The sequence below is a fragment of the Lissotriton vulgaris genome, chromosome 10 (genome assembly GCF_964263255.1).
Source record: "Lissotriton vulgaris chromosome 10, aLisVul1.2, whole genome shotgun sequence".
Taxonomy (NCBI): Eukaryota; Metazoa; Chordata; class Amphibia; order Caudata; family Salamandridae; genus Lissotriton; species Lissotriton vulgaris.
Genome location: NC_141698.1, coordinates 785,547,667 through 785,691,845, shown reverse-complemented (window position 1 = coordinate 785,691,845; position 144,179 = coordinate 785,547,667).

The window sequence follows — 144,179 nt, the reverse complement described above, 5'->3', positions numbered from 1 at the left end:
AACTAGGCACAGATATGAACTATTAACCAATCTTGAAGCTTGTGGCTGCCTGCCTGTGGTTTGGTTGACGATCAGGGGTAGCCTATTTGTCACTTTTCCCATAATGGCTATGGCACCGTATTAAATAGACAATTAGTGACTAATAATCTAAAGATCATAAACCCCGCTGACTCCCAATAAGGGCTGATTAGAACATACTTTTTTCACTCAGCATTATAATTCAATCATCGATTTTATTCTGGCCTCCAAAATTATAAGAATTCAGGTTCTCCTTATCGAAACGGAAATTCACCCGTTTAGTGATCATGTAGAGATCACTTGTCAAATGCTTTGGGGTACGAGGATAAATACCCCTGGAAACCAAGTCCCAAAGCCATTAATTGCAATAAAAAAATGGGACTGTCCTGAAATGGCACAAGCTAGATACCTCAACATTTACGTGGAGCATTGTTACTAATGTGACTCTGTAAATTTGTAACTGTTTAGACTAATTTCCATCATTTGAGGAAATCCTAGTAGCAATTGAACAAATTCTAGCTGAAATTAATAGGAATCTCCTGCGGCCATGTACCTGCAAGGTCATGGGAACAGCACATTGGTTTAATGGTGGTTGCACCAAGGCACTAAAAACCTTTGCTCTGCTTTTAGAGCAAATCCGAGAGACTTGCCGCTAGTAAAATTGCTACTTTTCTCTTATAAAACAGAAAGAGCTTATAGACTAAGGTCCATATGTAGGTAGACAAATAGCGATTGCAAACGCAGAAATTCGCAGAATTTCCATGCTTGCGATTGCAGAAAACCCATGTGAACTGTAGAGCTGGAAAAACCGAATCGCTAAATAAAGAATCGCTAAAAATAAAGGAAAACAGTTAGCGATTCTCTATTTAGCAAGTATGCCACACTGACTCACTATTTAGCGAGTCGCTAAATAAGGAATCACAAAATCAAGTCGCAAACGAATGTATATAAAATCGCAAATACCGATTTTGTTTTTAAATCGCTAATTTGAAGTTGCAAATTAACACTGACTCAAAGCAGGTCGTAATCAAGTGCACTGCATATAAACAGCCCCAGAATGCATCTGCGTGAACACAATGGCGGCCCTCTATGTCATTGCAAGATGGATGCGGATACAAGCTGCAGCACTGAGGATCTGGAGGTGACAGGAACGCGTATACAGATTTACATCACACTATTCCAACTCACAGAGGCAGAAATCCATGAGAGGTACAGGCTTCACCCCACCACCCTCCTAGACCTGATACGTGACCTGCACCCAATCCTGGAGCACCAGACACCAAGGGCGCACGCAATGCCATCACATGTACAGGTACTTTGTTGCCTGCACCTACTTACATCAGGTAGTTACCAGGGGGTCATAACTGTGGCTGGTGGTGTCTCACAGAGTTGCCTGTCACGCTTCTTCAACACATTCCTGGATGCCATAATGCAAAGAATGCATCACTACATCCGGTTCGCCAGCACACAGTCGGAACTGCATCAGACAAAGAAGGATTTTTATCAGAAGACCCAGTTCCCGCATGTCATAAGGTGTATATATGGGACACATATACCAATCTGCCCGCCCCCCCTCTGCTACCGAATACATATATCGGAACCGCAAATCAACACATTCAATCAATGTACAGGTCATTGGTGATGCTTCTCACATCATCACCGATATTGTCGCAAAATTTCCAGGGAGCACACATGACTCCTACATCTTCAGGAACAGTGGAATCTATACACGTCTTGCTGGGGGTGAATTTGGAGAAGGATACCTGCTAGGTAAATCAATGTGAAACACCCTGATATATACCATGAATGTATCTGTTGCTGACTGTGAATGATGTTTCTTACTTTACCACTTAGGTGACAGTGCATATGTGGTGCGGTCATTTATCCTGACTCCATACCTCAACCCATCTTCCCCTATTCAGAGGAGATTCAATGTGGGGCATAAATCAACGCAGAATGTGGTAGAGCGCACATTTGGACTCCTAAAAAGCAGATTCCGCTGCCTCCACAAAAGTGGAGGTGCATGGCAGTCCCGCCCACAAATATCAATGGATTCAAAGAAAAGTGTCCATCCAGTAATTGTTTGCTTTTTTGATCTTCTTTATTCAAATTTTATCGGGCAGCTAATGCGTTTCGTTCAAAAGAACTTCGTCAGGGCTGTAAAAACATTTAAAAACGCTTATATAATAATATGTACAAATATTCATCCTCCAGTCCTAATATTCACAATAATAAGACAAAGGAAAGTTTGCTTTGCACAAAATTCTCTAATCCTCTAGAACACTCTGTTATATATTACAAGCTCTACTATGAATACATCAAAATGCACAACCATACAGTGCTATTATGCTGTCTTATGTATGGATTTCCCCATAATCATTATTTACCCACTCTAAAACTGTAGAATTGACCACTCACATTTCTCCTCCTAGTTTTGACTTTGGTTGGATTCACCACATTTAACAATGCCACAAATTGGGGGAGGGTACTTAATTCCTACCACCACTGTTATTAGGAAAAATATTTTATTGTAAACACCAGTATATTCTAGATTGCCTGGTTTAACAGATTATCTCTTTAGGAACCCAGAGAATCAGGTGTCTTCCCTTTGTGTTACTCAAAAAATCCATTCTGAAAGCCACACTGGTTATCTCTAGATATCAAAGCATACAATATTTCCACTTCCATTATTCCAAGTAACCATTTACAACTCATGTTTAGGTTGCATTGGGCCATTTTTAACATCTTGTCACATGATCATGCCTTTGGTACCACATTTCCTGTTATCGATCTAGAGTATAGTAACACATATATATCATCTCTTAGCGCTATGCCACTTATTAAAGTGTAAGTGTACATATGTCAAATTCCATCCCCAGCTGGATCAAGAGGGAGCCAGTACAGTTAGCTAAAAAGAACTACGCCACTAGTAAAGAACAAATTGTTTTCTATTTTCTGTTACCCCTGACATACAAAAGACCAATATACAAGGTCTATGGTAGTCTAATTACTAAAAATGGCATCTTACCGTGCTGACGGTATCCGATACACACAGACTTCAAATCTTTTCCATCTTGTTCGATATCCAATTCGCATGTGAGCGGCTACTGTGCCTGTATAATACAAACAGTAATATTTGTCTCCTGATCTATAGGTACTATGTACTAGACCCCGATTATACCAGCAATTACCCCATAGGGGAAGTGCACCCGCTACCACCTATCTCCTGAAGGTTATATTTATATTCATATGTGGAAGCAACTTTTAATACGCCACCTCCTTCCTATTTTGTCTACCCTACTAAATGGCCATTATGACACACTCGCGTTTCCTCTACTAAAATTTATCTGGAAGCCCCCTACCTTTCCTTCTCTCTGTACGGAACCTATTGGTCAGAGCCAAGTTGGAGTTAAAAATTAGGACACTAACCCCATCCGTTATGTATACATCTTTGTGCTTATTACATTTCTATCGGGCACATGCAGCATGTAGTATTACATCATAGTAATTTGTTCAAGGTCCACTTATATTATTAGAAAACCCAACGAGAGGGGTCCAAGGCCTATTGATTAAATGACCTTATAGTTGGACAACAAACCCTCATATTAACGCTCAAGGCCCTATGCGCTAATTATCAAATATGAAATAAAGCTATTCTTTATATGCATTATAACTGGGCCCATATCTGATGACCGGTAAAAATTCCTCCGCATGAGAGGGTTTATGCCTAACCCTACTCCCGGCACGAGAACGACATGCTGCAACAGTAACAGGTCTCCTACAATGTTCAGAATAGAGCACCCGAGTTTCGAAACTCGGCATCGTGTGCTTTAGACAAATCCTATTGCAACCTGCTCTTTATCTAGATTTCAAACTAATGTTATCGAGCCTTATAAAAGTCTAGAACCTAACATACTTGTAATCTCAGTCTCGCACACAAATTGCAAAGTCAGAGAACTTGTGTTTCCTCTTCCTCTCTGCCTGCTCCTTTCCCTTCTCCTGTGTCTCCATGCTTTTTTTGGTGTCTGCTTGGGTATTACTGTGCAGCTTCTGGGTCTGTGCTCCTGCTTCCTGCCTCTCCCACAGCTCCAGGCTCAGTGAAATAGCATGTGTCAGGCCACTTCCTGGTTGTGAGGTCATCAGGCTTCTCCCGATTGGCAGATTCGCTAATTTGCGATTTTTTAAATTTGCGATTTTTTTAATTTGCGATTTTGCAATTCGGTAATGCGGATTCAGTATTTATTTTGCTATTATTACCGACTCTCTAACTTTTAGCGATTTTTAATCTACATCTGGTTTTGCGTGTTCTTAATAACGATTTGGTAAAAAGGGCCTTAAAGGATGAAGCCTGGGATAAACTAATACAAGCAGCAACATTAAAGAATAGCAGGGATTTTTGGCACATAATTAATAATGATGACTTAGGGATCCCCCTAGATCTGCATGTTACAGAGGAGGCCTGGTGACCCATTTTACAGGGGTATTCGGGACAACATGGGAGGGCCCTTTACTGTCACCTGGGTCTTTCATGTGCCCACTGGAAGACAAACTATCTTTCTCTTTGGCTGAAATGAAAAAGGCATTGAACCAATGTAGTAAATCAAGAGCAGCAGGCCCCAACGGGGTTCCAACAAATTTAGTTTTAATTAATCAGAAGCTTTGGGCCCCGTTACTCACCAATGTTTTTAATGCTGTAGTTCAAATGATTGTCCCTTCCTCCTGGAAAAAATAAATTATTCTGATTTATAAAAAGGAGGACAAAGCAATCATGAAAAATTACAGACCAATTTCACTGCTAGACAGCACAGCAAAACTAATGGGCCATCTCATGTTAAACAGGCTTTTAGGTATGGGCCCAAGAATACAGGATACTAACTCAAACCTAGTATGGCTTTAGAAAGGGTAAAGGGACTGTTGATCAGTGCCTTAATTTAAACCTGCTGATGGCCAAATATACAGCGGCCATGAAAGGCCACCTTTACATGGCCGTTATGGACCTGTCAGCTGCCTTTGATTGTGTGGCCCATGTGAAATTATGGTCAATAATGGAAGGCATGAGCATAGATAAGCCAATAATTAATTTCATCCGTGAAATGTACTCTACCGCCATGGTTTGTATTCGCTTTGCAGAGAGGGTGGATGTTCTAGAGATTTTACAATTACCAGTGGTGTTAGGCAAGAGTGCGTACTCATGCCCTTTTTATTCTCACTCTACACTAACAGTGTGGAAGCTGCCCTGGCTGGGTCTACTAGTGATGTCCCCATCATTAATTCCTTGCCAGTGCCGCTACTTTTTATAAAGATGGCGCAGTACTGTTGGCACGGACTGGCAATGATCTGAAGACACTCAGAGTCTTATGCTCCATCCATGAAGAATTTAGATCTCAAAGTGAATGAATCCGTATCATTTCTGCTTGTGGCAGGTCTAAGATTTAAAAAATGTGCCCTTATGAAATCAAGAAGGGAGGAAATTGGAGGTGTGGCCAATAGCGTGCACACGATGGAAAGAATCATAGGGGCAATTTGTAAGTTTATAATAAAACTTGGGTCTAAACCGTTAAAGGCAATAAAAAAGATATATGAAGCTAAAACAACCTCTGTTGCAACATATGGTGCAGCCATGTGGGGAATCACCACCATATTTATTTTACTGCAAATTGAGAATAGATTCTGGAAACGTCTGATAGACATCCTCCAATCGTGCTCTTCCTATAATTGTCACTTTCAATTAGATGTCCCTTTTATTACGGATCAGATCCGCTCTACTCCCCCTATCTTGTGGCATTCAGTGTGGAGAAAAGAACCGCTGAAGCTAACACAAAAAATCTTGTATGATTGCCTAAAGCTTGATGGTGTATTTAAAATGTAATGTAACATATAAAGCTCAACCTTCTGCCCTGGGGCGTCTTGGCGCTGTCGAAATCTGATTTATTTAAAATAAAGTGGCTACATTTTGTTAGGAACAACTTATACTCCATTGGTCTGCCTAAACTATTTGATTACCCAGCTTCCTCTAACACTATTTCAAGGTTTGAATTGAAAAAACTTTTGTTAGGAAAACAGGGGGAAGAGAGATGGAAGTTCAATTGTTTTAAATCTAGGGTAAAAAAATATCACCTAGCACCAATAATAACTACACTTGATTTTAATTATTTATCCTTTGTGACAAATACTCAAATATATTCCTCTCATGCTGGGTTATCCCCCTAACACTTATTTAAACGACGCCCTCTCAGTTTGTCTGTGTGATACTTGCTTGGTTCAATGCGACCTTCATTTTCTATTTTTCTGTAGTTTGTATAGTGAGCAGAGAAAAATGTACATTCACCCAGTTGTGCATAGACTCAACTTTAGTCAATGTTGCCCAGCTGTATATATTTCTAAAAGCAATTATCTAAGGTTTTTATTTGTTATTGCGTTGCCTCGTTCTTCCGATGGGCGAAAACAGCACCCGTAATGTGATATAATGTAAACAAGTTTTAATTTCTCTTTATCGCTTCACTTTTTAGCTGTACAACTGTTTTTAGTATGTACCTTTTAATCATTATTGTCATAATGTATAGTATGACTTTTATTGTGTATAGAATACTTTTAATGCAGTTTTTATGTACTGGCGAAATGAAGGGATTATGAATGACTGACTGAACGGACGTTTTTAAGATTGACTTGTTTTCTGTGCACTGGTGGCACCTAGCCAATATGTGCTGTTTGATTTAATCTAACCACATGTGGTAGTCAACCAAAAGCATAGTCATCCCCCTTCACATTTGCCAAATGCATATTTTGTATTAAGGGTATGAATATGTTGATGTGTCTCATCATTCTAGAAAGAAATTCTTGTAGCACACCACTTAAAGTTGGTTGTGACATTCCCCCAGATACTGCAACCGTGTATTGGACTGATCCTGTAGCCACAAAATTGATACTGCCAGGATTTAGGACTATTGGTATTATTGTTTTTTGTTTTTTTTAATTTCATTTTTATTGGCATTTAGCAATTTTTCAGGTGTACATACTACAATCTTTATACAGCTATGCACTTATTAATTATGTCCATCTTCAAACCTTATTGTAACAAATTATACAATATACAGTGGTAGTGGCTATACTTCCATAAGCAGGAATAAATGAAGGTATAGACCACAATAAGTACTATACTTTTTCTCCAAACCCAGCCGGGCGAGGAGTGTTTTATTTTGCAAGATAACAAAGGAATAATTGACCTGGAGGGGGTCAAATGAGAACATTTAGATAGGGCACAATCCTGTACCTATCCCAAAAGCATAGAAACATAGATTTAGAAGAAATAGTAAGTGAAAAGAAAGTTTAACAGGCAATTAGAAATTTTTGGAGCCAAGAGGCGGCTTGCGAATTAAATAAACAGTACCGCAAATCGCTACCAACAGTGTATGCAAATTAATGTGTACAATGAGTTAAATGTCACACTGTATTTAAAGCGTCAACGTTTCGATCCCTATTGCTCCTAATGAGACGGGATCATCATCAGGACTATTATAAATCAATGCCTGTTTTTGTTACGAACGCCTGTGGAGGTAAGAAAAGAGAAGAAAGTGGAAAAACATCATAAGGCATCCGCCTGAGATCACAGAATTAAAAACCATTCAGCAAGGTCTATGTATAAATTACAGGCCACTCTTAATTTCAACTCATGGTATTTAACGGTGAGTGGTGATGTCAAATAGTGGTTTTATATATATACGTGCATTTACATATAGCACAGTGAAGAAACGGCGAAAAACCGGCGCAGTGACTTGGTGATTGAACATTCCTTCCTTGATTTTATAAGTTAGTGCTACTACGTTAACGCTAATTTTCTCCCAATTGGGCAAGGTAAGGACTTGATTTGACTCAATTGTGGTGCTCGTGACCGTGGTGGTGCAGTGAATTCTGCTGTGATTCTCATGATTATGAGCCTACAGGCGAGGTGACATTTGGGAGGTTTACAGTAGGCATGGGCGAGGTGGGGTGACGGTGAACGGGAGTGAACAGGGCACTAACCTGCCAAGTCCTCGAGAGGCTTGGTTTGGCGTAGGACTGCCTGGGGATGTTGCCGGGCCGTCTGCAAACTGGGAACAATTGAGAACAATTTGGTCATAAGGCAGGGATAGCTCTAAAATTGCAATTGGTATTATTGCTGAGACCGGGAGTAGTTACCTTCACGGGTCCTAGGACAAAGGCGATAGGGCACAGTTGGTCCTGTGTCGGAGGGAAGGTGATTCTCCTTTTCTGTTACGGTCCAGGGGCGTGGTGCTAGGCGGTAAAAGAGGGAATTTTTACCGTTAGGGACGCGCACATCATACTCTAGTCTGGCATGGCTGACGGGTGAGGCTGAGCGCTTACCTGACTTCCTAATAGAAGCAGCGGCAGGTGGGAGGCAGGGACATGAGGGTCTTCTCCCTTTGTTTGTTAATGGAGTGGAATGGCTCCTAGTATTTGGGTCCGCGAGCTTGATGCTAAGTTTAAAGAAATGATATTTAGAACATACCCCTCATAACGGGCATGAGACCGGGCGGATTTAGAAACACTTACCATGCTTCTCAGTGGAAGAGGCGGTGGGTGGGAGGAAGCGACGCGATGGTCTTCTCCCTCGGCGATGGCAGCGAGAATCCGCTGTACTAGCGTGCCTCGTGGATTGGTTGTTCAAGGCCAGTCAATTGCCAAAACTGACGTAAGACTAGATACAGCTGCCTTTTGTTCGGCCGCCATGATGGAGTGGTGGATTAGGGTAGGCTGAACAGGGGCAGTGCAGCCAGATCGTAATGGATTCGGGTGCAAGGTTGGATCAAAAGTGAATAAACGGCAGTCAGAGTGGTAGATTGGGGTAGGCTGAACAGGGACTGTGCAGCCAGATCATAATGGATTCGGGTGCAAGGTTGGATCGGAAGTGATTTAACGGCGGTCAGTGGTATTATAAATTATGCAGTGACTAGGAGTGCAGTTATGTGCCCATAACCATGAGAAGTGCGGGCCTTTAGTGCTCAACAATTACACACATGGGATTAAAAAATGATAAAAAGAGTTTATAAGACTTTCACAATTAATCGGGTCTGTACCCCGTTCTGTTTTCTTCACAGTTCACGATTTATGTGATTTCATGAGTAATTTCAACATTGGATGTACATAGCTGCTGGCAACTCGTTCAAGGATATTTAAACTAGCGAAGTCCAATCCTCTATCCTGTTCAGTCCATTTTGAATAGAGTCCAACAATATTATGCACTTCAATTCTTCTTTGTTAAGCAGACTAGACATGCTGCCTCCTCTTTGGGGAAGTTTCAATGCCTTTAGTACAGTCCACCGAATGTCGTCCTCATCATGATTTGCCTCCAGGAAGTGTTCTACTAGAGGGGCATTTGGTGTCCGGCACCTGATGCGGCTCCTATGCTGGCAAACACGAGTTTTAATTTTTTGTGAGGTTTGGCTGACATAGTTTTTGTTGCACGGGCATTGGATGAGATAAATTACGTTACTGGTGTTGCAATTTGTGAGAGTGTTACATTTAAAGGTGACATTGTTAAATACAAAGTTTTACCTTCAATTGTCAAATTACATACTGTACATCCGCCAAATTTAACATGTCCAACTACGGAGGACAGACCCCATGCTGTCTCAAGAGTAGAAGAGTGGGTAGGACTGGGAAGTGTGCGTGGACCAAATGGTCCTTTAGATTTTTACTTTTTTTGAAGGCAAATAGAGGGCGCTCGATTTCCAGAATGCCTGCATTAAGCACTGGGCAATGTTTTCGAATCATTTTTCTCAGATTGTTGGAAATGGGAGAGAAAGTTGTGACACATGCTATTCTATCCATATTTTTCTTTAGATTTGGGACAAGGAGTGTCTCGCGTGGGCGATATCAGGCCCTTTTCAGGGCGTTTTTTACAATTTTCTTTGGGTATCCCCTGTCTTTTAGTTTATTGGCCAAGATGGTGCTTTCTCTAAAGTAATCCTCCCTATGGGAACAGTTTCTCCTGATCCGCAGGAATTGGGAAAACGGTAAAGAGTCCCTCAATGCCCTAGGGTGATTACTCGAGTATTCCAACAGAGTATTCCTCTCAGTGGGTTTTCTGAACAGCTTTGTCAGTAGTTCACCTTCTCCCTCGCTGCCATCACCGAGGGAGAAGACCATCGCGTCGCTTCCTCCCACCCACCGCCTCTTCCACTGAGAAGCATGGTAAGTGTTTCTAAATCCGCCCGGTCTCATGCTCGTTATGAGGGGTATGTTCTAAATATCATTTCTTTAAACTTAGCATCAAGCTCGCGGACCCAAATACTAGGAGCCATTCCACTCCATTAACAAACAAAGGGAGAAGACCCTCATGTCCCTGCCTCCCACCTGCCGCTGCTTCTATTAGGAAGTCAGGTAAGCGCTCAACCTCACCCGTCAGCCATGCCAGACTAGAGTATGATGTGCCCGTCCCTAACGGTAAAAATTCCCTCTTTTACCGCCTAGCACCACGCCCCTGGACCATAACAGAAAAGGAGAATCACCTTCCCTCCGACACAGGACCAACTGTGCCCTATCGCCTTTGTCCTAGGACCCGTGAAGGTAACTACTCCCGGTCTCAGCAATAATACCAATTGCAATTTTAGAGCTATCCCTGCCTTATGACCAAATTGTTCTCAATTGTTCCCAGTTTGCAGACGGCTCGGCAACTTCCCCAGGCAGTCCTACGCCAAACCAAGCCTCTCGAGGACTTGGCAGGTTAGTGCCCTGTTCACTTCCGTTCACCGTCACCCCACCTCGCCCATGCCTACTGTAAGCCTCCCAAATGTCACCTCGCCTGTAGGCTCATAATCATGAGAATCACTGCAGAATTCACTGCACCACCACTGTCACGAGCACCACAATTGAGTCAAATCAAGTCCTTACCTCGCCCAATTAGGAGAAAATTAGCGTTAACGTAGTAGCACTAACTTATAAAATCAAGGAAGGAATGTTCAATCACCAAGTCACTGCGCCGGTTTTTCGCCGTTTCTTCACTGTGCTATATGTAAATGCACGTATATATATAAAACCACTATTTGACATCACCATTCACCGTTAAATACCATGAGTTGAAATTAAGAGTGGCCTGTAATTTATACATAGACCTTGCTGAATGGTTTTTAATTCTGTGATCTCAGGCGGATGCCTTATGATGTTTTTCCACTTTCTTCTCTTTTCTTACCTCCACAGACGTTCGTAACAAAAACAGGCATTGATTTATAATAGTCCTGATGATGATCCCGTCTCATTAAGAGCAATAGGGATCGAAACGTTGACGCTTTAAATACAGTGTGACATGTAACTCATTGTACACATTAATTTGTATACACTGTTGGTAGCGATTTGCGGTACTGTTTATTTAATTCGCAAGCCGCCTCTTGGCTCCAAAAATTTCTAATTGCCTGTTAAACTTTCTTTTCACTTACTATTTCTTCTAAATCTATGTTTCTATGCTTTTGGGATAGGTACAGGATTGTGCCCTATCTAAATGTTCTCATTTGACCCCCTCCAGGTCAATTATTCCTTTGTTATCTTTCAAAATAAAACACTCCTCGTCCGGCTGGGTTTGGAGAAAAAGTATAGTACTTATTGTGGTCTATACCTTCATTTATTCCTGCATTTCAACTCCTTAGGACCCCTGTTCCTTGTAATAAACGTATGAACCATGGTCCGAAGGCCCCTTTTGGGTTTCCTTGTTTTGTAAAAATGATACTTCTTTAAGCTACACTTTCTCCTTGAAACCATAATCAGGCCCATTTAAAAAATGATATCTTGTGAAGGCCACCATTAAAGAGGTGTGTCTACCATTGATTGTAGGGATACAACAAAGAAGGAAGGGAATCAAGCCAGGATAAAGTCTCATACCATGACTATTGGTATTATTGTTCTGCAATTCTTATCATGAGGCAAAAGATCTGGCTCCAGCTGATGACAAAAGCCTATTGGCGAGGAAAAGCATGGTGGCCGGCGAGTAGCAGGTCACGGGCGGGCTCCCGGAACGTCTGTGTAATTCGACACAAGTACGCTGTAAGGGATAGAAATGTTTGAGTGTGTTCGTCGGGAGAGATGAGACAAGGTGCCTTATGCTAAGATACTAAATCGTTACCTGGTTGTTTTTTTGTCACACCCGCTGCCTAGTTTTTCTCCGCGACTCAGCCTCGCTGGATTTGGCTCGGGGGAGAGAGAAGGCGGCTTTCAGCGTTCAGAGTGGTGCTTTCCTTCGATCACCATTGCGCCGGAGCTGGTTTGGCGCAGAGCGGCCCTGGAGCTGCGCAAGGGGCGAGGAGCCGTGGCAAAGATCTCTTTCCAGGGTGCTGGCGGTGAAGACCCCTGGAGTGTGGAGGAAAGCACATACAGGGGTGCCTGTATAAAGAGCGCAAGGAGTGCACTCAGTGAAGGAAAGGATACTGCGCCGCTTCAACCCAGATGTACAGAGAAGGAGGTTAAAGGAGGTAGGAGGAAGGGGGCACTGGTTGGCCAGTGGTTTTGCGGGAGCAAAGACCAGGTACGCCCTGCGGAGCACAAGAGAAAGACAGGTTAAGGGTGACAGGTGGGAAGAAGGTGAAGCCCAAGGGGGGAGAGAGATGCCCCAGGAACCAGATAGGAGGCGAAGGAGGGAAAAAGGGGGAAGGAAGAGGTTGAGGAGCATCAGGAGTGTGAGCAAGCCTTTCATAAATAATACTGTAGAGTGTATCCGGAATATCCTCTCAAGAGGAAATTGGAGCTTGGTTACATCAGAACTCAAGAAAGTCCCTTGATGATGAGAAAAATAGATGTTTAAATCAGGAAAGTAAGGAAGAAGAAATGTATTTGGTATTAAGACAAGGAGGGAAAGGGAAAGCTCCAGGCCCTGACGGTCTACCTCTTGAAGTTTACAAAGTCCTGGCTAACACATTAAAACCTATACTTTTAGAAATCTTTAATAACTGTTTTATTAATGGGGCAGAAATGCCTGCTTCATGGACTGAGGCAAATATTTCCCTAATTACAAAGCCCAGTAAATGTCAGACTAATTGTGAATCGTACCGGCCGATATCTTTATTAAATTGTGATTACAAAATCTTTGCTAAGGTATTGGCTGATAGACTGAATGGTTCCATAGCAGAGCTGATCCATTCAGATCAAAAAGGCTTTATTCGTGGGAGGTCCCTAACGGAGCTTACTTTCTCTTTGATAGCATCGATAGACCTTGCTTCTACTTATGGGCTCCCCTTGGCGGTCATAGCTTTAGATGCTACTAAAGCTTTCGACCGGGTTAATTGGGCCTTTTTGCAAGTGGTGGTAAAGGCAGCCAACCTGGGTCAGAATTTTTGTAGAGTACTGGAAGCAATATATAGTGCACCAAAAGCCAGATTATTGATTAATGGCTCCTTGACAGCACCGGTCTTTATTGGTAGAGGCACTAGGCAGGGGTGTCCTTTATCACCACATTTGTTTAATTAATACATAGAGCCCCTGGCCAGTAAAATAAGGGAGGACCCAGAGATTATACTGTTCCAATTTCAGGGTCGTAGTAGGAAACGGCTTCTACGCTGACGACATTCTTATTTATACATCTAATCTCCATGACACCTTAAGTCGGACCATGATATTAACAGCTGATTTTGAAAAAAATATCAGGATATGATATAAATAAAAGCAAGACCAAAATCATGTCTTGGAATGTAGAGCCAGGGGAAGGTGTTAAAAAAGAAGTGATGAGATATCTGGAGGTTATGATCCCACAGGATATTTCCAAACTCACAAAAACAATTTTGGAAAAGACAAAAAAAGAGATTAGTGGGCTTCTTAAAATTTGGGAACATCTCCAACTCACTCTGCTAGTTCGAGTCAATTTAATAAAAATGATGATCCTCCCCAAGTTAACATTCCTGTTCAACTCCATCCCGCTTCCCTTTGAAAGAGAAATGCTTAAAAAAATGCAAGGCCAGATTACCTGCTTTATTTGGTCATGCAAAGGCCCAAGAATAGCCTGGAAGAAACTAAGAAGGAGGGTCGTGAATGGTGGTTTAGCTTTGCCAGACCTGCTTTTTTATTCTTGGGCTTTTTTATTAAAGAAGGGGAAAATGCTATTTAATACACCTACACTATCTGAAATCGGGAGACTGCTGGGAGTCATGATAGGACAGGAGTTAAGAGGCAGCCAGCGCTTTATGTTCATGTATGCAGATCCCAAATATTTCAAGAAAGTAAGGCTGAAGATCTTGAGGGGCCTAGCTGAAACCTGGTATAGGGTCAGAAAAGCGCTTAAAATAACATATTTTATTTCTATGGCCCCTATCTGGGACTCACCAGGCTCACCGGAATGGGCAAAAGACGCTTTGGCTAAACCTTTGAGAGAGGCAGGTCTAACGAACTGGAACCATATTACAATGGATACGCAACTAATTAGCTAGGAGATGTGCAATCTCCTATCCGGGCAACAAATATCCAGATTTAAATACTTACAAATGCAGAGCTGGTTCCAAGACTCACGCGTGAGGATAGGAAATACAAATGAATTAGAGGACAGACTTCTGGATGAGTCACCTAATAAGAAAGAGTTGGCGACGATTTACTGGCTGCTGGCTGAGCTGGAAGACGGAGACTTCACATTACCTACGGAATTATGGGGAAGATGCTTGCCGGAGTCTTCGCTGGAAAATAAGTGGCAAGTATCAATGTCTACGCATTTAAAAATTGTAAAACCTGCGCACCCAAGGAGAAATCACCTTTTCTCCATCCACGGAGCGTACTGGTCGCCACAGAGGCTTTCAAAGTTCGGGAGTAGGTGACGTGGCTTGCCCAAAGTGCTGAAGTTTGAAAGAAGATGATGTGCATATCTTTGTACATTGTCCTGAGATCCAGCTCTTCTAGTCTGACGTGAGTAAGGCGCTGTCCTCTATGATGGGGTCTGACATTAAGGTAAGCGCTCTCTCGATCATTTTTGTCTGTGAAGACTCAATTGCAGGGTTCACGAAAGACAAGTCAAGGCTGTTCTTTTATTCAATGCTACTAGCACGTGGAGAAATTTACAAGCAGTGGATATCAGTCTCCCCTCCCAGATTTTTTGACTGGTTGTCTTCTGTTAAGTATGTGGCCAGTTTGGATATGAAGGTTTTTAAAAGGCATAATTTCTGGTCCCCGGTTTTCAAGTGGTGTGAGCAACAAACGAACTTTGATATCCAATGATTATGCCCTATCTGCCTAGTACGGCTGGGTTTGTTGGATCTCCCTTCCTGTTTTCCCCAATTTGTGCTTCAGCCCATGAGGGATGGCACAGGAGAGTGAGTAGGGGAGTCGAGGCTGTAAGACTAAGCTTCTTTTAACCTGGGCGGACACAACTTCTAAGCTTTTACAAAAAGGGGGTTAAACCCATGCAGTCACGGGGACCTGGGCACTATGTGATACATATAGAAGGGGTCCCCGTAGAGGAGAAAGGTGTATTGTAAATTACATACACAACAATTATTTAGAAATCACTAAAGAAAAACATTTTTTGTAAACAAATATCCGATTGGCATGTATTATTTAATGACCAATGGTTTGTGGATATCACGTGCAATACAAAAATTGTGTAAATTAAGGGCCCCAAAGGGGGGGAGAAAAGGGAAAGGGGAGGGTAGTGCTCGAGGAAGTGTAGAAAGGTTATGACACAGTTATAAAGAGGTAACAATACAAATTGGCACAGATTATCAAAGGATAATCAAAATACACATGTCCCAAATCAGGACTAGAAATTGAAAGACACAAATAAACATTGCATTTCAACGGTCACATCTAATTGTTAGAGAATTAAGGGGTGTGCCGGAATGACAAATTAAGGAAGAACAGTCGACGTTTCGACCCCTATCTATAGGCCAAATGGAGTCCTTTTACGGGGTCTTCATCAGGACGTCAAATTAGGGAAGGGAGATGGGGCCATTCTGTATAAAAGAATACAAACAAGTATTTAGCTACAATTCATAGGGAGGATGAAGAACATCACCCTATCTACAAGTTAGACACAGATGAAATAAATTGAATCTGATTTACCATGGTTGAAGACCCAAAAGGGTTCAATGCATAGGCGAAAGAACCACGCTGGACGTCATGGTCAATCTGATAGGGTAGACAAATAATTAGGAGAAACACCAATCTGTAAGAGATGGAAAAATCTTACTATTTGGTATCTGCACTCAACATAACAGAGGACACTTAACCAAGGAGTGCATCTTGTCACTTGTCCCAAGGTGCAGTACAACATTGAGAATACCCAGTTAGCTATGAAGGACTAATCTAGGCTACATGGAGAAAATAAAGATTTAGAATAATACCTAGGTCACTGTGATTAGGACCTATGGAGATTGATGGATGTACAGTCAGCTTCTGTATACCTTAATTAATTAAGAAGAATAAAAACATATTACCAATTGCGTAGGTAATTGCAAGTGACCATCATGTATTTGAGATAGCAGGTGAAAGGGTACTCACAATTAGAAATGCGTGATTTGCCGTTGTAAAATCGGCTGGGGCTGTGAGTAGTATGGTCTCAAAGTTACAATCAAATCCGGAAGAAATGTATTATTTCATTTCGACCTGGTAGAAGAGAGGATGTTTTAGAGGTCTACGCATGGATTTCTACATTATTGACAATATTAACCGGAAGGAAAAAATGTTACTTGCACAGAATGGTGCATGATATCACCGTTCCGAAATCAGCTGGCGCTGTAGGTGGTATGGTCTTAAAGTGGCAATCAAATCCGGAAAGGGTATAATCTTTCAACCTGGTGAAAGAGGAAGTTATTTTATATTTACCAAACCCGGATTTCTACATTTACGACAGTCTAAATGGAAGGGGAAAGTCTTACTTGCTCAAATGATTCCGCTCGCAAATCCGAGACGGCAGGTCAACAAAACGGCGCCTGTCCGTGAAGTCTTATGTAGCGTGGAGCACCTTCGGATCGTTTTGTGCGCAAGTGATCCGGTGATTTATCTGTGGCAAAATGAGACTAGTTTACTGTCAAAACAGGGGTCCTGCGTTAATGGGGTAACGGATTCAAGTCTCAAGCCGCTTATGGACGTACTTACATAATGCAGCAGCAGCTCACAACCCAAACGCGAACTCCGCAGTCTGAGCTCCGCGGAGTTTGGGGCGGAGCTAAACTCCGTATCGATAAAGCTAGAAGAGTTACTATCGGGAGCCTCTGAGTTTAAACAGCACCAGTGTGCGTTTTGGGCAGCTCAAATTTGGGATTTCAAAAGGACGATTCTGAGATGCCTCTATACAGTGTCAGTGGCAACTATAATTGAAAGATGACAAAAAATATAACCAAAAAATACACGCAAAGGTGCAGCTCTCGTACAAGAGGCTGAAAACCATTTACTGCATTACTGCAACACTTAAAAGATGCACAAACAAAGTTCCATGCGACTCTTATCACAGAAGGTCGTAAATGGAAGAGACATGTTCTGAAGTGATGACAAAATTCATGAATTTTGTCATCACTTCAGAACATGTCTCTTCCATTTACGACCTTCTGTGATAAGAGTCGCATGGAACTTTGTTTGTGCATCTTTTAAGTGTTGCAGTAATGCAGTAAATGGTTTTCAGCCTCTTGTACGAGAGCTGCACCTTTGCGTGTATTTTTTGGTTATATTTTTTGTCATCTTTCAATTATAGTTGCCACTGACACTGTATAGAGGCATCTCAGAATCGTCCTTTTGAAATCCCAAATTTGAGCTGCCCAAAACGCACACTGGTGCTGTTTAAACTCAGAGGCTCCCGATAGTAACTCTTCTAGCTTTATCGATACGGAGTTTAGCTCAGCCCCAAACTCCGCGGAGCTCACACTGCGGAGTTCGCGTTCGGGTTGTGAGCTGCTGCTGCATTATGTAAGTACGTCCATAAGCGGCTTGAGACTTGAATCCGTTACCCCATTAACGCAGGACCCCTGTTTTGACAGTAAACTAGTCTCATTTTGCCACAGATAAATCACCGGATCACTTGCGCACAAAACGATCCGAAGGTGCTCCACGCTACATAAGACTTCACGGACAGGCGCTGTTTTGTTGACCTGCCGTCTCGGATTTGCGAGCGGAATCATTTGAGCAAGTAAGACTTTCCCCTTCCATTTAGACTGTCGTAAATGTAGAAATCCGGGTTTGGTAAATATAAAATAACTTCCTCTTTCACCAGGTTGAAAGATTATACCCTTTCCGGATTTGATTGCCACTTTAAGACCATACCACCTACAGCGCCAGCTGATTTCGGAACGGTGATATCATGCACCATTCTGTGCAAGTAAGATTTTTTCCTTCCGGTTAATATTGTCAATAATGTAGAAATCCATGCGTAGACCTCTAAAACATCCTCTCTTCTACCAGGTCGAAATGAAATAATACATTTCTTCCGGATTTGATTGTAACTTTGAGACCATACTACTCACAGCCCCAGCCGATTTTACAACGGCAAATCACGCATTTCTAATTGTGAGTACCCTTTCACCTGCTATCTCAAATACATGATGGTCACTTGCAATTACCTACGCAATTGGTAATATGTTTTTATTCTTCTTAATTAATTAAGGTATACAGAAGCTGACTGTACATCCATCAATCTCCATAGGTCCTAATCACAGTGACCTAGGTATTATTCTAAATCTTTATTTTCTCCATGTAGCCTAGATTAGTCCTTCATAGCTAACTGGGTATTCTCAATGTTGTACTGCACCTTGGGACAAGTGACAAGATGCACTCCTTGGTTAAGTGTCCTCTGTTATGTTGAGTGCAGATACCAAATAGTAAGATTTTTCCATCTCTTACAGATTGGTGTTTCTCCTAATTATTTGTCTACCCTATCAGATTGACCATGACGTCCAGCGTGGTTCTTTCGCCTATGCATTGAACCCTTTTGGGTCTTCAACCATGGTAAATCAGATTCAATTTATTTCATCTGTGTCTAACTTGTAGATAGGGTGATGTTCTTCATCCTCCCTATGAATTGTAGCTAAATACTTGTTTGTATTCTTTTATACAGAATGGCCCCATCTCCCTTCCCTAATTTGACGTCCTGATGAAGACCCCGTAAAAGGACTCCATTTGGCCTATAGATAGGGGTCGAAACGTCGACTGTTCTTCCTTAATTTGTCATTCCGGCACACCCCTTAATTCTCTAACAATTAGATGTGACCGTTGAAATGCAATGTTTATTTGTGTCTTTCAATTTCTAGTCCTGATTTGGGACATGTGTATTTTGATTATCCTTTGATAATCTGTGCCAATTTGTATTGTTACCTCTTTATAACTGTGTCATAACCTTTCTACACTTCCTCGAGCACTACCCTCCCCTTTCCCTTTTCTCCCCCCCTTTGGGGCCCTTAATTTACACAATTTTTGTATTGCACGTGATATCCACAAACCATTGGTCATTAAATAATACATGCCAATCGGATATTTGTTTACAAAAAATGTTTTTCTTTAGTGATTTCTAAATAATTGTTGTGTATGTAATTTACAATACACCTTTCTCCTCTACGGGGACCCCTTCTATATGTATCACAACTTCGAAGCTGGCGTCTCCTCTCTCTTCTTCCCCTGCTTCCAGCACAAATGTACAAAAGGGCCTGATTTTCTCCATTACACTGGTGCAAGTGGAATGGGTTTCTTCTTTTTCTTTGAAAGAGGCATATGAGGATTAATATAAAAAAATTAAAAAGCCAATACTATTTTGCCTATTGAATCTGATTCTATTGATTGTATCCCCTTTTTCCATGGTGGCAAGGTGTGAAACTTTGTGTTATGTATAGTTTGTTATGTTTAATAAAACTTTCACAGAACACTCTGTTTCAAATGTAATTAAATACTAGTTGATGAGTTTTGGTATTTGTATTTTATTGTCATGTTAGAAATTAGTGAGACACATTACCTACTTGCAATTCATTATGAATAAACAATCCTTTGGTTGGTTACATTTTGAAATGTATGATGGAAGGAAAAGGAATTGAATGAATACAGAAAATAACTACAACACCAGTCTTTGACTTTGTTTTCAGACATGTTATATTCATCCACAATTTTCAGAAAAGAAGGATGACTGCACAAAGTAATGATGAATAGTTACAGTCAGTCCAAATTTCAAAGTTTGTTGACAGCCGACACATGTTTCATCACAAAGTGACGTTTTCAAGGCTTAGCAATGAGTTTCAAGGTTACAATAAGAGGAAACGATAGGTATGATGTAGGAAGAGGTCGTTCAAAAGCGGCCTCGAGATAACAGTCATAAAAACTGAAATACAACTCGTCTCAATAGTGCAAAGCGAGAAGGTGCTCGTCTCACAAAGTGGGTCTACCACTTTTAAGTCAACAGAGCGACTTTATTAATATTACTTTGTGCTGTCATCGCTCTTATCTAAAAATTGTGGATGAATATAACATGTCTATTGTTAGACTGTAAATTTGGAATACAGAACCTGTTAAGTAGAGACTGTGTCTGTAAATCTTAACCTGTGGAAAGAGAAAATTGTTTGAAAAACATTGAATAATAATTGATCAGTAATAAAGAAATCTCTCTGTCTCACAACATTCTCTCTTGGGCAGACTGACACTTAAATTGTTTTACATCTGAACGTGGAGTGCCGGGGTATACTCTTTGGAGACATCTTTTAATATGATCACTGCCCCCCCAAAATGATGAAGCTGGTTTTTCAGATCTGAAGTGCACTGGGCCCTGCTGGCCAGGCCCCAGTGCATGTGCTCTAACCTCTCAAATAGATGTGCAATTATTTAACATCTGTTTGGCATGTTTCTGTCAGTCCCTAGTATGTGGTACACAGTGTTCCCAGGGTCTATCTGTCAGATACCACCAGTGAACTGAAGCACTTATTGCACACCACTAAGGTGACAAAGTGAAAACATTACTCCAGGCAGCTTTTAAACTGCCAAATCAACATGACAAAATACCCTTTTTGCCAAGTTCCTACCTTCCTTTTTAATATGTACAGGTCTCCCCTGAGGTAGCCCTTAGAAGCCCATTAAGCAGTGTGCAGGATATTCAAAAGAAGGACCTGTTTCTTTTGTGTTTTACATGTCCTGACTGAAAACTCCCCATTGTTGTTTTAATTTAGCAAGACTGTTATTCCAATTGATTACCATGGGTTTACATTAGTGCTTCTGCTAAGTGCTCACTCCCATGTGGGAACACCAAAATAGTTCTTCAAGGTATTCAATTTATTGTCACACTAAAACCTGAAATATTGCTAAATTAGGATTTACGGTACCTCTTAGTATGAAGGTGACTTTAGAAAGTCATCACTTTCTTGCACAAAGTTTCTAGTAACTGTTTCTGACTAACTACAGCAGTTGTCACTTGAGACAGTCTGCTGCCCTCCTGTCAGGAGGTATGAATTGCTCTCAGGAAAGGGGACCAAAAGGCTAGTTGGCAGGAAGAGGTCTGACCTCCTTCTGACAGGATGGCCAGAGGACTATGGACGCAGATAGCCAAGTTTCAATGGGTCAGCCACCTGTCACAGGCAAATGTGAGTCACACTTTAGCCTGCCCACTCCTTTGTCTAAATAGACAGACTGGGATCTGTTTTAGAGGGGGAAAGTTAGTTGCAGAATCAGTTTTACAGGAGGAGTTGCTAATTATAAGGAACTCACCTCATGGGTGTGTCTCTAGGTATGACCAAGGGAGGAAACGTTCTGACATCTTGGATTTGGGCAGAGAGATGCACTGTGATATTGTTTAGTACCGATCGACCGGAATGTGATACATGACTAAGTGGGATTGCCGTGGCAATTTTACCCTTCTTGGCTAGGGAGTATACCTCACCCACAAACTCGAAACTTGAATAAAAGTGACACCCATGGATACCAGCCTCAGAACCCTACTGTATTTAGAAAGAATAGAAGATGGACTGCGACTCATGAACCTCTGGACGTCACAAAGAAAGGCTGCACCTGCTGAACCAAAGGCAGGATTTCAGCAAGAGAGAACTGCTCCTTCTCTTAAAGTTGTGGAGATAAATCCTAAAGGCTGGACCTGCTCCCACTCCTGCCAAGGACCTGTGAGTGGACTGCAAGCAAAAGTATGCTATTCTCCTTTTTAAGCTCCAGGAACACATAAAATAAAAAAAGCCCTGCATCTACAAGTCCCCAGCGGACTAGTTGCAACTGCAATTTGTAAACCTAGAACTCAAATATTATGATTTGTAAAAAAAAGAGCGAGGGCCCACTCACTACAGTTGCTCAGCTCTCTGTCATCATAGATGGGCCGCTAACTTCAGATTGCACCTGCTGAAAAGATTTATCTGTTTGTGGATAGCCTCAAACTCCTATCAAGAACCCAGTTGAAACACCAGACCTCTGGGCTTCCTTTGTTTGCTGAGGTCGAGCCCAATGATGGAGCTAAGCTGCAGAGGACTCAGTCAAAAAATAAAAGAACAAGAAAAGTGCCAAGGTAAACGTTTGACTGGGACCAACCCAGCCCCTGCATCCAACCGGCATTCTATTGAGGTTGGCCTGAAACTTTGACATTGGCTCAGACCCCCTCGTTCGAGGCTCATAGACTGCCACTACAAGTGAAAAACACTGATTTATGAAATGTTTTGAGTGAATTGGATTATGCATGAGAACCTTTGAAAACTCCTAACTCTGGTTCCTTTCATCAGATTTTTGTCATGCTGGTGTCTATTTAAAGATAGAAATATACACTATGTTTACAACTTGGAGTGGGATTTTATTGTGTTAAATGTCTTACTTATCAACTGTTTTGCTCCAGATAAATGCTTTACACTTGCTTTCCTTAGAGTGAAGCCTGGTTGCTCTGGGCCACAGATGACCCAGATCTGAGCTAAGGTTTAAGTTAAGGTGACCTAACTGGACATGAGGCAGAATAGTGACATTATTACTTGATGAAGTGTCACCAACACCCCCCAACTAATAACGAACTTTGTCACACTTAAGTTGTAAAAATGGTGAAAAGTTATTTTGCTCTAGTTTTTGATGAAAGTAAGTTTGCTGTAATATGGCCCTGGACATCGTGATGCGTGTGGCATAGGACCATCCCGGGGGTTGATGTAACCCCTCAACCCCAATATATAGGCACTGTGGGCCCGATTCACAAAAGTAATCTGAGACAAAATCCTAACTTTACGACTTTCAGTATTTCGCAAAATGCATTTATGAGTAGTAAATTTAGGAATCTTAACTTTACTACTCCTAAATGCCATTTGTGAATACCAAAAGTAGTAAAATTAGGATTTTGTCTCAGATTGCTTTTGTGAATCAGGTCCCGGGTGACTGAGAGATGTCAGAATAATTGTAAGCTAAAGCAACATCTAGGACCATTGTGTTCATAATCAGATTTCTTGAATACTCTATTGTATGGTTCATGAAAAATTAATTAATTAATACATTCTGGCATGGTTATGCTAGCATTTCCTCAGAAGGAGTATACATCGCTAGATATCTTTCTGATTGATGATTAAAGAAATGACCTGGTGAGAAGTGATCCTATGATAATGTGGGTTAAGTTAAAAGAATTACAGCAATCATGGTTTCCAAGTATTGTTGTGTTCTGTTCATAGGTATTTATTAAGTGACTTAAGAGGTTTGTTAACCAGGGAACTCTTTTCTATGGCCTGCTTGGAATGGTCCTAAGTCATGGAAAGGGGCTTCTGGCAACCTGTGTGGTGGTACTGTACATGAGATATAACTTGTATTTGATGGGCTCTGGTTGTCATTTGTGGCTTAGGAACTTTAAGTATGTTAGTGTTGGCTTTGGGTGTGAATATTTGTTACTGTATGATACTCTTACATGATCACATTGACCCCTATTAATTATTATATTTACTTTTAAATGTTCACTCTTTTCCTGTTTTGTCCTCTTCACTTAACATTTGTTGCGCAAGAAATATGACTTAGGAGCATTGGAAGTCGAACACAAAAATATCATGATACAAAAATATACTTGCCTAAATATCAAATACAATGTCAACTCTGCTGGCCACACCATTAGGACACAATGACGGTCATCCCACCCTATTGAGTTCAGGATAACCGGTGCGCATTTTCCCTCCCCGTGTCTTACTGGTGTCCACCATTTGATGCTTGGTGGAAACGCACAGGAAAAATATCAAATGGCCCCCACATGATGGGAAAAATCTCCCAGGGGATCAGGGCCATTTACTTTTGGTTCAGAAAAAAAACTCCTGCTTTGGGAGTGTGTTTTTTCTGAACAAAAAAAGTTTGCCAAGTGTATATTTTCAACATGATGCCTCCTCTGCAAACTTCACCTCTGATAATGAAACCACTGGGCAGTGCTTTACTTCTCTAAATATGTGGACTAGCATAATTTTGGCTCAATCCTTTTACATTTGGCTAGGCCATATATATATATATATACTTACCTTTGGCCTTGTGTACTTGTTTGATGCAATAATAGTAATGAGATATGGCGCACCAAAGGTATAAAAGGTGCATTCATTGTATGTTTTTGACATATATTTGTGTGCATATTAACAGTTTTCCTTTTTCAGAGACATCTGGATTGATGATATTAAACTACTATAGGTTTAGATTGTAAGGTGATGCACTAAAATACATTTAATTCAGTGTATCACCAGGGATTAGTGAGAATGAATCATATATATGTTCAATGATTTCTTTATAAATTTGACCAGTTGTCGTTTTTGATTAAAAATACATGTATTTGTTTATTGTGCCACATATAGGAGTACAGTATAGTTTATTGGATTATAAGTAGGTTGTAGAATTAATATACATTTAAAGAAAACGGTTAAGTTAGCTTACAGTCGAGACATTTAATTCTAATGTGAAAGTTGTATTTCTGCAAGATTTCTCCTCTGCAGGGAGCACATTGTATTTCAGAGATGGTGAGGTGGGGAAGAACTGGTCAATTTTTTTAGAAAAGAACAAAGGGAATTTTACCAGTTGATACTATCATACGAAGGGAAGAATCCAAGGACATCTTGGAAGCGGAGATTGGAATATGGGAGTAGTGTTCAAGCCACCAAGTTCTTTCTTTGGAACAGTAAAAGTACTAACGGCCACATGCATCATTGTTGGTATTTGCGATTCCTAAATTGAGAAAATTAAAGAATCGCAATATAGAAATCGCAAATACCTATGCATTAAAAATTCGCATTTTTATTTGCGATTCCTTATTTTTCATTATTTGCGATTCCCAATTTTGCGAATTGCAAATAAGGAATCCCTTTACATTGATTTCTATGGGCCTAGAGGCCCATAGGAATCAATTGGAAGGCATTCTCATTTTGCGATTCGCAATTAAGGAATCGCAAAATGAGAATGCAATTTCAAGGGTGCAGGGGGGGTCCAAAGGACTCCCCCTGCACCCCTGAAATGTACCTGAAAGTGCTTTTTTCACACACACATGCCCATAGGGCATGTGTGTGTTTAAAATGAAACTTTTAAAAATGCACTTTAGTGCATTTTTGAAAGTTTTCTAAAATTACCATGAAGGTGAACTTCATGGTAATTTACCACTTCTAATTTGTGATTTCGCAATTGTTTTAAAATCATGCATTGCATTTAAGAAATCGCAAAAATACGATTTCTTAAATGCAATCGCAATTTGAAAATTGCGATTTCTTAAATTGCGAAAATAGCAAAAAGCTTCATGCATCCCAAAAACGGGATTTGCATTCGCAAACGGCCGAAATTTTGCGATTCGCACCGTTTGCGAATGCAAAAACCCTTGATGCATGTGGGCATATATGTGTATGAGGTCATATTTCTAGAATGTTCCTTGTGCATTTTAAATAGTAGAACCGTCTTGGGTCTGGTCAGATTCCCTTTAGATGTGGAGTGATACAGATCTCTCTTGTCATCTCTGATTGTGTGGGTTCATGCTATACATGACTCCTTACCTATGAAACTTCTACAGAGGTTCTGATGCTGACACCTTTCTTGCTTCATTGATTAAATAGGGTTTACTCTATCCTACCTTTAGTGTGGGGTTTAGTAGATGTTCCAAATCTTTCCCATGTATGGGGAGTAGGACAGAAACCATTTGTCTAGTCATCAAATCCTATTTCTTATTCTTAGTTCCAAAGTCAGTACCTCTGTATGTTATGTCATATCCTCTCTAAACAATCTGCTCTCACCTGGAGCACATATTCTTGCAATGCACTGTAAAAAAATTTAATTTACCATTCACATGCATCTCCCTAATTTTGTGACTCTTTTTTTGTTCAAAACTTTATATTGTTTCCAGGTTTCTTGATTTGTAGACACCCGTTTTAGTTTATGTGGAATCAATCTTGTCTTGGTCATGTTTTGTGAGATTCAATGATGAGAAGTCGTGAGAAATATGTGCAAAAGTAGAATGATTTTGGATAAATAAATGTACCCTGTTAAACTATGCAGCTCAAAGACAGGACTTGCAACATTCCATAGCTCACTGGTTCGGCAACAGCCATCCTTAGCATACCATATATAAATAGGACTAAGTGTCTGTCCCTGATTGGGCAAAGTATTTGCTCAAACTATGTTGTTGTCAAGTATTGGAAAATACCCCACTTTACCCATCACTGGGCATGTAGACATCACGCAATCCGCCACGCTGGCAGAACGAACCATCTTTCTTCTCTGATTGGTTATATGCTTACAGATTGTGTAATTCTGCCCTGTCTGGACAATTACGTATGATGTATTTGTTCATGGTAATCAAGAAATCTCCTTGTTACTGGATTCTGAATGGATGTGTGTTTAACCTGCCTTTTGTAGTTTACGGGCATAAAAGACCCAATAAAATTCTGTACTTTGAGCATCCTGCTATTTTAGATTGGGCCTCCATGAATTCACACATAAAGCTGCCTATGAGATTTGACTGTGTCTGTGACTATTTTATTTAGATTCCTCAGATTAACAAGCATTTACAATGCAATGGTTTCGCCTTTGGAAAAGTTAGAGCTATTGGCATTGTAAATGACAACATTTGTATTTATGTGTGGGTTTTGAAAACCGATAAATAAATGGCATTGTCATTTACACTGCCATTAGCTTAATCTCTCGCAAATGTGACACCTATTGTACCCTACGGACGAGCTCAGCAGACAGCAATTACTACCACACACACACACACACCCAGAGCCACACACACACACACACACCCCGAGCCACATACACACACACCCAGAGCCACACACACACAGAGCCACACACACACACCCCGAGTCCCACACACATACACACACACAGAGCCCCACTCACACACACACACAGAGCCATATATATATATATATATATATGTAAAGTAATTATCCAAATGTGGGCAAAACAAGCACCTACGCTCAACAAGAGCTTTATCAAAGGGCTGGTTGGTGGTTGACCGTTTTGCATGAAGCACAAGAAATGTGCTTTATGGCTCACAGGCACTCATAAAATGTCCTCTGAAGGGCAGACAGGCGCAAAGTTTACTGGGAAGTAATGGAAGAGGAAAGGAAGAGAGGAAATGGCAGGATGAAGATTGAAGCGAGGGAAGGAAGAAAGGGTCAGGGAAGAATAAAAAGGAGGAGACGTGAATAGAGAAAGAATGAGGGTGAACACGGTGGTATAAACTTGGAACACAGCTAAGTATGGTGGCCAGATTTTGAGAAGCAAAAACTGGGACGCAAATACCAATACCATATTCCATATTCAGAACAACAACAGCTGCACTGTGTCCAAGGTAAAATCGCATGTATTGTCATTACTCTGCCATAAATATTTACTTGCATGCATGTTCAATAAACACACGAGAAGGTGCGGCGTCGACAGAGTGTGAGGTGAGGTGGGGGAGGGGTGGGCTGCAGTATAGTGGGCAAAGGAGAGAGCGGGTGGGGGAGAGGCACTGGGCGGCAGGCGGGGGAGGAGGGGGCGAGAGTGCGGGGTATAGTGGGCAATTCAAGACAATAACAGCAATGTGAAGAGTGGGGTGGCATAGCGAGCACTGAAGCAGGGCTGCGGCTGAAGCGAAATAAAAATGGCTTGTCACTACATGCAACATGAATATCGACGGCAGGAAGGGGCTTCAAAAGATGGAAGGGGGGGCGCGGGTAATCCTTGGATTGCTTTCCCAGGAGGGTGGGGGCAGACAAGGTGCAGGGGGGGAGATAGGCGAGCAGCTGCAGGGGGTTATGCGCTGTCGGGTCATCGCGGAGCTGCACATGGTGCTTCAACGCTGGCTTCGGCCTTATGCTAGGGTGCGGGGGAGGGCCTCGCAAGTGAGCGTGACAAAAGTTTCCTAAAGAGTGACCGAAGGAGGCGGGCACCAATTTGGTAGGAGGGGTGGGATCTGGGGGAGGCAGGGAGCTGTGGCAGGTAGCGGGAGAAGGAGGTTACGGGATGGCTGGTATTGCAAATAGAATAGGAAGTCCTCTTACGGTGCGCCAATACAATTAAAGTTTTCGCTCCACAGAGGCTAACACCATTGTTTTCTAAATACGCTATGTGTGGCCCCATATTCAAAATGACCTTCGTTACACAGGGCCAGCATTTTAATTTTGGTCTAGGACAAAAAATACATACACTATGAATTGGTTGGCGGTCGACGGTCTGGTGGATGGGGACGGGTTGTGGTCTTGGGGTTGTACGGAGCATCATTGGTGGCGTAAAATAAATACTGCGGGGAAAGAGAGGCTCGGGAGATGGCTGGTAATGCAGGAGATTTGAGGCTGTTGAATGCTGTCGGGTGAGAGCATTTGGAGTCCGAAGCACGGGAAAGGCGGGGTGGACACGGTGGGGGGGGGTAAGGGGACAGGGGTTGGAAGGGGTTGCGGGACACAATGTTGAAGACCCCACGGGGAGTATGGGTGCCACCTGACAGGCCTTCAAGCTGACACTTAAAAAGCAGGGGCGGACCGCGCGGGTGACGCCAGGGGTTGTATTTTGCTCTGTATGTATGGTTGCGGTTTCTATGGTGAAGGGCCCGGTCACCTCTCCCCTAGCCGACCAGAGGCAAGCATCTCCTCGGATTGTTAATAGTAATAGCCCGCATGGACGTCGCAAGTGGGGTGCGGACCGCACGGGTAGCGCCATTGGTTTGGTGGTAAAGTGTCCCTGGGGAGGGCACAGTGCGAGGAGAGCAAGGGCGAAGAGAGAGAAACTGGCGCCAAGGGGAGTGGGAAGTTACGGGGGGGTGGGGCACCAACACGAGCAGCAAGGAATTCACAGCGTGGGGGTTTAGGACAGGGGAAAGGGGGCCGTCCGAGTAAGGGAAGGGGTAAGATAAGGAGGCAGGGAGGGTCGCCTAGGGGGCGGACTGGCGAATTGGGTCAGTGCGGGGTGGGCGGGGGCTGCTTCACCAGGTATGCCAGGGAGTTGTGGAATCCTCCTCCTCTCCCCCACCCCTCCCCTCTGCCCTGTAAGTGAAAGATGGAGGCAAGGGTCAACACAACAGGGCCGAGGCTCTGGGCATCTGTATCAACAATGTATACAGGGAGAATGACGGGACTGGGAGAAGCGATGTCTAAAGGGGGGGTGGGGGCCATGCAGAGCGAGGAGAGAATACCTATTCAGGTCTCAAAAATGGGACGTCGGGTGGGATGGGTCAGGGCTGCCAGGGTACTTAGCAGATCTTAGCGAAAAGGGGGGGGGAGGGTTAAGCGTAGAGCCGCGGACGCGGTTCGGAGGCTACTGTGCACAAGAGCAGTGGTTGAGGGAAGGGACGGGTCGGGAGTTGGAGGGGCGTCAGGCACAGGCCTTTCATCCTTCTAGGGCCGATTGGAATGGGGGTTTACTGCCGCGGGTGCTGAGGGGGACAATGCGGGGGGTTGGGCGCTGTCGGGAAAGGGGATTGCAATAGAGGTTGTGGGGATGGCCAAGGGCGGGGCGGCGGTGCCTCACAGACAAGGGCCCTCGGGGAGGCACTGGTGGGATCGTGGCTGGGCGATCTTAATTATTTATTTATGTTAGTTAGGCGTTAGGCTCACACTGATATTTCGTAGTGCGGCTTCTTTAAGACAAGCACACTGGGCGCATTCATCTACAGCAGCCTTCAGCGACGAGAGTGAGGCAGCACTTTGTTGATCCCGGCCCTGAGAGTTTAAGCGTGATGGGATAGTAATTAAAAAACAAGCACTGTAAAAACGAGCGAGCCGCACGGACTCCCAAATCCATGACCAGTGCAAAAAAAACAAACAAGCACCTACGAGGACACGGGGGGGGGTGGGAGAGGACACGGACGGCGGGAGGGGGCGGGAGAGGACACAGGGGGCGGGAGGGGGGCGGGAGAGAACACGAACGGCGGGAGGGAGGCGGGAAACGTGCCGGGGAAAAACACTCACGATGCCTCCGCCCCAATACATCGGTCCCAGTGCTGCTCTGGATGTGGTGCCTCGGGTGACTGCTCTGAAACAAACAAGCACCTACGAGGACACGGGGGGGCGGGAGAGGAACGGACGGCGGGAGGGGGGCTGGAGAGGACACAGGGGGCGGGAAACGTGCACAGGACAGCGAGGGGAGGGGGGACGGCGGGAGGAGGGACACAGAAGAAGGCAGGACAGCAGCAAGCACGGCCCGGCCGGACCAGATTCGGGGGCGTTCCCGGCTTTTGGCTGACGTCGCATGACGTAGCCAAAAGCCAAAAATTCTCGGGAACGCCCCCGAATCTGGTCCGGCCATGACGGACGCCTCTCTATTCCAATGGCTAGCCTCCATTTATGGAGCTAGCCAATGAAGCAGAGGGGCGTATTCAAGGCACCCATACTAGAAACTACAGATTTCTCTGGAGGCGGAGCTTACGCTCCGTTCCCCAGCGAAACCTAAAAATGACCACTTCTCCTACTTATTAGTAAAGGAAAAAAAAATCCGGTTCTTTTTTACGGCTCACATTTTGAAGCTCTTGGCACGAAACATGCCGGAAACGAGTACTCTGGTTTGGAAAGTTATTCGTCAACTCACAGATCCCATCATGCATCCAGCTAAGAGAAGCAACTGAGCTTCCCAGCCTAGGTTGCCCATGCTGGGAGAGGCCATAACTCTGGCCTAAGCCCCTCCTCGGACGACTGCAGACCCTGGCACTGCCTCCCTTCCACTGTCCTTCATGTGCAGGAAACCACCTTGAGAAAACAAGCCAAGCCTGAGCACAGTGGGTGCGTCAGGGTGAGAGCTTCAATCTACAGTGGGTGGTGAGAGGAGGCGGAACAGTTTGAGCTCCCTCCCTTTATTTCCAGTCGACGCACAAGATGTGGGCTCCTAAGATAATCGTTGCATCTTCTATTTGAAAGACACTATGGCTTAGAACCTGACTCCTTCAGCTGATTCAAATAATTAAGTTTCTTTACCCAGTTTATCAGTGTTCTATTTATCTGTTCATACTTCACAGCAAGATTCTCTCATACAATTCTGTTGTTGTGTGGAAAAGAATGCCTGAGTATTGCAGCTGACATGAAAACAATCTGAGAGACATTTCTTGTGTCTATCCTATTTTATAATTTAAATGATTTACTTTAAATTATTTCTGTGGAAGAATTACTGTAGCACAGGCCTTTCCCCAGGGGTTGTCAAGTGTTCTACACAGACACAGGTTTACCTGGTTCAGACGTGTTGCTGTTTTCTTGCACTGTGACATCAGCTGCAATACTGAAGCTGATGTCACAGTGCAAGAAAACAGCACTCTGATACACAACAGCAGAATTGTATGAGAGAATCTTGATTAGAAAAAAGGTTAAAAAAACTTTTAATTCCGTATTTTAAGTTCAAACAAATATATTCATGATAGGATTCATAATACCCTACATCTGTATTATGTGGAAATTATACTAACATGGATTTTGGGGGCAGAGCAAGATAAAAGCATCAATAAAAACATCGTCCCGAACGGCCGCTCCCTCCTTCGCTCCCTGACTCCTGCCAATTACAACGCTCTGATACTGATACAGCTGATACTGATCTAGACCTGCTTGACTTCAGATCGGTATCGTTGCTAGCGCGCTGAGCATTATTATCTAAACTCCGCATTCCGCATTGATTTCTGCATTGTAACTGCGCGCTGAGCATTAGCATTTTAACTCCGCATTGAATTTAAACTTTAGACTGTGATTTACTGAAGTGCTCTGTGGACAAAGCATTACTGAAGGGGTAGCGCTCTCACCCGGTGCCCTAGAGACCGCGCTGCTTCTAGTTGGGCATTTCAGGTTTACTAGCATTGTCTGCTGAGTTTCGTTTCGAGGCTCCACCACCATCTTGATTGTTGTGCTTCCCCTGACACGCCTCCCCGAGACTGCCTCCCAGCGGACCCCCCCACGCTCCGCCCCCTCCTCTATCCATTTAAAGCACATGTCCCAACGCGCAGCGTCCACGCGCTGCCGCGCCAAAGGTAAGCCCGTCTACGCCCGTCCGCGCCGAGACCCCGCCCAGCGCCAGACCCCCTGGTTCCCTTAAGTCCCAGTCCACCCGCATTACATACAATTCCTCCTCCCTCCTTGCCCTAAACCCCGGTCGACTCCCCAACTGCGCCCAAGCCGCACCTGGACACACCCATGGACCCTTCACATGCAACTCCTGCAAGTTTGACAGCACAAAAACCAAATCCTCACCCACTAACACCAAATGTAGACCCGACGCAAACCACCTAAATTGCATCCTACTCAACACCTGATCGGTCCACAGCCACGCCATCAACCTTTGGAATCTACTAGACACCATCTCCCCAGACGTCGCCTTCCTAACAGAAACTTGGATGAACGCCTCTTCAGCCCCAGACATCACCATAGCCATCCCGAAGGCTACAAAATCATCCGAAAAGATCGCATCAACCAAACAGGAGGAGGCATCGCCATCGTCCATAAGAACTCCATCCGCATCTCAACCAGCTCGGACGTCAACCTCTCTAGCACCGAACACCTTCACTTCCAGATCCACACCGACCCCAAGACCACACTCAGAGGCACCCTCCTCTACAGGCCACCCGGACCCCGTGCACAATTCACTGAAGACATCACTGATTTTATCACCCAACACGCCCTCTCCTCCGAGGACTACATCCTATTGGGAGACCTCAATTTTCACCTGGAAAAGAGCAACGACAACAACACCACCACCCTTCTGGACAATCTCGCCAACCTCGGACTCAAAAAACGTGTTAATACCCCCACACACCACGCAGGACACACTCTCGACCCTATCTTCACCTCCAGCAAACACATCTCCTTCAGTCACACCACAACTCTCCATTGGACGGATCACAGCTGCATTCACTTTGTTTACAATAAGACCACAACCCACAACCATCCTCAACCTACGCTGCGAAGAAACTGGAACAAAATCACCATCGACCAAATCTCCACATCGCTCCTTCAAAACCCCCTGCCCACTCATCGAACCCCAACCAAGCAGCCATTAACCTCACCCATTGGCTAACTAACACCGCCGACAACCTAGCACCTCTGAAAAAACGTCAAATCAAACTAGGCAGCAAACACACCCCCTGGATCAACGAGGATCTCAAGAAATCCAAGAAACTCTGTCGATCTCTTGAGAAGGCCTGGAAAAAAGACCCAAACACCAACACCAAGGACGCCTTCAAAAACGCCACCCGCATACACCACCAATTGATCCGGACTGCCAAGAAAACCGCATTCAAGGACTAGACAAAAACGCCCACAACAGCAAGGAATTATTCAACATCGTCAAAGAGTTTACCAACCCCACTGCCAACTCCAACTACATCACCCCCTCTCAAACCCTTTGCGACTCCCTAGCTTCATTCTTCCACGACAAAATCGCAGACATCCACAACAGCTTCAACAACCTACCCGAAGACCAACTCACCCAACCCTCTACCGTACCTTCACCCCCCTTGAACATCCTCAATGACTGGAACCCAATCTCCACTGAGAACACCATCCGCCTGATGAACTCCATCCATTCAGGATCCCCCACAGACCCCTGCCCTCACCACATCTTCAACAAAGCAGACTCCATCATAGCACCTCACCTCCGAGACGTCATCAACTGCTCCCTCAACTCCGGCACCTTCCCAGAAAGCTGGAAACACGCTGAACTCAGCGCCCGTCTGAAAAAACCCACAGCTGACCCCACCGAACTCAAAAACTACCGCCCCATATCGCTCCTTCCATTCCCGGCCAAAGTCATTGAGAAAGCTGTCAACAACCAGCTCGCCGCCTTCCTCGAAGCCAACAAATCCCTCGACTCCTCACAGTCCGGTTTCCGAGCCAAACACTGTACTGAGACCGCACTCATCGCAGCTACAGACGACATCCGAACTCTACTGGACAACTGAGACACAGTCGCCCTCATCCTCCTCGACCTCTCCGCAGCCTTCGACACAGTCTGTCATAACACCCTGTTACAACGACTCAGAAACATCGGAATCCAAGGAAAAGCAATAGAATGGATCACCTCATTCCTTGCCGGAAGAACTCAGAGGGTACGCCTCCCACCATTCAAGTCAGAGGCCACTGAAGTCATTTGCGGCGTGCCACAAGGATCTTCACTCAGCCCCACCCTCTTCAACGTATACATGAGCCCCCTCACGACAATCGCACGCCAACACAACCTCAACATCATCTCTTATGCTGATGACACTCAACTAATCCTCTCACTCACCAAAGACCCAAACATCGCCAAAACCAACCTATATGAAGGAATGAAAGAGGTTGCCGAATGGATGAAGCAGAGCCGTCTGAAACTGAACTCAGACAAAACAGAAGTCCTTATCTTAGGTACCTCCCCCTCCGCCTGGGACGACTCTTGGTGGCCAGAGGCCCTTGGAAAAGCACCCATCCCGACGGATCACGCACGGAACCTAGGCGTCATCCTGGATTCCTCACTCTCGATGACCAGACAAGTCAACGCAGTCTCTTCATCTTGCTTCAACATTCTTCGCATGCTCAAAAAAACATTTCGATGGATCCCCACCGAAACTAGAAAAACGGTCACCCACGCACTGGTTACAAGCCGCCTGGACTACGGAAACACCCTCTACGCCGGTACCACCGCAAAACTTCAGAAAAAACTCCAACGCATCCAGAACGCATCAGCCAGACTCATATTAGACATCCCGCGTAAAGAACACATTTCTGGTCACCTGAAAAACCTCCACTGGCTCCCCGTCAATAAGAGAATAACTTTCCGCCTCCTCACCCACGCACACAAAGCCCTTTACGAACTTGGACCCGAATGCCTCAATACACGTCTTTCCTTCTACACCCCCTCCCGCCAGCTTCGCTCTTCCAACCAAGCCCTCGCTGCTGTTCCCGCGTCAACAAAACCACCATGGGAGGAAGATCATTCTCCTACCTAGTGGCCAAAACCTGGAACTCACTTCCCTTGCACCTTCGCCTCACTCAAAACCACCTAGCATTCAGAAAGCAACTTAAAACTTGGATATTCGAGAAGTAATTCCCCACCCATCCCCAAGCGCCTTGAGACCCTCTGGGTATGTAGTGCGCTATATAAATTTTTTGACTTGACTACTGGCAGCCCCTGTGATCACAGACACATCGCTATTTCCACTCTGATAGTTTAAAGCTGTGTCTGCGAGCTTCTGGGAAGAGCAGAGGCAGCCGTGTGGTAGGGTTTGGGAATAGCTTATCTGTGTCATTTATATGCATTCTGCCACAGGAGTGCCATGACATGCCTCTTCTCTGCTTCTAAGGGAAGGGGGTTCATGGTGAGGGGTCATTGTTTTTTTTTCAAACACAAAATCCCGAAGTGGGATTTTGTTTTTGAAAATAAAAATGTTTTGAAAATTTGGCAGACAGCTCTGTCATGTTGATAGAGACATCACTCAAACTTTCAATGCATTTACAGGAACAGCTGTGAGAGAAATTCCTGGCAATCTAATATATGTCCACTGGACCAGAAGATGTATCTAAATTTGGTGGGTGGTGTAATCCACCCATTTCAAGAGTAAAGTACTCTGCCACAGTGATGGCATACAATCCATCTGGCAAACTCCAAGGGGCATATTATCAACGCTTAGCGATAATAATATTATCGCAGGCTATCTCTGGAATCTATCGCCCTGGTAGCACGTTATTAACAACGCGTTTCTCCAGGGTGATAAAAATTCCAGAGATAGCGAAGTTATCATCCTTTTGCAGGGAACATCGCTAGTTTTTCAGCAATGTTCCCTGCAAAACAGCGATGACCTTGCTGATACGACCCAAAGGTTCGTATCAGCATAATCCACCCCCCTATGTTAGGGATGGCTAAATCAGGATTTTAGCAGATGTTAGATTTTGGCGAAAACTGCTGTTTTCTCCAAAATCTAAAGTGTGCTAAAATCATGTGGGCTGCCTTGTAAATATTGCGATGTAAACATCAGCGATATTTGCAAGGTAGTCCATCCTGGGTACGCCCAATACCGCCCACTTCGCATCTCATTGGAGATGCTAAGGGAGATGTTGGGAAAAAGGGTGCTAACATGCGATTATACATGTTAGCACCCTCTGTAAATAGGGCGCTGGTTTTATCTTTGCTTTTTTGGCTTTGTAAGCCAAAAAAGCGGAGATAAAGCCCTTGTAAATATGCCCCTAAATCAGGCCCTGAATCTTACTTGCACAAAAACACTATTTATACCCCTCCCAAAATTGGGCCACATGAGGATGGCGGACCGACCTGCATCCGTCCGCCACCCCCGAGGTGGAGGGACCGTCCACAGGGGCAACGGCGGTCCCTCCGTGCGAATTAGGATGTGACCGCCACCCTGGGGGTCACATCCTGTATATGTAACATTGCGGCGGGTGCTGCTTGAAGCAGCACCCGCCGCAAGGTTAAATATGCATGCTTTCCATTTGCATGCAAAAAACGGCAGGCACAGCGCGGTGCCTGCTGCCTTGTACATGCAAATGCTGGGGGGTACCATAGATACCCCCCATGTGCACCCCCCACCCGAACACCCTGGGGGCCCGCAAGGGCCCCCCAGAATCTATTTTCCACATGCTTTTCCACAGCGGTTAATCCGGAGCTGAAAAGCATGTTTATACACACATTGTAATTTGGCTGGCGGTGTCTTGCAGACACCGCCACCAAATTGCGGCCAACACCCCGCGGATCAGCGGCGGACGGATCTGCCATCCACCGCTGATCCCACCTCCATCCTAATCTGGCGGTGGGTGTTTTAAGGGCCGCAGCGGTGATTCTGCATCCTCCAGGCCGGCGGTGGCTTCCACCGGCCCGGAGGATGCGGAATCACCGCAATCCTAATCGGCCCCTTTCTTAGTACAAATACCAACCCCCATAGACATCCAACACTAAAACAGTGAAAAGGTGTTAACCTAATACATATGGCCTAATTTAAATAGTCACCATCTTGACTGATATCCTTTCTGTCATATTCCAAGGGGAATCTGTCCCATGGAACTTGTAATATTCCAGTTAACTGACACATCTACTATCATGATTACATTAAAATGAACTAAAATGACACATAACCAATCTACGTAATTCCATCCATATAACATTTAAGTTTTCTTACCATATCCAACAAAATAGGGACCTGCTGTTGCTGTTCTCAATATCTGGTGTTTAATGAAATAAAAAAACAACTCTACAATGGACCTACAAGCGAACAAGTATGAGAGGAAAATAAAAATAAAAAACAGACACATTCCAATGTAAAACGTGAATTACTTGTTTCTTCATTTTGACACTTGTACAGAACTTTCATTTTCAAGTAAATGGTTTTGTAATCTTTGAATTTATGAAACATAAGCACAAACATATTGAATTTAAAAAAGCAGCATTAACTTTTATAAATGTTATACATTTTAATTTGTTTTACAGATTATTTTCGAATAAATTAAATAGAAAAATGTCAATTTAATAAATGTTCCTTACTTTAAACTATATACTTTTTACTGTGTATGGCTAGTGCATGTAAAGTGAATCACCAGCGTGAATTTGCATTACATTAAAAACATATCATTTATCTATCCCTAAGTAAGTTTGTATATTTCTCTTTTATAAATATGCTACAGATATTGTTTGTTGTGAGTAAATATTCTTTTTTATACAATGTGCATTTTTATTTTCAAATTATTTTCAAATTAAAAGATAATAAGACTATGGATTATGTTTAGTATCTTTAATATGTTTAATACATAATATGCAAATAATATTGAAAATCAAACTTCTTTTATTTATATATATTTATTATAATATTATAATGTAAAATAAAATCTTAATCACTTAAATTAATTGCTTATTTTATAATGTAACAAAATAGTTTAATATTATACAATTAAATAATAGTTGTGTTAAAAATAGGATTCTAACACTTAAAAAAGGAATGTTGGTGAAATTGTTTAATAATGAGGCTGTGGCTTGCAGATTTAACATTCTAATTCCCAACCCTCAAAAATTGAAGAAAGTGCATTATTTGGAAGGGTTAGACATTACTCTAATTCTGGTACCACCAACAAAGGGTAAGGTGCATAATTGGGTTTGGGACAGTGTAAATATAATAGTATGCCCCAAACCTCCAGTCAGGATCTGGATTCAAATGACAATCCACCAGTCTGCCTGTAAGGACTTACAGAGAAGTGGTATGGTACAGCAACCTCTTGGATCTGTCTGGAACAGGGACAGAAGAGTATATGGGTAAGCAAAGGTGAAAGAGAAATACACCATTTCAGTGAGGATACGTCACAGGAGAATCCCTCTTCACACCCAGAGTGGATGGCATTTAATGAGTGGTCGCATGTATGGGGCTGAAGGCTCTGTAATAACAGATGGTACAATGACAGTCATTATAGATGTAAAACACATATGGAACCTATGCAGGAAGAGATAGCAGTTTGGAGTCACTGCGTACTTCAGAGGAGATGGCAATAACGAGCCTTGAAGGCTTGTTATTGAAAGCAAGGCAGCTATAGCAATGCAAACAAATCGATCAAGGATATTAGAATGTAGGATACTAACAGAGGAAAAGCGGTAAGACAACACAGGCCCAGGGGAAACATGAACAGGGGAAGGAAACAAAATAACAAAAGTGGAGGCAGCACAATGCTGTGCTAGCCATTGTGGCTCTCGTACTTGCCTCTGTTTGTAATGCTTCCTTTGTGCTTGGACAAGTTCCTGCCTTTTGAAAAATTGGTACCATCATTCCACTACTCAAGAAACCTACTCTAGAGACAAAAAGCTGGCCAATTATCATCTGTTTTCCCTCTTGCCTGCAATGGCCAAAATAATGGAAAGTCATGTCAACTCTCAACTATCATGGTATATTGAAGATACGATTGTGCCTAACAAATTTCAGTCTGACGACTGCCCCTCATACAGCATGGAAATGCTGTTTATGACTGCCTGCAATATCATCCTCATGATCTTGAAGAAAGGGGGCTCTGTAGTCCTCATTCTCCTTGATCTCTCGGTGGCCATCACACACAGAATTCTCTTATACAAACTTAATGAAGTGAGTCTGACGGGAGTAGTGCTGAGCTGGTCTGAATCTTTTTTGAAGATGAGGTCACAAGATGTCCATCTGCAGCAGTTCTAGTCAGTTTATTGACAGCTGTGCTGAAGTGTCATTCAAGGCTCTTCATTTGGGCAACCTTTTACAATATACACAGGATGCAACTAGCCAATCGTATTGCCTCCTTAGGATTTCAATTCTACTCATACACTGATGATACCCAGAAAAGCTTGAGGGCGGTCACACTTCCACCTAAGACCAATTTAATGAATTCCTCAAATCGGTAGCCTACTGATCTCTGTCAGAGGCTTTGATCATAAGTCGCTTGGACTACTGTAATTCCTTGGATCTGGCTGTCCCTTCTTTTCTGAGACAGAGACTCTAATTCAAAAAGCGACAGCAAATCTTATTTTAGATCTATCTAGATCTGCCAGATGTCGAGCTGTTTGATCAATTCACATTGGCTCCCACTTTTAAAGCTTTGGGCTACTGCCACAAAATGGTACATGGGATAGGGAAATGCCTGAAAAACCTCTTATCTCTCCCCCAATCATCCATGGCCCAAGCAATAAGAACAGAAATAGGAACAAAGTCTTGGGAGGTACAAGTACAAATTGCGGTAATCAGACTTTGGAAACGATTGGAAGATACAGAAGGTCAAAAAGTTGCTCAATGGTGTGGAAAAGAAATTCAAAATAGTGACCTAAAATGGGAAAAAGCTTGTAGGGAAAGAATGGTGCAGGTTTGTGAAAGGTTAAAGGTGGAGGTGAGCCAGGAAACCCAATAAATAGTCTGTACTAAGAGTGAGCTGAAATTTAATGGGAAAGAAGTATCCAGAAAAACTTATATGGGCTATCTGGTAAAGAAAAAATCAGTAGAATTCATGATGAACTCTTGGTCAAATGAAAACTGGTTTCCCTATTTAGATATCCTACCAAATCGCTGGTATAGGCAGGAGATATTAAGGTTACGGATTGGGATCAATCCATGGTTAATGGATGTATGACGTTAAAACGCATACTTTTACATTGCATACCATTACAACGCGATTTTTTGAACGCAGGATCCTTTACAACGCATGCCTTTACAACGCATGTCATTACATAGCAGATGCTATTACAACGCATGCCATTACAACGTAAGTATAGGTAAGTATATCTTTTTTTTAAAAAATGTAATTAAGAAATATGTAATTAATTTAATTTAATTAATTTAATTTAATTAATTTAATTTATTTAAAGTTGTTTTTTAAAAAACTGAACCCTTAAAATACCCATGTACCCCTATACCCAAAACCTATCCCTAATCCCTAAAGCTACCCCTGTACCCCAAAACCCAAACCTAGCCCTAAACCCTAAAAATACCCCTGTACCCCTTAACCCAAACCAAGCCCTGAACCCTAAAAAAAACCTGTACCCCATAACCCAAACCTAGCCCTGAACCCTAAAAATACCCCTGTACCCCATAACCCAAACTTAGCCCTGAACCCTAAATATACCCCTGTACCCCATAACCCAAATTAAATAAATGTTTTAAAAAAGATAAACTTACCTATACTTACATTGTAATGGCATGCGTTGTAATAGCATCTGCTATGTAATGTCATGCGTTGTAAAGGCATGCGTTGTAAAGGATCCTGCGTTGTAGTAGTTGCGTTGTAAAAGTAGTCCGTTGTAACAGTTGCATTGTAACTGTTGTTTCCCATGGTTCATAAATATTGATCTTAAATTAAAAATGTTAGATCATAAAGGGTGTTGCAGGTGTAACCTGGGCACCAAAGGAGATCTAGTGCATATCCTTCTCGACTGCCTAACATTATTAAAACAGCGTAAACAGTGGCTGAGCCCCATATTTTTAAAACACGATATAAGAACAAGGGTACAGGCGGCCAACCTCCTAACAGAAATTCCCACTATCGAGATTGCTATTGCCCTAGGGAAATACATAAAGGCAGTCCAGAGCCTCCAAAGAAGCCAGGAGTAACTTTTAGGATTTTAGGAATTTCAAATGAATGAACTATATAACTTGTCTAAGGAAAAGGAAAAGTGGTTTAATGTAATAATAAGTTTTAATATAAGTGCCATTCTATTGGTGTTGGTTTGTAATGTATAAGGGTGTGTAAGAGTTTTAACTGATAATGGAATACTTTTTACAAAGTTTTTACCACCTTTTATGTAGAATATTTTAAATTTGTGGTACTATATCTTGCACTTGTTTAAAGATTACGATCATAATAAACATATCTTTGACTTGACTTGACTACATGGGATAGGGCCACCAAACTACATGACGGGTCTGTTTAATAAATATTGCCCTACCAGGCAGCTTCATTCTACTGCGGCCCTTCTGGTAAACATACCTAGATTTCACAGACAGCTTTCTCAGATACCAAAGTCCAGACCTTTTGCCATGTGTACAGAACCAAACTACAAGCTGATTCATAAAGCTCTAAAAACATATCTCTTCCTACTTTAAATTAATTTTGTGACTCCTCTGCTTCGTGATTAGTTCCAAGACAGGGTAGTCATGTGATCTAGAAAATCAATACATAAAAAAAATAAGGAGGAGCCATCTAACAAAGAGAAAGTTGCCAGGCGCTATCTTGCTAGTTTTTAGCCCTTTCATAGTAACCAGGTGGTGTTGTGCTCACTCTACTGGCACTGACATGGAGCTGACTATTTGTGACCTTCTACATCTTCGTATGAGCCAATTGCCAAGAGCTGGTCCTTCAAACCCTCTAGTCTTTCCACGTGTACATCTTAGACAGAATCAAACAGTATTATGTCTCTTTCCCCGTTTGTTCCTCGATTAAATCTTGCCATTACCCCTACCCCAAGATATTTTCCCCCTCATGTCATTTGTTTGGCTCATGGGGACACCTAATATGCAATACTTTAACCAATCTGGGGTACAAAAGCCTCTGGTTCCCTTGAACTCTAAAGCATTATACCCCTCCCAAGCTAGGAGATATTAGGACCACTTTTGGTATCATCTGGAGACTAAAACCATTTCAAGCGTATATTCTTGTGACCCCTCTACAAGAAACCGTGGTGGTGCTTTGGATGGTTCTGATGAAGCAACCTGACTCAGGATACGTATACAACAGTATAGAACTATCATCCATCAGGTAAGGTCAGCCACAGGACAGATGCCCCTACCTAATGTTTGATCTGAAAAGGGCTCACAAACTGGGGGGAAAACTTGAGATGTGACACCAAAAGTAAAGATCCATATTTTATATGGGTCTTTAGTGGGGATTAATACATCTTTTGCAATCTACTTTGGCTCTAACCAAATGTGCAAGAGATGATCTATGAGTCAGATAAAGCTGTCTAAGTAATGCTTTAACAGAAGGTAGTTTAGTACTTGATAAGAAGGAAGGCATAACCTTGGATGAAACTTGTGTATGTAATAGAAAAGAGAATATCTCAAATTGCTATGTAGAGAGTTGCTATATGCCAGTCCAGCTAAAGGAACCAGTAAAGTCCAATTCTCTAGATGTTCAATTATAAAACATTGCAAACGGACTGTAGCAAGGTATTGCAAAATTTGGTTATGAACTAGGATCCCCTATGTGTAAATATAACTTCAGGAAGCCCATGTAATCATACTATCTGTGCCAAAAACTGCTGATACAATGGGGGCAGTTGGTAATTTAGTCAAAAGAATGACAGTACCAAGCATAGTAAAGTAGTTCACTACAACCAACACTATGGTGTGACCTGGAGATACTGCCAAATCAATGATGAAATCCATGCAAATGTTTGCTCATAGCCAAGAAATAAGGTGCAATGGTTTCAGTTCTCAAACTGGATTCTGATGTTCACTTTAGGCTTGGGCACAAATAGCATAGCTCTTGTCATATTAGGTGACTCCTTTTTGAACAGATTTACAGCAAAGATGAGCTGTTACCTATTCCAGAGTCTTGGTGATTCCCAGATGCCCTGTTGCTGGGGAATCGAGAGTCCATACAAGGATATACTTCTGCAAGGCCTTCGCTGGAATAAAAAGTCTATTATCATTAAATAACAGAACCTGTTGTATGGCTCTATGACCCGAGGCTTCGTGTTAACCAGTTTCTACCATAAGCATATTCTGTGCTTTCTGAATCTGTAGCAGAATATCTACACAAGAGACCCACCAGTTTTTAGTGTCAATGTCCTGGGAAGGAAACTTTCCTCAAGTCTTTCTTCCACAGCTGCTGGACAGGATAGGGCATCCAATTTCACATACCTCTTCCCTGGATGATCTTATAATGAAACCAAGAGAAAAAGGGTGTCCATCCCATCAAGGATACCTAGCATTGCTGTACCTCATGGACTTTTTTGACCCCAGGCTCTCATTATCAGTCCACACTGTTACCTTCCAGATAGTCGTGCTATTGACTAAATGCCTCTTTGATGACCAGTAATTCCATATCATGTAGTTTTGCTCTGTGGCAGAAAGCATTCTAGAGAAGAAAGCAATAGGATGCAATTCGTCTGTCAGTGGATGTATCTGAGACAAAATGGCTCCAATGGTGTAAGCTGTAGCGTCAGTATCTGCAGTGAAGGGGATTTCATTTTCATATCCTGTAGTATTCTTTTAATTGCTAGAAGACTTCATCGTGTCCACATCCCCCTTGGAACTTGACCACTGGTACTGTGAGATGGGTAATGGGCAATACAGTCTTTGAGAAATTAGTAATGAACTGTCTTTGGTGTGTGGAGGTGTTTTTGTTCCTCTGGCAGGATGACCATGTGGGCTGTGCTCAGAAGCTTAACTTCAAAGGGACCTTCCCTGTCACAGGCACATTTCAAATGGTACCTGGACAGGCGCCTTCTTTTGCTCTCTGTGTCAGCCAGGCGCTAATCCCAGTATGAGTGAAGCTTCCGCCAGAACTGCTTCAGAGTAACCACAGAGAAGGTATTTCCTGTTACCCTGACCACACATCTGGGTGGGCACACCGGCTCTGTACAAGGGGACAAGGGTGTCCCCATTTTAGATTTTAGGAGAAAGGGGAACTGTATGATTGTTCGCAGTAGGTAAGGCAGAAACTGATGCAAAAGTGGTAAGAGTTGCCCCTGGAACTTTTGCCACATTAGGTAGGGAGGGACCGAGAGTCACTCCCATCAACAAGTGTCTGGCATAAATGTGGCATCCCTTGTCACCCTCTTCAGAACACTATTGGACCTGAGGGAGATAAGAGAACTGAACCTGCTGTCTGATACCCTAAGAGAAGCCCTGCAGGACTGGACCCGCTACCTCTTGTACATAGGACAAAGGAGTGGACTCCAAAGATCATAAGACTGACCTCCTGTTGATGCTACTGGGACACAACAGCTAGAAGAGTCCTTTTCCTGTAACTGTCCAGCTGACCAATACCAACTGGACCTGCACTAGACCCTGATGTTGGCCTCTGCTGGAATTAATCCTGACCCCAAGTGCTGTTCCAGAAGTCCTGGAACCCTCAGCTGTGTCTGGCTGGGATTTACTACTACGCCTGAAAACCTGGGACTACAAAATGTTTCAACTATCAAGACCTTCGTAGGACCAAGACCAACGTGCCAAGCTGATTCACCCAAGGAGCATTGCAACTTGGCTGAAGCTTCAGGTTTTTCCAGTATGGAGATTCTCTACAGCATTAAATCTGATGCAGCTGGGCCTCTTGGAGGAGGTATTAGGCCTTGTCGAGCCTTCTTAGTCTACAAGCAGCAGCATTGCCCCACTGAAGGATACCCAGTTCTAAAAAGTGATTAAGTGTGAACCTAGAAATCTTGACAGGACGAAGACACCAAAAGTATCTGGCTGGCTGGCAAGAGAACTTCCCTGGGTGCAAAATGTAGATTTCTCCCTAATTGAGCTTTTCCCGAAAAAAACAACAGGTTCACCTGGACCACGTCTCACAGTTATTGATCCTTGTGGAGCTTGCTTTGGCTACAGCCTTCTGCCTTGCACCGCTGAAGATTATGAACTTTCCATTTTTTAGACTAAGGGCCTCGTGTACAAAGTAATTCTCTGGTCACAAAGGTCAAATCTGAGCCTTTGTGATCACAAAAGGGCATTTTTAAATGTATAAACCCCAAACTGTAATTTGGTAATATGTTAATGAACTGCAATTTGGGTTTGCAAATAAATAAAAAATTGGTACTTGAAAGGGGTATGTAATGGGCATCCATTTGGTGGGTTTAAAAACTTCTGAAGACTTAGCTCTTTTGATCGGTCATCCTGTCTTGGTTCTGTGGGGGAGCATGGAGTTGTTTGAATTGAATTCAATTGAATTGAAAGAGTACTTGTATAGCGCCATACTACCCGGAGGCCTCGTGGCGCTTCAAGACCAGAAGTGACAATTCAATGAAGACATTAGTTGAAAAGATGTGTCTTCAGGTGTTTACGGAAGGCAGTAAGGTTGCGTATCTCTCTCAAAGATTGGGGAAGAGCGTTCCACGATTTGGCTGCTAAATGTGAGAAGGAGCGGCCTCCCCATCTCACTTTCTTTATCCTTTTGATGGAGGCTAGAAAATGGTTACCAGATCGAAGCGACCTGGATGGAAGGTAGAGTGGTATTAAAGGGTGGAGAATTTTGGGGCCTGTTTTCCAAATGGCTTTGTGAGCTATGCACAATGTTTTGAATTGAATTCTGGCATTCGCTGGAAGCCAATGTAATTGGCGGAGAGCTTGTTTGGCCGATTGTCTCCTAGGAATTTGGAGGAGAAGTCTAGCTGCACTGTTTTGTACCACTTGTAATTTGTTAATAGTGGACAAAGGAGTTCCCAGATATAGAGAGTTCCCATAATCTAACCGGGACAGAATTAAGGCCTGAATCATGATTTTTCGTGCTGCAAAAGGGAGGAGAGGGAGAATTTTCCGCATCATCCTTAACAGGGTGTAACATGTTGATGATAATATTGTGGCTTGATGATTGAAGGTCAATTTCTCATCAAGCCACATTCCCAGACTCTTTATATGTGGTTTGGGTGGTGGAGCTGGTCCCAAACATGTGGGCCATAAGGGCGTGATGGAGGTAGGGGCGACATTTCCCAGCAACATGATTTCAGTTTTTTCTCCGTTAAGACGGAGGCAGGAGTTCTCCATCCATCCGGCTACTGCCTCAAGGCAGGGTGTCAGCTTTTCAAACGAGCCCATATCTTGGCCCAACGATACCACCAATTGGGTATCGTCTGCGTAACTGACGATCTTAATGCCGAAGGGATGAACCACTGCTGCTAACGTAAATATTAAATAATGTTGGGCTTAATGCCGAGCCCTGAGGAACTCCACATTCCAACCGCTGGACTGATGAGACTGTATCTCCCTCAAAGACTTGGAAATGGTGATCACTGAGGAAGGAGGAGATCCAGTTTAGTGCAGCGCCCGACACCCCGCTCATTCTGAGACGGTTAATTAAGATGGGATGCTTAACAGTGTCGAACGCTGCACTAAGGTCCAACAGGATGATAGCTGCCCTTCCTCCTTCGTCTACCAATTTCCTTGCCTCTTCCGTTACTAGCAACAGTGCAGTCTCCGTACCACGGTTAGCTCGAAATCCTGTCTGGGTATCATCCAACAGGTTGTTTGATTCAAGATGATTAGTGAGAATGTTGTTTACATGTTTCTCAACTAATTTACTAAGCCAAGGCAGGAGAGAGATTGGCCTATAGTTGGATAGAATGGAGGGATCCAAACTAGGCTTTTTGATCAATGCTTTCACCATTGCGCACTTCCATAGTGAAGGGACTATACCAATTGAAAGGGAGAGATTTAATATATCCATTATGGTAGTTTGGACAGAATTAATTATTGTTTTTAATTGATTGGGCGGTGCAGCATCTGTTGGCAATCCTGAGACTACTTTGCCAATGATAATGTTGAGTAGCTCTGGCGTGAGGGGGTCCAGATGGTCTAGGACAGGCACTCCAATTAAGTTGATGTAATGTTGAGTGTCTGCATCAATTTGGGTGGGGGGGGAAGGTATTATATATAATTTCTATTTTTTCTCTGAAGAACGCTGCAAGATTGTTACAGCGTTCCAGGGCTCCTTCTTTAATAGGGGATGTTTTAATCGGATTAATCAGAGTTTTCGCTTTTCGAAAGATCTCTTTTGGAGAGTTTGCTGCAGTGGCTATTTTTTCCTCATAAAATTTGGCCTGTGTTTCTTTTATCTCTTTTTTATAGCTCCTAATAGCTTGCCTGTATTTCTCTTTTGTGTCTTTCGATGGAGAGGCTCTCCATAGTCTTTCAAGTCTACGACAAGTTTGTTTTTGCGATCTTAGTTGGGGACTATACCAAGGTGCGATGTTTTTCCTATCATGTTTCTGTATAATAACTTTCGGAAGAATGGAGTCTAGCGTATTTTGAATCCAGATATTGAAGTTGGTATTCGCTTCTTCAATGTTAGTTCCTATTACAGGTTGAGTAGCTTTTAAAGAGGTTTGCCATTTATCTAGAGGTAACTTACCCCACTTTCGATCGCGTATTACATTGGGATAGAATGTTTCTTGCATGTTTTTAGTGGCCCAAAACAGAGGAATTAAAACATGGTCAGTCCAGGGTAAAGGGGTAGGATCTCCCGTTGTAAGGTTTTGCAGGTTACTGAATACAGGGTTCAGTAGATGGCCTTTCTCGTGAGTAGGTAATGAGCATTTTAGCTCCAAGCCTAAGGCCTGAAGGCCAGATAGGAGGTTATTGGTAGTGGACAATGAAGCATCATCTAGATGAATATTAAAGTCTCCTAAAGTGGTAAAATTAGCCATGGTTATCACTTGTTCAGAGGCTAGATCAATCAATTTTGGAATAAAGTCCTAAAGTCAGTAAATTTGCTCTTTACTGAATACTGATTCCTTCAGTTATGTATTAATGTTTTATGACTGAAATCCAGTTGCAAAACATTAATATATTCCCACCAGTCACAGGAGGTGGTACATAAGCAAACAGGAAGGGCTCCCCAAGGGACCCCTTCCCCTTTGAGAATGTGGACAAAAACATTTCTAGGAGCAGGTAGTTTTCCTTGGGACCATTGACTACTCCTAAAAAATTATTGTAAAATGTTTCATTTTTTTAAACGCATCCCTTTTTCCTTCCAGAATCATTTAAAAATGAAAAGGTTCCTTTTTAAAGGCAATCACTGGCCTTCGTTCTGGTGGCCAGCCACCTGTAACTTTAAGTCACCCTGTGGTCCTGGGTTTAGAGATGTAGGTCCATTCCTTCTCATCCAGGCAAGAGGGCAGCAGGGCAGCGGTCCACCTCATTGGCAGTCCTTTCAACAGCACAGCAATCCTTCTTCCTGACAGGTCCAGAAGTGGACTGAAGAGTTGGGTCTAATAATCTGATATTTATACCTGCTTCCCACTTTCCCAAATTTTCCTGATTGTAAAGGAATTCACCTCTCCGGCCTCTATCACTCCTAAACGTTCCTTCACGAAGGCCTGGGTCACCCAGTTGGCAAGCTTTTTTGCAAACAAGATCATTGACATTCAGGCAGCCTTCACTCCTGCTGATGGGGTAGCAACCTCTATCATGGCTCGACCGTCCCCCCAACCGGAGTCGGGACAGACCTTTCTTGCTAATTTCCCTATTACACCACAGGAATCGTTGGAGATTCTTTCCAAGATGCGATCCGGGTCACCTTTGGACCCATGTCCGGCCAAATATCTTGCCAAACTGGCACACGTGATTAACCCTATGGTTAATCCTATTTTAAACCGCTCCCTTGAAACAGGAGTCGTGCCTCCTGCCTGGAAGGAAGCCTTGGTCCTTCCCCTTTTAAAGAAGCCGGCTCTAGACCCTGACACCCATGCCAATTGCCGTCCTATCTCACTGCTCCCGGTTCTGGCTAAGGTGACTGAGAAGCACGTACAGGCAGTCTTGGTGGATTTTGTAGAATCTCACGGCTTCCTTCACCCTACCCAGTCCGGTTTCAGGGCTAACATGAGCACCGAGACGGCACTGCTTGAGGTGTCGGAAGCGATCAAGGAAGTCCTGGACAGTGGAGGAAAGGCCTTGCTGGTGTTATTAGACCTGTCGGCGGCCTTTGACACCGTTCCCCATGACCGTCTCCTGGCTAGACTCTCGGAGATTGGGCTTAGGGAAACGGTGCTTAGGTGGTTTGAGTCTTTTCTCTCGAACCGGCAACAGACAGTCTGGGCCCCGCCGTACTCGGCCGCAGTACCGCCATTGGAGGTGGGAGTCCCTCAAGGGTCGATTCTAAGTCCCACCCTTTTCAATATCTATATGTCCCCTTTGGCGGTGCTGGCCGAGGCGTGCTGTGCCCAGATTGTCTCATACGCCGATGACACCCAGCTGCTTTTTACCTGCAGCAGGAACAGGGATTTTGACGGAGAGCTTATTAAGAATTGCCTGGGAGCTGTGTTCGGTTGGTTTCACATAAACCAGTTGAAATGCAACCCTGACAAGTCTGAAGTCCTCTTCTTTGGGTGCTCTCCACATCCGTGCTGGAAGACCTGGTGGCCCGCCAACATCCACCCTCCCTCTGCTGAGACGGGGTTGGCAAAGAATTTGGGAGTCAAGATGGACACCGCCCTGTCCCTCAAACCACAGATTCTGGGTCTGGTGGGTCAATGTTTCATGATACTGAGAATGCTCAGGAAATTCCTCCCTCTCCTCTCCATTGCCCACAGAAAAAGCATAGTGCAAGCTTTGGTAGGTTCCAGGCTCGACTATGCCAATGTGCTCTATCTTGGCCTCCCCGATTATCTTCTTTCACGGCTACAGGTGGTGCAGAATTCGGCCGCCCGAGCTATCTTCGGCCTCGGTCGAAGGGCTCATGCTGCTGGCCTGCTGAAATCCCTTCATTGGCTTCCGATACGGAAACGTATAGAGTTTAAGTCGCTGACCTTGGCTTTTAAGGCTCTCCATGGCATCGGTGCCGGCTACCTAAGGGAGCGGCTGGGCTTTCATGTTCCATCTAGAGCACTTCGCTCGGCGTCCCTCTCACTGGCTACGATCCCGGCAGTGAGGCGTTCTCGCATCGGGGGTCGCTCCTTTGGCTATCTTGCACCTCGAGCCTGGAATGCACTGCCACTGTCATTAAGGAAATGTGTGACCTTACTGTCTTTCAGGAAGGAGCTTAAGACGTGGTTGTTCTGTAACTGATTCCCCTCTGTCATGTTGGTTGTGTGGTACTGGGTCTGACAGCGCCGGGACACTCGGTTCGACTAGCTGAGCGCTTAATAAAACCCTATTTAACATAACATAACATAACATAACATAACTTTGAAGTAGAGGAAACTTCTAGAGTTTCCACCCCACTGAGGTGTCAGGCATTTCCTTCCTCCCTATCCCGGCCCCAGCTTGCCTGGGTCACCAAAGACCAGTTTTACACCCTTTGTGAGAGTGGTCAGGGAAGACCTTTGTGATGTGCAATTGTGGTAGTGTGGGAGGTGACGGTTCCTTCCCCATGTTAACTCAGAGTGGTCCATCCTGCCAACACCTAGCTTCCCTTTGTCAGAGAGCAATAAGCAAAGACCAACTGCCAGCCTCATCTAGTCATGTGACCTAAGATCAGACTGCAGATGCCAAATGGTTAGGAAAAGAAAATGCCAACTTTCTAAAAGTTGCATTTTCAGAATTGGGACCAACAATCTGAATTTTCCATTAATGAGGGCTTTCAATTACAATTCTTTAGACGGGAAACTCGACCTGTGTACTTTCTCCCAACTGAACGCTGAACATAGTAAATGTAATAAAGTACCACAATTCTATCCTATGGAGAGGTAGTTCTTGCAGTAGGGCAAACGAATTTGGGAGTTTTTCACTACAAGGAGATGTAAAACTTAATAGTAAATGACCCACTTTTTAAATACATTGCACATTGCCCTCTGGACTGTTCAGGGCTCACCCTAGGGGTGAATCATATGTATTAACAAGCATTTGCAATGCAATCGGTCTTGCATTTGTGATAGTTAAAGCTATTGGCATTGTAAATGAGAAAGTTTTTTACTTTTGTTTTTTTAGTTTCCAAGTATTTAGCACTGCTGTTCCATTACGTTAAGTGCTGCCAAAGCCAGTAGGTTTGGCCTATCACTTATAGTGCCTTAATTTTCCATTCATGCTCTTACATCCATGCAGTTAATTATATTTGTTTGTCATAAAATTAAAATTGCCTAAAAAGAGAATAATTGTACAATCTGTTCTAAGCAATTTCTACGATCCACATTGCAGTCAAGCATTTGTAATTCCGAGTAAAAATATAGCAGACATTGTAGTATCTATAGCAATACAGAATTCTTTGATCATTCGGCTCAGATGATTTATCAGGTCGGTAACGTGTACCCTTTAATGGATAGGAGACACTACACAGATATGGATACACATCAGCAGCAAAAAAAAAAAAATTAGCAAAGCTTGAAACATGCTTTACAGAAACAAATAATACACTTTGTGCTTGTGGACTTAGTAGCACAACTCTAGTGATAGAAGAACGAGCCCGATGCCTGCAATAGAGTGAACCTCACACAAATGGTATTAAAACTAAATAAAAATAGTATATTCTATAGTGATGAAAGTATAGGCCACATGATTGGGTAGCAGAGTGAGTCTCATGTGCAGCTCTGTTGGCAAGGTAATGAACAGAAATTAAAAAACGCCAAAGTCCCTACTTAGGAAAGATATATATATATTTACGGGCTGTCTTCCATTGGAAATTAGCCATGGGCCAAGGATGGTGTCTTCAATTTAGCGAAAATCATCCCTGCAGATTAACAAGAAGCAAGGACTGCCCGTGGGATACAGGCACCAGGAACAGAGATGAAAAAAAGGCTCTCCATGAGCGAAAGGCAAAATGTAACGAGTGGGGGAAAGGTAGGCCTAAGGGGATATCAAGGAGAAACTAAAGAACCTCTGCAAATGAAGCCAATGACGTACAAAAAAAACTGAAGCAGTAAATAAAACGCTGCGTCATGAAAACACTGTACTGGCTCAGGCGGCCACTGGGCAGTGTTACAGTGAGCAACAGAAAAGGTTAAATTCAGACAAACTTAAATTACAGCAGTGCAAATAGCCAAAGGCATTATTACTTTAAACAAACATAGTGGGCAATCCGATCCATTAGTCATGTACGCCACTTCCCTGGGACCTCCATAGGTTCACCCCAGCACACTCCTACACTTACAGTACTGTTGTCTTCCTGCACCACCGGATCACAGTCCGCTGCTGTTGCCCTTAAAGTCATTTTAAGGAAGCGGACAAGTGTGACACTGCTGATAATTAAAATAACTCTTTAAACGTTCCCTAGTGCAGAAAAGACCAGTTTTCCTCCTTTAAGAACCCAAAGTACAAACAACCCCAAGTAACGTACAGCAACACCCAGGGGGAAGCAAAACTGACAACAATAGAACTCGCCAAGTGTGGCACGCGTGCACTGCACGCTAGGCGAGGCCTAAAAAGGAAGGTTTGGTCCTAGCAGAAGATTCTTTTTTGCCCGTTTAAAATGGCAGTTTTAAAACTGTGCACACAGGATACAATGGCAGGGCTGAGGCAAGTTTAAAGGGTTACTTAAGTGGGAGGCACAGGCAGTGCTGCCAGCCCACCAGTAACATTTAATTTACAGGCCCTGGGCACATGCAGTACTAAATTAAATTAAATAGGCTAATTGAGTATAAGCCAATTCTACCATGTTTTAAGGAGAGAGCATGAGCACTTTAGCACTGATTAGCAGTGGTAAGGAACTCAGAGTCCTAAAAGTCATCAAAAGCGGGTTTAAAAAACAGGATGTGGAAGGCAAAAAGTCTGGGATGACTCTGCAGACAAGGCCACGTTCAACAGGCAGAGTGATGTGAAATTTCGCCAGAGGTTAAACGTTTCTCATCAATTCCTTGAATAGGTCTTGTTATGTATTGATATTTCTGCCATCTTCTGGAATGTATAGCCCATGCAGCAAACATATGCTCCACAGAAAAATAAAGCAAAATTGTCACAAGCTCATTAAATGATGCAACCTCTACTGGCAAATAGTAATGTGCTTGTGAAGTGCCAACCCTCTTGCTACAGAAAGACCCTGTAAAGGGTTTGCAAGTCAAGGACAGGCCCAATAGTTGTCATGCAACAGGTGACAGCTTCTTACAAAATACCACTGCTTACCAAAATAGGAGCATGGCCACTCTTTTAGGAATAGACTCATTCTTTCTTTGGTTAAGTGTCTTTTCAAATTCCCAGTCTGCACAGATGCCTCTTAATTTTCTTCTGTTCATAGGGGAAACTTCAGTTTCTTTAATAGGTGGTGGCCCAACGCATACCCTTCTTTACCTTTTGCGATATTGTTGCTGGGCTTGAATCTTGAATTCTAATTCTATTGTATTGAGGTTTCAGTTGTGCTGGGTTGGTGCAGCACTAGGACAAAACATCTCTCAATTCCTCGTGCAATCCATTATAAAAGGTGGCTGCGGGAGCTTTGCTCATCCACACATTCTCTGCCTATAATTGATAGAACTTGCTCACACTGGAAATTATATCTTGACTTCTCTGCTTCAACATGAGCAGATTAAAATGGGCAGAAATACAATGGAAAATTGCAAAACAAAATGTCTGAATAGTGTCTTGGTAAATAGATATCTCTATTAATTTAAAGGTGTAGCCTAGGCGTGTATATTTGGGACAAGTGAGACAGGATGAATGTAATCTTAGCCACATGTGTTTAAAACAGGTGAGGTCAATTTGGAAAATGTAGTTTGCACTGAGATAGGAAAGATTGACATTTTCAGCATCACCTGAACAATGTCAAAATAAGTAGGCGTGTTACTGGAGGTGAACCATGCATGGAATTTGAATCCACAGTATTGTCGTTCACCACCTTGGTGGGCTTTCAACCACATATGGGTTTAGTACCAAGAGAATAATGCTGTTATATAAAAAAGGTTCACCTTTGATCGGTGACCTCTATCCTACTCTGAATCTTAATAATTTCTTGTGCCTGACGTCGATTAACATCTGAATCCTTGCTCATATGTGGGTCTGGCAAACTGTCAGGGATGCTCCCATTCCTGTAAGTGGGAGTGAGGCTCAGGACTTAATTGATAATCCACAAATCTCCCTATAAGAGCTTTCTAAGAGCTGTAATAGTAGAATAACCTCCTGGATGAGTCTGGAACAATAAAGTAGGGGTATAGGGTGGTATAGGGTTAAGGAAAAGTGAGAGAGAAACAAAAAATATGAGCGAGAACACATCACAGGAGAATCCCTCTGTATGTTCGCAGTGGATGGCATTGTAATGAGCAATCGCGGGGTCCAAGCTCCTGTCGTAACAAATGGCACAATGATAGTCAATATAAATGGAGAACACAGATGGAAACATATACAGGAAGGGTTGCCAGTTGGGACTAACCTGGGCCCTTATTTATGAGGCCTTGCGTCAGTTTTGTGCTGCTGATGCGTCACTTTTTGTGACGCATCGGCGGCGTAAAACATGCGCCTTGTTGCGCCATATTTAAAAAGTGACGCATCTAGGTAGATGCGTCACTTATTAAACCCCTGCGCCACATTATACCTGCGTCAGGTATAATGTAGGCAGAGGGGGCGTTCCCCCGCAAAAAGCCTTGTAATAGTGACGCAGTAAAATCTATGAGATTTCACTGCGTCACTTTTAGGACGCTGTTGCATCAAAATCTTGCGCCTGCCTCACAGCAGGCGTAAGACTGATGCAAGCCCTTTCACATGGAGCTTTCCCCATGTGAAAGGACGCATTGCTGGAGTTGCGTCACTTTTGTGACACACTCCAGCAATGCGTCACTTTTGCGCTTGCAGATACGTCAGAAATACTGACGTATCTGTAACTCCTTGCGACATGATGCGTCATACATTAAATATATACAAGTCCGCCCTCAAAACTTATCATGCGGCCTGTGATACCGCCAGAGCTGACTTTGCGAACAGCACCATTCTTACAGCGCAAAATAGACCTAAAGACCTGTTCAAAATAGTCAAGGAGCTCTCGGGTGCTTCCTCGGTTCCTAACGATCCCTGTCTAGACACTGTTTTCAGTGTAATGCCTTAGCCAATTTTTTTCTTGCAAAAATTGATAAGATTTATGCCATTTTTAATTCTACTCCTGCCTCCCCCACCCACTCTGTTCAAGACCTATGTAACTTTCCGCCTGATATCATCTCCGGTCCACTGCCCACTTTCTCCCCACTTCTTGCTTGGGATCCTATTTCCCCTGCGCTTCTGAATAAGTATCTTCAAGACATCAAATCTGGCTCCCCCCTGGACCCCATGCCCCCGCAAGTTTTGCGCTCTCTGGACCCAGCATCCCTCCACATTATTTTAGATGTCTTGAACGCTTCTTTGACAGAAGCGTTGGTTCCAAACGAATGGAAACACGCAATGGTGGTCCCACTATTAAAAAAGGCAAATGCAGACCCAAACAACCCCTCCAATTTTCGCCCTATTTCTTTGCTCCCTTGCTTTTCCAAGATTTTGGAGAAACATGTTAATTCTTTGCTTAACTCTTTTGTTGAATCTTCCAATTTTCTTCATGGTTCACAATCCGGGTTCCGTGCGGGTTTTTCCACGGAAACCACCCTCCTTGGCGTGTCAGAGACCATCAGACGCCAAGTGGATAATGGGGAGACGGTGGCACTCATTCTGCTTGACTTGAGTGCCGCCTTCGACACCGTCTCCCACTCCATCTTATTGTCCACATTGGAGGAGGTTGGCGTTGGTGGTCCCGCCCTGGCCTGGATTGCTAATTTTCTTTCTGACCGCACGTTCCAAGTCTTTTCCTCTACTTCCGTCTCTTCTATTCTCCCCTCCACTCACGGTGTTCCCCAAGGGTCTATTCTTAGTCCCCTTTTCTTTAACCTGTATGTGAGGCCGCTTGCTTTTTTAGCGGAACAGGCGGGCCTCACAATCTACTCGTATGCTGATGACACTCAAGTCATCTACTCCCTTTCCACCAATAAAAACCTCCCCTCGTCTTCTCTTCAATCCGGGCTGAAACAAATATCGGATTGGATGCTGAAGCACAAGCTAAAATTAAATGGGGACAAGACAGAACTTCTCCTGTTTGGCCCAGACACTTCACTCTGGGGCCCACACCATTGGCCATCGGAGATGGGTCCTCTACCCACTCCATCAGAGTCTGCCCGCAATCTTGGGGTTCTTTTTGATAACCAGCTAACCTTCAAGCAACACGTTGTGAAAGTCTCCGCCACCTGTACCACCATCATCAGGTGGCTGAGAAAAATCACGTGGATGCTGCCTGCGGACACCTTGAGGACCGTAGTCCAGGCTCTTGTCATCTCCCGCCTGGACTATGGGAACATCCTTCTCTTGGGCGCCACCAAGGAGGTTACCAGGAAGTACCAGGTGGTGCAGAATATGGCAGTTCGCCTTATCTGTCACCTTCCTGCTAGATCCTCGGTTACTCCCCATATGCGGAAATTGCACTGGTTGCGTATTGAGAACAGGGTTAAGTTTAAAGCACTCTGCTATATGCATAAAATCATGACTGGTAAGGCCCCTCACTATCTGTCTGCCCTAGTGCAGCAATATATTCCCCCCCGGACACTCAGGTCTTCCACGCAGAATAAGTTCATGATTCCACGCACCAACAGAGCCAAAATGGGTGGACGCTCGTTTTCCCTGCTGGCCCCTTCCTTATGGAACGCCCTACCTCAACTGTTGCGTTCAGAATTCTGCTTCCTCACTTTCCGTAAGGGAATTAAAACCTGGCTTTTCAACACTTAACCCTATGGTCTATTATTTCTCCCACTTTCTCTTGCCGTTTAGTTTGCCTTAGCGCCGGGAAACCTCCGGGTAGCTGCGCGCTTAATAAATGTAATTATAAATAAATAAATAAATTGGTGTCGCAAGGAGTGCGCAGTGAAAAGTGACGCATCGCTGTTTTCACGCAGCGATGCGTCACTTTTCATAAATAAGGCCCCTGGTACTTCAGAGATGATAATAATGAGTCCTAAAGGCACCAGGCAACATCGGGGAGCTCAAAATTCCCCGGATGGCCGTCAGGGAAAGCAACTGTAGTGATGAAACCAAATCGACCAAGGACATTAGAGTGTAGGATAGAAACATAGGAAAAGAGGTAAAGCAACAAGGGATCATTGTTTGTGATCCTCTGTTTCTTTGTGCAAGCCGGCTGCCAAGAGCTGGTCCTCTACAGTCTCCAATCCTTTCCCATTCTTCGTGTACCTCTTAAACAGCATTGATCAGTCTTGTACTTATGTCGTTTTCCCTGTCTGTCCCTAAATGTAATCTTCACACCACCCAACATAATTTGGAAAGGTCGACTGCGCTAACATCAGTCTAAACATCCTTGATGAAAGTGTATAACTGGGAAGAGAGCTCTAAAAAAAACATACATGATTCCTAGCCCTCTAAACATAGAAGAAACAGCATCATTTTGAAGGTTTTGATTTACTATTCTCAGTACATAAAACATGGAGTAAATGTATATTTTTTGCAGGCATCAAATATAATATTCTAACTCCCAATCCCAAACATTGAAGAAAATACATATTTTGGAGGGTTATATTTACTATTCTTACCCCAGTCGAACAAACAGTGGGGAACATGTGCAAATAGTGGGGTGTCAAATTTACTATTCTAAACAATTTTTTCCATAAGTTATTCAAACTATGAGGTTCAAATATACTATACTTTTCAACTGAAGCAGAAGCCCTGAAGAAAATTTAAATAAACATAATAAACCCAATAAAGTAAAATTGCAGCCATTTAGAAATAATATATAGTATAATTTTAAGCCATGACTGCTTTCAGTTTGATTTGTGCTTTGGGGCATAACTCTGCCCCCTAACCAGCGATCTGTGTGGGAGAGGTACCACTTGAAAGAGGACAATGTTCCCTTTCTAGTAGTAGTATCTTTCCCAAGTCCATCCCTGCTTATGGTTCACCAACAGAGTGGGATCATCAAAGCAGGGATCCACCCACTCAATACCATGGATTTTCTTTTTTTGGGATAAACAGCCTCCCTGGCATTAGGCACTTGCTATCCCAAAGAACAAAAAAACTGTCTTTCAGTTCCTTCAGGGGACCCCCAGCGCCCCCAAATTTGTAAAAAGCCCACTAGAGTCTGTAACAATTCAGAAACCACGCAAAGATATATGAAACAGAATAACATACGAAAACCTTTAAATTAAAAAAACACATGTAAATACATGTTTTTATATTAAACTGTTTTTACAATCTCCAATCTCTCAATCAAACCCATAACCCAAATATATCACATATTTTAAAATTAAACCGCAATTAAAAAACTAACCCAAACGCTTAACACACATAAAAATGTTTAGTGTAATAAAAATAAAATAAATGAATCACTCAAAATTATAATTTCGTTACCATTTTTTAAAATATTTTATTATTAACAAAACACTAAGGGCCATATGTATGAAACGTTGGTTTTGCGATTCTTAAGTAGCAATTTTTTGCGAATACCTATTTGAGAATCGCAAAACGCTATGTATGTAGGATTTGCAAATAATTTTGGGAATCCTATATATTCCTGAATACCTCCCCATTCATTCCTATGTGCCTAAAGACTCAGATTTATTAAACAATAATTTAAATAATGATATTATTAACAAATAGGACAGTGCAAAATATGATTGTTACATGAAATTCTCCAAATTACAACACTCTGCGAAATGATGTGCCATTCACGTTAATAATCTACCACAAATGCGCCATTCGTGGTGAAAATTAACAGTAAACATACAGGTACAACAGAATATGAGTGACTTTTCTTTGTGGTGCTTTTTTTTTGCACTTATTTGCGCAAAATGCATCCTTGTGTCAAAAATCGACTTGACACTAAATGATAAATTTGCATTTTTATATAATTATGAGATATTTTGCATAATCTTGCTAAAATTTCACATAATTAAGCAAGAGCATAATTAAGCAAAATGTGCAGCCCCTATTATAAAACAGAAAAACTATTTATGGAGGGAGGAGCTTAGCGCGCATCCAAGATGGTCGTGTGAGCACAGGGCTCCCCGGACCCTCGCCACTCCTCGCAATTTATCCTGAAGATATCCTGATTTCTTGGACGGACTCTCGAAGATGAACCTCGACTGAGTCCATAACTCTTTTCAGAATTGAAATCTGACTTGGGAACCAAAATTACAGCACTTTGAACTTTTGAGGCCCACCTGGAGGCTCTGCCGGGGACTTGGCGACTTGTGGATCCGGGACGAAGTTGAACAACAACGGCAGTGGGGCCTCCTCGGTGGCCGTACCTCCACTTTCAGTTTCGTTTCCGGATCCTGGCAGGGTCTGATCCAGAGACCGTTTCACCCAGCTGGAGACCAACCCAGCCTCCATTTAGTGTCAGCACCTCATTTTAGCTCTTTTGGGTCAAATTGTGACTTTCTCTTGGCCGTGCGAGCCAGCCCTTGTGGTTTGTTGGCGCCCGGCCTGCCGGCGGCCATTTTGACTAGGTCGCGCGGGCCCCTTCGGGCGCATCTTCCAGTATGGCGGGCAGGGGTGAGGCCGAGAAGCGGAGGACCAAGACGTCTCTTCGTGGGGGACCGGTCAGACAAACGTTATGGACCGGTACACTCAAGCCAAAGGATCCCCCGGGCTTTCCGGCCGTACCCCGGAGGACGCCAGAGACGACCCTTCTGCTCCTGTTGACTTGTCCCTGCAGGACATTATGGGCGCCATTACTGGCATGAGGGAAACCATCGGCCAGCAGTATGAGGCTCTGGTTCGTAAAATCGTCATGGTCTCCATTGACGTCACTCTGATCAGGGCTGACCTGTCTAAAATTAACGAGAAAGTAAAGTCATTGGACTTGAAGACTTCCAGCTTCACGGCCGATGTGTTGGAACTCCAAACTGAACTTGGGAATTTGAAATCGGCCAATGACCTAATGTCCCATCGGCTGGAGGATTTCAAGAACATGGCAAGACCCAACAACATTCGCGTCATAGGTGTTCCAGAAAATCCCGAGACTCACTCGGTGGACCTCCTGGTCGAAGATCTAATCATCACCCATCTTGCCCCTTCTGGACTGAGCAAGTTCTTCACTGTGGAGCGTGCACATCGTGTCCCGGGCGGTAAGCCCAAGCCGGGCGCCCCTCCGAGGCTATCATCGCAAAACCTTTTCATTTCAGAGACCGTGATGCGATCTTGCAGGCATCGAGAGTGCATGGCCCGGTGAAATTCGAAAACTCCTCTGTCAATTTTTTCCCGGACTTCACTCAACTTGTCCAGAGACAAAGGATGGGCTTTCAGGGGGTTAAGCGACGTCTCCGGGACCTGGGATTGAAGTACGCAATGCTTTCCCTACCAGGCTTCGAGTGGAATATGAGGAACGGACCTTCTTTTTCGATCGACCGGACAATGTGAGTGACTGGTTGGATTCCCTGCCTGGCCGAGGCGATCGGACGGAGTACCCTGGCGGTGCCGAGGGTAGTGAGCCTACACAGAAGTGACTTTTCGGTCCCTGACCTCCGAACATTGGACGTCGCTCAGCTGGGTGCCATTTCTTTTGTATATGTTGCCTTATGGTAGTCCACTCCTGGGTGGGGACGGGCCTCTTTCCTCCTCCGGGGTGTTTTTGTAGAATGGGATTGTTAGGGCGACAGGCACACTGCATTTTGGGGTGGCTTTTTAGTCTACTACAGGGGTGCAGGGAGGGGGGAGTTGTAACGGGTTTTAGTTGGGGGTGGGAGGGGGTGTTTGTGTTTGTGTTTTCCTTTCTCACTGCGGCATATTGGTTCTTTCTCTGCTTCTGGTGTCCTGCTCTTTGTGGGGAGACTCATGCAACACTTTTGGGGATGGGGTTAGTGGGTTGAAGTTCATATCTTGGAACGTCAATGGATTGGGGGATCGTATAAAACGGGGTGTTGTACTGCAATATTTACGTTGTTTGTCCCCTAATGTGGTACTCCTGCAGGAGACGCATTTGGTCGGCAATGTGTGTCACGCTATGAATAGGTGGGGTTACCGATTGGTTGCACACTCCGGGTTCACCACTGGTTCTAGAGGGGTTGGTATTCTGGTCCAGTCTTCCCTTCCTCTGGAGATTGATAATGTCATTCTTGATGACAGAGGGCATTACGCCGCCCTCACCGGTATGTGGGAGGGCAAGACTCTTTCTTTAGTCACGATATATGTTCCCCCAGGCCTCCAGACCTCTACTTTCTCGGATGTTGGTCAGATGATGCTGGGGCTCCCTGATAGTCTTCTCCTTATGGGTGGGGACTTTAATTCTGTACTGTCTGGCGATTTGGACTGCCACCCCCCCAGGGACCTTCCCGCTTCCCAATCATGGCTTGGTGGGTTCTTGGACACCTTTGGTATGGTGGATTGCTGGAGGTTAATGCATCCGACGCTACGTCACTACACCTATCACTCTGGGGCTCATGGGAGTCTCTCCAGGGCAGATTACTTCCTCATGCCCGCTGTCCAGTCCTCCTACGTAGGGGAGTTTAGCCACTTGGCCCGGGGCATTTCGGATCACTCTCCTGTGTGGCTTCTTTTCGATACGGGGCTGCACGCTGCGGGGCGGGTCGCCCCTATCAATCCCTTGCATCTGCGCAACCCCAAGACCCGCACCAGCCTCATAAAGTCGCTTGACCACTACTTCCTGGAGAATGAGGGATCCGTTTTGTCCTCAGTGTCCCTGTGGGAAGCCTTCAAAACTGTTATTCGGGGACACGCCCTATCTTTAATAGCTGAGACCAAGAAAGCTAGGAATGGGGAGGTCGTGAGTCTGGAGGCCGAAATACTGGAGTTGGAGGCTGACCTAGACTTAGGTGTCACCCGGGATAGACTCCACGCCCTTAGCTTGAAACAGTTGGATTATAAATCCCTTGTGACAGATGCTGCCAAGACGATGTACAGGGAACAGCAAGGTAGACTGTATGATGTTGGGGATAAGGCGGGTAAAGTGATTGCCTGGCTCGATAAGAAGGAGAGAGCGAATCGTGTGGTCCCTGTGATTCAAAATTCTGACGGTGTGAATGTGACTGACCCTGGCGAGATTGTGGAATGTTTTGCTGACTATTTTCGTGTGGTCTACTCCCCGGTGTCCGACAGAGATGAGGACGACTCTCGTTTATTGCTGAGGGGCATCGCGATGCCCTGCCTGTCTGAAGAGGATCGGGAGTGTATGGAGGCATCGTTGTCGGTCGACGAGATTGCGACTGCGATCCGTTCCCTCCGTTCTAGCAAAGCCATGGGCCCAAATGGCCTGCCTATTGAATTGTACAAATTGCGCCCGGATAAGGTCGCACCCTATCTTCGTGATATGTTTACAAAGTCGCGTGATCTTGGCTCCCTCCCTTGTGACCAGCCACTGGCTTCTATAGTTGTAATTCCCAAGGAGGGCAAGCCTTGTGACCGTTGTGCCTCATACAGGCCTATCTCCCTACTGAATGCTGAGCCGAAGATTCTCGCCAAGGTCCTTGCTAATCGTCTACTCACTGTTATTTGTGACCTGATCTATCCGTCACAATCTCGTTTCATTCCTCACCGGAACACTGCTCTTACTTTGCAGCGCCTACATGGCGTTCTTGCTAGGGCGGAGTTTCTGTCCGAGCCGGCCATCTTGGCTTCATTGGACGCCACGATGGCCTTTGACACTATAGAGTTGCCATATCTTTGGGCCACTCTGGAGAAGTTCGGTTTCGGTGTGGGATTTATCAGTTGGGTGAGACTTTTATATACGGATCCGCTGGCTCAGGTTGTTGTAAATGGTAGGGTGTCCCAGTCCTTCGCTCTTGGGAGGGGTAATAGGCAGGGGTGTCCGCTGTCCCCCCTGCTCTTTGCTCTCTCCTAGAACCGCTCGCATCCTGGCTCCGATGGGAACCATCGATAAAGGGCATTCAGTGGACCCCCGATTTTGAAGACCGGGTTTCGTTGTATGCCGACGATATTCTCTTGTATCTCACTTCCCCTCGCAAATCTCTTAGTGTCCGCCATCAACCATGCTACGTATGCACCCGGTCCGAATCCGGCTTTTGAGATGGATAAATATCTGTTGCCTGGTGGCGCCTTCAACAGAGCGCTCTACTCTCGGACGGCGGGGAGGAACCTAACGGGACCCACTAAGATTGCAGTGCGTGTGTGGAAGGATGCCAATGTGGCCATGGGATGGAATGATCGACTGACGCGAGCGACCGCTTTGTTTGCTTCGGAAAGATTGGGATGCCTCTGGACAACGAAAGGTTTTGAGAACTGGGATACAATTGGCATTAGCAGAGTGGGTGATCTTTGGGTGAAAGGTGCGGTCAAATCCTTTGCGGTGCTTCAGAGTGAGTATGAGTTAAGTGAGCGGAAGTTCTTCAGATATGCACAGGTGCATCACGCTTTGTTGTCGGTCTTCACGGCCGGTACCATTGTCCCTGAATCTTCCCCGCTTGAGGACCGTATACTCGATGGTCATCTGCCCGATAGTACGATTGCCTTGATTTATAAGAAATTAGTCAACAATCGGGCGGATCTCCTTGTGCGTCTTAGGGAGGCCTGGACCGGAGATGGGTTGGAATTGGATGACGAGGACTGGCAGTCCGCACTATCCTCCCCGAAAGAGGTCGCCATTCCTGCCCGTCCCCATCTCGTCCAGCTCAAAATTCTTCACCGTGTGTATGTAACGGGTCCTCGTTTGGTTGATATGTGTTTTTCCTCAGATGGGTTGTGTAGGCGCGGATGTGGAATGAGTGCCACCTTCCTTCATATCCTTTGGGAGTGCCGTGATATCGCGGCGTATTGGCACCACGTGCATGCTGTAATGGAGTGTGTCACTGGGGTCGCTCTGCTGCCTGAGGCTTGTAGATGTTTATTGAATGTGTGGGAGCCGAATGACTACAACGTTGCCCAGGCCCGGTGGGCGGCACTTGGGAACATGATTGCCAAAAGGGATATTGCGCGGCTTTGGGGTTCCCAACGGCCTCCCACCGTGTCAGTATGGAAGGAGAACATGGATTGGTGCATGTTTAGAGAGAAGACAGTATATATGGCTAGGGGCAAGCCTAGGGCATGGAGTAAACTTTGGGGTCAGTGGAACACCTACCGAGGGAACATCTGTACGCCCCCCCTTCGAAGACACTCCGGATATTTCTCTGTCCCCCTGACCCTGAGGTTCCTAGAATAATGTACTCCTTTGCTGATTGTCGTGACTTCCTCCCCTCCCGGTCAACTCTATTGTCCTCCTGATTCTCTATCCGTTATGGCAGGTCTCCCCCACCGGAGCTCGACATCTTCTAAAATGTTTCTCGCCTTGAGTTTTGTTCTCTTGTTTTTCTCTCTGTTCCTTTTCTAAAAAATTTAAAATATTTATGTCCTGCCTACCTCCTGAGTTGCCGAACATGTATCCTGTACTTCTGCTGGACCTCTGGGGATCAGTTGCTGCTTCTTGACGCCAAGTAGTTGATCTACATACACTAGCGGCCGGCCCCTGTGGTTGTAGGCCCATATCTGTAATGATGTTGTTTTGCACAATAAAGTTTTTCAAAAAAAAAAAATGTATGGGTCGGCATAATATTTTTCCTACAATATTTTGGTCCAATAATATTTCCATCTTGATATTCTGGTACCACACTTCGGGGTAGATTTCAAACATTTTGCGCTGGGTTTGCGTCACAAAAGTGATGCTAACCAGCACAACATTTTTTGGAGAAATTTAATTTTCAGCGCAAAACTTGTTCTGCGCTGGAAATACTTTAAAAATAGTGCAAAGCAGTGCAAACCACTGCTTTGCTTTACTTTGTGCTAAGGGGCATTACATGGGTGGTACATGGGTATTCCTATTCAACCATCCATGCCTTTTGATGCAAAACCCATCTATAATGAATTGCAGGCAGGTTTGTGCCCAAAAAGTTAACGCCATTTCAAAGGAGGTGGCAACAGGAGAAATTATGTTATTTACCCTTTCTTTTCTTATTTTGCATGCATGCTGCACTGTGCAGCACACATGCAAAGTGGGACGATCTTTAAACTTGTCTAAGCATGGTATTTTGTACAAAACCTATGCTAGACTCATTCACACATCCTAGCACTAAGTGGCGGGATTGAAAATTATATTCTCCATGACTATGGAAGTGCCTTCCCAGCGTGTTCTTTGTTTTCTCTTGTAACCTGCACACATGTCACTTTTTCCTCCTGTATTGCACCGTTTGCTACCTCATGTATTTTATTTGCTCACAATTGTCACTTTTGCCTCATGTAACTTAACTTTTGCTTTTGTAATTTGCTCACTTGTAATTTTCTCCTCATGTATCATTACTGTTCCTTTTGTAAAGCGCTCTGACGCCTTTGGGTAAAGTCTGCGCTATATAAAAACGCATAAATAAATAAATAAATAAGGTGTGAGCGTGAAGCACGACAGCTGAAATTAGCGCCAGCGCTAGGGAAAGAGTAGGAGAAAGTAATATCTCTGTAGATATGGCACTTTCCTACTCTTTCCACGCCATGCAGTACAGTGCAGCCTCTTTCGTGGTTGTGCTGCGTTGCTTGCATTTTAAAAAAATCTACCACTTCAAATTCCAGCTGTTTTTCAAAACGATTCAACTAAAAAAACCTTGTTATCTGCCCAACTTACTGACAATTTCCAGAGACAATCGGTCTCTAAAGTCAAGAACTGCTGCTTCTCAAAATACTAAAATTCAGACCATCTCAAGCTTTAAGATGGTTCATTTCAGGCGCAGAAACCATTTTCTGGAACTCTATGGGGTCTATTTACTAGGATTTTACGCGGTGTTTGTGTCACAAAAGTGATGCAAATCGACACAAAATCTTTTTTACCTATTTACTTTCCAGCACTAAACTTGTTTAGCACTGGATAATCACTTGAAAGTACCGCATAGCAGCGCATAGAGTGGCTTTGCTTTACTTAGCACCAAGGGGGACTAGCATGGGTGGATCATGGGCATTCCCATGCAACCACCAACGTTTTCTTACCCTAGGCTCTATTTACTCAAAAAAGTAGACAGAGTTTAGCATCAGAAACTAGCTCCCATTTCAAGAAGGCGCTATGAAGGAGAAATGCTTTCATTTCTCCTTCCTTTTCCAACTTTGTATGTGTGCTGCACTGTACAGTACACACACAAAGAGGAAAATGGGGTAAAGATAGTCTGAGCATAGTATTTTGTGTTGAAATGCAATTCTTCCAGTACAATAGCTACCCTAGAGTCACGCAGACACCCTTGCTCTATGGTGCAAACGTGTGTGTGTGGTGCACAGCAGCTAATTTCGGCACCATTGCTAGGGAGAGGGGAGGAGAGTGTCATATTTCTGTAAATATGGCGCTCTCCTGCTCTCTTCTTCTCGAGCAACGCAGCACAGTTTTTTTGCTTGCTGCACTGAGTTGTGTGAGACTTTCATAAATCTGCCCCTGAGCCTACTGAAGTGAGAACGAACCCTCTCTGTCAGTATTCACAAGACGCATGACAACACGTTTATTCACCTGTATATAAAGTTACTGTACATTTTTTTAAGACTTTCATCAATGAACCGTCCTAATAAAGTTTATGCAAATGCTCACTGGCTTGCCCTGTTCCTCCTATTAGCATGCTTCAAACGTAACTTTTATGTTGTGAGTTAACAAATTATAATTGCTACCTAAAATGAAATTTTGGCACAGTCGCACTATATTAAACAGTTAAGTAAAAATACCTCAATCACTGAATTGTGTCTACAGTTCATCTGGCCGACGCTCTGTTGATGTGCATTCATTATGTCATGATGTGTGTGTGAATGTATGTGTTTGTGCGTGTGTGTGTCCAATTTAGGAACTGCTACTGCTGGGCGATAGGGGGGAGGAGAAGATTGATGGAGGAACAGTGAGAGGAGAAACATTCTATGGATGGATGAGGGGGTGGGTTGGATGGATGGGTAATGGATGGATGGATGGATGGATGGATGGATGGATGGGTGTGTGTGGGATGGATGGATGGATGGATGGATGGATGGATGGAGGGAGGGATGGATGGATGGATGGATGGATGGATGGATGGATGGGGGGGTCTGTGGGTTGGGTGGATGGGTGTATGAATGATGGATGAGGGGGTCTGTGCGTTAATCGATGGCAGGATGGATGTAGAAAGTAACACCAGTACCCCGCTTTGCAATGAATGGATCACACTTCACACGTCCTTTCTTCTCAGTAGAGGTCTGAACCCCACCTCAAAAGCTTCCTCGAGCAACCAGAGGTTCCCTGCCCCAATAAAACCTACCAAATGAGTAACCTGGTTCTCTGAACCCAAAATTAGTTTGAGAGATGAACAGACATATAACACGAAGACTAGTTGTTTTCTTTTATATTGTGCTCAGGCTCACATCTTTTGAGTTGTGCTTGACCCTAGCTGCCACTATCTCGCTCACAGGGGTTTGCGAGTAGAAGATGGATGTTCAGTAGGCAAGGTCAGGCAGTGTGCCTACATGCCTTCAGGAACCACCACCAACATGCTTTAAAAAAAGTTGCAGAAGTGTCTGTCTGACTGCTGTGCCTGGGCCTCCATAATCCTCTCTCACCCTTTATAACCATCTTATTATCCGGAATCTCGTGGAACAGACGTGGGTATATCAAAACTTTTTAAAGGCGTACAATGTGAATTAAAATACTGGGGGAAATTTGGGCAGTTGGTATTCCTCTTCTATAAATATAGGGGCATATTACCAACAACTAGCGATAATTATCGCTATGTTGGCTTAGCGGCAATATTTTTATCGCCGAGCTGCGGCGATTTTTATCGCTTAGGAACCTTGCTATTATCAAGGTTTATCTCCTAAGCGATAAAAATCGGCCGAAATGCATGAATATCGCTGAAAAGTCAGCTATATTCATGTATTACCAAGCTAATGCTCTTAGGCATGTTATCCATCTCCCATTGGATAACATGGCTAAGAGCTGCTCCTGGGCAGGTGTTAGCTTTTGGAGATAATCGCGCTTAGCGCGAATATCTCCAAAAGTTGGTAATAGGAGATAGCGATGTTAGCGACTGTTTCCAGTCGCTAACATCTTGGCACGACCACTTTGCATGTCATTAGTGATACATTTCACTGACATGAAAGCGGACCCAAGATGGTCGCTATCTCCTACTAGCTGTTGCTAACTGGTGTTAGCGACAGCTAGGTAATAGGGAGATCATTTTATCTCTGCTTTCTTGCCTTTTAAAGCCAAAAAAGCGGAGATAAACCCCCTTGATAATATAGTTTCAACTGCTGTCTATGGTTATGCTCACTATTCTTTATTTCGTAAGTAACTTCTTAAATTTTCATGAACTTAGCCTACCTTCCTCAAGTGTTATCTGTAACTAATATTTCCACTTATTCTATATAGTTCTGGTTTTTATCTGGTATGTAGAATTGCAATCTAAGATTACAGCTCCCCTTCGCTTGCTGCAAAGTTTAGCACTGGTTTAATACTCTTTGAGTATCGGACTGAAGCACACCACTGGACAAGCAGAGAGGGCACGTGAATGATTGTAGTTTTCAGAATATATTCAACAAATTTAAACTAACACTACAGGTAATATGCACGTTTGTGCAATTTTCACAGGATTGTCATTTTGATGAAAAGTGCACACTGTTCACTCATTTTTGTTTGCATAAATAGCTCCGACTCTCTCCTTTCCTCAAATGACTGCAAAATTGGCTAATCGTGACAAGATAGCTGATCAAAGCTGCAATGATCTGACACAGTTTGTGCAGCTGGGAGTTAGCAACCTAATGTGCTAGCTACCAAGGAAACCCTAACAACAGGAAATATCAGCCACCCTGGACAGAGTCTGACTGTGATGAATTTGTGTTTTTCTGATTCCTCAATGATTTGCAGATGTCTTCTACAATTTGAGGCCAAAGAGAGTGGACCTGAGCCATGCTTGCCGCGTTCTACCAATGAAGAGCAAAGGTTAATTTCATTGTTACAATGGTTTCTGTTCAACTTCAAGTCAAACCCTTTTAACACATCCTCTGACCGTTCCCATTCTTGAAAGACATCAACTTTCAATTGAAAAACATGGTTACAATGTGATTATTCCCTTGCTTGCCTGATTGAGGATGCAAATGTGTGACCTTCATGATTGCAATGTGTTTGTCCTTAGTTGAGCCTTTCTAGGGCTTTGTTTTGAGGAAGAAAAATAAATAATAAGAGGGTGTTATCAGAAACAGGCCATCAAATATGTTCGTTTTTAGAAGTTTATTTACGATAATGCCAGTGTGTCTGACTTTTACACCACAATTGTAATCATTTCAGATTTTACTATTTTAAGAAAGATCAATATGAACTTTGAACTCAAATCGCGTTTTTACCAGACTTTTTAGGCCACAGTCAGGAAAGGTCTAATTTATGATAATAATTTCCAAACACTGATTTTTACACCCAGGGCTTGCAGATTTCAATGTCCATGAATTCCACTATAGATAAAGGAAATTCTTCCAGTCCAGCTTCTTTGCAGCTGTCATGAATATAGTTAATGGGTGTGGGGGCATTAACACACCTGTAGGGTTTTCTCACACATAACATCCAGCTGCTAAAACCTCCGTAATTTGCATGGACAAAATAATGCAAGAGCTTTGAACCCTCAGATCATGGGAAATCACACAGTACTAATGCACCATCCCCAATTCAGACAAGGTGACACAACTCAGAGTTATGTTGTAATAGTGCACGCTGTTCAACTTGCACCTCAACGTGTCACAAATTGCTAGGTGTGGTACTGCCACTACAAATGTCCGTGGGCTTCAAAAAGAGCTTCATTGGAGTAAGTGTGGACTTAGGACGTGAAAGTGCTATGAAAAAACTGTTTCTTATTTTCATCTTCTAACAGACCTTGGATTAGATATCAGCTGCTAAACAGTATGGAGTCCATTAGGATGGCGGGCGGACTCAGTCCTCCCGCCATCCCATCGGTAATCTGGACCGACCGCCATAAGGGCGGGGGTCCCGCGGGGGTATCAGGATGCGTCTGCCACTGTGGCGGGCGCATCCTGTATTTTTAGCATTGTGGCGGGCGGTGCTCTCAGCACCGCCCGCCACAATGATAAAAATGCACTTTTACATTTGCATAAACAAAGCGACAGGCGCCGCGCTGTGCCTGCCACTTTGTTTATGCAAAGGCAGGGGGGTACCACAGGTACCCCCCCCCCATGTGCACCCCCCACCTCTCCTTCACTCTGGGGGCCCGCCACGGAAAGGCATCTCCCTAAGCCCATTGTAATATGGCTGGCGGTGTCTAATAGACACTGCCACCATATTAATCCTTTTCCGCGCCAGCCGCAAGGCGACTGGGGCGGAAAAGTGGCAGACTGTCTTTCCGTCCGCCGAGGTCCCCCCGGCCATACCAATATGGCGGGGGGGGATTCGAATGCGGATTTCAGGCGGTAGCCACGCCAGCCCAGCGGGGACAATCCGCCCGACATCCTAATGGGCCCCTTTGCCTTAGATGTTACTTAGAAATGTAAATGCACCTTTGTCACAACAGCTTGCCCTCGATTCAAATTTTGTTTTTACTCTATGGGTCTCAATGTACCCAGTGCATGGACAGCCCTTACTAATTTATACTTCTAAGTATGTGTGGATCAAGTCAAGATGTTAAATACGAGCAACTACACAGACCATCACAGCTATTTATCACATGTTACAGACAACAGAACTGCCCCTCTCTTGCCAGAGTCAGAACATCTATCCTCCCTTGCCAAGGGTAGCAAAGCTATCTATCTTTTCACCTTTGGCAGAGCAATCTTGCTCAGCAGGCTGGTCTCCTGTACACTGATGGTAATGATGTACAAGATTTTCTGCACTGGGCCACGATGAGCTAGGACAGGTCAACTTATTGTCAATCGGTGGTCTGAATGTGCCCTTAAAGGCACTTAACATCACTGACCGCCTCCAGGGTTTCAGAAGACTGCATTTTATCATCTTCGCTCAAACAGACACTGTGAGCTTCACTGCTGGAAGCATTCCCTTACAGGTCCATCCAATGGGCATCACCACATTGACAGCATATAGTTGTCGTAACAACAAGAGGAGTAATATCTAAAGCCTTAAAAATGAGCCTTGATGAAGTCCAGTGTAGATGAAAGACCTGCTGGCTGTTGCTTTATCACCAGGCTGAGTACTGTCCTCTTTGACTCCCTTTGGCACTTACGGTTTCTAACATAGAAAATAAACCCCCCCAGTGGTGTTCAACCCATAAGTACTTTGGACACTGGTCTGTTTATTATAATTTGACATCATTTGTTTTTAAGAGCTGCAATCAGATTGAGGTATTCCAGGATTGATTGACCCTGTTGCACTTGATTGGTGATCCCTCTTATAAGTGTTATCTGTTCTCTTCTTTTACAGGGTTTTATTAATCGAAAATATAATTTTAAAGGAACACATAATTCATTGTTCAGTATATTATTGTTGTGGATATATGTGATATGTTTGCGTTCTTTTCTTTTGCTTTGTCTAATTTTATGGTTATGACTATAACCGAATACCGTTTTATGATGATATCATCTGTCATAGTTTGCTCCCAAAAATTTGGATCAGTAGAGGAGCAGTTAATGGTATCCATGTGACAGATGCTCTGGATATTCCTCCAATTGCAAAAAAGAGACTAGCACATAAGCGTACACCTTGTACAGGGTGTCATGAAAGGGCATCTGTAGTAAATGCTCTGTAGTGATTCCCAGGACCAAAACCACAGTCACCCACTGCAATGCACTAGGGAAAGGCAATCAGGGCAAAGCTTAACTGTATCCACCGCTGGCGATAGGAGAATAAATAATGGTTATGTACTGGGTGCTGGCAGCCATAGTGAGTAATCTCACAACTCCACCAAGGACTGGTGAGGAGCAGTGCAGCCATAGTAATGCTCTTTGGGAACTGCCCAAAAATGGTAGATGAGTTTCACTCTTGAGTGCATTGGATACAGGCAGTCACTTTAGAAGCTACATAGAGTCCACCCAGAAGCATCAAGAGAGCGTCCCCAGCGCTATATAAATGCAATTACAATACAATACAATATATCAGACGCATACAGCCATTGTAAATGGTCTAAATAGTTTTGAAGAACCGGGGTTTAACCCAGCGGCATCAGGGGCACGCCTAAGATCTTCGAGTTCACCTGTCTTGGTATACAGAGACACATAATACTTCTGGATGGTATCAGAGACCAAGTTTATTAGCTGCGGCTAGTAACAGTGATCCTAGAAATACATCACAGTGTAAATTCTCAGGAGACTACTCATTTTACTAAGGCGAGACGTATCCTTTTATACCCAATATTCACATTATAAATGTACACCCACTGCACAAAATTCTAGCCAATAAGGTACATTTTCAAACAAACTATAACATAACAAAAACTCAATTTACAGTATCCCAACCCAAAAGTTAATTATTAGGAATGTCCCAAATTCAATCTCCACAACCTGGACAAACCTATGATTGAAAGCATAACCCATGTAATGAAGAAACATAAAAAAGAAACAGTAACAGATGCTGAACAAGATAAGGCATGTGCAAGGAAACTAAAAGTTAACGATGTCCTGAACATTGATTGGCAATCTCAGACAAAGATCGATCAGGGAAATTGGCTTTGCGAGGTCAGTTTCAGGTGAAGAGGTCAGTTACTTACAGTTCATTTCAGAGTCAAAAAGAAACCTAGTTAATGTATACATGAACTAAGAAGGCCAGGCCACTTTGTTCGCCAGGCTACCTTCACAGGCCTACGTGAGGGCAACACAAAATGGTGGCACAGAACAAAATGGAGTCAGACTCGAGAATTACAAAACCTCAGACCCTCCTTTTGCCATTACGTAGGCAATGACCTAAGACTCATGTTAATCTAAATCTAGGTCTATATCGATATTCATTAGGTCATCAAGGTGTTGCTGTAGCATCATCTTATTATTCTCTACTTCTCTCAGGACAAGTCTCCGAACACACATAGTAGCACAAAGACTACAAATGGCGAGACCACACTGGATGCAAAGACAACAAGAGAAAAGGATGGTTAAAACCATACCAAGGAATGTCAGAGTCTTCCATCCCCATTTGGACAGCAGTCCCCAAAACCATCCCGACAATGACCAGTCTCCTTCGTCTACATGGATAGACTCAGAGATTTTATACAACCTAGAGATGGCTTGGTACACTGTAGGGGCATTATCTGGTATGTAAACACAGCAACTGGATCCAATCAATTTACATACTCCTCCTCGATCTGCAAGTATGATGTCTAATACCATACGGTTCTGCAAAGTCATAAGGCGGTCCGCTTGAAGCTCAGCTGTAACATTACTAAGAGCACCTGCTGTCTCATTAATAGTAGCTTCAATAACGCAGACAAGCTGTCGAATATGCCTACTATTGATCATAGGACCCCAAAAGGGCAGGAAGCATTTGAAGAAATCTCCTACTTCGTATGCTGCAGTATCTTCCTGATTGAAGACACCTCTACCATCTCTTGTTCTATGATAGTCTGAAGAGTTGTGTATGGAGGGGGAAGCAAAAACACCACATAATACGTTCCTGAAAAATCAGGTGGCAACCATGTGTAGGCTCTGTCATGACAAACAAAATATGTACTTCTCGTCTCTTCAACAAAACACCCCTGCCAATTCATCAGACCCAAACCAAGCAGCCACCAACCTCACACAATGGATCACTCACAGCGCAGACGAACTAGCACCCTTGAAAATCCATCTAATCAAGCAAGGGAACAAAAAATCCCCCTGTTTCAACGATGACCTTAAGAAATCCAAGAAGTTCTGTCGGACTCTCGAGAGAAAACCTGGAGAACAAACCCTACCACTGACAACCTGGCCTCCTTCAAGAACGCCACCCACAAACACCACCAACTCATCCGATCCACCAAGAAATCAGCATTCAAGGATCGACTTGACAACAATGCCCAAAACAGCAAGGAACTATTCAACATCGTCAAAGAATTCACTAACCCCTCCGCAGGCACTAACGACATCACCTCCTCCCAAGACCTCTACGACTCTCTATCATCATTCTTCCACAACAAAATCGCCGAAACACATAACAGCTTTCAAAACCAGTCCGAAGACCAGCCCACTCCACCCACCTCCGAACCAAAACCCCCCTCTAACAACCTTTGCGCCTGGAACCCAATCACCACTGAAGAGACCATCTGCCTGATGAATTCCATCCACTCAGGATCGCCAACCGACCCTTGTCCCCACCACATCTTCAACAAAGCAGACTCCATCATCGCACCCCATTTCCGAGACGTCATCAACCCCTCCCTCAACTCCGCCACCTTCCCAGAAAACTGGACCCATGCCGAACTCAGCGTCCTTCTGAAGAAACCCACGGCTGACCCAACCGAACTTAAGAACTACCGCCCCATCTCGCTCCTCCCATTCCCCGCCAAAGTCATCGAGAAAGCCGTCAACAGGCAACTCGCCGCCTTCCTCGAATCCAACAAATCCCTCGACTCCTCTCAATCAGGCTTCCGAGCCAAACACAGCACCGAAACCGCCCTCATCGCAGCAACAGATGACATCCAAACACTACTGGACAACGGAGAAACAGTTGCTCTCATCTTACTTGACCTCTCCGCAGCCTTCAACACAGTCTGTCATAGCACCCTCATACAACGCCTCAGCAACATCGGAGTACAAGGAAAGGCATTGGACTGGATCATATCGTTCCTCACCGCAAGAACTCAGAGAGTCCGCCTCCCCCCTTTCAAATCAGAGGCCACCGAAGTCGTCTGCTGTGTACCACAAGGATCATCACTCAGCCCCACCCTCTTCAACGTATACATGAGTCCCCTCGCATCCATTGCGCGTCAACACAACCTCAACATCATCTCCTACGCAGACGACACCCAGCTGATCCTCTCCCTCACTAAAGACCCAAACACCGCCAAAACCAACCTACACGAAGGAATGAAAGAAGTAGCCGAGTGGATGAAGAACAGCCGTTTAAAACTAAACTCGGACAAAACAGAAGTCCTCATCTTAGGACCATCCCCCTCTGCCTGGGACAACTCATGGTGGTCTCCGGCCCTCGGAACCGCACCCATACCTACGGACCACGCATGTAACCTGGGCTTCATCCTGGACTCCTCCCTCTCGATGACCAGACAAGTCAAAGCCGTCTCATCATCTTGCTTCAACATCCTACGAATGCTCAAAAAAATCTTCTGTTGGATCCCCACTGAAACAAGAAAGACAGTCACCCACGCACTGGTCACAAGCCGATTAGATTACGGCAACACCCTTTACGCCGGAACCACAGCCAAACTACAGAAAAAACTCCAACGCATCCAAAACGCCTCAGCCAGGCTCATTTTGGACATTACTCGGCAAGCTCACATTTCCGACCACCTGAAAGACCTCCATTGGCTCCCTGTCAACAAGAGAATAACGTTCCATCTCCTCACCCCCGCACACAAAGCCCTCTACGACCTAGGACCCGAATGCCTCAACACGCGTCTATCCTTCTACACCCCTTCCCGCCAACTACGATCGTCCAATCAAGCCCTCGCCGCAATTCCGCGCATCCACAGATCCACCATGGGGGGAAGATCCTTCTCCTACTTAGCGGCTAAAACCTGAAATTCTCTCCCCACCCACCTCCGCCTCACTCAGAACCACCTCTCTTTCAGAAAGCAACTAAAAACCTGGATATTCGATAAGTAAATTCACCTCCCTCCCTCAAGCGCCTTGAGACCCTCTGGGTGAGTAGTGCGCTATACAAATCTTTGAACTTTTTGAACTTTTTTTAACTAGCTGGCACAAACGGTGGAGAAGTCCGAGATGAATAGACATAGGTTTGAGCACACACACTCTTACCTAGCTGAGCTTTCGGATTCCGACTATTACCTTGCAAACAAAAATGGCCTCGGTGGGGTACAATCCAAATAGGGGAAGACCTTTTTTGTCTCTCCTTCTCTGTCAAGCTGGTACTATACCCAGTCACGTTCCAACCAATGTAAGCCTGCACCCCATCCTTAGGGATAGCATTATATGTATCAATATCTCGGATCACAGCTACTATTCCCCTTATCAAGGCACTATTGCGCGAGTTATCTTTAAGGGAACGTAAGGGGCGTACCCCATTTGCATAGATAAACATGGTCTGAAAAGCCCACACAGACCCATTAAAAAAAAAGTCAAAACCAAATATGGCAGACCTTTATCTGTCGTATGAGGCATAAGACCACAAACCCAACAATTAGTGTTATTTACTACTAACTGATGCTGATGCAACAACTGTATGAACGAGTTGTTGACAAATTCTAATCTCCTTGTCTGTTCATGTTCAGGCAACGTATAAATCTGGTGCAAAGAAACAGTAGTGAAAGAAAGCATAGGTTGGGAGGTGGGTGCAGATGTCTGTTGTGTAGCATAGACAGTCCAACCCACACAAGCTAACGTGATACTTAAAAACGTCAAAAAGCACAATATTCTAAAACATTTGCTATGTATCAATGTACAAAATCTTGTCTTAAGATCTATTCTCTCAACATCTCTTTCAGTTACAACAGACTTCATCCTCTAACGTGCTGCTCGCGGCAATTTTCCTTCTTCACTGACTTCACGTCCCTAGAACCACAGACCTTTCGTCAATACGCGGGCCACCCCTTAAGTCTTATACCGCAACCCTGCAGCTGAACCCGGATGGTGGTTCGAAAAAGAAAAAGAAAAATAGTCTCTTGTCTGAAAGAGTGTAATTCACAAAAAAATTTAGATTTTATTTGTCCTTTTTAGACCTTAAGTTGTAGCATTCTTTACCAGGCACAGTTTGATCCTAAAAGAGCGTCTCTGGGTGCGTAGTATCAAGTCTCAAACACGGTGGCACAGCTTCTTGCAAGACTTCATCATCCGCACGTTCTGACTGAGTCCATTCCAGATGTGCATCGCTAAAAGGTACAAATCTCGGAACCCTTTTACTCTCGGAATCGGCAACAACTTCCCGGACCCACTTATCGTACGGTAAGGGCAAAGGTATCTTCTTGCAATGGGTACCATGTACCCAGTTTTTCTTGCCGAACACCTTAATACCAGTCCGAGTTAATAACAGGACTTGGTATGGACCAGTCCATCTTGGTTCCAAGTTCTTTGACCTCTGGAAATTCCTGGTTAGAATCCAGTCGCCAGGTTGAATCGTGTGGCCTGCGTCTACAGAAACTGAGGGCAAAGTGTCATGGACCTGTTGGTGAAGAACACGCAATTTAGCAGTCAAATCATGTAAGGAGTCAACCAACATAGGGTACTCGATATCACTGTACTTCTTATGTCCGGAACAGCTCCACGGAACTCGATTGATGCTTACAAGGGTCCACCTCCAAACATCACAAGACCTCTAGTTTAAGCACACAGAGGCCTTGAGCCATTAGGCGAGGGATAAAAGAACCAGGAAGGGAAAGGGAAGGGACAGCGGGGAAAGGGATATACCTGTAATGACAAGAGCATATATATAGCTATTAATACGTAGGCAGCCACAGTGTACTCTCATTAAGTCTCACTAGCATGAACCATAGGTACCTTATAAAATAGAAGAAACCAGCCTTGGTACAACACCGCAACCTCTCTTGACACTCTATGTACCTACAGGGACACAAACATAGGTCAAAGAGCTGATACACACCTGAAACACCTATAGCATATGACTCAAATCCCCTTGCACCTAACATACCCTGAAATGAATGCCAGAGAGCGGTATGCTGGAATCTGATAGATAAGGTAAGTCATATGAGAATCAAAACACAATGATCCATGGCCAAAGCAGGAAAACCTCTACTCCTTATTTGTAGAATCGGCAGTGCGTGGGAAGCAAGAACCACAGCACTCCGCTCTACTCGGCATAAGGATGGTTTCCAAAGAAATAAAGATTGTAGAAGTACGATCCTATGGTTAACAGCACTGCTGAAAAGGAAGCAAGTATATTCTTCTTGATGCAGACCAACGTCAAGAAAACAAACAGGCTCCTTAAGTTGAGTACACGGAAGCGTGTGGTTGTCCTTCACCACTGCGCTCCGCGAACCCTTCTCCCCGAAGAACAAAAATAATACTCCTTTTAGTTAAAGTACTCCGTGACGGAGATAAACGGCAACGCGTGGCATCCTACCACAGCGCTCCGCTTTCTCAGGATAGAGACGAGCAGAATTCGGCAAAGGCGAAGGCTCGCTCGCAATACTGAACCCTGAATACAACTGACAGTCCTGCTCCTACCTGGACCGCCGGTCCTTAGTCAATGTTCGAAGCGGCATGGAAAAACGCCAACCCGCAACCAGCAGGCTCAGTCTCTGGACGGCGACTCTGAACGGCGTCTCTGGCCGGCGTCTCTACGCCGGTAACACCTGGAATTACACGCAACAGGAAGCGTGCACGAGTCAAACAAGTACTCCCCGCTTGCCGGGAGTTCTGGGTAATGTAGTTCGGACTCCGTTTCCGACTACAATGATCACAATTCACGTACTCGCGCCGCGAGAGAACAGTAATGCAGGCGCGACCTGTAAGGTGCTGACAGTATGCCCTCCCTCCTAGCGCCTTCTAGGGCCAGGCCGTCGAGGGTATCTACGGTGATAAGCACGTACCGCCACAGGAGCATGGATGTTCTGCACAGGCTCCCAGTAATCATCCTCAGCCGAGTATCCTTTCCAGGAAACCAGATACCACAACACACCCCTCCGATATTTCGAGTTTTTTATACTCCTCACCACATACTCAAACCCATCATCACACAACACAGGAGGAGGCGCACGTCTCCTGGCACCAAAAGCAGGTTTCAGCAGATTACAGTGGAACGCCGGATGGATTCTTAGCGTACCTGGAAGTTTCAACTTGTATGCCATCGGGTTCACTTGTTTTGTGATGACGTAAGGACCAATGTATCTAGGGTGGAAAATGCTGCGCAGTTTGAAACAAATTTTTTGGGTGGAAAGCCAGACCTTGTCTCCTACAGCATACTTCGGGCCTGCCCTTCGGTGTTTGTCCTCTCCCCTTTTTTACTCGGCCTTTGCTTTCAGCAGATGAGCTTTGATCTTACGCTGCACCGCATGAACGTTGCGTATTTGACCCATCACAGTAGGTTGATCAGCCACCCCTTCAGGGATGCTAATGGGGAGTATTCGTGCGTCTAACCCATACGTGGCGCAGAAAGGCGAAACCCCCAATGAACTGTGCCAGGCGTTGTTGTATGCCACTTCTGCCATCCACAATAGGGAGACCCATGAATCCTGCGCTTCCGCGGCATAACATCTGAGATATTTTTTCAACGTTTGGTTCAGTCTCTCAGTCTGCCCATCTGTTTGCGGATGGAAGCTAGTGGAGAGAGAGCACTGGATCTGCATGGCTTTGCACCAGGCCTTCCAGAAACGGGCAATGAATTGTGGGCCTCTATCCGAGATGATCACCTCCGGTACCCCGTGCAAACGGACCACATTGCTCAACAACAACTGTGCTGTTTGACTGGCGGTGGGGAGATTCACGCAAGGAATGAAATGACCCATTTTAGTGAGACTATCGACTGTCACCAGGATTGCAGTCTTGCCTTGATCAGGGGGTAAACCCGTAACAGAGTCAACACTGATGGTTTGCCAGGGCCTGTTTGGTGTGGGTAGTGGCATCAGCAGCCATTTTTTTCTTCCTGGCTCGTTCTTACACCTCACACTTTCCTACCCACTCGATTACATCTCCTTTGAGGGTGTCCCACAAAAAGTGTCGTTGCAACAACTGCACTGTTTTGGTCACTCCTGGGTGACCTGCCAGTACGGAATCGTGACACCATGCAAAAGCCTTCTTCCTTAAGGCTACACTAGGGATGAATAGCTTGGCTTCCTGAAAAGGCAGTCCCTGTTTTAGAGTGCAATCCTTTCCCAATGCAGCCCAAGACACCCATGCATCATGAGATCTGGAGTTACGTATCAAATCCAAAAAGGTGTTCGCTTGCACTACGCAAACAACCTTTCCGGGATCCACTATCGCCTCTAAGGGCTTGGTACCTGAAACTTCACCAGGACGTGATTGTCTGGACAGGGTATCAGCCTTCTTATTCTCTGCCCCAGGAAGGTAAGTGATGACGAAGTCATATTCGGAAAAAAAAAAAACTTCCACCTCATCTGTCTTTGTGTTAGGTTCCTTGCGGTCTTCATGTACTGAAGGTTTCTGTGATCCGAGAACACAGTGACCGGGAATGCTGCACCCCACCGATGTTGACGCCACTCCTGAAACGCTTTCTTTATAGCCAACAGCTCTTTTTCAGCTATAGTATAGTTTGTCTCAGCTGGACCCAGTTTTTTGGACAGGTAGGCTACGGGATGCAGTTGTCCCGTGGTCTGATTTCGCTGTGACAAGATGGCCCCAATTGCAGTGTCAGAAGCATCCGCTTCCACTACGAACAGATGTTCAGGTTTGGGATGAGCCAGAATGGGAGCAGAGGTGAAAGCATCCTTCAAAGTAGTGAATGCTTTATCTGCTTCTAAGGACCAACAAAAAGAGACCCCTTTTCTGAGCAATGTAGACAAAGGAGATGCCACCAAAGAAAACTGTGCTATAAACCTGCGGTAATAGTTCGCAAAGCCCAAGAAACTCTGCACTTCTTTTACGTTGCACGGGACTGGCCACTCCTGGACAGCCTTCACTTTTCTTTCTGACATTTGCAACCCAGTAGGACTTAGGATCACCCCCAGAAATTCCACCTCTGACACCCCAAACTCGCACTTACTCATTTTGCAATAGAGTTTGTTTTCCCCCAATCTCTGTAGAACTTGAGAAACATGGTGTTGGTGTTTTTCAACCCTCTCTGAGTAGATGAGAATATATACATTTGCGTCCAACGTTAACATGTCCTCTTTCAGATCCACCATGAATGGATTGATAATTCAGTTCCTAAGTATGCCTTGCCACCGTCTTTTCATGGTGCACTTTCACGTTTTCCTAGCCCTGCAGAGCCAGGCCCTGATTTCTGCCATCGAGCCCTTTCTGCTCTCTGCCTCCTGAAAGCTGCAACGTGGGATACATCCCTGACCTCTGTCCTACTCCCTGCGTGGCGAGCGGTGCCCGGCTCGGCCTGCTTGCCTGCCAAAGACAGTATTTTGCCTTCAAGTTATCAGTATAGCCGAGCTCAGCTCCTCGAAAACACATTCCAGTCTAGCAGAATAGATAAACAATTCCCCGGCTGCAGAGCAAAGGACCCGGCCTTTCTGTCTCCATGCAAGTAATTCATTGCTCCCGTTACCATGGTAGGCCCATGGCCCCTCGCATTACACGCAGACACGTAGTCACATATGCACGCATTAATAGTCAGTATAGAGTAGCCTCTGCCCAAGAGACCTTTCCTTCTAGATAATATAGTTCCCCAAACACAAGATATCAGATATGATTTAGGAACGAGTCGATCTGACATGCCATACTTCTGTCTCTTCCCCTAGTGTTAAATGTCAAGTCCCCTGCACCCTCCAGCCTCACGTCAGTCACACGTCATGCCGCTGCGCGCGCATCCTTGCTACAGATTTCTGCTGACATTGCAAGATTCCACTATGTATCCACCCACTTGTGACACTTTCATGTGACGTTTCTAGCACACACCTCTGTGTACGCCCTCGTGCACGCCTTCTGTTACGCACATGTGTTCTTATCTCGTTTCTCTCAACTGTTACGCCTTCTGTATCCATCACCGCTATATGCATTGACTATATATATTGTACTCTGTTAATAAAGTATTGTCTATCCCTTCCTGAACCTTAGTGGTGAAAGGAACATGATACCATGGTTCGAACCATTCCATTTTATGGAATAAAACCCTTATAACTCAGATACCACGGACTCTGCCTCTCATTTCCGAGTGAGTTATTTTATTGAACATTACCGCATAGAAATTCCGACGGTAAATATTTATTTACCACATTAATTTGGCGCCCGAATAGGGACCCCTCCCCCACCCCACGCGCCGGTAGGTGCGTCGCAGGCTTTGCCCCCTGCCACAGTCGTGACGGACAATTACGCGTACCCGCAGGATTTCCTGTATCTCCCTCAGGCCTACGGAGGGGACGGAGACTGCGATCAGCATCCAGACGAGGCGGTGAGGAGTGCGGAGGATCCCGACCAGAGCCCAGCCGAGAGAGCAAGGTCCGAGGTGTCTAGAGGCCCACCAGTTCCGACGTACCTGTATGACGAGTCGAGTCCAGTCCAGTCCGGTCCAGTCCAGACGAGTTTCCGAGGCCTTCCGTTCCGTGCTTCCCGGTGAGTACCGTTGCTGGGGACGCATCTAGACGGGTGCATTACTATGTATCCGGTCAAGACGGGTTTGGGTACACAGACCCGGTCTGCACTGTTTTAGCAGTGTATCTGTACTGTTTAGCAGTATAACAAGTAATTCGTGTCTTTAACGGTTCGATTTTGTTTTCGTTATAGAATTCATGTATAGTCAATATGTGTTCAAAATGTTCCTATGTGATTAATGTCGTGGTATGAGTGACTGTTTGATCTACATTACTGTGTTTCTGTGTAAAAATTGTGTTCAAGTTCGAGTAAGTGTCAAGTGCCAAAGTATCAAGATGCCATTGTTCTCAAAGTTAAGACAGTTAGGAACTAGGAAAGGGATACTAGAGGAAGCGATTCCTGTCCCACCTAGGGACACTCCGGGAAATTTTATGTATCATAAACACGGCTTAGATGCCATATTATATCTAGATTTATGGGTCGATTATACTAAGAACCTAGACGAGAAATATAGATGGCCCGTTACAGGGACATGGGATGCAGATTGCATCATGAGAGTAGAAGAAGTGCTATGGAAAAAGAAGGCCAGACAATCTCAGAAAGACGCCATAGAATTGTGGCGTAAAGAATCGCATAGACGTACAGAGAAAGAATACAGAAAAGCAGAAAAACGTAGAGAAGATTCAGATAAAGTTCGAGAAAACGAACTAGTTGAAGAAGGAATACGAGTTAAAGCAGAACAAGTAGACCGACAACGAAACACTCTTGTGAATGGTATGTATCCTCTTTTGGCCGAGGGTTTACCTAAAGCCACTCCGGAAATACCGAAAGATCGGCCCCCTCCATTGGTTCCGACTCAATTACGTCACAAGACCGCAGCAGACATTTTCCTTTCTTCCTATTTAGACGATGTAGCTCCCACATATACTATTGCACCTGCCCATGTACCCGCACCACCTGCACCTGCTGACGTCCACCTACCCCATGATCATCTACCCCCAGGTCCGCAACAGCAGATCCCTCCAGGTCCGCTACCCGCACCCGCTCCCGTTGTTCCCCCTGGTATTCAACAACTGCATCCATCTAATCCTTTTGGGACTGGCGTGGTCCAGGATCCAACCCAGCTACAGCAGGTACCGACCCTACAGCCAGGTTATGCTCAAGCCTCCGCTTCAGGAGGTGCTACAGGAGGTTATCAAACGCCCCCACCGTTACACCGAGTGACAATGAGAGAGTTAGCAAAGGCTCGGACACCTAAGGGTGCACCGGCCGAACAACTTAGAAGAGAACTTACAGACTGCAGATATGACCCAGTGCCTGGTACGACAGGACCCATGTTGTTAGCGTCCCTACGTTTGAGACGCGTTACAGATTATTTGATGTTACTACCAGAAATGCCAGAACATCTAGACAAATTGTATTATTTTATTAGAACAGGAGAAGGACCGGAGAGTGTTGCTGAAGCCATGTCACGTCAGAAAGTTGAGAACAAAGGTTTAATAATGCGATTTTTGGTTAATTGTTTAATAAGAGAACAAGATCAGGCAGGTTTTCCACAAAGTGAGATGAATAGACTGAATAGATGGAGCCAGAATATGGCGGAAGGTAAACATGATAAGGAGAACAGTGTACATACTATGGTTAGAAAGATCCGTAAAGAAATAATAGAAATGCATGCCCGCAGAGAACCTGAAGAGCAACTAGAGTCAGATGACGGGAGAACCTCTGAGGAGGAAGAACAACCAGAGACCACAGCAGAAACGTCGCAAACTAGCGACATGATAGCATATGTAGGAAAGGGAAGATCCCTCAAGAAAACAATACGTCCAGAAAGCAAAAGACTTTTTCTCTCTGCTATATCAAATCCGAGTTCTCCTGAACATATGTTTCAGGCTACCGATAAAATACTTCAAGATCGAATGGAGTACCATGTACTCAATTCCATGGATGAACAAGAACTAGCCCGGTCCGCAGTACAATGGGCTGACAATTCTAGTACGTATAATGATGATGCAGTAGCACAGACATTTTTGAACCTCTCCCCCGATGAACAGAAATTAGCTGGTATATACATGATTCAGCATCTCATTACGTTGTTTAAAAGCCAACATTCTGATCCAGGTCCCTTACCGGATATATTAATAGAGCTACTCTCGAATAGATGGAGAGGCCTAGGTACTGATTTAATTAAAGAAATTCTAGAACATCGACACAGATATAGTGCCTTCCTGAAACCACTGTTTATTTCAGCTCCACCTCCCCCAGAAAGAAAATTTTTTACTTCGACAGACAGAATCCCTTACGAGAAGTACATCCAGTCAGGAATGCTGATGATACCCTTACACGTGTGTATGTATACACGCCTATCACTAAAATGGAATTATTGGAAATGAAGAAAATAGTGCCCAGTCATGATAAAGACCCTGCAGGTTTTCACCGAGAAATTAAAGATATGTTACTCATGGGCGATTACACGTATTCAGATATTATGAAAATGTTAAAGGTACTATTGCCTGCTGGCATTTACGAGAAGCTAAAGGAGAAAGAATGGGAGGTGGGAGACAAAAAGATTGATTGGGCTGCATTAGAAGTCGAAGAAAAAGGTCGTACCCCAGGGTTAGGCCTTGGGGATAAAGCTAAAGCATTACCAGGTTTATTAGTACAGGTTTTGCCTAGACTGTTAGCGACTAAAAAGGAAGACTGGGACGCAATCTCAGCCTGTAAGCAGAAACACGATGAAGATACTAGTGATTTTTATTCTTGATTCGAGAAATGTTTTATTATTAACAGTGGCCTGAAAACAAGTAGCGAGTCATACCCACACCTCTTTGTATCAAAATTAGTAGAGAATTCCCTGCCTCAAGTTAAGAACCGTGTTTTGAAAGTCGAAAGCACATGGCAAGCAAATACGCCTTCCCAAATGTTACAAATGTTACAGTATCACCAGAATAGAATTAGGGAAGAACAAGATCACGAACAGAGACGTATGAAAGATACGAAAATGAAAATGTTAGTTGCTCAGTCAGTTCCAGCTGACGGTCAGAAAAGGGGTATGACACAGTCTAATAATACGGCGGCTCCCGTTAAAGGGACATGCAACTATTGTAAACAGCCAGGTCACTATGTGAACGAATGTACAGTTCTGAAACACAATATAGCAACAGGTAAAACTAAAGAGAGACCACGTCAGCCTAGACAGGATCAGGTCCAGCAACATATTCCACAGAACGTACAGCCTATGCCTGCTCCACAACAGACAGTACAGACAGTAGCGGTACCACATCCACAGCCCATTGCCACGACACAGCAAGTTTCACAGCAGATGTACCAGTATGCACAGTCTGATTACCCCGATTATCAGCGATACTCATGAAACAGCCTAGAGAGGGAGGTAGGCTTGCCTCTCATTGAAGTTCCTGTAGATCAAGAGGGTCTTTATGTACATAGTCAAGTATTAGGAAAAGATAGAAAGTTTTTGATTGATACAGGGGCAAGTCGAACAACAATAAGTCACGACGAGGTTCCAGGGGCACCCCTCTCAGGCTCACAGAATGTTTCCCTTGGATTTTCAGGACAGCCTATTGTTAATGAAGTATCGAAACCTGTTCCCCTAGCAGTTGGTCCATTGTCACGTACTACAGACCTATTGCTCACGAAATCATGTCCAGAAAACTTGTTAGGTATGAAGACGCTAAAAGCTCTAGGAGCAGTGATATGTTGTTCTCCGGAAGGAGTTAGACTGTTTTTGCGTGACTTTAAGGGTCACTATGTATTACGAGATTTTGATGTCAGATTGAAAAACGTACCAGAACATTTGTGGGCGCAAGGCCCAACTGATGTAGGTTGTATGCACATTACACCATATCGAGTTACACTCAAGCCAGGAGTTGTATTACCCCGAATCTGACAATACAAGTTACCACCCGATGCTGTAGTGGCTTTACTGGAAATCATTGAAGAGCTCATTGCACAAGGAGTGATTGTAGAAACCGACTCCAATCTATGTAATTCCCCTATCATTCCAATTCTTAAACGTACTGACCCGAATGCACCTCCAGTTTATCGATTAGTTATCGATTTACGAGAACTGAATAAATGCATTGTACCACAGTATCCTGTGGTCCCCGGCATTTCGTCCCTTTTGACTACAATTGATTCAGAGGCGACGTTCTTTACTGTAATCGATCTCAAGAACGCCTTCTTCAGTGTCCCCATTGATCCGGAAAGCCAATATCTTTTCGGATTCTGTTTAAATGGCCGTAGCTTCAAATTTGCACGCGCACCTCAAGGATTCACAGAAAGCCCCAGCATCTACAGCCAAGCTTTGAAAAGACAACTTGACAGTATTCACATGCCAGTTAACACTGCCCTACTCCAGTACGTCGATGATCTGTTGATCACCGCCTGGAGTGAACCAGAATGTGAGCAAGCATCACTGACAGTTTTGTATTTTCTGGCTGACAAGGGACACAAGGTGTCCCCTTCAAAGCTACAATTCTGTGTTCAGCAAGTGGTGTACCTTGGGCACTTGCTGTCCAAGAGGGGGAGACAGCTAACACCTGACCGCATTCAGTTAATTGCACACTTACCGCAACCCAAGACACAAAAGGAAGTGCGGGCCTTCATTGGCCTCACCTCTTACTGCAGACAATGGATTCCCCAGTACGCATTTCTAGCCAAGCCACTTATACAGTTGACAACACAGGAGGCAGCGACTTCGACTGTCCTCCCTTGGACTCAGGAACACACACAGGCTTTTGATGAATTAAAGAAAGCATTATGTCAAGCACCAGTTTTAGCAACACCATGTTACAGCAAACCTTTTACACTTTTCGTTACAGAACGTGATGGCACAGCATTATCTGTCCTCACACAAGACCAAGCAGGTTCACATAAGCCGTGTGCTTATTTTTCGAGTACATTAGACCCAGTAGCCCAGGCCCTGCCTGCGTGCTTAAAATCAGTTGCAGCGACAGCCCTAGCAATCCGACAAAGTGATTCCATAGTGTTAGGACATCCCCTGACAGTGCAAGTTCCACACTCTGTGGAAGTTCTTTTAAACAGAACACAGACTCAACACTTGACTATAGCACGACTGACAGGTTATGAATTGACATTGTTCCAGCCACACATAGAAATCAGACGCTGCAATATACTCAATCCTGCCACATTGTTACCCTCGAACACAACAGATCCAGCTCCACATGACTGTATAGAGATCATTAATGCAGTAACAAAGCCCCGACGAGACTTGACAGATGTTGCACTGACTAATCCAGACCTGACACTTTACGTGGATGGTTCATGTATGAGAACAAGCACAGGAGAATTAGTGGCCGCATATGCAGTGACCACTGAAACTGAAGTCAAAGAAACACACCGTATTGATACACTGTCTGCTCAAGCTGCAGAGCTCATTGCTCTGACTCGAGCCTGTATAGTAGCCAAGAACAGGAACGTTAACATATACACAGATTCACGTTATGCATTTGGAGTCGTACACGACTTCGGTGTACTCTGGCAAAAAGAGGTTTTTTGACCTCTCACGGAGCCAAGATCCAGCATGGTCCCCTCATTCAAGCATTGCTAGAAGCAATACATTTGCCATCAGCCATAGCTATCATGAAGTGCAAAGCACATACTAAAGTGACAGATATTATTTCCCAGGGTAACGACCTGGCCAATCGAACCGCGAAACACACAGCTCTGACTCACACACATGCAGCTGATATGACAAAGACAATAGTTCCGACACCGACACATTGCATGACAGTTAAGGATCCCGCACTAGATGTAATTGACATACAAACACATGCTACTCCAGACGAAATAAAGAAATGGACTGAACTAGGAGGGATCCAGACAGACCAGGGATGGATGACGAAGGGAAAAGCCACATGGTTTCTCCCCGACTCTATGGTTCAAGTTATGATTAACACCGCACACAGTCCAGCACACTTAGGAGAAAAAGCCATGTTAGACAGTTTACAGAATCTCTGGTACAATAAACATTTACGAGCAGCAGCAAAACAGAAAGTGCGTGCTTGCATGATCTGTTGTCAGTTCAACCCAGGCAAAAGCATTCCTGTAGAGCAAGGTGGATTTCATCCTCCCGATCACCCTTTTGAAGTCCTCCAGATGGATTATATCCAGATGGAACGATGTCGAGGATTCAAGTATGTCCTCGTAGTTGTATGTGCACTTTCCCGTTGGACAGAAGCATATCCAGTCCCAGATTACACTGCTCCGACCACTGCCAAACAGTTGGTTCGTGAATTCTTCCCACGGTACGGTTTGCCTCGTGTCGTGTACTCAGATAACGGTCAGCCATTCTCGTCCGAGCTAATGAAGCAGGTATCACTCCTGCTAGGATATCAGTGGAGGTTCCACTGCGTCCGACATCCCGAGGCAGCAGGCCTCGTGGAACGCCACAATCAGACACTGAAAACACGTCTTGCTAAGATTTGTGCCGAGAAAGGGGTAGACTGGATAGTCGCCTTGCCAGTTGCATTGTTTTACATGAGAATGGTAGCTCATTCCAGAACAGGGCTATCCCCGTACGAGGTGGTCTTTGGTAGGCCACCGAATATGTGGGGGACGCCTTTGCCGAGGAAAATAACCGATGTTGGCTGTAATATGCTGACAGATTACCTTGCTTCCTTGATGTCTGCACTACAATCATGTCGTTCACAGGTGGCTGCAGCCTTTCCCGACAACACCGAGGTGAAGCCACACGAGATCGTCCCTGGAGATCTGGTGTTTATCCGGAATTTCGACAGGAGGAGTCCGCTGGAGCCCCGCTGGCAGGAGCCGAAGCTTGTTCTACTGACCACAAGGACAGCAGTGAAGGTGGAGGGCCGCAAAGGCTGGCTCCACTCCAGCCACATCAAGAAATACTATGGACTGCCGCCAAAAACAGACTCTCAGCCCTGCCCCATTCCAGAGACTGATACTAAACTCCCCCTGGTAGAGAAAACTCCTCAGCAGGAGTATAAACTGAAATTAAGGTCTAGCAAGTCAGACAGTTTAATTGTTTAAGTCCTCCCCTAGGTGAAGCGGTTAGACAGGTTCCTGACATGTACAAGTTAGACCCCAATAGAGAGAGAGATAGACAGAAACAGATCAAGAAACAGAAACATTGTAAATCTCTCCGGAGCTATTTCATCGTCACGTTATTGATTATGTTTTTTCTGAGTCTTATGGTTATTGGCATAAGTGTATTATTGCATATGTTCTTTCCTATTGCACACTCTACTCTTAATCACACTACAGAGCACACGTTCAGTGAACTGCCTCCACATGAATTGTCTTATAGACTTGCGCTGCGCAACAAACATTCATCAGTATGTTACACCATTCCCATCAGACCAGCAATGCTACAAATTGTTGGATATGTGGCCGACTCCCTCCCTATCAGAAATACAAGGGAGCTCTGCCCCTCTTCCCGTATCCGTTTACGCATAATGGTTCCTGTGGTGCCTGGTTCAGCTTAATTAATTCTGTAGACACTGATTCCATAGTTTACCAAGGCAATTGGGTATGGGGAAATCTGAACACAGTCATGCATCAAGCATGTTTCCCAGACAAGGAGGGTCTCCCACAAAGGACAGGGACCGATCTAGAAAACGAAGTATATGGATTAGGTAATTATACACTTAACCTCATGATTCTGAATGTCCAGTCTGAAACCGAACCAGACTTGCCCTCTATGTCAGTGCTACCCGTTAAAGGCGAATTATGTGTCAGAAAGAATGGTTCAATACACTTAGGTCATAGTGAATGTACTACTGTGATCGAATTCAGTGATAAGGGCAAGTCCACATTCAAAGCTTCCCGTCATTCCTATTTCATTTGTGGTCATACCGCATACATACGTTTACCTCTAGATTGGGATGGTACTTGTTACATTGCCTTCCTACTGCCCCCTGTTTTTCTAGCTCCTCCTGATTACCATAGAAATCCTCAGCTTATACAATCTAGACACAAGAGAGAACTCCCAATTGTAGATCAGACTGAAACAGCATGGGAACAATATACAGATTTCAATAGAGGATTCCTTTTCTTTTTAGGACCAGTCTCGAATAGTAAATTGATACGAAAATTGACCAGAACCCTTGAAGCAGTAGTGAACGAAACTACTTCCACCCTAGGTAACTTAACGGAGGAACAGTCTGCTATAAGACTTGTTGTTCTTCAGAATCGTCTCGTCCTTGACGTCATCCTGGCCGATAGGGGCGGGGCTTGTAGAGCCATCGGATCGAGTTGCTGTGTTTTCATTCCAGAAAATGCACCGTCAGTATATAGAGCCATATCCCGTCTTCATAAGATCGCTAATCAAATTCATCAGAATCCAGGCACCTGGACTTGGTCCGGTTGGTTCTGGAGTACGATAACAGCCTGGGGATCGAAGCTACTTTCTTTCCTAGGGATTATATTGGCCATAGTATTCAGTTGTTGTCTCTGCATTCAATGTGGGCCTGCGATATGTGGCTTGTGTGCCACAGCCTGCATTCCCCGTTCAAGTTCACGCTCTACATCCCGCCTGAGAAAGGATGAGCAAATGATGTTATATGAACAAATAGATGGATTAATGAAGATCGATATATCATGAAGGGTCCGTAGGGGACAAGGAGGGAATGAGGTAATTTGAATTTTTATGGTCAAGAAATGTCCCCTAACGTGTACCCCACCGTCTCCATGTATGTGCTTAAAGTGCATGTAACTTCCCTCCTCGACCAGCTATGAAGACGCAAATACATTTGCGTCCAACGTTAACATGTCCTCTTTCAGATCCCCCATGAATGGATTGATAATTCAGTTCCTAAGTATGCCTTGCCACCGTCTTTTCATGGTGCACTTTCACGTTTTCCTAGCCCTGCAGAGCCAGGCCCTGATTTCTGCCATCGAGCCCTTTCTGCTCTCTGCCTCCTGAAAGCTGCAACGTGGGATACATCCCTGACCTCTGTCCTACTCCCTGCATGGCGAGCGGTGCCCGGCTCGGCCTGCTTGCCTGCCAAAGACAGTATTTTGCCTTCAAGTTATCAGTATAGCCGAGCTCAGCTCCTCGAAAACACATTCCAGTCTAGCAGAATAGATAAACAATTCCCCGGCTGCAGAGCAAAGGACCCGGCCTTTCTGTCTCCATGCAAGTAATTCATTGCTCCCGTTACCATGGTAGGCCCATGGCCCCTCGCATTACACGCAGACACGTAGTCACATATGCACGCATTAATAGTCAGTATAGAGTAGCCTCTGCCCAAGAGACCTTTCCTTCTAGATAATATAGTTCCCCAAACACAAGATATCAGATATGATTTAGGAACGAGTCGATCTGACATGCCAGACTTCTGTCTCTTCCCCTAGTGTTAAATGTCAAGTCCCCTGCACCCTCCAGCCTCACGTCAGTCACACGTCATGCCGCTGCGCGCGCATCCTTGCTACAGATTTCTGCTGACATTGCAAGATTCCACTATGTATCCACCCACTTGTGACACTTTCATGTGACGTTTCTAGCACACACCTCTGTGTACGCCCTCGTGCACGCCTTCTGTTACGCACATGTGTTCTTATCTCGTTTCTCTCAGCTGTTACGCCTTCTGTATCCATCACCGCTATATGCATTGACTATATATATTGTACTCTGTTAATAAAGTATTGTCTATCCCTTCCTGAACCTTAGTGGTGAAAGGAACATGATACCATGGTTCGAACCATTCCATTTTATGGAATAAAACCCTTATAACTCAGATACCACGGACTCTGCCTCTCATTTCCGAGTGAGTTATTTTATTGAACTTTACCGCATAGAAATTCCGACGGTAAATATTTATTTACCACACCTGATGTAGATTCCTCTGACTCTCCAGTCTCATGGGAAGAATAATAAGTGCCTCAGTTTCTTTTAAAGCCAGAACCGTTAAGGAAGGGATCTTTAAAGGTTGGGATTCCCTATGTTATTCTTGACTATCCCCTGGCACTGCTTCTGACTCACCAACCACAGAGACCGCTATTCTCTTACTCTTGTTCCATACCCCAGAAGACTTAGGCTTATTGGGACACTCCTTGACAAAATGTCCCTTTTTTCCACAATACAGACATAACCCCAGGGCTCTACGGCTTTCTTTTTCTGCCCTGGACAACGGCGCTCTTACGGCTCCAACCTCCATGGGTTCCGATCCTGGGTCAGAGGAAGGCAAAGACCTCTTGGGAACGTACTCAGACCCCCCAGGAACTCGGTCCCACCTTCTTCGTTCACCACCTCTTTCACTTTGTCTACCATCCAGTCTTAAAGTTAGATTTATCATGTCTGAGCAGGTAACCGGCTGAGGATCTATCTGGGCTATGATGTCCTTTAGTCCGTCTCTCAACCCTTGGTAAAAAAGCGACATCCTTTTTTCCTCTGGCCAGGACGTCTCTGCCACCAATCTATTGAAGTCTGTCAAGTAGGATATCACATCCCTCCTGTCTGAGGGTGAGCAGCTCTCGGTCTGCACTATAAGTCGTGGCACGCCTATCGAATACCCTCTCGAATTCGGCACGAAAAGCAGCCCAATCTGAGAGAATGGCATCATTCTTTCTCACCAAAGGTACCGCCCAATTGGCAGCATCCGTAACCAGATAGGAAATGGCGAAAGCTACCCTTGAGTGATGGTTTGGAAAAGAGGCCGGCTTGCAGGAGAAATGAAGCAGTATTTGCGTTAGGAACACCTGCGTTTTAGTCGGATCGCCCGAATACCGTTCAGGACTAGTCAATGGTATGGGAGGGGGAACGGTGACCTGTACTTGTGCAGTGGACGCATCAAAAGGGTTTCTACTCAGTCTGTCCACCTTGTCCCTCAAGGCGGCCGCCTCTGTCTTAGAGGCGGCTAACTCTTGCTGAACCAGCACTAAGGCATGCAGTACGTCTTCTAAAGTAGCCATTGCAACCACAACCGATTCGGGTGGAGCTTATTTCGTGGGCGTGTAATTCTGTCCGGAACAGCTCCACGGAACTCGATTGATGCTTACAAGGGTCCACCTCCAAACGTCACAAGACCTCTAGTTTAAGCACACAGAGGCCTTGAGCCATTAGGCGAGGGATAAAAGAACCAGGAAGGGAAAGGGAAGGGACAGCGGGGAAAGGGATATACCTGTAATGACGAGAGCATATATATAGCTAATAATACGTAGGCAGCCACAGTGTACTCTCATTAAGTCTCACTAGCATGAACCATAGGTACCTTATAAAATAGAAGAAACCAGCCTTGGTACAACACCGCAAACTCTCTTGACACTCTATGTACCTACAGGGACACAAACATAGGTCAAAGAGCTGATACACACCTGAAATACCTATAGCATATGACTCAAACCCCCTTGTACCTAACATACCCTGAAATGAATGCTAGAGTGCAGTATGCTGGAATCTGATAGATAAGGTAAGTCATATGAGAATCAAAACACAATGATCCATGGCCAAAGCAGGAAAACCTCTACTCCTTATTTGTAGAATCGGCAGTGCGTGGGAAGCAAGAACCACAGCACTCCGCTCTACTCGGCATAAGGAAGGTTTCCAAAGAAATAAAGATTGTAGAAGTACGATCCTATGGTTAACAGCACTGCTGAAAAGGAAGCAAGTATATTCTCCTTGATGCAGACCAACGTCAAGAAAACAAACAGGCTCCTTAAGTTGAGTACACGCAAGCGTGTGGTTGTCCTTCACCACTGCGCTCCGCGAACCCTTCTCCCCGAAGAACAAAAATAATACTCCTCGTAGTTAAAGCACTAAGTGACGGAGATAAACGGCAACGCGTGGCATCCTACCACAGCGCTCCGCTTTCTCAGGATAGAGGCGAGCAGAATGCGGGAAAGGCGAAGGCTCGCTCGCATACTGAACCCTGAATACAACTGACAGTCCTGCTCCTACCTGGACCGCCGGTCCTTAGTCAATGTTCGAAGCGGCATGGAAAAACGCCAACCAGCAGGCTCAGTCTCTGGACGGCGACTCTGAACGGCGTCTCTACGCTGGTAACACCTGGAATTACACGCAACAGGAAGCGTGCACGAGTCAAACAAGTACTCCCCGCTTGCCAGGAGTTCTGGGTAATGTAGTTCGGACTCCGTTTCCGACTACAATAATCACAATTCACGTACTCGCGCCGCGAGAGAACAGTAATGCAGGCGCGACCTGTAAGGTCCTGACATCTTAGGCCTCGGCACACCCCAGACATTCGCCGGACGTCCAAAAACAATCTCGTATGGGCTAAGTCCCACGCGAGAATGTACTGTCGTTCTCGTGGACAAAAGTGCCAATGGTAAGGTATCGGGCCATGTAAGACCAGAGCTCGCTTGCACCTTGCTGGCCAACTTCAGCTTCAGAGTGCCATTATAGCACTCGACCAGGCCTGCTGACTGGGGGTGATTCGCAGCGTGAAATTTCTGTTTAATACCCAGACCCGCACATACTTTCTTCATAATCTGACCCACAAATTCACTTCCATTATCACTCCATACCATCCTCGGGAAGCCTTATCTGGGAAAGAATTCTTTGAGCAAAACCTTGGCTGTAGACAAGGCAGTATTATCCTTTAGGGGGTAGGCCTCTATCCATCTGGAAAAGGCACAATCAACCACAAGGACATACTTCAAGTTATTGCATCTTTCCATATGAATGTAGTCTATCTGCAGCACCTCGAACGGATACGTTGGAGGAGCAAAATGACCCGCTGGAGTTGGGGTTCCCTTTCCAGGATTATGCATCAAGCAAATCATGCAGTGTTTAACCAAATTCTCAGCACACCTAGGAATTCCACCATTCTGCCGTACCGGAGCCAACAACTTACATATCCCTTTTGAACTAATGTGAGCCACCCCATGAGCCATAGTAACCACCGGAAGCACATATGCATCCGGCAACAACCATCGCTGATGCTCTAACAACTCAACCCAACAGCCTGTTGAATGCAACATTCCCGTACTCTCTCTCCACATACTCAATTCTTTCTCAGTAGCCTCTGCCTGAATCATCTTCACACTTTCTATTGTATCTTCACACATTCCTCCTTCCACAACCCATCTGGCAGGACCTGCAACATACATCTGACTCGTCACATCTTTCGCCGTTTCTCTCGCTACTTCATCTGCAGACGCATTCCCTCGACCCAAGTCATCAGTAACCTTCTTATGCGCACTACACTTCACTATCGCAATTTGGGTCGGCAAAGTAAGTGATTCAAGAAGTTCACTCACTAATTGTCCATGCTGAATTTTCGTACCATGGGAAGTAAGAAATCCTCTCTCTTTCCACAAGAGACCAAAACTGTGAGCCACGCCAAATGCGTATTGGTTATCAGTATAAACATTCACGCTCTTTCGTTTTGACAACACACACGCTCTAGTCAATGCTATCTACTCCGCTGCTTGCGCTGAATTCTGTGCAATACCTGCTGTTTCAACAATTGTGTATAAAGTTGTGACAGCATATGCTGCAGTCGTCTCTCCATTCGGAAGCTTAAAGCACGAACCATCTACCCATAGGGTACCATCAGGATTCGAAAGAGGAGTATCTTTCAGATCAACTCTACCCTTCGTTTCCTCCTCTGTCCGGAGAAAACAGTCATGCTCTTCCTGAGCATCTATCTCTACAAAAATCAGCAACAATGTAGCTGGATTCAATGTGTTGCACCGCTTGATGTGCACATGGCTAGCCAAAAGCGTCAACTCGTAACCTGACAAACGCGCACTGGTAAGATGTTGAGTCTTCGTTCTATTCAATAGGGTATCCACTGCATGTGGGACCATCACAATCAATGTACTATCCAATACCAAACCAGCAGACTGTCGGATAGAAACTGCCGCTGCCGCTGTATCTCTTAGACAACTAGGCAACGCCTTAGCTACCAGATCTAAAGTAGCTGAAAAATACGCACATGGGCGCTGCTTGTCTCCAAATTGTTGCATCAACACTGACAACGCACAACCTTCTCTCTTGTGTACATAAAGTGTAAAAGGTTTACTGTAGTCGGGAGTACCCAACACCGGAGCAGAACACAATGCATCACGCAATTCAGAAAAACTCTTCTGACATTCGTCAGACCAAGGAAAAGGGTGTGGTGTGTCCTTAAGAGTAAGTGCCAACAAAGGTTTTGCTAGCAAAGAAAAATTCGTAATCCACTGTCTACAATACGAGGTGATATCTAAGAAGGCACGCACCTCTGTCTGTGTGCATGGCACAGTCATTTGGGCAATCACGTGAATACGCTCTGGGGTGAATCGCCTTCCCTCCTTCGACAAGAGATGACCTAAGTAGGTCACTTCTTGGCGGCAATACTGCAACTTCGAGGGTGAAACTCTATGATGAAGGTCAGACAGGTTTGGCAACAAAGAAAGAGTAACTTCTTTACAAATCTCTTCCTCAGCAGCAGCCTCCTAAAGAGAAGCCAAAAATATCCCTACTTTCCTCAGCAATCGGAATACTGAAGAAAGCGTTGATCAGATCAATAACAGAAAACCAAGCAGCTGAGGCAGGGATCATAGTCAATAAAGCAGTAATGTCCGGGACAACAGGAAACTGTGGCACAACGATCTTATTGACCTCTCGAAGGTCGATCACAAACCGATACACAGGTGGCTGAGAAGAGTCAGTATGCTTAAGGACAGGAAGAACAGGGCGTTTACACACATTACCTCTCATTTCTTCAACCACACCTTTGTCAACCAAATTATAGATAATCGCTAAAAGAGCTCTTTCGCCATCACTGGAAATTTTGTACTGAGGAATGCGAGGTAATTTAGCATTCGACTTAAGGGTAACAACTTAGGGTGGAATCTGCAAGAGACCAACATCATTGGGACCTGTAGCCCAAAGTGTATCAGGGAGAGAACGCAGTTCCAGTGGAAGGCGATCCTTAGACAGATACATCGGGGAAATCACTTTCTTACCCACCGTAAGATGTACTCCCGAAGGAGAACATGCAATCTTTTCAACAAGTCCAAACCCAACAGATTCTCGCCACAGCCAGTCGTTAGAATAAGGGGAGCCTCCAATTCACAGGGAACAATAGAAAGGGGCAAAGGACAAGAAACCGGGTTACGAACTGTGGCGCCAGAAAATCCTACTGAAACATTGGTCAAGCCAGACAAAGGTGCGCCAGGGAGTTTAGAGTGCATGATAGAACTCTTTGCTGCACCAGTATCTAAAAGAAAAGGTTCTGCGACACCTGATGTAATCACTTCAACATAAGGTCCACTCTGGTCTACTGGAACTGACACTACTCCCTCCTTTTGTCTATGGCTGTCCTAACTATCATTAAAACCAGCACTCTCACTTCCAACATAATAATCATCAATGTAGTACTGAGCGGACTGGACGGTCGGGACATTCTGTTGGTCAAAATAATTCATAGAATTCTGAGGGGAAAAGGAACGTTCATTCTGGGGAAACGTACCACGTCCCCTACCCCTAGGTACTTGTTGGAAACCACCACGCCCTCTCAGACCAGACATACCATTCGCACGCTGTAGCAAGATCGGGCAACTATTCTTGAAGTGACCTTCTTCTTTACAATAAGCACACTGATTAGGGCCTAGCGGGAGTCGCGAAGCAAAAGACTCAGACTTCTGCAACAGTTTCTGAAACTGTGGGTGTTGCTGAAACTGAGAAGGTTGCTGAAACTGACACTGATGAGGGCGAGACGGATAAGCCTGCTGCAGAAGAACATTCATTTTTAATTCTCTAGTCTTCTACTCTACTTTATCCTTCTCATCTTTATCTCTATTCTCATAGTATTGTGCAGTAGCCAATATCTGGGCCGAAGAAGAAACAGCGCATGAACTCTCAGAGTCCTTTAACTCATTAGAAAGTTCAGGAAGTAAATTAAAAACAAACTTATCTACAAACAACCTCTGACCACCTTCTGTACTCATGTCCTGACCACTATGATCAATGAATGTTTCCTCAAACCTAGTGATGAAATCAGACACACTCTCGTCTTTCTTTTGTTTGCATGCTGCTAACTTGTCCCAAATCACCCGCAGAGGAGGCATCATAGTTTTCATTAAATTAATAATCCTACCAGGTAGTTCTGCAACATAGGGTTCAGGTTTGGTACCTCCTACCTGCCGACCATCTGCAGCAGTAATATTAACCCACGTATCTCCTAACTCTGTCGCGTGATCCTTGTGACGGATCTTCGCCCATAAGGGTTGAGGAACTACATTACCCATCAACATATCTATGTCAGCTACATTCATGAAACACGCATCAACTGTCTTAGACAACTCCTTGTAATAACCAGCAGGATTTTTACGGGGGTCAGGCAAGGTCTGCTTAAGAGCCAGGACCTCAGCTTTCTTCCAAGGGACATGCACCCACACTCGCTGAAAATGAGCCGGTGCAACCGCAATACCATGAGCGGCATCAGACACAACTGCCTCTCTCCATACAGGGGGAACCTCTCTCATAGGATACTATTTCACTTTCCTCCTAACAGAAGGGTCAGGTTCGAACAATGACTGAGGTGGAAGTCTAGACCTAAAAGTGAGTATTGTCTCTACCGCTTCCTCAACATCGGAACCCACTATCGTCCCGTTAGCAAATTCAGACTGAACATTAAGCAATTTCAGTGGAATTGAACCCAACTCATTATCTTCCCACTCCTGACGAAGGAAGGTACACATTTCATCAAAAACATACCTTGGTTTTGGTGCCTCCCACTGTAGGAAGATATCAATACCCACTTGTGGACTGTACTTGGAGGTATTCGAAACCCATCTACGAGCAAGGAGATCTAACACTGCCCGCTCTTCTGGACTAGGGAGCTGACTACGTCTCTGCTTACGTTCAGAAACAGGGGTCATATTCAGTGACCCAAAGAAAGGAGACAAACGACTAGTGACAGTCTCAGTCATTTGTTGCCGAGCAGAAGGAGAAGAAGTTGACATGAGGACAGGAGACAAAGTGTTTTGAGGTGACAGAGACGTAGGGGCAGAAATAAGAGAAGTCGAAGATAAAAGAGTGTAAGGCAAAGGAGTTTGAGGCAAGGCTGGTGGCAAGGCTGGCGGCCCTGGAGGGGGCTGCGCCGGGGGAGGAAGAACCACCTATGAAGCAACGGGTGGCTGAACAACAACAGGGGGTTGAACGACAACAAGGGGTGCAACAACTGGAGGTAACGGAGGTGCAGTAGCACCCTGCACATAAGGGGGTGGTAATCCAAGTAAATGTGACATCAAAGGATCCTTTTCAGGGTCTTCAGTCACATTTGAAAGGGGGGGGGGGTGGCAAAGCCGGGTAACATTTGTCAATGGCCATGCAATGTTGTCTATCTGACACTTCAATCGCACGATCTTCTTCATCTTCCTTAAACTGCCTAGCAGCTTGCATTACCGATATATTCCTTTCCTTCCTATCTCTCTTAGCTTGCTTAATTTCTCGCTGTTTGGCTTCCTTACGCCAAAGGGGGAAAGAGTCAAACATCGCCGGCCGGGCTTTCTTCTTAAATAGCGCAACTTCTAAGTTATCTAAAACATTTGATTCAAAACTACCATGTTGGGGTTAATCGTAAAACACCATCTTTCCTTGTATAACAGACCCATACTTCATTAAAGGTAATGGGAGCTACACCATGTTTTGAATAGAGCTCATAAGTTGGAGTTCCAACTGGAGGTATCGGACACGAGTCCTCCAATCGTGAATCCCTATTACAACTACAACAAAACCATTTCCTAAATTTGCTAAGACCAGGCATCTTTTAGCACACTAGTCTTGCTTCAAACTTCAAGGGGTTATCAAAAATGATACTCTCGCAAATATACAAACCCCTCGGCTTCGACTATTGCAATGGCCGAATCAAAACTAAGAAACAAAACAAAGTCGTGGGAGCCACCCACTTATACTTAACCAAAATGTCTGTCACGCCACCAGAAGACCGTCTAACGTCTCACCTTACAAATCATCACAAGAGGGTCCTAGACAGGGCGACAGTCAGGGCAGCAGTCCTTCGCAGCCGTCGGAAAGGGGAAGCCTCGAAGAAAAAACCTTCGGTCCACGTCAACATGCAGGGGTCGATGAAGTGGCGGCCGTCCTCCAGAATTTCCTCACAGGGATCCTCACAATCTTTGGGCTTGGACCAGTACCGCTGAAGCAGCCCCACGTTGGGCGCCAGTTGAAGAACCGGAGTTTAACCCAGCGGCGTCAGGGGCACGCCTAAGATCTTCGAGTTCACCTGTCTTGGTATAGAGAGAAACGGAATACTTCTGGATGGCATCAGAGACCAAGTTTATTAGCTGCAGCTGGTAACAGTGATCCTAGAAATACATCACGGTGTAAATTCTCAGGAGACTGCTCATTTTACTAAGGCGAGACGTCTCCTTTTATACCAAATATTCACATTATAAATGTACACCCACTGCACAAAATTCTAGCCAATAAGGTACATTTTCAAACAAAGTATCACATAACAAAAACTCAATTTACAGTATCCCAACCCAAAAGTTAATTATTAGGAATGTCCTAAATTCAATCTCCACAAGCCGGACAACCCTATAATTGAAAGCATAACCCATGTAATGAAGATTCATAACAAAGAAACAGTAACAGATGCTGAACAAGATAAGGCATGTGCAAGGAAACTAAAAGTTAACAATGTCCTGAACATTGATTGGCAATCTCAGACAAAGATTGATCAGGGAAATTGGCTTTGCAAGGTCAGTTTCAGGTGAAGAGGTCAGTTTCTTACAGTTCATTTCAGAGTCAAAAAGAAACCTAGTTAATGTATACATGAACTAAGAAGGCCAGGCCACTTTGTTCGCCAGGCTACCTTCACAGGCCTACGTGAGGGCAACACAAAATGGTGGCACAGAACAAAATGGAGTCAGACTCGAGAATTACAAAACCTCAGTTTGTCCATAAGCAGTGAGGAGTACCCAACAGGGACTTACAGGAAACAAAATTGACATATTAAATTATGTTCAGATAATACAAAAGAATGGCATGGATGAATCAGAAGGCTTGCGCTAGCTACAGGAGGCCAGTGATCCAAGGTCAGCATTATTTGTGCAGGCCCACTAACACAAAATCTAAAACAAATATGAAATATAGCATAGTAACAAATCACACATTTAGAAGCCTATCATCTAATTTCAGCTTCTACAAATAAAGGTGAGCCTTTTTTCATCAAAAATTATTATTAGGCCGATTTCATGCTAGAGTCCATTCAGGAGCGACGGAGGAGAAGCTCTGCCACGCAATGAATACAGGTAATTAGAGTATATGCTCTATAGGGGCCACTCAGGACCCGAGGCTTGTGGGTTCTCTAGGAACAACAAGATATCATCAGTTTTACTGAACTATACACTCCTCCAGTCCCCCTCCCCAGCACCACCCCTGCATCCGTGCATCGCAGCAAATGAGTTGCGCCAGTGGCTCAATGGTCAGGGCAAACAAAGGGTGAGGTGGGTGGCCAAGATCTTTGTGAATGCTTTAATGTTGGCATTAAAAAGAGATACAGGGCTGGATGAGGAACAACAGTTGAGGTGCTGACCTGCCTTAGGGAACACCATGATAGTAGCCATGTCGAGCTCTGGGGGAGACGATCCCTGTCTGCCGCCTCATTGTACAGTGACAGGATGTGAGGGCGCAGGAGGGACCTAAAATGCTGGAGGAATACAATTGGGAAGCCATCCTGGGCTGGACTCTTTCCCGGGGCGAGGTCAGCCAGTGCTTCCCCGATTTCCTAACCCTGTGAGTGGTTGATCGAGGTCGTGGGCCAAGGACATGGGAATGGAGGGCAGTGGGATATCTGCCAGTACTGGGTGGGCAAGCTCCAGCGGAGGTCTGGGGGATGCTGCATAAATAGTGCAATAGAAATCCATGAAGACTCTTGTCACTGCCCCAGTCAGTTCATGGAGGCAGCCCATGGCATCGCAAACCGAAGGCACCACCCTAGAGGCCAAGTCCCTGGATTCCAGCCAGTAGAAGAGCTTACCAGATTTATCACCTTGTTCACATACCCTTTGGGAGAATGCCCTCCAACACCTTCTGGACTCTTCCAGAGAAGTCTGTCTCAGGTGGTTCGACCTCACCATTGTCAACCAGTGGTCCAGGTTAGCCAAGGGCAGGTGACACATCTGCCTTTCTAAGAAGATGTTCTGCATCTCTACGGCTTTCATTCGTGACAGCTTGCATACCTCCTTGCCCTGCATAAACTCCTTGTTCAATTCCCTAAGTTCAGGCTTGCTAGCTGACCAGAGAATCCCAGCAGATGTCACAGAGTCCTGGTTCGTTAAAAAGAACAATTGGACCTCTCTCTCCACAAAATTGGTACACTCTTGATCTCTGAGAAAGCAGGCATTAATGTGTCATATAGGCCTCAGAGGTGGCGTGATGGGACCATCTCTAGGAGAAGGGGGGCATGATCAAAAATGTCCAGAGGAAGGATCTGTATGTGCGTAAGGTGGAGGATGTCTGGGAGCCAGATTTGGCCAATGCACAATAGCAATTTATGCAGTGCCAAGGCATGGGTAAACTGACTTTCCCGGGATGCCACTATCTGCAAGTATCACAGAGGCCCATTGAATGAGCCCAGGAGGATAATTGGATGGAACATACCCTTGGGCCGGGCCGATTGGCCTCTGAAGATCCCTCAAGGGCTCAGGGACAGCCTTAAAGTCAACCCCTAGCAACATGGTACCTTGAGGAAGAGTCAGCAGAAAGTCACAAAGCACCTGTACATTGACTGAACTTGTGGCTGGGGAACATAAGCCCAAAGAAAATTGTACTGTTTGCCTTTGAGTCGCACACTCAATCCATACGTAGAGACCCTGGGGGTTTACATGGGAGGCAGAGACCCCCCAATGGAAACGCTTTATGAAGTAGAATCGCCACTCCTTGAGAGCTGCAGGAGAATCTGGCGTGGAATTTGGGGTCATAGCTGAAACAACAAATGAAGAAGCACTGCGTGCCCAGCAAGAGGATTTCCTGTAGCAGGGTTATGTTTGGTGGGAAACGCTTCATGTATCACAAAACACCCGACTATTTAATGCGATCAAGGCATTCCAAGACAAAACGTTAACGATCTTTAACAGGAGGAGGGAGCAGCTCTTTGATAAAGTCCTGCCAGAGGCGTTGAAAGGCCCAAAGGAATAAGATTTCAGTGGGAGACTTTAAAATAGCTTTGTGTCGCGTGGGGTGTGATACACAAGGAAAGGGGCAGTCGTTTGTGTAAATAAACTAAAATAAACAGACAAACCAACCCATCCCCCAAGCTTCTAACCTCGAAGCATCTGTCACCCGAACACCAAACATAGCAATAAACAAACAGGGTCTAGAGGCTCCTAGTGGCCCCCACACAGAACGATTACAATGCCTGACAGCACTTTCCAAATAAGTAGCATAACACAATAGTCGATCAGATCAGAAACAGGGTGATCGATGAAAATTAGATCTCCAAACAGCACAAAAAAAAGATTGGAAACTGGGAGTCTGACTCTGCATGGCACAACCTCTCTCCCAGTTACGAGATTGGATCTGCACCGATGAACAGTCTGGACATCATGGGGAAGGGACTCTGCGATATCCTCCTGCAATCAAAAAAGTCTTGGGTAGCCGAGAGTAGGGTCCTGGGTCGAGTGTACTCATTCCAGTAGAGCAGCGGTCTGGGCTTGGTGAGGCCTGTCGCCTCGGTGACCGGGAGCGGGTTTTCTGGGAGCGGCAGCCCTTTTCTGTTGAGGTTTGGGGGAGGGAGCAGGGGCTTCTCACTCCACCCGCGAAGTGGCCTCTACTCATCCTACAGGGCAGCAGGGTGTGTTGTTACATTGTCCACACCCAAGCCTGCTCCATAGTGTCAAATAAGTATGTTGACAAGTCAAATATCACCTTTAGTCTGACTAGAAAGAGAAGCATGTACTGAAGGTTGAGAGCGCAGAGCTTCTACTTAACATCTTTGAAGGAGCATCTGCCCTGCTGGACTGCACAGATGTAGTCAGGTGCTGCCTGAGCTCATAAAGGATGACATCCAGGTCTCGGTGAATGAGGATACGGGCACTTAATGGACATGTGTGGAATCCCGAGGGACCGAAGATCCAAGGATAGGTGTGCCCTCTCAACCATGAACTATAGGGCCAGTGCATCCGAGGGAATCCAGGGCTGCAACCAGTCCTCCAGCAGCTGGTCAGCACCCCCCATCTCCACCCCCTCCGGAAACCCCACGAACCCAAGATTGCTCTTCCTTAACCGATTTTCTGTATCTTTGGCACGTTGCTACAATGAAGCTGTGGAAGAAAGCAGCTTGGAGACTTGTTTAAGAGTGCCCACCTCATCCTCCACTGAGGACATCCTGGTCTCACATCGACTTGGACCTCACCCACCTTTGTTTCAACTGCTTCCCTGGAGGTCTGAATCACCTTGAGGATAACATTGAGGTCAGCAGGGGGGTGGCCTTGGAAGGGGATGCCTCAGCAGTCCCAAGTGCACCCGAAGTAGGCCTAGTGCATTGATCAATCTTTGTCTGTACCGGCATTGGTGGGGTGCAGGCCAGCACCAGTGAGAACAGCCAAGAGCACCGCCAGTGCCCCGCCTTTCCCCGCAGAGCAGCACAAGCACCCAGTCTGGTCTAAGATTTGCCCCAGCAACAGGATGTGAAGGCAGAAAGGAAGAGGGTCAGGCAAACCATCCACTCCCCACCCACAGAGTCCACTGCATCCCCACATTCATTGCAGCAGCATGTAGGTCCTTGAAACAGCCCTGATTCCACCAGGATGACTTCAGTCCAGTCCACACATTAAATTTAGTGCAAGGGGAGGGAGCCCCCGCAACTCAATCCCTGAGGAGGAAAGGGGTACGCTACCACCATGTGGAGGTATTTGTGTAGTGGGCTCAAGGACTGGCTATTTGTTGAAAAATCCAGGCGAGGGCACCTCCTCTCATTTACTCAAAGAGGACCAACAGCAAGTCAGGGTTGATACAAGTACTTGTAATTGTAATTGTAATGCATAATGTTGATGATTATAAAGCAGAGTTCTACTCACAAATGAGAGATGGGATAAGCTACACAAATATCAACACGGACCCCACCAAAGAAATCTGAAGAACCAATACGAACATCACTGGTAGAGGCAAAGAATTGGGTTTCCTATCATAAAAAGAATATAACTTTCTTAATATTAACAAACCCCGCATACCCACCATCTACACCTTACCCATGGTGCATAAGGGCCCACTCAAACCACCAGGATGACCTATTATATCTGGCTGTGGCTCACTGTTGGAACCAGTGTGTAAATACGTTGACTTCATTTTTAAACCTTTGGCAGAGTCAACCGGAACCTACCTACGTGACACTATGCAAGTAGTCAACTTAGTGAACAATATGAACTTTGAAGAGGGCAAACAACTGTTGGTAACTATGTACATTGTCTCACTTTATACCAGTATCCCACAATCACCAGCATTGGAATCCATGACAAGAGCCCTTGAGAGAAGACCAAAACCCAACAATGTCCCTACCAAATTCATAATCAATCTATTGGAGGTGGCAATGACAAAAAACGTCTTTATGTTTCAAAATGAATTCTTCCTACAGAGCAAAGGTGTAGCAATGAGAGCTGCCTTTGCCACAGATTTGGTGATACTCTTCATGGACGATTTTGAAACAACGAATATCTTATCATCCGATAACCCATTCAGGAACAACATCACTGAGTGGAGAAGATATATAGATGATGTCCTCCTAATCTGGACAGGAGAAGAAAATGAGCTCGCCCAGTTTTTGCTTGGCTGAACACTCGGTCCGACGGCATCAAATTTACGATGCAATACGATAGACACACCATTGATTTCCTTGACATCAGTATCAAGGCTAAGGACAACCGCCTCTACACAACCCTCTATAGAAAGCCGGCTGAACGGAATACCCTGCTGCGCTACACCAGCCATCACACAAGAGGACTCCGTGATAGTCTCCCATTCGGGCAGTTTCTCCGGATAAGGAGAGACTGTTTACTGAAAGAAGATTTTTTTCAGAGAATCAGATGACCTCATTAACTGTCTCATGGAAAGGGGGTAGCCTAAGAGGTTGGTCAAGAGAGCGAGAAAGAGAGCATGGTACAATGACAGAGAAACCCTACTCCCCCCCAAACTGCGTACCACCACTTTGGATAAGATGATTTGTGTGACAACCTACTGCACCAAGAGCAACAAGATCAAACGGATTACAAATGGACATTGGGGACTAGTATCTGACATCATAGATATACAAGAACCTCCAATGCATGCTTTCAAAAAAGCTAAGAATATTAAGGATCAAGTTGTCCGCTCGCTATTAGATGCACCACCCAACCAGACCATCCAAAGCATGTGGAATTTACCGGAAGTAGTAGGACACAATAAGTGTACCAAATGCAAGGCATGTTGTATGTGTATAAAGACCAAGCCTTTTCAATACAAGGAACACACCATCACCCTGAAGGAACACACAAATTGCAATACTACAAACGTAATCTATGCCATTCATGCCCGTGCGACAAGCTATATGTGGGTCAAACACGGCAAAAAGTTAAGACCAGAATCCTACAACATTGCAGCAGAGTCCGTTGCAGGACAACAGGAGCCCCACTCGTGGATCATTTCAGTACTGCCTCACACACCCCTGAATCAATAAAATGGATAATACAAGAGAAAGTGTCACTTGGACAACGCGGAGGAGACCTATGCCAAATTCTCAACATCAGAGAATGTAAATGGATGCATAGACTTGATACTGTGACTAATGGTCTAAATGAACAAGAATCCACATACACCCAAATGGCTGGCCTCCATGCAGAATAGAGCTGCCTCCCCTGAATCACAATCAATACTGGGTAGCCTTTCACATGTACAACATGCCAGGTTCTAGTATGATATGTATTCTCAACACTGTAAAGCCTAATGACACCGCTGTTATCCTCAACTATTTAATCAATCTATAAATGACACTCGTACAATGTAGAGAAGATACCAGGTTGTAATACGGTAACAGACAAATATACCATGTAATATACTATCATCGACATCTTTATTGCAATGTATATGAACTGACAATACCAGGTTGCGGGTAGTATTGTATAATCATGGTTACGTGCATTAGTATAACATGCTTAATCATATCTGACCAAACGAAATGACAAATTGACTGCCCATACGATCATATTACCCCTCGTAACTATTGTTTGTCACAGTATTAACCACACTTTTGCATTCTGTGTATGTTCTAACCCAACTAAGATATTTGCATATGTAATATTTTATTATACCGATTCTCTGTGATATCTCTAACGTAGAAAGCAAACACCCACACTGTCTTCACAAATCAATCGCAATATTAACCCATTCGGACATTTCCGTGGACCAGCACATTAATTTCCACACAGTTTTAGGCTTGAACAAGCCTAGATCACTCTAACCACGCCCACCGACCAGCCATTGGCATTTGACTGGGCGAGCCCCCAATTACCATTCAGCGGCTGCACCGCACGGTGCACGCACGCAAGCCTTTCTCCTACAACTAGCGTGAGCTCCCTGGGCACAGCTTATTCCTTTTGAGCTTTACAGCCAGAGTGAACAGGTAAGCGCCCAGCAGGCACTACAAACTTGCCGTTTATTTTTTCATCACAGCGTTTTAAGCTATGGCCGCTTTTCCCTTAACCTTTCTGATCGACCGAAGTTAGGCTTTAACTGTATATAAAATAACTCAGTCCTAATACAGTGTCTGACGCTAGCCTTGTTAGGTGTTCTATTTTACAAACGGATGCAGGCTTTATTTCCCGCCGACACCGGGACTTACTTATTTAACCTCGGCCCGCGCTCACATTATTTAGATCTTTTTTCACACCGCTAGGTCCACGTATGAACAACATTAATTTTATTCTCTTTTACCCCTGGACATAACGCGATCCAAATGATGGCCCTTTTTCACTTCTCTGCAAAATGTTACAAGCGATGTTGGTTTTAATTTTTATTCCTTCATATGACCTTTGCCACATGATGTCCCCGAAGGATAGCAGGGCCCCCCAGTTTCTTAACATGCTGCACCTAGTCACCTGCGTAAGTCACCCCTCGGCCCACCGGAAGACTGATCGCGGTCGAGACGGGGGCTTCCTGGAGACTTTGCCACAGGACGATGTACCACGACCGACCTGTCAGGCTACCTATCTCTCCATTCCTGCCCAGATAGTGCAAATACTTTGGAGACATAGAGGACAATATATGCGAAAGCAGATTGCCTTGATCTATTATAACTTACCTTTTACTTTGCTGCAAGACTCTCACCTGAGGTTTTACGCCATTCCAGGAGTTCTATTTTACTCTCAGAACTCATCTAGACTTAGAACACCAAGTTTATGTCCTCACCTCTTATGTGCAAACATTTGGTGCAAGGAGCCATATGGAATCTCCTTTGATGACTTACTTGAAAGCATTTTCTTCCATTTACAAGCCCTGAAGAAGTCCCATCTGGGACGAAACGCATCGGCTGTGTGGTGCTTATCTTTGAAATAAAGAACTTTGAAAGACAAGAAAACGCCATCTTTCGCGATTTATTGTATATAAAATATTGTTTTTGCAGAATTTTTGTGGTGCACCTTTGCGGTTGTTTACCTTGGCTAATCCATGTTTGACATGCACCATCACTCAGTTGTTTTTTCACTATTAGTTATCTTGGAGCGCCGTGTGAGCCCCCCTAGGATTGAACAGTGCCTGTCTTTCCTCACACAGAAGTAGGTACCATGAACATCTACCTACTTCTACGTTTCGCCACATCCCACCATAACATTAGCAGAGACTGAACTTTACTTGTCAATTATAGGTGCTCTACTGTCCTGATGAAGACCCCGCTGTGAGGCAACCACCTATCCTCATCTCCACTGAGGTCAAAACGTAGACCATCCTACTCAAAAACCTACATGCTCATTGAATTGAAATGTATTGAATTCAAATGTACCCTTGAGCAATGTATATATAGGAACTTACTGACCATGCATAGGCTGTGAAGGTCTATTTGTAAAGATTGTGTATTTTATTCCATGTCACAAACACCTTTACCTTGTCCCTCACTTGCTAACTCACTACCACTACCCCTAAATCCCCTCGCTTCCTATACTTATGAGCACCACAAATATGAAATGCATAACTACCAATGCTTTGAAGATTAATTGCATTATATGCTGGTAATATTTGGAAATTAAATCCTCAAAAACTCTTTTGTTGAACTCAATTTTGAATATGTGGTGATCTATATTTCTTTCCTACCTATGTTATCTAAATGTCTTAACTATCCCGACCAACCTTCATTAGTGTTAAGTTTGTTTTTGGCTTTGTATTAGCATCTGATGAACTACTTTTTTTTGTTTTCTCTGGATGTGCTTACTAAGTACAACCATTCATTATCTTGCTTGTCAGTGATTCATTTATATGTTCTAGTGTCTTTGCCGAACTGTCTTGATGGGTGTTAAGTTTGGTTTTTGGCTTTGAATGAGCATCTTTGGCTTTGCATGAGAATCTGATGAGCTACTTTTCTTTGTCTCTTTCTGGATGTACTTACTTGTTTATGTATGATTAGTGTCCATCCGTATTTTGGCCGGTTGTTCCTTGTATGCTGGGTGAACACTCTTGGATGTCAAGTTATCTTCTCCCAGTATATTTTCTTTTTCATTAAGTACTTTTCATTATGTACTTAAGTAACGTAATTATCACAGATAGCTTTACTTTCTGTAGAGTTGTGATTTCCACATACGTTTTCTTCTCCTATTCTTGTGAATTCGTTTGCAATCATCTGTAGGGCTTCTAGAATATTAGTCATTTGAGTATTTGTGCATACTAGAGTTATAGGGTAACTTATGTGATTTATCATGGCTGTGGGTGATCAAGGTGTCATTGTTTGGTATAAACAGGGAGAGCATCTGTGGTGTATGAATCCCTAGTCTGGGAAGAAATAACCCAGAAAAATCCAGGTGGAACATACGGCCGTCTCTTTAAAGACGCCATTCTGCAAATGTCAGCAAGTGATTTGTGGGCCCTGAATCCTAGTCAGACAGCATTCAAAATAGGGATCAAAAAGGGTGTGAGAATGAGATCAAGTATCATGGATAAAGCACTCTTTTTGAAACGCAGTCACGCCTGGGCTCTTGTAAACTCTTATAGACGGCTAGCCCCCGCCTCCTATCTGGCCTGTACATATTCACTCCATCTAAAGCGCAGCCTTATCGCCATTAGAATGGGCGACTGGCGATTCCTGAAAGATTTACCCTCCTGGCGACGCACCGCTGAAGATTTAACTTGTAGAGGGTGTGGCAAAACAGCTGAAACTATGTTGCATGTGATCTGCCTCTGCCCAGCTTTTAATTCAGAACGCAGGCGGAGACTAAAACCAGAATGGAATAGGCTGGGTGCCAGGACTTGCAGGCAAGCTATCATGGTAGCTTTAAATCCGGAAAACACATCCCTAAACATAAGACGCATAACCTTCATTCTGCAAGCATACCGTAATTTCAATCAAAAGAGGCCCTGCTAAAGTGCCCCTCCCACTTTCCAACCCTTAGGGAGGTTAAAATAAAATGACCAGTAACCTCAGGAATGTCGGCTGCTTCCTAAAAGTAGGATAGCATTGATGCCGAGTATAATATAAAAGGGAGGAAGAGACAACTTTTTTCCCTATACATCATGCTTCAAGCTACCCTATTTTATTTAAAGAGGCTTAAGAGAAGACAATTTCCATTTTTATAATGACTGTCAACTGACCATGTTTTTATTCTTCAAGATTTTTTAATCTTATTTATTGATACACAATGTGAATTTTGTAACCTTCTTTTAAAGATATATGTGTTATATCTAAATAAAGATAATTGATTTGATTTGTCCCTCACTTGCTAACTCACTACCACTACCCCTAAATCCCCTCGCTTCCTATACTTATGAGCACCACAAATATGAAATGCATAACTACCAATGCTTTGAAGATTAATTGCATTATATGCTGGTAATATTTGGAAATTAAATCCTCAAAAACTCTTTTGTTGAACTCAATTTTGAATATGTGGTGATCTATATTTCTTTCCTACCTATGTTATCTAAATGTCTTAACTATCCCGACCAACCTTCATTAGTGTTAAGTTTGTTTTTGGCTTTGTATTAGCATCTGATGAACTACTTTTTTTTGTTTTCTCTGGATGTGCTTACTAAGTACAACCATTCATTATCTTGCTTGTCAGTGATTCATTTATATGTTCTAGTGTCTTTGCCGAACTGTCTTGATGGGTGTTAAGTTTGGTTTTTGGCTTTGAATGAGCATCTTTGGCTTTGCATGAGAATCTGATGAGCTACTTTTCTTTGTCTCTTTCTGGATGTACTTACTTGTTTATGTATGATTAGTGTCCATCCGTATTTTGGCCGGTTGTTCCTTGTATGCTGGGTGAACACTCTTGGATGTCAAGTTATCTTCTCCCAGTATATTTTCTTTTTCATTAAGTACTTTTCATTATGTACTTAAGTAACGTAATTATCACAGATAGCTTTACTTTCTGTAGAGTTGTGATTTCCACATACGTTTTCTTCTCCTATTCTTGTGAATTCGTTTGCAATCATCTGTAGGGCTTCTAGAATATTAGTCATTTGAGTATTTGTGCATACTAGAGTTATAGGGTAACTTATGTGATTTATCATGGCTGTGGGTGATCAAGGTGTCATTGTTTGGTATAAACAGGGAGAGCATCTGTGGTGTATGTGGTGATCTCTGGCTTGTTGTCATAGGTTTTTCACTGAAGTAATTTCTTAGCCACAGCTGATTATGTCCTATTTTCTCAATTTCTTGTTGTTTGGTAGTTCCATGATTTCTCCTACTGGAGGGAACGTTTGGGACACATTTGTGTAGTGCAATGGGTGCCTCTCACTGATGATAGAAGTGGACATTTGATCACTGGAGTGTTCTGAACCATCTGTACACTCTTGGGGAGCTGCTGTGTGAGGGCCTGCTATTGTGGCCATCATATATTTGATGCTCTTTCCTTTGTTAGCCTTCACTGTGTTTATTTTATAAATTTGGTCTTCTCTTTGTTTGCTGGATTTTCCCTTTGTTGCAGTTGTAAATGGGGATTCCAAGTTATTGCTGCCCCTGGAACTGTTTTTTAACAGATGGTCCTTTCAGGTTGATGTGTTAAGCTGAGGTTCTTTTTCTTCTCTTGTTGGTAATGCTAGTTCATCTCCTATTCCTTTTTTTATAATGGCTGATAGTTCCGTTTGGTATTTTAGGGTGGTGTTGAATCTATCCCTGGTCAAAAATGTTTGTGAATAGTTTCTGATTTCCGGGCTTAAGGATAGTCTGTTCATGTGATACACTCCCCTTTGCACCATTACTACACAGTCAGATCCCATGGACTCAACATCATCTATTACGCCGACATTACAAAGCTCATCCTCTCTCTGTCCGAAGATCCCTCCAACACAAAAGCCAACACCCACATATGCATAAGGAACATTGAGGACTGGATGAAGAATAACTGTCTCAAACTCAGCTTGGAAAAAATGAAGCCCTCATCTTTGGGAACAACACCTCGCAGTGGAACAACTCATGGTGGCCCACAAAAGCTTGGCACACCCCCAATCCAACAGACCATACCGGCATCATCTGCATCATCCTGGATAACAAGCTATCCATGAAGAAACAAGTCAATACAGTACTCAGCGTCAAAACTTAACCTTCCCAGAAGGACCCACATCACACCATATCCAAAGAAACTGCACTGGCTCCTGAATCAGAAGAGATGCCAGTTGAAGATCTTGACCCACACCTACAAGGCCTTGCACAACAAAGCACCAGCATACATCAACAAAGGCCTAACCTTCCATCAACTGCCCAGACACCTCCGATCAGCCTTCCTCTCCATTGCAGACACCCCACGTATCCGTTGAGCCAACAGCAGAGGATGCTGATTCTCACACCTAACAGTTAAGGATTGGAACAACCTCCCCATCATCTCAGGACCACACCATCACTCCAAAAATTCAGACGAGATCTGAAGATCAGCTTGTTTGAATAGTCAACCTTCCCGCAGCAGTGAACAGCTCCAGCACCCAAGACCCTCACAGCTGATTTGCTGGGCTCTATAAAGGATTGATTGAGATGAATAGAAAGATGAACATTACAGGAATTGTGCAATGACAAGGACATCATTATACACGAAGCAGATAAGGGAAGTAACAAAGTTATTATGAATAAGACTGACTATGATAGAGAGCTACTCTCCCAACTCCAGAACACTAACAATTATTTAAGACTAGAAAAAAATCCAACAATTGGTGTTAACAAGAACCATCAATAAAGAACAGAAAGCCTGGTTTGACCAAGGGTTACTTAATGAAGAACTGAGCATATAAACTAAAGTCAGCAATCCCAGATTTCTTTACATTTATATGCTACCAGAGTTACATAAAGATACCCCATTTCCACCAGGGATACTTAACATCTCAGTCATTAACTCAGACACTGAGAATATCTCTGCAATGAATTTGGTCAATTACTTAAGCTTCGATGGTAATATGTGTTTTGGGACATATGTTGTCTCGCTCTATACAAATACCAAACATGAATTCGGTCTCACAGTCTTGAAGTACATTCTTAACAGACAAGCAACTAACTTTCATACTCGCACATAAATGGCAACAGCATTAAGCATGGGCGAATTTTGCGAATCTGGCGTTCGCAAATTTGCGTATTTGCAAACTCGCAATCCGCAAAATCCGCGAATTCTCGCGAATTTGCGGATTTTTTTTTGTGTTCGCAAGGGTTTCTGCCAGATCGCAAGGGTTTTGTACCAGTTCGCAATTGCGAACTTACTTGTCGGCTCGCAACGGTCGCGACTATGTTGTTTCTACGTCTGGTTCATCATCACAGGTTCCCAGCACCCTCTGTTTCACCACTGCCACCCTGTGTTTCACCCATGTCACCCTCTGGTACATCAATGCCACCCTCTGGTTCATCATCACTGTAGATTATGGGGGGGAAAAGCAAGCACACCTGCCCTGCTTCAACTGACATGAATTAATTTGGGGTTGATTTATTAATGTGTCACTGTTTTAAAATTCCAGTCTGGCACCTGCTTCCTTATCTGTAATTTGCTTTCTGTTGCAGTGCAATTTTTTTTCCAGGACCTTTGTGGCCTACTTGTAGCTATTCTATGAGCCTGCTGTGAGGGTCAGAGCATAGCTACAATGGTCATAGAATTGTTGCAACTAGCAACTGAACTCTGGAGGGGCCCAATCAGGAAGCACTACAGGGAATGGTTACTATTACTAATGATGAGTTTGAACTTTTGCACCTGCTGAGTGCTTTCAGTTTTGCAAAACTCGTTTTTCTGCAGAACAGCAACTGTAATGCCCCAAACAAACATAGGCAACTGAACTCTGGAGGGGCCCCTCAGGAAGTACTACAGGGAATGGTTACTAATGATGAGTGAACTTTTGCACCTGCTGAGTGCTTTCAGTTTTGCAAAACTCGTTTTTCTGCAGAACAGCAACTGTAATGCCCCAAACAAACTTACTTGTGAAAGTTGATTTCTAATCCAAAAGTGATCCAAAGATAGTCAAAAGGCCTCAAATCCAAAAAAGTGCAGGCAAATGTCAACCTGAGGAGTTATTCTGATAAAAATCATCATTTTCAGAAAGTCTATGCTGCTTGCTTGTGGATTTCTTGTGCAGAATTGCAAATTTTGTAATTTCGCGAGTGCAAGATTGTTGCTGCCCGCCGCACCTACATGTTCGCAATTGCGAACTCTCGCGATGCGTCGCCAAACTCCTGCGGGATCCCGCACCAAGATCCAAAATGGCGCAGCACTCGCAAAATATCGAGAAAAACAACTCGGCAAACGCTGAATGACGGTAAGTGAACGCCGCACGCCGCAAAATTGTATCACCAAGAAAAAAAAATCCGCTGCGTGCGGATTTTCGGTAAATTCGCGAGCGTTCGCGGATTGCAAATTTACCGAAAAACCGCAAAATCCGCGAGCGGAACGGATTTTCCGCCCATGCACATTAATGTGTGAGTATGAAAGTTAGATGCGGTATGACTGAGACCATTTGTGAGAATAATTGTTTTCTGTATGAAGGTAACTGGCTCAAACAACTGTGAGGAACTGCTATGAGTAAGATATTTGGACCTTCTTATGACAACTTTTATCGGTTGGTTTGAAGGGTATGTACATCTGGAGCAAGCAGGCCATTGCTTTGACAGAGAAGATTTTTTACTGGGTTAGGTATATTGACAATATTCTGATGGTGTGAAAGGGTACTGTGTCAGAATTAGAGGAGTTTCATGCCGACCGTAATGATAACAAGTACAGCATGAGATTTCTTTGAGTTACAGTAAAGAAAAAATGACATTTTTGGATATTGAACTCTGTAGTAACCATAATAGGATTCAGAGTATTATGTACTGCATGGAGACATCATGTAACTGTTTATTGCATGTTTCCGGGTCACATCCAAGATCCCATATTAAATACATTCCCTCTGGAGAATTAATGTTGGCACATAGAAATTATAGTGAGGATAAGCAGTAATGTGCTTCATTTAAAAGCATGCTTTACATTAATGGCATAAGATTCACACAATATTGGCACAGGAATGTAAAATATTCCTAAAATTAATAGAGACCATACCCTGATACCATGGAATAAGAACAAGTCTAGATGTAAGACAACTGCATACAGTTTAAATCTAACACAGAATGTAAATCATGTATCAGCACCTAATGCAGTTGGACTTGATATACAATTTACCTATGATTAGGTAATAAACCTATTCATGCATTGGATACAAATGTACTGTTCTCATCCGTACATACAGGTTCTAACATCTTAACTTCCAGTTTCCTCTCCATCTATTCAGGATATAATATTATCTTTAATTGAACACAAAATAACTTATGATGTATTGGTTTTCATTGCCATCTACATTATGGATTTCCTTCCAGCATCATCCCCTTTGTCTGAATTACTCAACTTTATTGAGTAAGTCCACCGGTGTGAAGTCACCAATTCACCTGACTGGTGTAAATACGAGCCATACAGTCTCTGATGACAAATATATATTATAATATGGCACACAAGAATGATATTCCTGCATTTAGATATCCTTCGTCTTCAGACTTATAATGCATTTGAACTATATTAGACCTTGTTCCAATGTCTTATCTTTTTTTTTTCACTTCAAATGATTTAAGAAAGCCCCCATTTTGATTTGGTATATATATTAGTTCAACATGGTGTCACATTGGCTTTGATTAACCCTTCTTCATGTCAATTTGTATTCTTTACACTTGCCTAACATTGCAATGGTGTAATATGCCAGTTATGTTTCACCAATTGGCTTTCACTGCCATTTCTTTTACATAACACTGCTTAAAACTGATACCCCTTGTCATTTCTTATCATAAATATGGAATGGAATTTTTTCTATTTCATTTGATTACAGTAATCTCACTACATGCAATTATTAAATCTTATGACTTGTAGCATGATTTTATTATATCAATATAGCACTCTAGTTGGCTGCAATTATCCTTCCTTCATTGATATTTTCTCTTTAAATATGCCCAATATATTCTGGTTTGGTATGCCGATCACACACTGGTAGGCAATTTCTCCTAATAGAATTTTGACTCGCCTACTATTGACCCTTTGCCTTCTTTCTAGAGTGCTTTGGGCTCACAATAGTTATTTCTTATTCAATGTCTAAGGTCCTATACTTTTGGCCTTTTCATCACATCGGAAGACACAAGGAGTAAGCATTATCCAATTCCCTGGTTAATAAAGACACTCCTCCTTCCAGTGAGTAAGATTTGGCATTTACAATAATTCAGTTATTATATAATTCTTGGCCTCCCACACTTCTAGACGATGGTCTCATAAGCATATTTGTTCACTTACTATACAAAACATTTCCATGTACTTGGGAATGTATAATAATGCCCTATCCTTATGTTTACAGCAAGTCAGCACCTTTTATCACTTGCACCACTACTACTCCTTTAGCTATTAATCCAATCCTTATTAAATGTAATTGTATTCTTATTATGATCTGCAATTCTTGATTATTAATTAGCACAGTTTGGATTCTCTCTTTAAATTCCCTCACCATGACTTTGGTTCTGCAGTGGTGTTCCACATGTTTGATAATTCACATTGGACACACAGCTCTTCTCCACATATTGGTATTCTAAAGTGCATAGTTAGATTCACATGTGGGGACTAGCTGTGCAACAGACACCCCTACTTGATATTCTGCTCGCTTTGTAAGTGGTACCTGGCAGGTGCATTTCTGCACTGCAATGTAATATTCAGGTTTCATGTTTTAGCAAATGGTTAATCAATAGTGAATGGTTATAGGAGTAGTTAGTAAAGCTCAATTTGATACTAATTTTAAAATCCAAATTAATGGGCAAGACAGATTTTGAATTACTATTTTGACAAGAACACTTTTAGAGAGCTGTTATTTTCTGACTAAAATCAAAAGGCTTTCCTGCCAGTGTCCACCTGACCTCTGTGGTGAGATGTGTATTGCTCCCAGACAGTGGACAAATAGCCCTGGGAATCGTGAGAGGGACTCTGTTCCCTTGACAGGGTTACCTTGGGGCTGTGCCCAGTCCCTTTCTGAACTTCAAACGATGCATAGCATCACTAGCAGATTAAGCTCACAGGTAGGCCTGCTCCGCATTTCTCTCTCTAGTCAGTAGGATTATAGGAACTGACCTGAACTTTTTTAGGGTCTGACAACGGCTTGCCCTCTAGACACTGGCTGGCACTTGGCTTAAATGTGGACCCCACAGACCTCTCCTCCTCATATTACTGGCCCTGTGTAGGTCAGAAGATGGACTGCCAAGCTGTCTGAAGCCTGAAGGAAGTCCAGGACTCCAGAAATGATAGAGGGGAAGGGGCACAACAAGCTTCTAGAGGCCCTTTTGAGGAAATCCAAAATCTTAATTCTCAGGGGTGTTACTAATATCAATAAAGAACTTGGCACAGAAGCTGAAATATGAAAAGACATCTTTATTAAATTTAATAAGTGAAGCCACGTCACACAGAGGCCGTAGCAAATGAATGAGGTAGTCTGAGGAATACAGAGAACAGAGGCCTTATATATGTTTTAGAGTTACAAAACTCAGCATGTAAATGTAAATGTAAATGTATAGGCATTTATATAGCGCACTACTTACCCGTAGGGTCCCAAGGCGCTTCGACCGCTGCGAAACCCTTCCTGGCTTCCCTGAGAGATGGTCCCTTAATGGGTATCTCCAGGGTGAGACCAGGCATCTCCGGCGGTCTGGTGGGGCCGTTAGTGAAGATGAGGCAAGCTAATGCCCAGAGTTGCCGAGTGTGATCGCTGATCAGAGTGGGCACCGAGGCGAGAGAATTATCGAGTCCGCTGACCTTGGTCCAGAAACCTGCCGCGCCGGGAATCGAACCCTGGTCCCGGGCCGTCCTCTGCTCTCTGGTCTGCCGCCTCTAACCAGTGAGCCACACTACTTAAAAGAAAGGGGGCAGCCCTAGTTTTTGCAAGCATGCAAAAAAAAAACATTCCTTCTTACACAAGCTGGACAAACCCATAATAAAACACCACAACCCATATCGTAAACAGGTCATAAAAAAGAAGGAACAGAAACAGATGAGAGGTAGGATAAGGGGTGTGTATGTGTATACCAAACTTTACAATCTCCTGTGCTCTGATCCTTAATCTTGATCAGCTACTGGGCAAGGAACTGGTCTAACAAGGCCAGCTTCAGGCAACAGGGTCAGTTCACTCAGGTCATCCAAAAGTCAGCTAAAGTCATCGGCCTATGTGAGGGCAACCACAAGATGGCTGCCATGCACAAAATGGAACCCAAGGGTTCAGAACGAAATCTTCAAATACACAGTGAATCCATCGGTGTAACATGATGAAAACACTCATACTTGCTGAGCTCACTGTTTACGGTTCGCTGTTACCAAAATCGTAACAGAACCACAGCCTTTATGACCCAGGTTCTGAATTCACGGAACCTCAGACCCTACTTTTGCCCTTACATAGGCAATAACCTAAACTCATGTCAATCTGAATCCAGGTCTATATTTATCAGATCATCAAGATGTTGCTGGAGCATAATCCTATTACTTAGCAACTCTCTCGGGACATGTCTCCTTACACATTTAGTAGCACAAAGGCCACATATGGCAGGACAAAATAGGGAATACCTCTATCTGTAGTAGGTGGCATCAGATCTCACACCCAACAATTAGTGAGGTTCACTTCTAACTGGTGTTGATGCAGAAGCTGTACAAAAGAAATGTTTACGAATTCTGATCTTCTAACCTGCTGATGTTCAGGAAAACGGTGAAAAGAATGCAAAGAAGCAGTAGTAGGAAAAGACATAGGTTGGGAAGTGGGTGCAGAAGTCAATTGAGTAGAAAAAACAATCCCACCCACAAATGACAACATCATGTTTAAAAAAACACTAGAAAACACGGTATTAAGAACATATAGACAACAGGAGAAAGTAGTGACCACTATTACAAACGAAATTATTATTTTTCACAACCCTAAGCAGAAAGCAAATCCTAAAATTATCTAGTAACATTTTATGGCTCCTATGCATTTCAGTAACTTATTCTATGTTCAGGTGAAACAGTGGTGATCCTCATCAATGCTCTGAGGTGAAAAAGGGGATACTTTTCCACAGAAAATGGACTTTATTCTGCTTTTACTAAACAGAATACTACTTTAAAATAATGCCAGCAAAACAATAACAATCAGTCTCCTAACACCCATTATATGTAGTCTCACAGGAAATACCCAGAGTCCGTCCAAGCCTCTCTGGCAGGCTTCTATTGTCCATCAAATCTTCTTTTGTTGTTTTCTTCCGCATGGGCCTCTTCATTCAGGCCTTTCATGTCACAGTATCCGTTGGAGTGCCCTCCTGGCAAACACTCATAGCTCATTCGAAAGTCTCAATGTCTCAAGGCAGTGCACCAATATCTCTTTTCTGCGGCAGGCACTACAGGTAGTGTGCTCTCCATTGATCAAGGGCACAGATCATTTTATACAGATCCGGGCCTACATTCTCAGGCTCCAACACTCGTTACTCAGTGTCAGAGAACGCTAAGGCTGCACTTTCATGGGCACCATAATGTAATGCCTTTTGCCAATCTTGGATCCTCCGGTGCACTGCACTTCCGTTGGAGAAAAGGAAAAAGGGGGGTGCACGTGGCCAAATCTCAGGCCAAGGGGCTCAAGGGACTGCACACTGTCAGGGGTTACCAGCACATGACAGGCACTCTTTTGCACTGAAATTCCGGTTCTGTGATGTCCAATGCCGTCTGATGGAGCAAGTGCGATGCTTTAAACCGTTCATTGTATAACAAGGGGACCGCAAACAGTTGGCCTGCGATCTTCAAAGATGTGGCCACACACCATGGGACAATTCTGGTCTAGAATACACTGTCATTTTCAAAAAGCAATACAAATAAAAAGGCAATAGGCAAAACAGTGCCTTTAGCCTTTTCAATTGGGTTTCCGTGTGAGAGCATATCCTCCATCATCTAAGGGTAGATAGCGACATGAGAATTCTATCTAAATGGATGTCCTTACACATAGTGGCATCGTCTAATGGGGTAAACACATTTTTCTCTCTCTGATTACATTTAGGTGTTCCCTAATTCCTTATGTACAACCCCTCAAAAGAGAAATCGCATAATACATATTATCAGGGACATGTAGATACCTCACTTTAATAATTGTGCATCAGGTGGACTATACAATACAAAAGCTAATGATCAAAATGTGGAAACAAAAGACAAGAACTAGAGAGTCCTGGTATTTCCATGATTTGGAACACATCTAATCCACCAAAAATTAAAGCTGCAGAAAAAAGGAACTAAAAACGAATTTAGAATAGGCATTGCATCTGTCATATTAAAAAAAACGTAAGGTGTCTCCTATTGAGGTGGAAAACTTATCTTACTATAGTATTGAGTCAGTTAACCAGTCCATCACTACCCTGACAGTTAGACTGGGAAACATTTAAGTAGGCCTAAAGAAAATACTTAAAAAACAGTCTGGTCATACAAAAGGGAATTATACATAATATGGGGATCTCTGGTACATTACTGCAATCTGGAAGTGTGAACCTGAACAATACATCAATTATTAATAAAAAAACTGACTAGCGACAGAAATATGGAAAAGAGAAATGGGACTAGGTCACAGCTAAAATCCCCAATAACTAGGCATGATGCGACATCGGTGAAACCTGGTTTCCTTTATGGTACAAAGCCATACACTACTTAGGAACCAGAACAAAACTGAATAATGTAATATAGAAATTAGGTCACCATGTACAAGAGTCACAGATCTATAATTTAATCCTTACGTCCAATCAGGATACATAATTTTAGGTCTGCCTGTTCCTTTAAGGGAAGAGGGGGCAAGTGACACATTTTGATCCTGTATATCTCTTTTATTTTTCTTGAATACTATTTATAGCCAAATTTGACATACACTGGTGAAGTGTTGTCTGTGTCGTGTTCACAAAAATGAAAATATATTTGTGAAATTTAGCAAATCAACCCAAATGTAGTGTAGCGATATACATCGTCATGTATATCCCTTCACAACACAGGTAAACTTGTAATAGTATCAAAAGCAGCAACATAAAACAAAAACATGCATAACGCACATGTCAATCCATCAGATGTACTTACTGTATATCAAGCACAGAAAGCATAGACAAAACAATAACATATGTAAATGAGCGGTGACGCACAATACCATGTCCCAAAACCAATATTCGGGCCATTCGGACCTTCTTAATTTGTCAGGTTTAAAATCCTTACCCTCCTTTTGACAGTAGATCACCAGTTAGTAGATATCTGCTGTCAAATACACCTTTCTAACATGCAGGGCCAGCAAGAACAATTCATGATAGGACCAAATACACAAACATAAAAAACACATGAACATTTCTTTCCAAAGGAGTTACGCAAAAACACATCTCCTTTCAACCAACCAAACTCGCGTGTCTTGTCAGCTTTAAATCACCCAGAACAATCCATGAATGATCTGTAGGCAGAAGCAAAAAAAAAACATACACAACACACAAAAGAGAAACATTTCTCATAACAAACAAATATCAATTATAACTTTTAATCAGAAGACAAAGCATGATACACATTAACAAACACAAAAATAAATTTCCATTACTTAACTGTTACCATCTTGTCAGTCAGCTTGCAACATCAAGCCACCTTAGTTTTGCCTGCAGAGCATTTAACATGATGTTGGGACTTTCAAAGAAACCTTTTTTTATATTTTGCTTTGGAATTAAGTTCTTTAATTTTATTGATGTTCTTATGGAGAAACCAGAAACCCCACCTTTTAGAGGCCTGTTTAGCAAGGTCATTCTGCATTCCACAGAGACAAGGCCCTAATTTAAAAGGTCACAAATGTCAACATGAGAGTCTCCTTCCATTGTTTACAGGAAAACTAAAGATAGCATCTCAGCGTGACTTCACAGAACCTTAATAACACACATACCAGTTTTTAGAACAAATGCTTGTTGCAGTGGTTCTCATTTCATCTACCTTAAATGGATCTCACTGGGTCATTAAAAAGGAAAACCCAAATGGGGACAACCTGCACATTTGTATTATACCTACATGTATGCTTTTACTGAAGCCTAAAGCACTTTAAAGCTATTAAAAATGGCAAGAATGCTGTTTTAAATGGTCTATTTTACCCAAATTCGACTTTGATATTAGGGGCACTTAAAAATAAATATCCTATAATTGTTTTACATATTAATCATCCTCAGAATGTTCTCTACAAATTGCAGAGATTGGACATTAGACATATCTCATGTAAATCCTTAGAAAAATGAGTTTTGTACGCCTGCGCTAAGTGAAATTCCATATGCTAATGTTCTCATTATGCAGTGTAACACAACTTAAATTAAATTATAATGCTAGGAGGTCACAGTATGAGCATTAAGCTTCATGAATAGTAAAAAACAAATTTTGTAGCACTTATTTTTAATAAATATTTTTCAAAATGTATTAATTATTTTTAATAAACCCAATCATTTTTGATAGTTCCACATATAAAAGCGAGCTGCAACCCTTGCCTATCATTTTAGACGCATTAATTTATAAGCCTAAGCACAGAAGCCTAACTTATAACATGACAAAATGTTTGCGCCACTTTAAAAGGACAATTTTTAATTAGCAACAGACCCAAGAATATGCTTACAAAATTTTGCTTAATAGACTGAAAACATAAAAAACCACAAACACACATTTGAGCTCGTTTCAGACATAAACAAAAAAGGGTCAAAACACTCAGGACACACAATACAGCGCACTTTAGCCATGCATTTTCGTGAATAGCGCCATCGCTATTCACTTACAGAAGTTGCACTAATGGGAAAACCAGATAGACATTTAAACACACATTTGACCCACAAATCAATACTCAGAACAAAAACAAATAACAGCCCACAGACTGTACTTGAACCAAACCATTTGCAAATACTAGTTGTAAGTCATATTTACAAGAAACGCTTCTCAATAGTGTTCCAAAAGACTGCAAAAACAGCCCAACAGACTGATGTATGTCCAAGAAGCGAAAATACACTCAATTCACTAGCTCTGGCTAGCAGAACACCAAACAAAATTGTTCTGCATATCTTCATTCATAACACTGCGCAGAACAAAGGATCCTTGTTTTGCATTATGTCATATTTTAATTCCCTGGGGATACAAAATCACCAAGGAAGAAATATGTTTTTAAATCTAACCTATTTAGATATTCCCTTTAGGGGAAGCCGGCTAATTTACTTCACATCATACTATGGTACCTTCCAAAAAAGCAACACATTTTTCCATGTGAGCTTAAAAAAACAGGCATGCCAAAAATACTGCGGAATACGCAAGTATTATAATCAAAATAGTGCTTAAAGTACTTTTCGTACGTGCACCGTTCCTAAGGACCAAATGGAGAAAATTCTCCTCATTACCTGTCTACACAAATTGCATTTCGCATATCCAAACCTATACAAATCAAAAGCTGGCCAACACAAATTCCAAAGTTCCAAAGCTACATTTCCAAATTTGCTAAGATCAGGCATCTTATAGCTCACTAATCTAGCTTCAAACTTCAAGGGGTTATCTCTACCAATACACTCGCAAAAGTACGAGCCCCTCGGCTATGGTAATTGCAATAACCAAATCAAAAACCAAGAAACCAACCCCTCGGCTTTGGTAATTGCAATAACCAAATCAAAGACCCAAAGAACAACAAAAGGACTGGGAGCGACCCACTTATACTTAACTCTTACTTTTACTAAACAAAAGGTTATCCAAATTCTAACTGTCAAGTTCTACATGACCTAACGGTCTTTTTAGAATACTCACGACAAAAAGGTTCTCAGTCAGGAGTGACATCATGTGGAGGATCAAAATCAGGAAGATCAGAAATATACTGGGCTGCAGAAACAAAGAATCTCCAGAATCCCTGTGCACAAAGTACCTTCTTAGTAGAATCCTGTTCTGTCCTCCTCAGTAGATTTCAGTCTCCTGACAAGATCACTCCCACAGAAAGTCACTTCTCTGATGAGCCCCGCGTTGGCTGCGCCATTTGAGGAAATCCAAAATCTTCATTCTCAGGGGTCTTACTAATATCAATAAAGAACTTGGCACAGAAGCTGAAATATGAAAAGACATCTTTATTAAATTTAATAAGTGAGGCCACGTCACACAGAAGCCGTAGCAAATGAATGAGGTAGTCTGAGGAATACAGAGAACAGAGGCCTTATATATGTTTTAGAGTTACAAAACTCAGCATAAAAGAAAGGGGGCAGTCCTAGTTTTTGCAAGCATGCAAAAAAACCAACAATCCTTCTTACACAAGCTGGGCAAACCCATAATAAAACACCACAACCCATTTCATAAACAGGTCATAAAAAAAGAAGGAACAGAAACAGATGAGAGGTAGGATAAGGGGTGTGTATGTGTATACCAAGCTTTACAATCTCCTGTGCTCTGATCCTTAATCTTGATCAGCTACTGGGCAAGGAACTGGTCTAACAAGGTCAGCTTCAGGCAACAGGGTCAGTTCACTCAGGGGATCCAAAAGTCAGCTAAAGTCATCGGCCTATGTGAGGGCAACCACAAGATGGCTGCCATGCACAAAATGGAACCCAAGATTTCAGAACTAAGGGGCAGATTTATGTTAACTGGCACATCCCCAGGGATGCGCCAGTTAACGTGCGCCACAGTGCGCCACAGCTCCGCCACCCATGGTGCGCCGCATTTACAATGCGGCGTACCATGGTGCAAAAACGGCACAGATGCGTGATGCATCTGTGCCGGAAATGTGGCGCATTGCTGGAGTTGCGTCGCAAGCGTGACGCAGCTCCAGCAAGGCTCGGGGGTGCCCCATCTACACAATGCTGCATCAAGACCTACGCCTGCTTCAAGCAGGCGCAGGGTTTTGACGCAGCATTGGCCTGAAAGTGACTGAGTGAAATCTCATAGATTTCACTCAGTCACTTTCAGGAGGCGTTCCTGCGCAGGAACGCCCCCCCTGCGCAGGAACGCCTCCTTATGGCGCAGGGCTTTACAACGTGACGCATCTCCTAGATGCATCACGTTGTAAATAGGGCGCATTGTTTGCGCCGCAGTTGCGTCAAATAAAGTGACGCAATTGCGGCGCAAAGAGGCGCAACGGCCTCATAAATCTGCCCCCAGATCTTCAAATACACAGTGAATCCATCAGTGTAACATGATGAAAACACTCATACTTGCTGAGCTCACTGTTTACGGTTCGCTGCTACCAAAATCGTAACAGAACCACGACCTTTATGACCCAGGTTCAGAATTCACGGAACCTCACTTTCACTGCAACTGTGCAAAGGAGCAATACCAACTGGACTTTCCCCGGACCCTGATACTGACCTCGCTTGGAGTGAGTCCTAACACACATGTGATGCTTCCCACAACCTGGACCCTTGGCTGGTGCTACTCCTCCTGTCCTAAAATTGCAAGAACTGGGGTTTTTAAACTATTTGCCAACTTTCTGTCTGGAGAAACGATGGAGACCAGAATTACAATTAAAGCCGTTGACATTGAATCGCCAGTCAGCCTCAGCTTCCAGCAATTTTTTCAAGTTTGAAAGTAGAGGCTTTCATTGGGACCAATACTGAGCAACAACCCCTGGACGTCAGGCCTTCCTGGGCACAGACTTCACCCCCTAAAAGCTTTTCCACCTTCATCAACACTGACAACGGGACTGCACTCTTTAGCAACCGGCTCTCGTCGAGCCCCCCTTTGGTTCGAGGTTGCAGCCTGACCAACAACAACTTATCACAATAAATATTTCCAAGTAAGAAGGTAAACTTTCCAACGGGGCGAACCTGGTCTCTGTATCCAAACTGCAGTCCATCAATGTCAGCCTTAACTTTTGACTTTGACTTGGTTTAGCACAACCAGACAAACGCATTTGTACCTTTTGGCACTATACTTAGTTCAAATTTTTAAAATTCATATCTACAGTTCTATTTACCGGATTTGTGTCATTTTATTTATTATAATATTCTCTATTTATTTAAATCAGTTTGGGAATTTTCTTGGGTTGTGTTTTACTATATGTCTGTTTGAGTACTGCATAAATACTTTACCTCAACAAATACTCCAGTTTCTTACAGAACAAGCTAGATGCCAATAAGACCGAGGTACTGGTTGTAGGAAAGGCCCCATCCATATGGTCATCAGCATGGTAGCCCAATGCATTAGGTCAGGTCGCCATGCCCAAAAATACAACAAACATCTTGGGATCTGGTTTGATTCAAATCTCCCCTTTGATCATCAGATCAGAGTAGTTGCTGGAAAGTGCTTCGGCATTCTTAAAATGCTAGGGAAATTAATTGATCTCCTGCCGATACCTGTTAGAAAGACTATTGTTCATGCTCTGGTCACAGCATATTTGGACTACAGGAATGTCCTTTATTTAGGCGCCAACAAAGGAAGCCTGATTAGACTCCAGAGCATTCAAAGCGCTGCAGCGCCTTAGGTTTTAGGGCTTCCCAAGAGATCGCCAGCCTCAAAAGCTCTGGCCAATTTACATTGGCTGCCAGTGGAAAAGAGAGTTATTTTTAAGGCAATGTGTTACTGCCACAACATTTGGTGGAATAAGCGACCCAGCTACCAGAGAACTCTCATTACACCTTACTGCCCTTCTTGTACTCTGCGATCATGTGGAACCCTGCAGGCAAAAGTTCCCAGAGTCTGCTGGCTAGAATGGGTGCTAGCCTGTTCAACTACCTAGCTACAAAAACGTGGAATTCTCTTGCGCTCTCCTTGAATGCTTGCTGTCCTGAATGAGCCTTCCGCAAAGATTTGAAAACATGGCATTTCAGGTCCCTCTCTTAATCCGTCCACTCTTGCCAAGTTCCGCTTGCCTCCTGTTTGTCCAGTTTCAGCGTGGGGAAACACCGTTTGGTGTAACCATGCGCTCTACAAATGATGAAATAAATAAATACATGTGTTCCTTTTCCTGTTCTGATTGGGCCTGCCATCCTAGCCCATTGATCGTCAGGGAATGCCACCCACCTTTGTTGTGGTGGCCATGCATGAAGTACAGACCTGCTCTACAAAATGTCTAGGGAGGATCTTGTGTTGCTCCCCAAAGATAGAGGCACATTCCAATCCATTTATGCTAGGGGTATCAGAACCTCCACCCCATGCAACCCTGCATCGACCTAGCTCATTGAACGCCTCGGTTGTCTCAATATGTGTTGCAAGTGCGACTGAATGTGGTGGGGGGAGGGCTGAATGTATTTTTGGTTTATGTACTTTTAATCTTGTGTGAAAATAAGATAATTGTTTCACAGGATTGTAATATGTTAATAATCACACTTGGGTATTTTGGGAGAACAAAAACACAATTCAACAAGCATGCCTTCCGCACAAAATGTCCTTTAACTGCATTTTTGACCATTTGCAATTCTCAAACCCATGATGTCTCTTTCTCAAATCTACCTGTGGTGTACATTTCTAGGTATATTATATAAAAGGGTATTACTTTTGGTTGTGGCAATGTTTTTTTTCTCTCAGGAACGGCTGCTAAACGCGTGTTGAAAGTGTATGTCTCGAACATTGATGCCTTCATGGTCTAAACCAAATATCATAATGAGGTACAAAGAGCTGACCCTGTTGATATCTCTGAGGAAGAGCAAGATGAAGGACACTCTATGTGAAGTATATGCAGTAATATGACTGTCACTATAATGTCTTTCTGGGGAGTTCGTTCACAACCTAAGGGGACTAAACTAGAGCCTGAGATATCTCCTGATATGCAATGGTGAACCATGGCCCTGAAACTAGAAGCCGTGATACATCAGGAAGGTCCAGTCCTAAAAACAGACAAGGAATCAGCTGTGGATAAAGTCCAACAGGTGCCAAATGAATATGGAAAAAGCTAGCACAACTCCTGCACCCACTGGTTGGTGAGACCTAACAATAGAATAGTCATGCTTGATTGTGCTAGTATGTGCCTCCTCATGAGTGACAGAATCTTTGTAATTGAAAAAATATTTAATTCTATGATTATTATATTAAAGTATTTCAACTTCTCCAAACTTCTGGTATCATGAGTGCGGCACTTTGTCGTTCATTTTTTTTAACTTTCTAGTCAGTTATTCTCCATTTCCAATGATAGTCTACAGTGCATGGCCATCTCTTATTCTTTGTTTCAGCGATCTTCATTTCCCCTATGCAATAATGTGTTTGAGAAGTAGTTCTGCCCTCAACACTCTAGGGCTAATCTATGTAGAGACCTAGTTGTCCTACACTTAAGCTCCTTCACATTACAGCTCATGAATTACCAGTGCCCCATGAGTGTAGCATTTGAAATCTTCTGCTTCAATACTATCCTGACCCTAAGCTGAAAATCAGAGCCCAAATTGACAATGTATCTTTAGTATAGTCTTAAGCTAAAGAAAATTAAACAGACCTACAGAATGATAGAGCCCCAGTGGATGAAACATCATTGACGTCAGAACACTCTACTTTAATTACCCATGCTTGCTAATAGAATACCAATTAGCCATACATGATGCCAATAAAACAATTCTAAGCTGGCATCCCAAGTAAATCTAAAACTAAATCAAGAGGCCTGTTCAAAGTTGGTATCTTCCAGAGCCTCTCCCATCTTGTTGTTACTCAGGGATCCTTCCTTCAGCCCACCTTTGCAAAAAACATACTTAATTTTTCGTTGAAAAAACGAATACAATAAGAAAAGGCTTGACTATGCCTACCAAGGAATCAGTCCCCATGTTACACCTAACCACTGGGGTACAATGTGCTTTTCCTACCGAGTCTGGTTTCTTTTCTGTGAGTTACACCGCAATTAGAGAAATCAAAATATGTTATGTTCATAGAAACATCCTGACTCTCCTGATGATCCTGCATCAGACAAAGGGTCTGATTCACAAAGGGCCTCCGCACTTGTGGCAGAGGCCCCACAGTTGTGGGGTAGTCTCCGCACTCAGGGTCTAATCTCTGCAATTGAGATTCTGCACTGACTGAGGAGAGTCCTCCACAACTACGGGACCCCCGCAAAGAGTGCGGAGGCTCTTTGTGAATCAGGCCCAGACTGTCTAAAAAGTCTAATTCATTGCTAGATCAGATTCTTTGCTTTCTTGTTTATAATTATATCAAGGAAGGTGTTTTCTCCCACACTTAAGAAAGAGAAGGTATTGCATTATTCCTCTTGAACAAAGAGCTTGAAAATAGAGCCCCATCATGTTCTTCTAAACAAGTTTCCCACAGTATCTCTTACTAACATAATCACAATTAACTGGTTCCACTCTTTCCTAGATCACTGGTTTTCAAGACTGCCACTTGGCCCCTTTCTATCCACTGAGTTCTCATCATGCTCTTGTGGGGTGCCAGAGTTCTTTCCACTCTTTCCCCCCCCTCTTCAACATTTAAATCACCACACATTTACACTAGTGATGTGGTTATAAATAAAATTCTCCCAAAGCACTCTGTCTGATCTTAATAAGGTACTAGATAAAGCTGAGCCTTGAATGTGATGTGGTTAACTTGAGATGGACAGATACAAGACTGAATTATCTTTTGGATCAAACCTCAACCTAATTTCTTGTGCTGATAATCCCTGAAATCTGTTAGCAACAATCTCCTGCTTTCTCTAAACAAAAAATATAGGTTTTTACATTGAGCCTGACCTTTTGTTGAGCACACAGATTGAATGTATTGTAGAAAGCTGCTGCCACCAATTTGGAGACATGTTTTCCTATTATTTTACAACTCCCACTGGGCTTAGGCAGTGGGAGCTGCTGTAAATGTCCTGCTTCCTTTTATTGCTCAAATCTTGACATCAGAGGTAGAAATTAACTCCCGAGTTTCCCTTTATGAAACTTAAGTAAAAAGGAGCAAGATTTTACTTGTGTTAGAGTTTATCCTTTTGGAACTCCCTGTCTAGCTATCTCTGACAAATTCGCTCACTATCCACATTTAAAAGGAAACTAAAAGCATAAAGGTAATTTTAAGACTTGCACCAACAGACCATCAAATTGTATGGAAAGGAAAGTTGTCCTCAATCAACAATTGTTAGACCTAGCATCCTTGTTGTAGTTTGCCCCTAACGTTTTGCCTTTAGACCTCCTGCTTTTGCCGACTTCATGTTTGCTGGCCTTAAGACTCGTGTTAAGAGGAAGGGGTCCCAGTAAACATAGAAGAAATAAATTACATTTCACAAGAATTGATCTGAAACATTTGTTGTGATCCACAAATTTATTATTCAATAAGGGATCAAGTGTAATTAATACACATGGCAAAGTAGTCAACTGTATTCATGGTCATACAGTGCCCCGGGAAGGAGGAGGAAGTGATAGTGAGGAGGTAAGGGAGTGATGGGATAACGTGACAGTAAAATCACAAATTTAAATTGTATATTTCACGCTATGAAGCACATAGCAGTTAGTACCACAAACTTATGGCGACATTATTTCAGAAGAAGGCATACGACACATAGTACAGTATAAGTGCAATGTTTAGCATGTGTGGTTGCCGTGAAAGAAAAAGCCGTCGACGTTTCGACCCTCTGAAAACGCAGGAAGATTTAACCTTGCTGGGGGTCGCGTAACTAGTTAGCATGGAGGAGTCTCGTTCGTTATCGGAATTAACCAGACAAATCGCTCCACCAACTAAGAACGGCCATGCACCACCACCCACAGTGGCTAGTTGGCTGGCCCCCTGCTCTCAAGCCTAAGGGACATAACAGGCTTCCAACAACCTTACATCTGCACCTGTACCCTGTCATTTGTGAGTCTACCCTGCCAAGGTGTGCCACATCTGCCCTGGTTCTGTACCCTTGGAAGTGGGTCTAAGGTGCTCTGCCAGCCTATGTGGATCCAGCGGAACAAATGCATCTCTTCTGCTGCTTGGCGCAACCCGGAGCCGAACTGACACATCTCTGCTGTTGCGTGGATTGGACCCTTCGCAAAGACTTGCATCGCCTCCACACCCTGCACCACTTCTGTAGCCAGTATCCCTTTTGGAAATGCCACTGCGGGATGCATTCTCTCCACAGGACCTCGCATCCCTCTTCAACAGCAGCCTCGACAACGCGACAGACTCCGCATCGCAGCCTCACAACTCCTTGGAACTGATGCATCACTTTGACTGCGCGCCGCATCCTCAACGCCGGACTTCACATCGCGAGCCTTGTTGACGGGATCCTTGACGATGATGCAGGCCCTCGCTTCGCAGCTTTGCCGACACTCGGCACCGACGCATCGGTTCAGCTGTATGACGCATCTTTGATGTGGATCCTCACAATGTCCAAAAAACAGCAGTTAAGGTACTCTGTTTAGCAGGCCTAGCTGGGTCCCTGTAACCAGCTGCGCTTCATTGCAGTTGGCTTCAACTTGTCACCAGATATCTACAGTTGGCACTTTGTGCTTTTTGGCACTATTTTTACCCAACTTTATAAAATTTAATATTTCCACCTCTACTAATTGGATTTTTGTCGTTTCGGTCTTGTTTTATTTATTAAGAAACAATCTATTTTTCAAATTTGGTCTGAGATCCTTTTTGTGTTGGGTCTTCACTTTGCTTCTGTTTTAAGTGCTGCACAAACAAATTACACATTTTCTCTAAATTAAGCCTGACTGCTCTGTGCCAAGCTACCAGGGGGTTGAGCACAGGTTAATTTGGAGTTGCTTATGCCTTATCCTGACATGGATAGTGATTGCTGCTTGACCAGGGCTCACACCCCAGTTAAACAACAACTCAATTTCTCACAATAAACAATCAAGATGTTCATTTCAGTTATTAAATTCTTCTTATCCATTTTCAGATAAAGCTAGAAAAGATCATAGATAATGACACTAACACTTAAACCATGCTTAAACCATGCTCCAAACTAAAGTTGCAAAAAAACTTGGTGCTAAAGATCTTTTTGAGATTGGACTCACTTTCCCCATTAAAGCCTTAATTTCCAGATATCTACGATGAGTGCTTGTAGATGTTTTTTTTAACAGGCTTACTTTCTGTTATCGAGAAGCCCTCTGAAGCCAATAAACCCTTACATACAGCACAATGCAGAAGTCTAAATAACATGCACCAGCATCTTATTTCTGATAAACTTTACTCAAAGACCTAATTAATATTTTCCTGCTCTTGCACAGAATCGTTTTCTACAGCACTAGAGAGTGTGACGTGGAATCTGCTTGTAGAATTGGTCTCAGGCATGATGTGCTTGCAGGGAAATGCAGTGCACCTGCAGGTGTCCAAGACAGGCTTAGCTGGTGTGCCAAGGACACTGGGCAGTACATTGAATCCTGTTGGTTATAAAACAAAGACAACATCACTGATTATGACAGGGTCATGCTTGGATGAGTGACAGTGCTGCAGCCTGCAGGAGACTGGCTACCTGGGGTTTAAAAGTGGTCTGGAATGCCCGGTTACTCACCGGTAATACTCAGTACTCCGAGTCCTGGTCTCCCCGTCCCATTCCTGACAAGTGAGCAGCTAGTCTGCTCTACAGAAACCCCTACCTCGCTGAGCTGTTTGCACTTCCCCCTATGATGACATCACCCTCACGTGACTATAAAGGGGGCAGTGCATCGAACGATCATCCTGAAAATACCAAAGAAAATCAGAACGAAAAAACAGACAATCACCCAAAGAAAAAAACCCCAATCAGGGAGGGAGGAAAGGGCTCAGGAATGGGACGGGGAGACCAGGACTCAGAGTAATGAGTATTACCGGTGAGTAAGCGGGCATTACCTCCTCGTCCTGTCTCCCCGTCCCATTCCTGACAAGTGAGCCCATACCCAAGCACGCGGTGATTGCGATAAAAAAAACAGACCAGAAAGTATGATAACAAACAGGTCCATTTTAATCAACAGAAAACAGTACAGACTATAAATCATGTACAGAAGACAGGACACAAGTCCCAAAAGCAGCAGAGGCCGCCATCCCCAACTGAAGACGGTAATGTGTAACAAAAGTATGGGGAGAAGCCCACGTGGCAGCTCGTGGCAGCATTGCAAATGTCTCTCAAAGAGGCCCCCTTTAACATGGCCCAGGAGGACGACACGCTCCTAGTCGACCTATCCTGAACCGAAGAAGGCAGAGGACAGTGGGCAGAGTCGTAAGCAGAAACCACAGCACCCCTGACCCACCGAGACAAAGTGGACAAGGAAGGACGAAGCCCCAGCCCCAACAGGCCATAGGTGACGAACAGGGAATCAACCTTCCTGAAGCCAGCCGTACGCTCCAAGTAGATGCGGAGAGCCCTCAGCACATCTAATGAATGGAGGAGCACCTCCTCAGGAGAGGCAGGAGCCGGAAAAAACACAGGGAGAACAATATCCTCCTGACAGTGAAAGGAAGACACTACCTTAGGAAGAAAGAACTGACTCGGACGTAGAATGACCCTATCATCGCAAAAGCGCAAGAAGGGAGGGGAAGCCATCAGCGCCCCGATCTCACCAACCCAATGCCCAGAAGTAATGGCTACCAGGAAAATAACCTTAGCAGAAAGGAATTTCAGGGCCACGGAATCCAAAGGTTCGAAAGGATGACCCGTCAAAGCCCGGAGAACCAAAGGAAGATCCCAAGGAGGCACAGGAGAACGCGAGACAGGACGCTGAAGCAAGAAACTTTGCAGAAGGCGAGCCACCAACGGGGATACAGAGGAAACAGAAGAACCCCGGAAAGCAAGAATGGCAGCCCACTGGGCCCGAAGGGAAGAAACCGCAAGCCCCAAGACGAAACCATCCTGCAAGAAGTCCAAAACCTTCACGGCCTCACAGGAGGCAGAAGAGAGACCCCTCCCAAGACACCAGGAGGAGAAATTCTTCCAGATTGTCCTCCGGTTCCGCCTTCCTTGGCTGGACCTGTTTGCCTCGGAGGAGTCCGCCCTTCTTCCTCGGTTTTGCAGCATAGTTCCCTCTCCGTTGGCGTGGGCTACCGATGCTTTCTCGATTCCTTGGTCGAGGGGTCTGCTGTTTGCCTTCCCTCCGTTTGCCTTAATTCCGAGGGTCCTACGGAAGATTCGTTGGGATCGGGTGGAGGTTCTCCTGGTGGTTCCGGAATGGTCTTGGCAGTCTTGGTTTCCCCTTCTGCTGGCCTTCTCGGTTTGCCCTCATTGGAGGTTTCCCCTGTCTCCCTCCCCGCTGCGGGCTCCTCTTCTCGGGGTTGCCTGCCTGCATCGCCTCCGGCTGGACGTTTAGCACTTGAAAGGATAGGTTTACTGGGTCTGGGTTGCTCGGTTGAGGTTGCCGTTGTCTCCAGCTTTCTAGGCGTCCTTCCACCTTGAAGTCATATGACCGTGAATGAGAAGCAGCCCACGAACAGCTCAGCCAGGAATGCGGTCGCAGATCGCAGAAAAAAAAAGAACAGGATAATCGTTCGATGCACTTCCCCCTTTATAGTCACGTGAGGGTGACGTCATCATAGGGGGAAGTGCAAACAGCTCAGCTAGGTAGGGGTTTCTGTAGAGCAGACTAGCTGCTCACTTATCAGGACTGGGACAGGGAGACAGGACGAGGAGGTAATGCCTAATTACACAAATTTTCTTTGGGAGTACTAGACAGGTTTCTCTTAGAAGATGAACAGGAATCCTGGGTACCGAAGAATGGGAAGGATCAGCACAGGTTTAATGTGGAGGCACCAGCAGTCTGAATACCTGTGACCATACCATTTCCATAAGGCAGTACTAGGCACTAAACCGCAGAAGGTGAAGAGAAGTTGGGGGGAGCCTGGACCTGACGAACTCTTGCATCAGTAATTGGGAAGACATTCTTTGAATTACCACTTAAGTAGACACCTACGCGAATGAGAAGTCACCCAGTGACAAGACACCACTGTCCAGTGATGAGTGCTGCTCCACACTTAGTCCTCTGCTGAGTCACAAAACACATTCTTCCTGATGTGGAATGTTATGTAAACCTGACTTTTGGTGGGCCCTTTGTCAAAATTTAGGACAAATGTTATTACCCACTCAGATATTCCTACAATGCCATAGGGCAGTAGTTCCCAAACTGTGCACCATGGCTCCCTGAGGAGCCGTCAAACCTAGCCAGGGGAGCTGCGCACCAAGCACTTTAATGTATTTAATGTTGAAGGGTTTGTTGGCTTCACTTAAACTAATTAGACTTACACGCATGATGTAGATGATTTTTAGGTGACATGCCTAAAGCTGTAAAGGTATTGCCTAATTGATGGCATGTCAAGGGTGATGACCTCCATATTTCACTGGATCCCCACATTCCAACACTCCCAAAGTAAGTGGAAGATGCCTGATTTATTTTGTTAGATATTTAACAGCAATTCAAATTATATGGAAAGTACAGTCGTCCTGTCTATTAAACACACTAGGGGGCCCATTAGGATGGCGGGCGCCCGCCATCCCGACGTAAAACGGGACTGTCCGCCATAAGGGCGGTGATCCCGTGGGGGCCATTAGGATGCGCCCGCCACACTGGCGGGCGCATCCCGCATTTTTAACATTGCCGCAGGCGCTGCTGCAAGCACCGCCCGCAGCAATGCTAAAAATGCACATTGTGCACTCCAATGCACAACGTGACAGGCACTGCGTGGTGCCTGCCGCGTTGTACAGTGAAGTGCAGGGGGGTACCATAGGTACCTCCCATGTGCACCCCCCGAAGTCCCTGGGGGCCCGCAACGGGCCCCCACAAGACATTCCCTCATGCAAAGCCGCCACGGAAAAGCATGTCCCTGCACACACCCTAATATGGATGGCAGTGTCTAACGGACAACGCCACCATATCAAACCCTTTTCTACCCAGTCAACTCCTTGACCGGGCAGAAAAGTGGCGGACGGTCTTTCCATCCCCCGTGGTTCCACCCACCCCCCCCCCGCCATAGTAATTTGGCGGGGGAAATGGGTGGTGGGCGGGGAAGGATGTCGGGCGGATCGGCACTGCCCGCATGGCGGTGGCGATCCGCCCGACATCCTAATGGGGCCCCAAGTATTATTAAGTATTGACATTTGTACTTGAACCATAGGTACTTCTAGAACACATTTCTTTTAGTACACACATTTCCAGACAAGCGGCTCTCTCCTTGAGCACAGAGAAGTAAAAGTAAAGTACGGCATAATCCTAACATTTGGAGGGAAGAAAGAGGGACATTTAAAAAAAAATCTGAGGAATTTATTTTACTGGCAATGATTTGGAGCCTAATTTAGGGAGAAGACAGCAAAAATAAAGCTGTGTGTGGTTTTAAAAATTGTGAGTCATCCTGCTGATTCAGGTTGGCACGTATGACATGGATAGAAATGAAAGTGTATGCAAATCTTCTTCAAGCGCAGAAACACTTTGGCAATGGGGCCTACATGCATAAGGGTCCTATCTAGCAAGGTAAGTGGGATATAAAACTTTGAGAGAGTACCTCTAAAAAAGGCATCGGCAAAGAAGTGTAAATAGGACTATTTTATTAGAAGCACTGTCTTAGTAATACGAAACACCCTGCGCATATGATTATAATACCTTCATCAGCTTCATTCCGGGTATTTTCCGGAAGAACAATGCAAGTAGTCCAGAGTCCGAACTTACATCCCCCACCTTGCAAAAAAGTAACAGTGGGGAGCCATGGGCAATGGTCAATGGGTCAAAGGAGCCGTGGGTTGAAAAAGTTTGGGAACCACTGCCCTAGGGGGTGTCATGCTTTATCATTGGCATCGGCATTCAGGATGACGCCACCTGGGGTGTATGAGGGCAACAAAAACAGTCTTGTTGTCTATCTGCTTTTTGGTCTGTCCATTACCTCTTTTTCCTCATCTGCAGTTACAGTGACCCCCCTTGCTGATTGACCATATATTTTGGAGCACAGGCACCGAACCTTCAACCTTTCCGAGTCCCCCTTTCTCTTTGTTGATTCTAAGACAATAAAATTATATCCTTTCAAGGGGATGGATGTCCAGAAAAGGAAACCATTGTATACACTGGTGTTTCAAGGAACCTGGGAATACCACTTGTCATGCTCAGCTGTTTCTGTTTTTTTATTTAAAATACCTTCGTATTGGATCAGTGTAGAAGAAGGGGAAGATGAATGTTGACCTTCCAAGGGTGAATAATGTATTCTCCACACTGATCATGAGCCCCCAACAACACAAACATCAAACTCATGTAACATTAATGTCTGGCTGTACTCAAACACCAAACGACCACGGTCATCATTTTAAAGTAGCTGGAGAACTACAGATTTCGGTAAAATTGTTTAAAACAATGAAAAGGCTATGCATTGTCGCTTCCTGTGATGTAATTTTTTTGTTTTAGGTTGAGTAGTGTTTCTTCCTCTTTCCAGGGGTGTCTGGGGTGTGATATCCTTCAATTAAATGAATTCCTAGCCCTGTAGTTGAGTCTGGGGGCCCTGAGTCAGGTCTGATGTGCCTGTATTTGTTGTTCTCATATTGATTTCACTAAGAGGTTTTACATTTTTCATTTTTTAAATATATAGTGGCTAGCTTACCAAAGAAGTAGCAAATTTGCACCCATTGAAATAATCTTTGAATGCATGCATATTTGCTACCATTTAGAGGTCACAAGCATTTGCAATAGAGCAGGTCCTCATTCCAGCTCCCACTGCAACAGTTCTACTGTCCAGCTTGCCGCAGTCCACTACTATCAGCTTCCTGTCCTAGTGCTGCCCTCTCTTTGTGCCTCCTATTCTAATTTTTCCCTCTGTTATGCCTTTCTGGTAATTTTTCTGCCCCCATTTTGCCTTTTCTTCTCCTTGTTCTGTCCTCTGTTTTGCCCTCTTCTGTTCTGTTTTGCCTTTTCTATTTTTTGTGCCCCATGTTTTGCTTTTTTCCACTAATATTTTCTACCCTCTGTTCGGCCCTTTTTACTCATTTTTTGATCTCTTGTCGTGTAGTTCCTACAAAATCTATATAGGATCTACACATTTAGACAACATAAACTGAGGGATTGGTGTCCAGACTGATTCTAGAGACCCCCAAAGGATATGTTAGTCTGATCGTCCAGCTAGCTCACACTGCCACTACTAGCCTCTCTTACCTAGAAGCAAATAGCTTCTGGCAACTAACAAAAATGACAACCCTGACCCCTCAGGGGTCGTGGAAACAGTGCTGTACTTTTCGCTCAGTCTCTCGTGCTCAGAGAGATATACAGAATAAACGGTGGGGACGTTTTCAATAAGTGTTTATTGAACCAGAATCAGTTTAGTATAAAATACATGTGCTGCAATAGCCATTAGACAGAAGCATATATATATATATATACGATTATGAGCACCAGCAGACTAAAGAAAAGTTAGAATTCTACAATAGTGCTAAAACCATGAATATATGTAAGCATATGGATACATGACAGTAATAATGAGTACTCCCAACTTTTAGTCCCTATATGCCACATACATAGAGACTCTAACCCCGGAACACCAGGTACACCCCCACTAATCGGAGTAGACCTGCAAACATAATAGGCATCACTGCAGTGCCTGATACTGGTATATATAAGTAGACCAAAGGAAAAATGATAACAGTGCTATGACCTGACAGTTCCTCAAGAATAGCACACAATGTACTAAAAAGTCTTGCAGGATATGTTGGTTTGCGTAGACTTGTGGCCACAGTGCAGTGTCATTCGCACATGATGATTAGGATTTCTCATTGTATTATTTCACTGTATGATGATTAGGATCCTCTATTGATAATATTGCCATCTTGCACAGGACTTGATTTCATTTTTAATATGTCTTCATTTTTATGTTTAAATTTGTTTGTATTATTGAAATGGGAAAAATCAAATTATAAAAAAAAATAATAATAATGAGTACTCCCACAATGCCAACCCTAACTAAAAGTACCCATGTGTACCGAGCATGTATGTAGGTGTAAAACCAAGAATCCCCTTATGATAAAGCCAACCCCACTACCTGATGTGGGAGAGCGAAGGACCCCATCTTGGTCTCAAGAAGGACACCCTGCAACGGATAGCAAACGACTGCATGCTGGAGTGATTGCATGCAGAAACCTTAGCATCTCTCGTCAGCATGGAAGTCTTTTTCTCCTCTAGTTTGCAGAGTGAAGATATAGTGCTGATATACCCAAAAGGTACTCTCAGGGGTTCTACCTAGAAGTGTACTAAGGGCATGTCGGACAAGGACGACGTTAGAGGTGACCCTTATACAGAGTTATTATGCAGAAGATGGTAATCCTGCTCTGATACTGAGAATTCTCACGCATAATACATGAAACTAGTTGTTGGAGAAAACCACATGACAGTCATGTAGCACCTAACTAGGTAAAAGGTAAGCGCCAGACCCATTATGTAGAACAATGGTAGGACAGATATAGGTAAAAGGTTGTGTAACTACCTAGGCCTATATTGGGGCACATTGGGGTTCATAACACCCACTCCTCATCCAACTGGACAACATAATTGACAAAGGTAAAAGGTCCTGTAACTACTTAGGCCTATATTAGAGTACATTGGGGTTCATAACTCCCACTCCTCATCCGACTGGATTACATAATAATAAATGCTAAAATAATCCTGTTTAAAAAAGCATAAAACGTTGCTAAAATATGAGTATAAAAACATCTAAAAACATGGTATATGTTAAAAGTAAATGATGTAGTTGTAACAAACCCCTATGAGTCCTCTAGAAAGTCAATATACTGTGAGACCAACTGAGCATGCCGAAAGCCATAGTGCTCAGTGAGAGCAGAAGAGGAAAAATAAACAAAAAAATTATGTTTTTGTCAGGTCCCAATGTCCTCAAGATGGTACGATGCCAAAAAGGGTTCCACCTCTCGATAACCTCTGGGTCTGACAATAACAGACTCACAGTGGTGATCAAGCGAGGGATAACAGGAACTGCAGGGCAGGAACGGGAGGGCGGAGAGCTGAAATGAGAACAAGATTCAATAATCACAACATGCCATGCATACCTGTATAACCTAACTTCTTGTAAGACTCTAATCTATACCGTCCTGTAGCTAAACACTAGTTACCTGGAGGGTAGGAAAGGGTAGGCTTTGCCTGGCAATCAAAGTGTAGAATACAACAGCGCAATCCTAAAATACAAGACAATGCGTATTAACTGAATGCACGGTAATACAGCAATATCATCCTATGGTATTATTCACATACCAGCGTTGCAAAATGTAGGGGCTTCAACAGAGGGCAGAATGGATAACAGCCAGCCAGGCGAAGCTCATTATACCCCTGTTGTGTAAAGAAAAGTAGAACAGCGATAATATGATTTTGCTTCCTCAAGACCACAAAGAGAAAAGACTTCTGGGTTACGTCACCGAAGCCTTAATGAGCAAAAGTTGTTATACACTGCTGTTAGGTCCTGAACCAGCAAGCGTATATCTATATATGCTAAATTGTCCAACCAAATAATTCTGCTTTCAGTTCGTTAAATAAATGTTCTTACAATCACCCCAGCAGATACACATTCTCTGCCGATGGTGTCAACCAAAGTAACAACACGAGAAGCTGCCACAGCCCGTGGCAACTCGACCCAATGTCAACAGTAAAGCAGCAGTCTGTAAACCTCCCTGTAACTAAAGATTACACCCAGGAGCCTTACACAGTCTATGGAAAATCATGTAGCAAGAACCACGGGTCCAAATCACGAAGCCACTGGAAACGGCTCCGTTACCCGCTAAGAGGAAAATTCCCCCGAGCGGAACCCGTTACTGCAGGACACAAGTAAGATACACGAAGGAAGGAAACAGTGGGAACTGAAAAGGATACGCAGCCACACTTCGGGAATTGGTATCCTACCGTAACAGCATTCCGGAACCAGAATAAACGGCGAGGCGATGCGGGATTCACTCCGTCTTGAGACTTCCTGAAATCGACGTCATAGCCAGACGCGTCGCTCTCTCCCGGGAATCATGGGAATTGTAGTCTTTTCCGGAACCATGGCTCTAGGCAGTGTTCACAGTGTCCCACCGCCGTGGGTCGTAACAGTACATCCCTCCCCAGAAGAACACTGACAGAGACATGGCTTGTGGGGGAAACGTTTGTGGAACAGCCGAACATACTTGGGAGCATGAACACCTGATGCAGGCTCCCACGAATTTTCCTCATTTCCGTACCCCTTCCAAGCCACTAGATACCACAATCTGGTGCGATAGATCTTGGAATCCACAATACCCCTCACTTCATGCTCTTCCTCACCATTAACCTCTACAGGAGAAAGCCTGATCTTTGTACCTACACTCGTGGGTTTAACTAGTGATACATGAAATGCTGGATGTATACGCAAGGAGGAAGGTAAAGCCAATTTCACCACCACAGGATTTACCAGTTTAAGAACTTTGTAAGGACCTATGTATTTAGGATTGAATATACTGTACCTCCTGAAACGTATGTTCTTTGTGGATAACCACACATAGTCACCTTTTTTGTACACTGGACCAGTCTGTCTGTGCTTGTCTGCGTAGGTTTTGTACTTTGCCTTGGCTTGTGCTAGGTGTTCCTTCACCTTCAGCCAGGTCTCCTGGAGATTCTGCACCCTTTCTTGAACCTCGGGGACAGGGGAAGCGGAAGCTGGGTGATGGAACGGAGTGAAATTAGGATGAAAGCCATATGTGCAGTAGAAAGGGGCGTGTTTTGTGGACCCATGAACAGCGCTGTTATAAGCTATTTCAGCCAACCATAAACGACCCACCCAATCCTCATTAGTGACATCCACGTAGCATCTCAAATATTGTTTCAAGGTTTGATTTGCCCTTTCTGTCTGCCCATCTGTTTGAGGATGGAAACTCGTGGATGTACTGGATGTTATACCTAAAGCCTTACACCACGTTTTCCAGAATCTGGCCGTAAACTGACTGCCCCTGTCAGATATAATCACTCTGGGTAACCCATGCAACCTCACTATGTTTTGGAGGATCAGATGCGCCAACACACTAGCAGAAGGTACTTTCTTGCATGCAATAAAATGCGCCATTTTGGTCAGATAATCCACTACCACTAGGATGACGGTACACCCCTGATCTACTGGCATGCCTACCACAAAGTCCATAGAGATGCATTCCCATGGAATATCAGGCGTGGGGAGCGTCTGTAATAAACCTGACTGTTTTGTATGCAACGTTTTCATCTGGCTGCAAACCGGACACTCAGCCACCCAATTCGTCACGTCTTTTTTGATGTTTGGCCACCAGAATTGTCTTTGTATCCGCTCAAGTGTCTTGCTGTTGCCGTTATGTCCTGCACAAGGCGCATTGTGACACCACTGAAACACTTGCTTCCGAAGGGCCTGGATGGGTAATAGCAACTGTTTCTTTCGCATGGGGAGACCCTTCACCATTGTCCACTCTTTATGTGCTTGTAACCATTTCTGCCATTCCTCTCTCTGTACACTTCTAAGAACGCTGCGTAGAAACATCTGGGTACAAGTGACACCTATAACCTTCTCAGGGTTGATGATGGCCTCTTCCTTTCTGTCTGCAGAGTCCATTTTAGTGTACTGTCGCGATAAGGCATCTGCCTTTCGGTTAGCCTGTAGGTCACGATGAAATCGTATTCTGCGAAATGCATCATCCATCGCATCTGTCTAGGTGTTAAGTGGCGTGCTGCAGCCATGTACTGTAAATTGCGATGGTCCGTATAAACGGTTACAGCATGTCTAGCACCCATGAGATGATGCCTCCATTCCAAAAAAGCTGTTCTTATCGCCAGTAGTTCCTTCTCTGCTATTACATAGTTTCGTTCAGCCTTGTTAAGCGTACGAGACAGATACGCCACTGGATGCAACTGGCCCGTGTCAGAATGACGTTGCGATAACACCGCTCCTACAGCTACATCCGAAGCATCAGCTTCCACTATAAAAGGCTTGCTAGGGTCTGCATGTATCAGTACAGGTGCCGAAACAAAGGCTTTCTTCAGCTCATCGAAACTTCGTTGGGCTTCTTCTGTCCAAACAAAGGCCACCTTCTTCTTTAATAGTCTCGTCATAGGGCAGGCCATAGCAGAGAAGTTTTCGATGAACCTGCGATAGAAATTCGCAAATCCAATAAAGCACTGGATGTCTCTTACGGTTTTGGGTGTAGGCCACTCTTTTACTGCCAAAATCTTCCTTTCGGACATCTCCTGGCCCTGTGGTGTGA